We start from the raw sequence: 144179 nt of genomic DNA on the forward strand, positions 1-144179 counted from the left end.
GCACTTCTGATATGGAAAAATCCTGAGGTTGCACAACCTCCCCCCACTGTATTAGCACTCTGATGTTACTGGGATCCAAAAACACTAATATAGATGAGGGACTGAATTAATACGAAGCATGACAAACACAATACATTGCAGAATCATGGAGCTAAGTATACAGACACTACCAGCAGGGAATGATCCAATTCCACCAAGAACTCTATACAGACAAAATAGGAATTAAGCATTAGTATCAAAGCAGAAAAAACAACAAGAAAGTGGAAAACAAACAACAGAGGTACAAAGACCACTTATCTGAGAGGAGTTCTAGTAGTCAGCAGAGCTGGTTACAGAATGTCCTTAACACACAGGAGCCCGTTGAGCACCGGCAAGTAACTAGAGAAAACTACTCAGTTAAATAGCCCAAAATGAGCCTGATTGCCAGTCTTTCACAGGTGTGTGGCTTTCATTCCACAAATCAACTGCACCACCAGCAATGACCACAAGAGGGAGCCCCCAAACTGGAAAACACATTCACAACAGTACCCCCGTACGTCGTGATGGTCAATGCGTTCTCAACCAAGGATGTATGGGGTACATCCAGGTGATTGTGTGAGCACAGGAGCAGTGTCCGGCGTGATTGCTGCTGGGGAGTCGGCTTTCCCAACAGCTGAGCCCCAGCTCTCACAGCCAGGGACAGTGCCCACTGTTTAACCCCTAATCGTCGCAATCGCTATCAATCGAAGCATTTAGGGGCTCCCTCTCCCCTCCGATCGGTGGCCCTATAATATGATCGCGATGGTTCGATAGTTGAAATGGTGACCCAAGGTGACAACCTCTGGGTCACCCAGATATGGAAAGCCTCTGGGATAATGCAGCACTGATTTCTGTCAGTGCAGCAATACATTATAATTGCGATCAGGACAATAAAAAGGACTAAGTAAAAAAAAAATTTTTTTTTTAAAAAATGAGGAACTAAAGAATAAAAAAATATGAAAAACCCCATACCAATAAATATATTTGTTTTTATATAAACAAAAAAAGTTCACACATTTGGTATCAAGTATCTTGAATAACCCAATCTATAAAACTGTCACACCTAGTTAACCCCTTCAGTGAACACTGTTAAGACTTTTTTTTTTGCTACTTTTATTTTCATCATACAGCTGACAAAAAAAAGTGGAATAAAACATGAAAAAAAAAGTCATGTACAAATAAAAATAGTGTAAGGCTCGTCGGGAGGTCACACTGGACCTCACGTGGGAGGGGCTTAACTAAGCACCTCTTGTGTATTCGTCTGAACTGCCAATGGTGAGGATGGGCTTGGCTACTGGTAGACACAGGTGCCACTCCCAGGGCTGCGGCAGCTGACCCTGGGGTAGGAAAGGCAGGGACAAACTCCGCTCCTGGCAAGTGCAGACTCTGGTGCAGTCAGGATGGCTGGTGCAGGCAGGTATGGAGGATATGGCAGATACTGATAGGAATGGGAAGTCTAGCACAGGTACGGATAACGAGCACAGGATACATGGGACCTGATGAAATGCTAGCAAGCAGATCGGAATTGAACTAAGCTCGTTACTCAGGGGGAGTATGCCTTAAAAGGTCAGTACTTCTCAGCCATAGGCTGATAGGCCCCAAAGGGTAATAGTGCGCTAGCCCTTTAAGAGCAGGGAAGGAGAGTGCGTGCCCCCCCTAAATGTACTTCCAGGAGTTGTGATGTGTACTCAGGCCTGGGAGCAGGATGCAGCAAGAGAGCACGTGAAAGGCCATGGAGAGGCAGGGAGCGCGCATTTTGGCAGTGGCAGTGAGTATGTCTGCGTCCTTGCTGAGGCAGAGAGACAGGACAGTGCAGGGTCGCATGCATTACAAATGATACCGCTGAACAAGTTATCTTGTCCAGCAAAAAACAAGCCGCCATACAGTTAGATCAGGGAAAAAAAAAAAAATATCGCTCTCAGAATACAACAATGCAATAAAATTTTTTTTTCCTATAAAATTGTTTTTATAGTGCAAAAGTGCCAAAACTTGAAAAAAGTATATAATTGTGATATTGCTGTAATCATACTGACCCAAAGAAATCGGAGTAACTGCTGCCTTATCAGTGAATGGATCTGTTGGGGGTTTCACCTGAATATGTATTTCGGAGATGTAGATGGAAACCCTGATGTAAGTGCTCAACATAGAGCACAGGATAAATATGAACTGATCCAAAATACTCAGTACTTAAATTGCCACCAAATAGCATTCAACTCAACCCAGATCAGTCATCTGTTAACAGAAATATAGGCGGCTTCCAGAGCCATAGTGCTACCAGTAACATGGAAAAGTGCTATAGCTCCCTCATCAAAACAGAAATAATGCAAAATCTGTGCTCACAAATCCAAATGCCCCCTTCCCTGCTGAGACCCACAATGTACCTAAACCACAGTTAACACTCACGTTTGGTATTGTTGTAATGAGGAGAGCTCGCTAAATTTATGGGATGTGCGTCTCCAGAAGCACGAGCCGAGCACTATGTATTTTGCACTACAAGGGCTTATTTGCAATTTTTAATTCTATAACATTCACTGTGTTTGACTTAATGGGTGTTTTCCAGAGACTAAATAGTTTCTATACCCATACATGAACTCCCATTGGGGTATTATTTCCAAAACGTGGTCATTTGAGGGGATTTCTGCTGTTTTGGTACATAGGGGCTCTGCAAATGCAGTCCGTAAAGTATTCTAGGAAAATCTGTGCTCCAAAAATCAAATGGCTCTCCTTCCTTCCTGAGCCCTGCGGTACACACAAACAATACTGTATAGTCACAGGGGGTGGTTTTGCCATATTCAGAAGAAATTGTGTAAAATATTATGAGGTCCTTTTTACCTATTCCCCTTGTGAAAATTGAAAATCTGGGGTTAAAACAACATTTTTGTTGTAAAAATGTAATATTTTTTGTTCACGTCCAATAGTATAAAATTGTGTGAAACACATGTAGTGTCAACATGCTCACTGCATCCCTAGATGAATTCATTGTGGGGTACAGTTTATAAAATAGGGTCACTTTTGAGATTCCTGCTGTTCTGGCAACTCAGAGGCTCTGCCAATGTGACATGGCACCTGCAAACCATCCCAATTAAATCTGAACTCAAATATGATGCTACTTCCCTTCTCCCCTTTGTCTTGTACTTCAAAAGAAGTTTTCGAACACATATTGAAATATATCAGAGGGCAATACAGAGATCTCTCCCATGATCTGTTTGTACCAAGCACTATGACAAGAACAAGGGGGCATTCTCTTCATTTGGAGGAAAGAAAATTTCTGCACCAGAATAGAAGAGGGTTCTTCACAGTAAGAGCAGTAAGGCTCTGGAACTCTCTTCCTGAAGAAGTGGTGATGGCCAACTCTCTCATTGAATTTAAGAGAGGAATGGATGCTTTTCTTGATACGAACAATATAGAAGGTTATGAATAGCATAATATTACAGCTAGAAAGTTGACCCAGCTTAAAAGTCAGGAAATAATTTTTTTCCCCTATGAAGAAAATTGGCTCCTACTCTGTGGGTTTTACCTTCCCCTGGTTCAACACTGCAGAACAGCGGCACTAAAAATAGGCTTAACTAGATGGACATAAGGTCTTCCTTCAGCCTTAGAAACTATGTTACCATGTACAGTATGTATATGAGGAAGTGAACTCATGAGATAATTGACCATTCAAGCTGCTGTGCAATTTCTCCTGTTATCGTAGTGAAAAGGAAAGATTTGGGGTTAAAGCAACAATTTTGTGATAATGTATTTTTTCATTTTCACGGCTCAACATCATGAAATTCTGTGAAGCACCTGGGGGGTTCACGGTGCTCAACAAATCTATTGCTAAATTCCCTGAGGGGTTTAGTTTCCTAAATACGGTCACTTCTGGGGTGGGGGTTCCATTATTTAGGCACATCAGCGGCTCTACAAACGCAACATGGTGTCCGCTATTTATTGCAGACAATTTTTCCCTCCAAAATTCAAATGACGCTCTCTTCCACGCCCTGCCGTGTGCCCAAACCGTAGATTTCCACCACACATAGTATCGGTGTGCTCAGGAAAAATTGTATAACATATTGTTTGTGGCATTTTCTTGTTACCCTTGTGAAAATGCAAAATTTGGGGCAAAAGTAACATTTTGGTGTAAAAAAGTTAAATATAAATTTTTTCCTTTAACCCTTTAGGTGCTTCACAGGAACTAAACTACTTTGATATGTTTGAAGGGTCAAGTTTTTCGAATTTTCCTAAGTAAAAAAAAAAATGAGGTTTCAAAACTGGTGCTGATGTAAAGTAGACATGTGGGAAATGTAATTTATTAACTATTTTGTGTGACAGAACTCCCTAGTTTAAGGGCATTAAAAGTTTGAAAATGGTAACATTTTCACCAAATTTCCAATATTTTTACAAATAAACTAACAATATCATCCTAAATTTACCCCTATCAAAGTGCAATATGTCATGAAAAAAACAGTCTCAGAATCACTGGGATCTGTTGCAGCGTTCCAGAGTTAAAAAACATCAAAGTGACGCTTGTCAGAAAAAAATGGTCTGATCATCAAAATGGAAAAAGGCTCAGGGGTGAAAGGGTTAAATAAGGAAAAGGAAAAAAAAAAACAAAAACAAACAATCTGTCCCAAGGGTGACAACCCCTCTTCTTGACCTTGGATTCGTCAAAAACCTCGCCTTTGATGCAAGCTTGCACACCGAGCCCGCATGTTTCCCTGATCTGATCAGCCCACATGTGCCTCTAACGCCTGTTAACTAGTACAATCCTGCATTCAATCTCTGACTGGAGGATTTAACCTCATAACGACGGCCGTACGACTTAAAGCGGCGGCAAAACAGGGTACTTATTCTGTTCCGCCGCTTTAAAGCGGCGGCCCGAAAAAACCCTGTAGCGCCCCCCAGCGACCGAAAATCTCGGGGGTTTCAGCTACCGGGGGTAGCTGAGACCCCCCAGATTATGAATCGGGGTGTTTTTTTTGGACCCCGATCATGTGATCGGCGGTATACACCGTATACCGACGAACACATGAAAAAAAAAGAAATGGCCGGTAAAACTGATTTCTTTTTCATCTGACATGATCAAACATGTCAGATGAGAAAGAAATCTAACCCCCTAGTGCCCCCAAAGCCCCCGATACCGGAGAGTCCCCCCACCCCCACCCCTACCCCCACCGGACATCCAAAATGGCGCCGAAGCGCACAGAAAACTGCCGCCGGCGCCGCAGTCATTTCCCTCCGATCTGAAATGATCAAACATTTCAGATCGGAGGGAAATGTCCTCCCCCTGACCCCTCCTCCGGTCCACCGGAGCCCTCTGGTCACCGGAGCCCCCTCCGGTTCTCCAGAGCCACCACCCCCCTCCCCCCTCCGGAGCGTGGAAGATGGCGGCGCACAGCGCGCGGCCGCCTTCATTCTGCTCTTTCTGCCGCATGTGACACGTCACATGCGGCAGAAAGGTGTCCCCAGGTCCCACTAGGTCACCCCCCGTCACCCCCCCCCCCAAGCCCCCGGTTATACGTTACCTGTCTGCCGCTCCGGGCCCGCGATCGCCGCCTCCTTCTTCAATGCTGGCGGCGCATGCGCAGACAGCGGCTGTCAGCTGGATCCCTGCAAGCAGGGATCCTGCTGACGTCGCTGATGCACAGGCTCCACTGTGGACCGGGGGAGGGTGAGTGCAGTGATCTGCAGCCACACTCCTCACATGGAGAGGCTGCTGTTCCAGAAAATGGGGGGTACGTTCTGTGAGCGTGCCCCTCATATTCTGGAATGAGGTTACTGCAGGTCACTCTGCCCTAGGTTGGACCGGGGCAGTGTGAGTGCAGTATTCTCAGATTACTGCACCCACACTGCTCATGGAGAGCTTGCTCTTCCAGAAAATGGGGGATACGTTCCCTGAACGTGCCCCCCATATTCTAGAAGATCCAGAGTCGGCGCGGGACCTCCAAAATGGATTACAGAGACCGGAATTTCTTTATTTTCAATAAATTGGTAAAAGAGGAATGTTTCGGGGAGTGTTTTTTCAAATAAATTTTTTTTTTGTCTTTTTTTTTTCTATTACTGACTGGGTTAGTGATGTCGGGTATCTGTTCAGATGCCGTGACATCACTAACCCCAGGGCTTGATGCCAGGTGACATTACAGCTGGTATCAACCCCATATATTACCCCGTCTGCCACCGCACCAGGGCGCGGGATGAGCTGGGGCGAAGCGCCAGGATTGGCGCATCTAATGGATGCGCCACTTCTGGGGCGGCTGCGGCCTGCTATTTTTAGGCTGGGAAGAGTCCAATAACCATGGCTCTTCCCACCCTGAGAATACCAGACCCCAGCTGTCCGCTTCACCTTGGCTGGTGATCTAATTTGGGGGGGACCCCACGTTTTTTTTTTTTTTTAAAAAACGCCTGGGGAGCCCTCCAAATTGATCACCAGCCAAGGTGAAGCTGTCAGCTGTGGTTTGCAGGCTACAGCTGTCTGCTTTACCCTAGCTGGCTATCAAAAATAGGGGGGACCCCACGTCGTTTATTTTAATTATTAATTTTTTGGGGGGCTAAATACAAGGCTAGGCACCCTTTAGTGCCACATGAAAGGCACTAAAGGGCGCCAGCTTAGAATATGCAGGGGAATGGGACGTTATATTTGTTTGACATCTATCCATTCATCCATTGTAGCATTTTACGCTGTGTGCCCACAATCAGGGTTTGCAGCGTTTTGGGCGCAGAGTGTTTTCCCTGTGTCCATAATGCTGCGTTGTGCAGTAGAAGCACAGTGGAAGGATTTTTAGAAATCCCATGCCCAATGTGCTTCTTTTCTCCGCAGCATAAACCGACCTGTGGCGCAGCTTCCCGAGCCTCAGCATGTCAATTTATGCTGCGGAGATGAGTGTTCTCTGCAGGTAGCATAGAGCTCCACAGCGGCCTGAACCCAAATCGTGGGCTTGGGCAGCTGCGTTCTCCCGTGGACAACACTCACATCTCTGCAGGAGGCTGACACTGTGTACTAGATGCCGTGTCGCTGGATCATGGCCACAGAGCCTAACAGTGAGACATTTGTTGCTACAGCAACATTTTTGTGAAGTACCTGTGGATTCAAAATGCTTACTATACTCCTGAATAAAATCCAGTTTCCAAAATGGGGTCACTTGTGGGGGTTTTCTGATGTATAGGTACCCAAGGGGCCCTGCTAATGTGACATGGTGCGCGCAATTTATTTCAACTTTTCCAGAATTCAAATGGTGCTCCCTCCATTCCAAGCCCTCCCATTTATCCAAACAGAGGTTTTTGGCCACATGTGGGGTATCCCTGTGCTCATAAGACATTGGATAACAACCTGTGGGGTCCACGGTTTGTTGTTGTCTCTTGAAAAAGTGAGAAATTTGATGCTAAAGCAACAGTTTTGTGAAAAAAATGAAAATTTTCAATATGGCAACCTAAGCTTATCAAATTCTGTGAAGTACTCGTGGATTCAAACTGCTCACTATACACCTTGATAAAAGCCTTGAGGTGTCTTGTTTCCAGAATGAAGTCACTTGTGGGGGACCGCCACTGTTTAGGCACCTCAGGGGCTCTCCAAATGCAACCTGGCGTCCGCTATTGATTCCAGCCAATTTTGCAGTCAAATGGCACTCCTTCCCTTCCGAGCCCTGCCATGCGCCCAAACAGTTGATTTCCACCACATATAAGGTATCGCCAAACTCAGGAGAAATTGCACAATAAATGTTATGCTGAATTTTTTCCTTTTACTCTTGTAAAAAAAAAAGCTACCTGGTTGAAATAACAATTTTGTGGTAAAATTTTATTTTTTTTTTTCATGGCTCAACGTTATAAAATTCTGTGAAGCACCTGAGGGTTCAGGGTACTCACCAAACATCTAGATAAATTCCTTGAGGGGCCTAGTTTCCAAAATGGGGCCACTTGTGCGGGGTTTCTGCTGTTTAGGTACCTTAGGGGACCTCCAAATGCGACATGGTGCCCGCAATCTTTTTCAGCCAAATTTCCTTTCTATAATTCAAATATTGCTCCTTTCGTTCCAAGCCCTCCCATTTGTCCAAACAAAGGTTTCAGACCACATGTGAGGTATCACCGCGCTCATAAAAAAGTGGTTAACAAACCTTGAGGTCAAAGTTTTGGAATTACCTCTTGAAAAAGTGAGAAAATTGATGCTAAAGCAACATTTTTGAGAAAATTATTAAAATTTTCAATATGACAACGTAACGTTAACAAAATCTGTGAAGTACCTGTGGATCTAAAATGCTCACTATACCCCTAGATAGAAGCCTTGAGGGGTCTAGTTTCCAAAATGGTGTCACTTGTGAGGGGTTTCTTCTGTTTAGGTACCTTAGCGGACCTGTAAATGCAACATGGTGCCCGCAATCTATTTCAGCCAAATTTGCTTTCCAAAATTCAAATATTGCTCCTTCTGTTCCGAGCCCTCCCATTTGTCCAAACAGAGGTTTCTGACCACATGTGGGGTATCGGCGCGCTCATAAGAAAGTGGGGAACAAGTTTTGAGGTCCATTTTGTTGTGTTATTTCTTCTAAAAGTGAATAAATTTGGGTTAGAGCAACATTTTTAGGTAAAATTTAATTTTTGCTTTTTTTCATTCCACATTGCTTTTGTTCATGTGAAGCACCTGAAGGGTTAATAAACTTCTTGAATGTGGTTTTGAGTACTTTGGGGGGTGCAGTTTTTAGAATGGTGTCACTTTTGGGTATTTTCTGTCATCTAGGCCTATTGAAGTCACTTCAAATGTGATGTGGTCCCTAAAAAACTGGTTTTGTAAATTTTGATGTAAAAATGAGAAATTGCTGATAAACTTTGAACCCCTCTAACTTCCTAACAAAAAAAAATTTTGTTTCCAAAATTGTGCTGATGTAAAGTAGACATGTGGGAAATGTTATTTATTAACTATTTTGTGTCACAGAAATCTCTGGTTTAACGGTATAAAAATTCAAAAGTTGAAAATTGCTAAATTTTCAAAATTTTTGCCAATATTCAATTTTTTTCATAAATAAACACAAAAAATATTGTCCTAAATTTGGTACTAACATGAAGTCCAATATGTGACGAAAAAACAATCTCAGAATCACCGGGATCCGTTGAAGCGTTCCAGAGTTATAACCTCATGAAGTGACACTGGTCAGAATTGCAAAATTTGGTCTGGTCATTAAGGTGAAAATTAGCTCCGTCACTAAAGGGTTAACACACGCCGGCGAGGAGCGTGTTATTCCCCACTCCCATCGGCAGCCTGTGCCGTGATCGCGGGGCACCGATGGGTTGTCATGTAAGCCAGGGGTTAGCTTATAACTCCTGTGTCTGTCATGACATACTTTCTGTGAATGTCAGCTGAGTGCTGATCGCAGCTTCAAATCCCCTAAAGGGTCAAGTAAAATCAATAAAAAAAATGGGGGGAAAAAGTTTTTAAAAATATGAAAAAAAACCCCAAAACAAAACAAAAAAAACCTTACAAATCAAATCACCCCCTTTTTGCAAGAGAATATCAGGATCCAGCTCTTTAAACATATCAGTAGTGGAGTAACTAGAGTTCGTTGGGCCCTGGTGCAAAATTTGGACCTGGCCCCCCCTCGTCCTGCCCCCCTCAAGGTACAGGATAATTACACTGACACTTTGCTCTTTTCCTCAGCACTCAGATATATTGGAGTATGGGAAAGCTGAGTACTGAGGGAAAGAGGGATATTGGAATATGGGAAAGCTCTTTCCCTCAGCAATCCGCTTTCCCATACTCCAATATCTCTTTCCCTCAGCATCTAGCTTTCCTTGTTCTGATATCCATCATGTCCTTAGCACCCAGCTTTCCAATGCTGTGCTATATATGTTTCCTTCAGCTTACCCTTGAAATCAGAGCATGGGAAAGCTGAGTGAAAGGTGTACAGCAAAACATGGGAAAGTTTAGTGGTGAAAGAAAGATATATAGGAGAGCATGGGAAAGCTGGGCACGGAAAAGAAGATGGATATCAGAATATAGGACATCTGGGTGCTGTGCTCTATAAGAGCATGGGAAAGCTGGGTGCTGAGGGAAAGAGCCTCATTCCAGTCAGTACCCAGCTTTCCCATCTCATGCTTGTATCTTTGTCACTTATCCTGGCATATAGCCCCATCCATTCTTTTGCTGTACATTATACTTGTGATATAAATAACATCATTGTTAAGTTAGAGGAAAGATAACGCCAGTTCACCACAGCTTCTCAGTCCGGAGTGATCACGATGCTTGCACGGAGAATTCCAGTATGATAAACCCCACAAAAACCTTCACACTGTATATATGCTTGCATACAGTATAATGGCCCTCCAATACTTTTAGATAAAGTATAAAGGCTCCCTCATAGCTCTCAAAATAATATAATGGGCCTCACAAAGCCTTCCATATAGTGTAATGGGCCACACATAGTACTTCATATTGTCTAATACACTCCATAGTCCTGCATGTATTATAATGCGCCTCCCCTAGTTATCCATATATTATAATGCACACCCCAGTCTTCCATATATTAATATGCGTCTCAAAGTCCTCCATATATTATGATTCCCTCCTCATAGTCTTCCATATAGCATAATGCACCCCATATTCCTCCATATAGTATTATGCAGCCCCCACACTCCTCCATAGGGTATTATGCAACCTCCATATAGTAGTATGCAGCCCCCATATTCCCCCATATACACATGTGGTCAAAATTGTTGGTACCCCTCGTTGAATGAAAGAAACACCCACAATGGTCACAGAAATAACTTGAATCTGACAAGAGTAATAATAAATTAAAAAAAAATCTATGAAAATGACCAAATGAAAAAGTCAGACATTGCTTTTCAACCATGCTGCCACAGATTTATTTTTTTTTTAAAAAAAAAAAATAAAACTCATGAAACAGGCATGGACAGAAATGATGGTACCCCTGAAAATGTGACAAAAGGGACATGTTAAATCAAGGTGTGTCCACTAATTAGCATCACAGGTGACTACAATCTTGTAATCAGTCAGTGGACATGCATATAGGGCTACAGATTCTGACTGTGCTGTTTGTACCACACTCAACATGGACCAGAGGAAACAAAGGAAAGGAGTTGTCTCAGGAGATTAGAAAGAAAATTATAGATACGCATGTTAAAGGTAAAAAAGACCATCACCAAGCAGCTTGATGTTCCTGTGACTACAGTTGCACATATTATTCAGAAATTTAAGATCCATGGGACTGCAGCCAACCTTCCTGGATGTGGCCACAGGAGGGAAAATTGATGACAAATCAAAGAGACGGATAATACGATTGGTAACAAAAGAGCCCAGAAAAACTTCTAAAGAGATTAAAGGTGAACTTCAAGCTCAAGGAACATCAGTGTCAGATCGCACCATCCATAGTTGTTTGAGCCAAAGTGGACTTCATGGAAGACGACCAAGGGGGACACCATTGTTGAGAAAAAAAAAAAATCATAAAAAAGCCAGACTGGAATTTGCCAAACTACATGTTGACAAGCCAAAAAGCTTCTTGGAGAATGTCCTATGGACAGATGAGACAAAAATGGAATTTTTTGGCAAGGCACATCAGCTCTATGTTCACAGACGGAAAAATGAAACAAAAAAAGAACACAAACCCTACTGTGAAACATGGAGGAGACTCTGTTATGTTCTGGGGCTGCTTTGCGGCATCTGGCACAGGGTGTCTTTAATCTGTGCAGGGTACAATGAAATCTCAAGACTATTAAGGGATTCTAGAGAGAAATGTGCTGCCCAATGTCAGAAAGCTTGGTCTCAGTCGCAGGTCATGGGTCTTGCAACGGGATAATGAACCAAAATAAATAGCTAAAAACACCCAAGAATGGCTATGAGGAAAACATTGGACTATTCTGAAGTGGCCTTCAATGAGCCCTGACCTAAGTCCTATTGAGCATCTTAGGAAAGAGCTGAAACATGCCGTCTGGAAAAGGCAACCTTCAAATACCAGACAACTGGAGCAGTTTGCACTTGAGGAGTGGCCAAAATACCTGTCAAGAGGTGCAGAAGTCTCATTGACAGTTACAGGAATCATTTGATTGCCTCAAAAGGTTGTGCAACAAAATATTAAGTGAAGAATGGAACCATCTTTTCTGTCCAGGCCTATTTCATGAGTTTTATTTATTTATTTTTTTAAATTCTGTTGAAGCAGAAAAGCAATGTCTGACTTTCATTTGTTCATTTTCATAGATTTTTCATTTATTATTACGTTTGTCAGATTCAAGTTATTTCAGTGACCATTGTTTGGTTTCTTTCATTAAAGTAGGGGTACCAACAAATTTTAACCACATGCGTAAATCTGGACTAAGGGCATAAAAATTCAAGGTTAGAAAATTACAAACATTTTCACCAAACTTCAGATTTTTTTCACAAATAAAATGTCAAAAATATCACCCCAATTTACCACTAACATGAAGTACAATATGTTACAAAAAAATCATCTCAGAATCATCGGGATCCGTTGAAGAGTTATAACCTCAAATTGACACTGAATTGGTCATGAACGTAAAAATAGGCTTGGTGGTGAAGGGGTTAATATTTACAGGGTTTACAGGGGAGAAATTGAACATAAGCGCTTACACTTTACAGAAATGAAAGGACCCCACTGACCATAAAATCTTACACTATACAGAAGATAGAGACTTATCTGGTGACTCTTGAGATGGAGAATGACTGTGCCTTACAAACTGTGCCCCACTGGGAACCGCTGATTTCTGATAGCCCGGGTACTTACAGATTATCATACCTTGTATGGCGGGTGGTAAGATATCATCGCTGCAGGGCATTATGATGAGGCCTGCACAACAGCAGTGTGGGCAATAGTGTCAGGGAAGTTTTCTTTTTTTCTTGCGCATCAAATCTCAAAATGATAGAATTTGCATGAAACTGAAAGTTTCAGGAAATTTGTCGCAAACTTTATCCTTCACGAATCGTTCTTCTCATCTCTTGTAGTGTTCATGTCTGCATCTAATAAAAGGATTTATTGACTTAAGAGTTGTGTTAGGCTGCTTTAACACTTCCGTCTTTTCCCATCAGTCACAATCCGTTTTATTGACTGATGCGACTGATCCGTTGCAGAAAGTGTCAAAACTAATGCGATGGATCCTGTGAAAAAACGGATCTGTTGGACAGTGTGTTTTAGCCGGCAAATGTTATTTTGCCATGGAAAACCTATATCAACCTATCCCGGGGGGAGAGAAGGAAAGAGAGAGAGGGGGGGGGGACAGAGAGAGAGAGGGGGGACAGAGAGAGATAGAGAGAGAGAGAGGGGGGACAGAGAGAGAGAGGGGGGACAGAGAGAGAGAGGGGGGACAGAGAGAGAGAGGGGGACAGAGAGAGAGAGGGGGACAGAGAGAGAGAGGGGGACAGAGAGAGAGAGGGGGACAGAGAGAGAGAGGGGGACAGAGAGAGAGGGGGGGACAGAGAGAGAGAGGGGGACAGAGAGAGAGGGGGACAGAGAGAGAGGGGGGGACAGAGAGAGAGAGGGGAGGACAGAGAGAGAGAGGGGGGACAGAGAGAGAGAGGGGGACAGAGAGAGAGAGGGGGACAGAGAGAGAGGGGGAGACAGAAAGAGAGAGGGGGAGACAGAGAGAGGGGGGACAGAGAGAGAGAGGGGGGACAGAGAGAGAGAGGGGGGACAGAGAGAGAGGGGGGGACAGAGAGAGGGGGGGGGGACACAGAGAGGGGGGACACAGAGAGGGGGGGACACAGAGAGGGGGGGACACAGAGAGGGGGGGACACAGAGAGGGGGGGACACAGAGAGAGGGGGACACAGAGAGAGAGGGGGAGACAGAGAGAGGGGGGACAGAGAGAGAGAGAGAGGGACAGAGAGAGAGAGAGAGGGACAGAGAGAGAGAGGGGGACAGAGAGAGAGAGAGAGAGGGGGACAGAGAGAGAGAGGGGGGGACAGAGAGAGAGAGGGGGGGACAGAGAGAGAGAGAGAGGGGGACAGAGAGAGAGAGAGAGGGGGGGCAGAGAGAGAGAGAGGGGGGGCAGAGAGAGAGAGAGGGGGGCAGAGAGAGAGAGGGGGGGGCAGAGAGAGAGGGGGGGACAGAGAGAGAGGGGGGGCAGAGAGAAAGGGGGGGCAGAGAGAGAGAGAGGGGGGCAGAGAGAGAGAGGGGGGCAGAGAGAGAGGGGGCAGAGAGAGAGGGGGGCAGAGAGAGAGGGGGGCAGAGAGAGAGGGGGGACAGAGAGAGAGAGGGGGCAGAGAGAGGGGGGGGCAGAGAGAGGGGGGAGAGAGAGAGAGGGGGGCAGAGAGGGGGAGAGCGAGAGAAGGGGGGCAGAGAGAGGGGGGAGAGTGAGAGAAGGGGGAAAGCGAGAGAAGGGGGAGAGCGAGAGAAGGGGGAGAGCGAGAGAAGGGGGAGAGCGAGAGAAGGGGGAGAGCGAGAGAAGGGGGAGAGCGAGAGAAGGGGGAGAGCGAGAGAAGGGGGAGAGCGAGAGAAGGGGGAGAGCGAGAGAAGGGGGAGAGCGAGAGAAGGGGGAGAGCGAGAAAAGGGGGAGAGCGAGAAAAGGGGGGAGAGCGAGAAAAGGGGGAGAGCGAGAAAAGGGGGAGAGCGAGAAAAGGGGGAGAGCGAGAAAAGGGGGAGAGCGAGAAAAGGGGGAGAGCGAGAGAAGGGGGGAGAGCGAGAGAAGGGGGAGAGCGAGAGAAGGGGGAGAGCGAGGGAAGTGGGAGAGCGAGAGAAGGGGGAGAGCGAGAGAGGGGAGAGCAAGAGAGAGGGGAGAGCAAAAGAGGGGGGGAGCAAGAAAGCAGGCAGAGCAAGAGAGGGGGGAGAGCAAGAGGGAAAGAGGGGGAGAGAGAGAAAGAGGGAGAGAGAAAGAGAGAGAGGGAGAGAGAGAGGGAGAGGGAGGCAGAGAGAAAGGGGAAAGAGTGGGAGAGCGAGAGAGAGAGCGAGCAAGAGAAAGCGAAAGCGAGAGAGAGCGCGAGAGAGATGACCAGGAATGATTTTACACCTCGTTTGAGCATGCTCAGTTGAAAAAAAAACCAAAACAAAACGATCCGTCGCCAGAATCCTTTATTTCACGGATTCCGACGGATTCCAGCGCCCAAAGGCTTCAATTATAACCAATCACGGACGCCGACGGAATCCTGCGCAGTGCGTTTTTTCGATGCTCAAATAACATTACAGTCTCAGTTCCTTCTGGCCGATGGTCAGTCATTCCACGACTGATCAGTTGCCCGGCAGATGCAACTGATTGCCATCAGTCACAATCCATCGTTAATACAACTCTATGGGGAAAAAACTGAATCCTGCAAATTATTTTGCAGGATTCAGTTGTTTCTGAAACTGATGGATTGTGACTGATACAAAAAGACTGAAGTGTGAAAACAGCCTTAGGCTAAGTTCACACTTCAGTTGTTTTGCATCAGTCACATGCGTTGCTTGACGCATGTGACTGATGCGTTGTACAACGGATGACAACGGTGACAAAGAAAATAATTTCTTTGTCGGACTCCGTTGTGTGCTGGGGGCGGAGTTTGGGGGGCGGAGTTTGGGGGCGGAGCTGAGGACGTCAGTGCCGCGGTCTGCATGGCTGGGGACAGGTGAGTGAGTGTGAGTGTGTGTGTATGTATGTATGTGTGTGAGTGCGTGTGTACATGCGGAGTGCGGGAGGGGGCGGAGCCGAGTGGTGAAGTGTCAGCCTCCTTGCACACTGTATCCAGGGTAAATATCGGGTAACTAAAAGCAAAGCACTTTTTGCTTGGTTACCCGATATTTATCTTGGATACCAGCTTAGCGCGGGCTCCGTGCACCCGTAACGGCTGTAAATATCGGGTAACTAACCAAAGCGCATTGCTTGGTTACCCGATGTTTATCCTGGTTACGGGGGCGGGGAGCCAGAGAGCGCATGCGCAGCAAAATCCTACGGATCGCGCTGCTCAAAAAACATTACATGCTGCGTTGCTCCCGCCCGGCGGTCAGTTAAACAACAACTGACCGCGACGCAGCGGATGCAACGCAGCATCATCAGTCACAATCCGTCACTAATAGAAGCCTATGGGGGAAAACAGGATTCCTGCAAAATATTTTGCAGGATACCGTAATTCCTCAAGGCTACGGATTGTGACTGATGCAAAACAACTGAAGTGTGAACTTAGCCTTAGACGGGAATGTGTGGTTGACAAGCCTATCCGCTGACAAATAGAAGAACTTTGACTACTGTACAACTCTGGGCTACAATTCAAGGAGCACATACACAGCAATAAGAAATCTTTTGATTTCTCAGTTTCATAGTTATTAGGCTCTGTGCCCACGTTGCGTATTTGCATGCAATTACGCTGCGTATTGCACGGCAGCGTAACTGCATGCGTCCTGCGTCCCCAACACAATCTATGAAGATTGTGCATAATCCATGCCCACGTTGTGTTTTAGAACGCAGCGATTTGCATGCTACCCAATCGCTGCGTTCTGAAAAGCAACATGTCTCTTATTCCGTGCGCTTTGGATGCAGCTCCCGCTCTGTCTATGGTGGGGGCTGCATCCAGAGCGCATGAAATCGGCTTTTTCACTGCATCCATTACGCAGTGTTTCTGCAGCGATTTGAAGCAAACGTGCTTTTCAAATCGCTGCAGAAATTTCTGCAGGGACAGGATGCAACGTGGGCATATAGCCTTAAGGAACTTGTATAGCTAATCCACTGCCAGTACAGATAGCCTTAAAGAGGTCCCATCACCAGGCATTTCATTCCCACTGCTCCTCGTGTATGAATTTTTTTAGGTTTTTTTTCTAAGTCTAAATCCGCCATACAATTGCAGAGATATAATCCTTTTTATTTAGTGCTAATTTTTACCAAGGGGGCATGGTCAACAATTCTCTGACGATTGTGTGTTTAAGTTGCTCTGCATTATTACCCTGTGAGCACCAGCTCGGTAAATTGTTGATCGTGGAGGGTGGTCAAACTGTTGTACCTCCATCAATCTTGAGAATGGGAATCTGTCAGCAGCTTTTTGCTACCTCATCTAACAGCAACACAATATATGCAAGGAGATCCTGAATCCAACAATGTATCACATAGATTACTGTCTGAAGCCCTTCTGAAACCATCAGACCGGATACAAAAACACAGCCAGGCTTCACAGCAGGTAGGGGGGGGGGGTGGGTGTTGTATTGCCCTGCATGTGATTTTCTAGTCCTGCAATGTTAATCACAGAATACTAAAAAAAAAGCCACTATGCTTCTCTTATGAGTATGTGTGCAATTGTTTACGCAAACTAAATGGTTTAACTTGGACAGCTGCTGTCCTCAGCTTACATAGCAAAAATCTGCTGACCGATTCCCTTTAAGGAGAAACAGCAGCAGTTCAAAGTTTTTTTTCTTTCACAGCAGTCCCGGATGTAGGTTCTCAATGATTTTCACAATTAAATTACACTTAGATCTCACACAATGAAATGATACAGACTATGAATAAATTAAACAATGGAATCAGATTTATTAAACAATAAAATTAAATCAATATTAACGTATATAATGTGATCTACAAAATGGTCATCATATTTGCACATACCAAAAATCAGCAGGTCCCAATTCCCCAAAAATCACTTTTATTAGCTCTAAGTTGATGTCACACTTCTGGAAAACGTACTTAGGCGACCTAACACAACTTGAGCTATTTGCCATCCCAGGACTTGTACATTAATGTCTACTACTTAGTACATCTATGCAGCCCTGCTGGTGATTTTTCTGCAAGATCATTGTATTCATTGCCAAGGAAACGCAAGACTGAATCATTCTATACCATAGCAATGCTAAGCTACTACTTAGAGGGGCAACTTGTCTCTGCTCACAGCCTTAACAAGAGGTGAGCATGGCTGGCGATGTCACATCTACATACTTTATTTTCTGGCGTATAAGAAGACCCCCAACTTTTCAAGTTAAAATATAGAGTCTGGGATATACCATTTATTCTTGTGTATAAGCTGACCCGAGTAATGTCCCCATTGTTTAGTAATGTTCCCTGCAGTAATGTCCCCATTGTTTAGTAATGTCCCCTGCAGTAATGTGCCCATTGTTTAGTAATGTCACCTGCAGTAATGTGCCCATTGTTTAGTAATGCCCCCCTACTGGTCCCCCTTCTTGTCCCCTATTATCCGGCTGTTTACACACAATAAAAGATAGTTTTACCTCTACTCTGTTTCCGCGGTGTCCTCAGCTACTTCTTGCAGACCGCAGGCACATAGACCCCTCAGTGATCTTGTCCGGTGCACAAAGCCGACGCAGCAGGCTGCCATCATGGCTTTACTGCAGTTGAATGCTTTGCGGCGCCGTAAGGCCATGTGCCCACGGGAGCTTTTTGCTGCGGAGTTTGCCGCGGAAATCCTGCAGATTTTTCTGGATTTTCCAGATAAATCCGCAGGTTCTAGCATGTACAGGCACTCCCCATGTTACCCTATGGGACATAGGGAGTGTCTGTGTCCACGCTGCGGAAAGTGCGGCTGCGGAATCTCCTGCGGAGATCCCTCAGCCGCACCTAACTGCATGTCAATTATTCATGCGGATTTACTTGTGGAGATCCCGACCCTCCGCTATGGAGATAGAGGCCGGGACGTCCGCAGGTAAATCGCGTGAAACTCCGCATGTTTCCCGCAGCTATTCCGCTGGAAACTCACAGCTAAAAACAGCTGCGCATGCCGGCGGGCAGCTGCGGGAAACATGCGGCTGTACCTGCGAATATATCCGCAGGTACGTGCGTCCCGTGGGGACATGGCCTAAAGCATTCAACTGCAGTAAAGCGCTTACAGCTCCCAGTGTATGGGATGTGATCATGGAGGAGTGCTTCTTGTGGATCGCAGGCACATAGACCCCTCCATGATCACGTCCAATACACAGGGCCACCGCTGCTGTCAGTGCTTTACTGCAGTTGCTTTGCGCTGCCGCCCTAAAGCATTCAACTGCAGTAAAGCCATAACGGCAGACAGCAGCACCGTGAACCACCGAATAACACGTCACCCGCTGTAAAAGACGACCACTGACTTTTGAGAAGATTTTCAGGGGTTAAAAAGTCGTCTTATACACCAGAAAATACGGTACACTTGCACGACAGGCAGGTGTGACAGAACTTGTACATAATCCACTGCATGTGCACGGGTCCTATACTGAAAAATGGGATTAAGTGAAGGGCATGATATCAGTCGCTCAGGCATACAAGCTGGCACAGGTTTATGACAACACCGGCGTCCCTCGCCGCCTGATGCGCAATGAGCATATCCCCTTATGAATCACCTATTGGCATTATTTTATAATGTAAATCAAATTACTGAAAGAGAATCTATCACCAGGTTTTTGCCATACCATATGAAAGCAGCATGATGTAAAGACCGAGACCCTGATTCCAGCAATGGGTCACTTACTGAGCTGTTTGCTGTCATTTTGATAAAATTACTGTTTTCTCTGCTGCAGATCTAGCAGTTATTTGAATGTGGAGCTGTGTAACCTGACCCACAACACTGACTGGCAGTTTTCAGTGTACACTGTAATCAGTGGTGTGGGCGGGGTTATACAGAGCTCATGAATATGCTGGACTACCTGGCAGCAGGCCACGTAGTCCTTTAATGATAATCTACAGCTGATTATTCAGTGATTTTATCAACACTACACTAAGCAGCCCAGTACGCAACACATCGCTGGAATCAGGGTCTCAGTCTCTACATTATGCTGCTCTCAGATTAGGTGGAAAGAACCTGGTGACAGATTCCCTTTAACTTTACTATAATCACTGATGCTTGGATGAAAGATTCAATATCAGGCGTTTTGATTAATTTGGCAAGTATATCAACTGTATAAGGACAGGAAAGTAACAACTGCAAACAATGCAAACTGATCGGATTAACTACAATGTGGTCCCACAGAGCTTACTAGCAGCTTGGAGGGCATGGTCCCGTTAAAGTGATCAACAGAAAAAAAAAAATGAATGGAGTGCTTTCACACATGCCATTTTGATGCAGTTTTATGCTCTTTTAAAAACCAATACTAAAAGTATATTAATAAAAAAAAACAAAACTAAAAAAAAATAATTTTTCTAAGGGTTTCTCCTTCACTTTCTTGGCATGAAAACGGTATATATGAGAGCAGCCTCCGATTTCAGACCATTCTTAAACTCTTTAATAAATATATACATTTATTTCTTGTCATTAAAGTCATCTTTAATATATAGATAACACTATTTACTGGGGACTCCTAGATTTCTGTAACCTGCGGTGTCTTCTATTTCAACCACTGTGCAACATCTACCAAAGTGACTAGTTGTGAGGATGGCTCACAATGTGCAGCGTCTCTCGGCCTGTGAAAACATTGGAACGCGCTCCGCTCCTGCGGAAGGTATACACAGGCCCAAACAATCGTCTGGACATTTTGGAATAAATATCTCACTAAATATACAGAACAAGAACATTCTCATTATCCATAAAGCATACATCAAGCGCTGCATGAACAGAGCTTATACCATTGCACGGTCACATCCCACGATTAGAGACCTCAGTGATAAAGGTGCATTGCTTGATGGGACAATTATCTGCTCAGAAAAATATTTTTAGAAATTTCACAAATATTTTTATCGATTGTACACTGCACCTTACACAAAACGTCTGTCATAGTGAAGGTGCGATTGTTGACGCTTCCAGATCTTTGCAGTACAGAAAATGGCTTCTGTCCTCAATCAAATGATGCCAAGCCTAATTGCGGGCGGCTATTACAACAGAAAGGGCAACGCCTCCTAATGCTATGGCTGTGGCGCCAAAAAGCATCTTCCAGGAAATAGACTGTGGAAAAGAAAACAAGTATTTTAGTAAATCAGAAAATTAGTATAAGAGCCAAATTATCACAAAATCAGAATAAGAATTGATTTGGCTTGTCTTGCCTACATCACTTCTTTCCTGTAAACCTCTACGTTGTGATCAATGTCAAGCAACCCTTTTAATTCTCCAACTGCTGAAAGAGGTTCCGGAATTTGTATTTTAGGAGGAATAGAAATGTTCATTAGCACAGACTTGACCATTATTGTAGCTGCAAATCCTATGAAGATAGTTTTCTAGTCCTGAGTGGTCATTATGGAGTCAAAACCAAGTAATGTTACCATACAGGTATAGATCTGGTCATAACAACCAATTTAAAAAGTCTGCATCTATAAACTGGATCAGCTCTGAAGTATAGGCCACTATGGGCCAAAAATTGTCAAAACAATTGACAACTAATCGGTGCCACTACAAATGTATCCAGCCAAGAATTCTTTGTGCTTTGTATTATGTATGGTGTCCACACAACACTCCACTTTACATAGGTAAATCACTGCATTTTTTCAGGGGTGAGGAACCTTCGGCCCGCGGGCCACAACTTTTCTGCGGCCCCTGGGCAGATTCCCGGGGGCGGCACTGCTCGGGCCACCGACACGGTCTTACCAGCCAGCGGCCCTTTAAATCCCCACATGCGCTGCTTGCGCGCACCAATGGGCTCTCTCGTTGGCAAGTGCCAGTGTGCTAAGGACTTTGTGGGCGGGTTTAGCGCTCTGTGCTTCCATCCCACAGCAGCTTCACAGTTTCCACCTTCTAGCATTGTGTGCCCCCTTTCCGATGCTGTGTGCCCCCTAGTGATGCCTGTGCTCCGCAAGTGGTCCTGCTCACGGGATCCCGTGCTTACCCCTCCCCCCCCTTTTTGGTTCCTATCTTGCTTTACTATTCTGACGCACCCTTGGTCCAATGCAATTTTGCTGGCACCTTAGAGGACCATCTGTCCGGTCACAGACAGCATCTTCATCGTCTTTTTTTATGGGTATTATGACACCCTTGGGCTACTATGCGACCCCCTCTGTTTAGGCATGGGGTCTGCAGGTTGGTTGACATTGATCTTGGCATTACTATAGCTGCATATATTTTCTTAACCATTATGCTGTTCTAATCATTATTATGTGTACTTACTATTGTGCCTCATCTATTTATATTGCTTTAATAATATTATTGCTTTTTGCTGCACTATTGGGGGGGTGTGCGAGGGCTGCATGCCGTGTTATCAGGTGTGTTGTTGGTTTTAGTGTTTTTATCCTTGCTATAAATAAAGGTTGCCTTTTATTATCTAATATTGGTTGTGCTCACCATTGTCTGCGGTACTTTTTCTTGTTTTTCATGTTGTATTCTTGCTGCACGGGTGAGTACCTGTCCCCATATAATTAATTGCTTATGTATGGTGGTACACCCACCCTTCCGTCTTGTGCTCCGCATGTGCTGTCTGTGCCCCTCCCCCTTGATGTCCGGTATGCTGGGGGCATATACCTCACAGGCCCCAGCCCCTCATGTAATTTATGTGCCCCCAGTGTCTCCTGTGATTTATGTGTCTCCTGTGATGTATACAGCATTCCCAGCATCTCCTGTGTGATGTATATACAACAGTGTCTGCGTCTGTGATAATAAGATTGGTAGACAATATACACCACATAGTTGACTGTGCTCCAAACCGAGACAAACCTTGAAAAGCAGTTGTGAGAAGCAACATAAAGTATAACCGAACATCACAGTCGCACCAAAGAGAAGCAGCTCCAACCACCACAATAGGGGTGAGTTAATTAATTGTTTGATCAAATATAGCCAGTTCATTTTAATAATGATAATTTTGTGCGGGCCCCGAAGGTTAGCAGAAATTTCCAAACGGCCCTTGGCAGAAAAAAGGCTCCCCACCCGAGGTAAAGTATTACACAATGACTGGAAGCGAAATGCGTGACCACTTACTTCATCTATCCCCCCCCAGTACTACCAGTTGATCACTGAGGTTTGGTACAGTTGGTATCACCCGCTTTAAAGATGGAATTGCTGCTTTAACCAGGTATGGGATGATACAAGTGACTGCTAAATGTAACCCAATTTAAAACCAAGAGCCACAGAACGCATGTAGAAATGAATACAAACCTATGAGCACCAGCCTGTTCTATCTAGTCACAAAGATTCATTACTGAGATTTCTCAAAGGAATGCTACCAAATGATTCATATGACAAGAATGTGAGTGGGTGTGCACCTACTGTATACACATGTAAAACAGCAGACGTTACTAATTTCCGTACACATAGCCCATTGGCTGCTACGCGTACAGTAAAATCTCTGAATCCTGTCAGATACAGGTTAGGCTGCAGAAGAACAAATAATCTCACAAAGGCTAAATAAGATTTGTAATAAAATACTCGATTGTGGAAAACTACCGTATTTTTCGGACCATAAGACGCACTTTTTTCCCTCCAAATGTTGGGGGAAAGTTGGGGGTGCGTCTAATGGTCTGAATATAGGGCTACGGCCGGGAATGAGGGTGCTGTGGTGGAGAGGGTCATCGGCGACACGAGCAGGCCGTGGCAGCGCCTGCCGTGACCACGTGGGCCCGCTCATTACATACGCACGCCCATCCTCCCGCCCATCATCCCTCAGCGCTGAAGCCGGCACTGACAGGTGGGCGGGATGACGGGCGAAGGGGGGGGGGGGGGTGTGCACGCATGGTAAACAGCCGGCCGTGATCACCCCTGGCAACTACAGCCTGGAGTGATCATGTGTGGCTGTATTTATTCACTGCCCCCCCACCCCGCGCATCATCATCAGCGCGGGACGCAGTGAATCAGTACGGCATACTCACCGTTCCCTGCAGCTTCGCGATGTCCTCCCGTCTGCCGGCCAGCTGATCTGTGTAGAGAGCGGTGAGCACGTCATCGCTGTGCGCGCCGCTAGTCACGCAGGTCAGCTGACCGGCAGACAGGAGGACATCGCGATGCTGCAGGGAAGTGACCGGTGACTGCTCCACATTCCAGCGGCGCTGCTGCCGCCACAGATAGGGGGAGAAGCAATGCTGCATGGAGCGAGGAAAGGGGAGTATAAACTTTTTTTTTTTGTGTGTGATACAGAATACATGCCATATGCCAGGATGGGGTATTTATCAGGATGGGTGTATACAGCAGGATGGGTGTATACAGCAGGATGGGGCCATATAGCAGGATGGGGCCATATAGCAGGATGGATGGGGTATATAGCAGGATGGATGGATGGGGTATATAGCAGGATGGATGGCAGTATATAGCAGGATGGGAATATATAGCAGGATGGGAATATATACCAAGATGGCAGTATATATCAGGATAGGGGCATATAGCAGGATGGCAGTATATAGCAGGAAAAGGGCATATACCAGGATGGGGTACATATACAAGGCAGGAGGATCATTACCAGGATGGGGTACCTTAGCAGACAATTTGGGGACATTACCCCCATAACAGTGTCAGCAGCAGATCCTCGCCCCATAACAGTGTGACATGACCACATTTTTTTCTTAAAATGCTATATTCCTATTTTCCTCCTCTAAAAACAGGGTGCGTCTTATGGTCCGATGCATCTTATAGTCCGAAAAATACGGTAGGTGAGGGACAGTGTTTCAACCACTGCATAAAACGTGACCTGGTCTAGCCATGTGGTGTAGTCCCCAGTTCCTCCTAATATTCCCGCAGAAACTCAATGGGACTTGGTAACACTGCCAGCGAATCAATGGGGCCCCAAGGGAGTCAAATATTTCCCAAATATTAAAGAGAACCTGACAGGTTCCCCATGGCCTCCAGCTCACAAGCATTTATATATGCCTTTCTAAAACACCCTGCCCAACAAGCTCTTTGTACTGTCATAAAGAAAAATACTGGTTTATCTGTCAAAGTCTTTACAGGCTGTTTTTAATATACTAATTTCCTTTTGTCTACTTGATAGGGCGTGTGTCTCCTCAGACTAGTTATCCCACTCAGCACGTTCTCACTCTCCTGTGGTCATGATAACATGATTTGCAGGAGCTTGCAATCACGGCAGAGCTCTGCAAATCTCGTACATGCATGTGACATGCGAGGAGCACACTTCAGTGGCACACTGCACATGTCTGGAAGCGAAGGAAATCTGTTCCAGGTGCTGATCTTCGACTCCTCCGTAGACGTCAACTGCCTTCTTTACTTCCGGATATACGGAGTGTCTCTCTGAAGCCAGGAAACATACAATCGGCTTCAGAGGCACAATGATGTATAGGCAGCAAAGTCGTGTGTATGTGATATTTGCAGAGACCTGGCAATGATGCCAGCTCTTGCAAATCATGTTATCAAAAGGAAATTAATATATTAAAAAAAGACTGTAAAAATACTTTTTTTTAACTATCTTTTTGTGTGTCAGACAGAATAAAGGACCTTAACCCCTTCAGCCCCGGGGCACTTTCCGTTTTGGCGTTTTTGTTTTTTGCTCCCCTTCTTCCGAGAGCCGTAACTTTTTTATTTTTCCATCAATCTCGCCATATGAGGGCTTGTTTTTTGCGGGACAAGTTGTACTTTTAAATAAAACCATAAGTTTTACCATATGGTGTACTGCAAAACAGCAAAAAAATTCCAAGTGTAAAAAAACTGCAAAAAAGTGTGATCGCACAATAGTTTTTGGGATGTTTTATTCACCGTGTTCACTATGTGGTAAAACTGATGTGTTGGTATGATGCCTGAGGTCGATGCGAGTTTGTAGAAACCAAACATGTATAGATTTACTTGTATCTGAGGGGTTAAAAAAAAAATCACAAGTTTGTCCAATAAAAGTGGTGCACGTTTTACGCCATTTTCTGAAACCCATAGCGTTCTTATTTTTTGGGATCTATGGCTCAGTGGTGGCTTATTTTTTGAGTCTCGATCTGACATTTCTAATGGTACCATTTTTGCGCAGATGCTACGTTTTGATCGCCTGTTATTGCATTTTGCGCAAAACTTGTAGCGACCAAAAAACGTAATTTTGGCATTTGGAATTTTTTTGCCGCTACGCCATTTACTGATCAGATTCATTGATTTTATATTTTGATAGATCGAACATTTCTGAACGCGGCGATACCAAATGTGTATATTTTTTATTTTTTTAACCCTTTAATTTTCAATGGGGCGAAAGGGGGGTGATTTGAACTTTTAGGTTTTTTTGTTTTTTTTAAACTTATTTTTTATTTTACTAGTCCCCCTAGGGGGTTATAGCGATCAGCAATCCGATCGCTCTGCACTATCTGCAGATCACAGCTAAAGAGCTGAGAACTGCAGATACGGTGCTTTACTTTCAATGCCGGCTGTATTCTGGCATTGAGAGGAAGTGAGTCATGTTAGCTACAGGCGTCATCACATGACCCTGTGCTACCATGGCAACCACCGAAAGTCACGTGATCGCGCACGTGACTTCTGGTGGGGGCGGCGGTAAGTGAAAATCATGGCCGCGCGCATATACATCTCACTGCCAGACTTTGGCTGCGAGATGTAAGGGGTTAAATGTTCCGGGTGGAATGCGATTCCACTCGGAACATGCAGGCACACGTCAGCTGTTAAAAACAGCTGATATGTGCGCGGATCGCCGCATCCTGCCGGCGGCAGGGGGCGGGGCTTACTCTCACACGCTCCATGACGGATAGATCCGTCAAAGGTCGTGAAGGAGTTAATAGATAAGGAGTTTAGAAAGGATATACAAAAAAAGTTAAAGGGCATGGGGGACCTGTCAGATTCCCTTTAAATTTTATCTGATGTGAAAACCCTGAAAAGAGCACCTATCCAAAGAGGTCAACTCTTGCTCATATTTTAGTTTTTGTTTTTTTTTAATAAAAAACAAGAAAAACAGCTGTTTCCTACCTGGAATACAAATGTTCACTAACAAAGACATGTCCAGATACTAGGACCCACAGTATGTGAATATTTGATTTTTCAGATTTTGTGATCTACCTGATAGACTGTTAATGTGGTAAACAGTATAAAGGTAGGACGACACAACCCCTACATCGGAGGCTTAATTCTCATGGTTCACAATAAGACAGTAAAGCTCAGTATCACTCCAATTGAGCAAATCCCCGTGGAAGCTCCTGGCCATAGTCACACTTTGAATAGAAAGGAGACCTTCTGGATCCATGAACTGAAGATTTTGAATCCATTGGGTCTGAATGAAGTCACTGATCTTTTTAATTAATTATTTTAACGAATTAATATATGTAAGTCCTTTATCTATTCTCCATGTGGAAATCTAATAGTGCTTCTTGTTCCTCCCACTGCCCTGGACTGAATGTTGGATTCTATTAATACATTTTAGAACATTTTAATGATTTATTATTTCAGGATATAAATTGATGAGATATACTAATATTTTTGCCAACCAATTTAATAAATACATAGCTATTATTTAGTTTTGATACTATTACCTTTTATTGAACTAAATAGTATCCATTCTGTCTCTGAGGGGGTACTACTATTTTTTTTATTATTTTCTATGAATTTGCATTCTCTTCATCAGCAGATAATCATATGAGATTTATCCCTTTTAATACACACGATTGTGTGAACAACTGACTCCACAGGCTACCCCTTTAAATATTAATACAACAGTTTTGGTGCATTCACTGATCATCCTGCCTAAGTACATATGGTATTAATGATTGATATATACACTGGGTCTACACAGATTCTATGTCTCTTACCCATTTGGATCCCTCCAGAACATTTCCCTACCGTGATGGCATGGTTTTATTACTATGTTGGAGCTGGTTTTTCTTTCTATCTGAATGGGGGGACTTCTGTGGCTTAATTCCTTTCGCTGTCCTTATCACCCTCCTGACCGGGTAGGGGATGGTTGTTTTTTCCTCCATATACACATCACAGAGCACTAGTTAAGGCTTCGTGGTTTCTGTAATATGATCTATTCTGTGATCCTGGCAATTTGTACTATGATTGCAGTAATCCATGTCTGTGGGTGTCCTCCATGGCCGTGTGTTTTTTCTGTGAAGACCTACACTGGTCCCTAGGCTCACTGCTTCCTATACCACCTCTAAGGGACCGATCTCACAGAGTGCAGAGTTCCCATACACTCTCCTCGTGGTGTTTTACCTTATTTTTATTTTTGGTTTATGTTTTTCGAGACAATTTAAACAGATGTTAGAGTTTTTTTATAATATTTTTTTATCTGTTATTTATGTCCTGAGCATATCTATAGTAATTTTTTTTTTACTATTAATACTTTTAGCGTGAGGAGAATGAGAAAAGAAGCTCTGGCTAGTGCTAAATGGCCTATCAGCTAGTATGTGTGTTTATATGAACTATTAATTGTGTTTCCATTAATTTCTGTTCTTATATTCACAATTTTGGTTCTCATGATTACAAGTGATTTGGATTATTACACCGATCTTCTCTGGTGGCTCCTATGGTTAAAGGATAAATACACACGTCCTTTTCTTCCCTTTTATTTTGGTGATCTGATCCCCACTGATTTGTATTTATTTTATTTAATTTACACGATGTTTATCACATTGCATTTCTTTACAGTAATTTGTTTATGATTAACAAATTTGTGTTATTTTTCTGCAATGTCATTTGATCTTTTTTTTATTTTTTTTCTGTCGTCATCTGTTGTTGTCCATTCTGATCATTGTGAACACCCGCCCTCTTGTTTCTTAGACCATATATTATGTGCCTTTTACACGTATATGATTATTCTGATGATGAAGCCTCTAAGGGCTTTGAAATCATTAACCCTTTTATTCCTTCCATTGTTTGTATCTCCAAGTGGGTTCTGCAGTGGACTCAGGCGTTTTATGGTAGTTGTGACTAACACAACTGCACAGGGTGAGCCTCTCCGAGTTGTTTCTCCTTTAATTTTAATTGGGTAAGACCCTATTTTGCGCGATTTTTCTTTCCAGCTCCTATTTACTACAATAACTCTATGAACTAATATATAGCCAGTTCTGCATCGCCGTTTCCATCTGGCATTTACAAAAATGCTTGATGGAAATTGATGGAGAAACGGAGCCCATTATAGGTAATGTGATCGTTCCCATTTGTCCAGCTCATCCTACAGGTTCTGGTCCAGAGGACAGATCAGAATGTATCATGTAACAATGTGATTTATAGAGAATAAGATTGATGGAAATTATTTTATCAGCTTTGATCCTGTTGCATTAGACTGAGTTTTTTAGCCTGATGCAACAGGATCAAAGCTGCTAAAATAAATTTCCATGAATTTAAAAAGGACCACAAATTTAAAAAATGGGTTATCTTGACGATTTGAAGTACTAAGTAGGGTAGCTTATTACCCAAGAAGACTTCTTGGCGGCCTTGTTGGTTGAAGTGCTCACATTTCCCAGCATCTTCTTGTACATAGCACTCTCTACATTCTTCTGGTCCGTATGTTTCTTCACCAGCTTAGAGAGCTCAGCGTGGATTGTCTGGAAAGGATCAAAAGATTATAAAATATCAGCACTGATCACTAAGAACAATTTTATGCCACATGGTTATAGGAAAAACAACTACACAACAAATGTCAAACTTCTACGACATGGTATTTACCAGTAGGAAACGATTTTCTACAAACCTACGCATATGTACAAACCTTAAGGCTATGTGCGCACACTGCAGTTTTGTTTCTTCACCAAAAAACGCATCCTCTGGCTGAAAATCGCACCTCTGGCCGAAAAACAAAAAAAAATGCAAGCGTTTTTGCATGTGTTTTTTCACTATATTGTGGAAAAACGCAGGGAAAAACTCAGAAAAGAATTGATGTGCTGCTTATTTTTTCTGCACCCAAAACTGCAGACAAAAAAGAAGCAACGTGCGCACGGCCTTTCTGAATTGTCATAGACTCTTTGCTGAAAGAAGAAACTGCACCAAAAACGCAGCAAAAACTGCACTGTGCGCAGACAGCCTTAAAGCGAATGCTGCACAGTTCACAGACATGAACACCTTCTGGGCTTTTTTTATTTTTACTTAAAGAGGTTGTCCACTACTTTATCATTGACGGCCTGTCCTTAGGATAAGTCATTAATGTCTGATTGGCTGGGGTCCGACACCTCTGCTCATCAGCTGTTCTCGGTGCCAGCAGCCAGCTGGAAATGCTGAGATCCAGAGCCGCCCCATCTTCTGATAGCGGCTGCGGCTGGGTACTGCACATCCGCCTCCCAATCAAATCAATAAAAGGCAGATGTACAGTACCCGGCCATGCCCACTATCAGAAGTTGGGGCAGCTCTGGATCTGTGCACTTCCAGCTGGCTGCTGGCACCGAGAACAGCTGATGAGCAGGGGTGTCGGATCCTGGCCAATCAGACACTGATGACCTATCCCAAGAACAGGCATTCAGTGTAAAAGTACGGGATAACCTCTTTAACCCCTTAACGACCGCGGGCAGTAAAATTACGTCCTAGCGGTCATAACGTTCCTGCCCGCGGACTGCCGTCAGCAGCATGCCGCGATGGCGCACATCTCAGCTGATTTTCACAGCTGAGATGTGTGCCTGCTATGCACGAGTGAAATCGTTATCTGCTCGTGCCGTTTAACCCCTGAAATGGTGCTGTCAATATGTGACAGCGCCATTAAAAAAAACGCGATTGCGGTAAAGTTTTACTTACCGCCCGATACTGGAAGTCACGTGACATGATCTCGTGACTTCCGGTGGATATCATGGTAGAGCAGGGTCATGTGATGACTCCTGTGCTAGACATGAACCACTTTCACTTTGTACGGAGGCCAGGGAAGCAGGAATTGCACGTATCTGCTGTTTACAGCTGTGTAGCTGTGATCAGCAGATAGTGCAGAGCAATCGGATTGCTGATTGCAATAGCCCTCTAGGGGGACTAGTAAAAATAAAAAAAAAAATTAAAAAAAAAAGTTTAAAAAAAAAAAAAAAAAACCCCAAAAAAACCTAAAAGTTCAAATCACCCACCTTTCGCCCCATTGAAAATTAAAGGGTTAAAAAAATAAAAAAATATATACACATTTCGTATCGCCGCGTTCAGAAACGCCCGATCTATCAAAATATAAAATCAATTAATCTGATCAGTAAACGGCGTAGCGGCAAAAAAATTCCAAACGCCAAAATGACGGTTTTTTGTCGCTACAAGTTTTGCGCAAAATGCAATAACAGCCGATCAAAACTTGGCATCTGCGGTACCGTTAAAAACAACAGCTTGAGTCGCAAAAAATAAGCCGTCACTGAGCTATAGATCCCGAAAAATGAGAACGCCACAAGTCACGGAATATGGCGTAAAACGTGCGCCACTTTTTTCAGACAAACTTCCGAATTTTTTTTTAACCCCTTATATAAAAGTAAACCTATACATGCTTGGTGTCTGCGAACTCGCACTGACCTGAGGCATCACACCCACACATCAGTTTTAGCATATAGTGAACACAGTGAATAAAATATCTCAAAAACAATAGTGCTATCACACTTTTTTTGCAATTTTTCTGCATTTGGAATTTTTTTGCCATTTTCCAGTACATTATATGGTAAAACCTATGTTTTAATTTAAAAGTACATCTCGTTACGCAAAAAATGAGCCCTCTCATGACCATATTGACTGAAAAATAAAGTTACGTCTCTCAGAAAAAGAATGGCGAAAAACAAAAAAGGAAAGCGAAAAATCGGCCGGTCGTGAAGGGTTTAAATGCATGCATTCTGGGCTGGAACCTTATTTTTGCAATTGGGTTTCAATACAAATTTTGCACTTCTTGCCTTTTATAACCTCTTGGTTTGGTTACATGGTCTATTGCTGGCTGAAAAATTACGACTTTGACTATAAATACGACTTAAAACTGACCTAAGTGAATAGCATCACCCGGTGGGTGAAAATGCAGCAGCTCCTGGCTGTACACTACAGCTGGCACATTGCTGCATCAGCCACGATCAGTATTTGCACTGACCATGGCTGTTTATCCAGCTAGATGCTGCTGTCCATAGTGACTACCTAATCTAGATGGTTGGCAGAGTCTGGGGGCTCCGTCTTTAACTCCATCGGCACACTGAGATCATAATTGTGTAGTCCTGATAGTTGCTATGGCACTCACATCCAAATAATGCCCTTACAGCCTGCCAGTTATAGTGACCTGTTCAGAATTTAGCAATATTTTAGATGGCAAAAATCTATTATTTTTTGCCTGTCATGACACTTTGCATTAATTCCTGAAAAGCAACTGAAGCTGACTGCAGTCTTGAATAATGCTGAGGGGCGCTGTTCTTATAATGCTATCACTTTTGGGGGGTTTTCAACTATAGAGGTCCCCCAAAGATACTTCAAAGCCAAATTGTTTCCTAAAAAAAATAAGTTATATAAGTTTCCTTTGAAAAACAAATGAAAGATTTGCACTATAATTTCAAAGCTGATAACATCCTAACAAAATAAAGAACATTTTACAGATAATGCTGATGTAAGGCAGACAGGAGATAAATGTTAATTATTATCTATTTGTGTGTGGTGTGGATAAAACTGCTAATTTTTAGATTTTTTTTGTGAAAGTTCTAATGTTTTTATAAATAAACAAAACATTCACCTAAATTCACCATGATCCTAACATATGTGTGACTAAAAACATTATCAAAATATATGCCACATAAAGTAACATGTCAGATTTGAAAAATGTACCCTGGTCACTAAGTGGATAAATTATCTAAAAATTCTACATTGAGCTTGTTCCGACACAATTTGTAACTTACAATGGACGATAAGGGTTAAATGTTGGCGCTGCCATGGAACAGAAATAAAAGCGAATCCTAGAGAGTGATGGTAAGTACACCACATGCCATTTTGTATTAAATAATTGATTATATAATCAATTATTTAATACAAATCTTGATTGATTGCTCTCAGTGAGAGAAACAAAATTAAAATGTTATAGTTGTGATACCTTTTAATGGCTAACTAAAATAAAATAAGAGGATGTTACAAAGCAAGCTTTCGAGACATCTCAGGTCTCTTCCTCAGGTATGGTATGACAAAATATCTGAAGAAACAGTATATGCACATATGCACAAACAGGGCAGAGGGATGGTATAATAAAAGGACATTTAAATAACATCCTCTTACTTTTACAGCTTTGTGATTTCAGATGATGGGAGAGAAGCAGGTTTAAATACCGCGCCAAACCACAGGAATCCAGATGAAGTTAGTAAATCTCTTTTCTTTATTTACACAGGTCTACGCGTTTCAAGGACATATCCGTCCTCTTCCTCAGGGCAAATGCAGAGAATACTATAGCCTATAGTATTCTCTGCATTTGTCCTGAGGAAGAGGACGGATATGTCCTTGAAACGCGTAGACCTGTGTAAATAAAGAAAAGAGATTTACTAACTTCATCTGGATTCCTGTGGTTTGGCGCGGTATTTAAACCTGCTTCTCTCCCATCATCTGAAATCACTCCGTTTTTGCGGGACTGCTGCCTTCCACGTTATTTTCATGCTGCCAAAGGGGTTGTGACTGGCACAACCTCATCAGGTGAGTGTTCCTATTACACATTCACCTCCCATTGTCATACCGGGTAAGACCCTATTTTGCGCCTTTCTTCCCACAGTTTATTTCGTTTTACAGCTTTGTAACATCCTCTTATTTTAGCTACCCATTAAAAGGTATCACAACTACAAAATTTTAATTTTGTTTCTCTCACTGAGAGCAATCAATCATTTTTCAACTGGCTAACACGGTACCAAAACCTTTTTCTTTTAACTAAAAATCTTGACACACTCCTCTTAGCAGTTACAGAAAAGTGCCCCCCTTCCCTAGCAATAGTGGCTCAAAGTGACAAGTCCAGGGACTCCTCATAGCCAGAAGATAGGACAGAAGGAAATAGGTGGACTTTCTGCGCTGGTAAGTCTGATCAACAATTGCAGAACTACTAGACAGGGAACACTGTGGTCATTAGTACCTCTTTAGGTTTTCAGGTTTTCGCCACCAGATGAGTTAAGTCTTCACCCGACTGGGCAAGGAGATATTCCTGTTTAGGGACCTGAGAGATCTGTGCCAACATAGAAGAATAAATGTTGTACAGAATGTGTTGGAAACCAAGCCACTGCCTGAATGCAAGAGGTCATGGAACCCAGGACTGATATTGTGAACCTTATTGATACGCACTTCTGATTTTGCCGAGCGGCTATTCTGGATTTTGTCTTTTGGTAGCAACAATGCCTGCTTCTGAAAGTCCAGTAGAATTTCTAGGAAGGTCTTTCGAGTAGAAGGGGTCAATTCTGATCTCTAATGGTCCACCAGCCACCCAAGAGATGTTAAATTCTGAAGAGTACCTATATACAGGAAGCTATCACTAAGAAATCGACGAGGTGCATAACTATGTTGACGTTTTGGTTTCTGATGTACACCACTGCTTCCGCCATAATCATTGTAAATACTTGTGAAGCCACTGAGATTTCAAAGGGCAGAACATTAATTTGGTAGTGCAGTACCTGTTGATCCTCGGTGACAACAAACCGTAAGAATTTTCTGCAATTTGGCTGGATGAAAACAGGATAATAGGAGTCTTGTAGATCCATAGTTGCCATGTCAAAATTTTCCCCAGAGGGATGTTTGATCTTATGGACTCCATTTGAACTTTCTGTAAACGATGTGCTGATTTAGTAGTTTTAATTTTATGATTATCCTTAAGAACCCACTGGATTTCTTTACAAGGAATAAGAGACAATAATGATCTCTTTCAAATTCCATTTCTGTAAATGGAGAGATCACCCCTATAGACTTCAGATCCTGACGACCAGACATTACATCGTTTCTTAAGCTCTGGGATGTTAGGTGGGTTACACTCATACACTGCAGAGAATATGACGAGAATTCCACTTTTATTCCTTCTCTGACGGATTCCAGAACCTATCGATCTGAAGAAATTATTTGCCACTGCAAAAGGAATGTTGAGATACGGCCCCACTGCTGCATTGGTGTCATTTTCTATCCTGTTGCTGATTCTGACCAAGTAGGATGTTGTTTCTTATTACAACTTTAGGGTTACTCCAGTGATTTGACTTTCCCTTCCCTCTGTATTGAGGAATCTGATTCTGTGGTGGACAAAAGGATCTTCTTAAATTTCTTGGTTCGGGTAAGGATTTTTTTTTATATCTGATGGCTTAGCCAATAAATCATCCAATGCTGGACCAAATATGCATTCTCCCCAAAAGGGAATGGAACAGAGTTTGATCTTAGAAACCACATCCGAATTACATGACTTCAGCCAAATACTAAAGGAGCTACAGGATGTCCCCAGCCTGGCAGCCATTTCACTTTACCAGCGCAGTAGGGATGGAGGCAGTCCCAAGTTCTAGACGGAGATGGGACCGACGTGAGGGGGAAGCAGAAGCTAATCGCTCTCAATCGCCCCTTAGCACTAGTATTAGAAAAGGGTATTTGTTGCTGGCCACACAGCATCTTAGGATGACCTCATGCCCCATAGGGACAGGAAAACACTGGAGAGATGGTTGGGAGGGGCTATTTGTCCACTAATGTGTTTCCTGTCCCTGTTAAAAAAGAGGGAGGAAACCTTTCGTGGTGTGGTTGCGAAGAGTGACTTGAGAAAAGAAAAACAACTCTGCAATAGGGTTTCATTAAAATCGTCTTATATCTGCTTCTACCGACCAACATTACCAGCTAAATGTTTGGAAACCTGTTCATGTAGTGATTCTCCTTATTGGAATGTGCACATTGCAGATTCCGATTGAAGGCAGCAAAACATATATGGAAATGAAGCGTTAACCCCCCCCCCCAGAAAAAAAAAAAGAGTGAAACAAACAAGAATGTGTGATAACTCTTAGGGTACCGTCACACTTTAGTGACGCTCCAGCGATCCCACCAGCGTTCTGACCTGGTCAGGATCGCTGGTGCGTCGCCACATGGTCGCTGGTGAGCTGTCAATCAAGCAGATCTCACCAGCGACCAGTTACCAGCCCCCAGCGACGCATGCAAGCGATGCTGCGCTTGGTAACTAAGGTAAATATCGGGTGTGAGGCAAACCCTGGGATATGAAGATGAATTATGACTTCCAGTCATAATCGCTCTCATCACTCCATGGCAGTGCCCCCTCCCTTCTTGTTCTCAATGTCCACCATCTGGGAAGGTGTCACATCCCACTTACACCTCCAACAGCCATCTCCTGTGATATGGAAATGAGATGATGTGGGAACAATGGACACAGGATGACTCCCTGCCGTGACCCTGTAGTAGGGGCTGCTATCTAATTAGCAAGGCTATGGAAGTATCCAGACAGAACGACTCCAGTAAAAAATGGTTCATATCTCGCAAGCCATATTTCCGATAAATATGGCAACCATAAAAATGGTGTCTCCGCATGCGGACGATGCTGGCACACCCTTTTTATGGGAGCAGGACCTGGGGAAATACCCCAGGCGTGATATCAGCCAATGGGGAACTAGTAGACAAGTCATGAGTCCTCTCGTTCTGTAGCTAAATTCATAGCTGTCACAATGAGAGCGTCGGCGTCCGCCTACGACGCTCCCAGGCCAAGTTATGGCCATATTCCATGTTGTGGATTTTGTCCATAACTCCAGCCAGGGGTGGAGCAGTGCTCCCTCTGAGGTCACTAAGGTAGGAGGGGACCTGGATTTGCCCAGGTTGATAACCCTACTTCGGCCATTTTCCAGTGTTCTTTCGCTGGGGGTCACGTGTAGGAAACATCTGTGGGAAGGATCCTAGAAACCTGGCCTACAGCGCCCCCCTGTGGCCAGACGCACAAGGTAACTGCTGGAACTGTGTATGCCTGTTTGTAACCCATGCTTTGCTTGTAACTGTACTCTGACATAACTGTATATTCTGTAGATCCCCTATTGTATATATTGTAGTTCTAGTGTGCTTTAGGCTGATTAAATTATATAATTAATCTTGGGCTGCTCTGTTATCTCGATCTTGAATCCCACGTCTGTGTGTTCGGCTAATAGTTACCGTGAAGCGGTTGGTGGCAGCGAGTTTGTGCCAAGGATTATTGTGGGGAGGCCAGTGAGATTCGGGGAGGTTTTATATATTCCGCCCGCGGAGGTCGGGGAAATATATACCCTACTCTCACCGGGGACCCTTCAATAATCGGCATAAGTAGTATAGCGGCCTCCTTGCTTATTGTCGGGCAATTCCATAATTGGCCTGACTATAAGAGGGGCGCTAGAGAGCGCGTCACGTGCTCTGTCTGTCGGTCGGGAGGTATAAAGGAGGGGTGACCCCCCCACTTGTTACCCCCCGATTGTGACGTACTGGTAGCCAGCGTGGGGGATTTCTGAGTGACCCCCCCGGTGGTTCGTGACATATTGGTGGCAAGCGGTGGGATCGAGATAATAGTGTGTGTGAGTGTGAGACCCATACTCCCAGACACTAAAGACTGCCTGCAGCAGCTGTGGCTGCTGGGGTCTTCAGACCAGACCAACACTAGAGTGTCAGAGTGCAGATACTGTAAGGTGTGTGGAGGCATCAGGTGTCAGTTCTGTGTCAGTGACCAAAGTCTGCAACAATGGCTGAGAGCACCAGGAGCAAAGCCAAAGGAATGGCCGATGCTCAGGCCAGAGACGATGAGGAGGTTGTCCACGAGCCCTCCAGGAGCTCGACGCCAGAAAACCGTTCTGCAGAGGACAGCGCCCAACCTGGCAATTATGGACAAGATGAGGAGCAGCTCACCCAAGGGTCCTCAACGAGCCAGATGCCAGCCCTCCGCTCTGCAATGGACAGTGAAGCACCAGGCTCCGCAGCGGGCCGCAGATCACCACGTGCCATTCCACTGAGCCTGGGAGGCTCGGATAGCCTTCTTCAAATGGCTATGGCCCTTCTCCAGGCTGGAGACCGGGATACCTACGAGATACTCATGGCCGAGCGTGAGCGACAGGCAGCGCGTGACGCTGAGGCTGCGGAGCGGCAAGCAGTGCGTGAGGCTGCGGAGCGGCAAGCAGCACGTGAAGAGCGCCAGGCAGAGCGTGACTACCAGCTGCAGCTAGCTCAGCTCCGGCCCTCATCAGCCACACGTGACCTTCAAGACACCAAACTTCCAAAGGTCCGTGTTGAGGACTTCCCAGTGCTGGAGAAGGATGGAGACTTGGACTCTTTCTTGACTGCTTTTGAACGGACTTGCCTGCAGCACCATCTGGACAAGGACCAGTGGGCCAAATACCTGACCCCCCGTTTAAGGGGTAAGGCCCTGGATATCCTTGGGGACTTGCCTGCTGAGGCAGATCAGGGCTACGACACCATCAAGCGGGCCCTGATCCAACAGTACAACCTCACTCCAGAGTCCTACCGCAAGAAGTTCCGGAGCCTACAGAAGGGACCAAAGGACTCCTGGGCTGACCACCGGCGGGCACTTGCCCGAGCTGCCGACCACTGGACCCAAGGCCTGCAGCTTTCCACCGGACCGGAGATCCTGGACTTGTTCATCACGGAGCAACTCTTGTGGAACTGCCCTGAGGATCTCCGCCAGTTCATCCGAGACCAGAAGCCAAAGGGGTCCACGGCTACAGCTGCCCTGGCCGATGACTACACCAACAATCGGGCTCCTGAGGCCAGGAGAGCAGCCACCAGCAGCACCTGGAGAGGGGGTAAGATGAACTCTGCGACTGCCCCACCTGCCCCTAGACTGCAGGGGGTGTCCCCCTCAACTCCCCTCTCCAGGCCCGTTGCAGAACCAAGACGGTGCCACCAGTGCAACCTACCTGGACACTTCAAGGCCATGTGCCCTCAGCGTCCCAAGGCCCCGGCTCCGTCCCCGTCCCAAGGGCCGCCCAAGGTGTATTGTGTGGGTGGGGGTGGTGGTAGGTCCCTGGACAGCTTCCAACCTGTCACCGTCGGCCGGTCTGTGACCATGGGACTGCGAGACAGCGCCTCGGAGGTGACTCTGGTGCGGCCTGAGATGGTGTCCCCCCAAGACTTGATCCCTGGAAAAACCCTCGCTGTCTCCGGGATTGGAGGCATTGACCCGGCGCTGCCTGTTGCTGACATTTATGTGGACTGGGGCGCAGGTCGAGGGGTGAGGGAGGTGGGGGTAACTGATCGGATCCCCGCAAACGTGCTACTTGGGACAGATTTGGGGCAGATAACCTCCCAGTTTGGGCCCCAACCAAGGGCTGAACCTTCAGCCCGTACTGACATGCCTCCGGACAATGTTAATGTGTTATCTATGAATGATGTAAGGGAGGAGGGAGTGAACTCTGATATTTCTGCTTGCATAGACACCATAGACACACACACAGCTGCAGCTGTGACAGGGGAGGGGGTCAGAGAAAGGTGTGACAATGCCTCTACAAGTAATCAGCCTGTGAGCTGGGATCTGTTGCCCTCTGCAGGGATAAGCAGAGAGCAGGGTGCTGCAGGGGGAGGACCAGTGTGTGGGGTGGGGGCTACCACAGCAAATGTGGGGTCCCCAGAGATTTCACTGCGGGGTTCTGTTGCTGCAGGAGGGGAACAGGCAGGTGAGATTGGGGCCGGTCCAGGAGCGGAAGTGCTCCCAGGTAAGATCTCGGTGCATGGTTCCCCCACAACCGGGGTGTCAGGAAGCCAGGTAGGTCTGCCTGAACCGGCGACTTGGTCAGGAACGGAGGAGGAGCAGGCACGACCCACGGTCGCAGCGGCTGTGGCCGCTGTCACCCGCAGTGGGAGTGCTGGAAGCCAAGGGGCCTCCCAGAGGTCCGATAGCTCTTCCCCTTCTGACCCAGTGGCAGCCGAGTCAGGTGGAGGCCAGGACACAGGTCCCGGGGTACTGACCGAAGATGTGACAGTCTCGTCGATTCTGGCCACATCTAGTCAGGGGTTTCAGGCAGCGTTAGAAGCTGACGACAGCCTGAAAGCTCTTAAGGAGCAGGCGGCACAGCCTCCCTCGGACTCGGACCCGGAGCGAGTGGTCTGGGACCAAGGACGGCTGTACCGGGCCACGGTCCAGCAGGGTTCACCGGAGGCGTGGCCCAGGGACCGACAGTTGGTGGTACCCTATCCGTTCCGGACGGAGTTGTTGCGGATCGCACATGAGATTCCGATGGCCGGACACCTAGGGATCGCTAAGACCAAGGCCAGGTTAAACCAGCATTTCTACTGGCCAAAAATGGGGGCCGATGTGGCTGCCTACTGCCGTTCGTGTGAAACCTGTCAGAGAGTGGGGAAGGCGGGGCCACACCCCAAAGCCCCACTGGTATCTCTGCCAATCATCGATGAGCCTTTCAGGAGGGTGGCTGTGGATCTGGTCGGCCCGCTGGCCATCCCCAGCAGCTCCGGGAAACGCTTCATACTGACGGTAGTGGACTATGCCACCCGGTACCCGGAAGCAGTGGCCTTGTCGTCCATTCGGGCTGACAAGGTGGCCACCGCATTGCTGGAGATTTTCTCCCGAGTGGGTTTTCCCCAGGAAATGCTCACTGACCGGGGGACCCAATTCATGTCCCAGCTGATGGAGGCCCTCTGTAAGCAAGTCCAGGTGCGACATCTGGTGGCCAGCCCGTACCATCCACAGACTAATGGCCTGTGCGAGCGGTTTAATGGCACCTTAAAGCAGATGCTTAAGATGTTGGTCGACTCCCATGGGCGTGACTGGGAGCGGTATCTCCCACACCTGTTATTTGCTTACCGGGAGGTTCCACAGGCCTCAACAGGATTCTCACCGTTTGAGCTCCTGTACGGGCGACGTGTGCGGGGCCCCCTGGCTCTGGTGAAAGAGGCTTGGGAAGGGGATTTGGCCACCCCTGGAGTGTCGGTTATCGAGTATGTCATGCGCTTCCGGGACAAAATGCAGGCCTTGACGCAACTGGTACACGACAATATGGCTCAAGCCCAGGCCGATCAGAAGCGTTGGTACGACCAGAACGCTTGTGAGAGGACCTACCAAGTGGGTCAAAAGGTGTGGGTACTGGTCCCCGTACCACAGGACAAGCTTCAGGCAGCCTGGGAAGGCCCATACCTCGTGTACCAGCAGCTCAACCCTGTGACGTACCTGGTCACCCTGGACCCTGCCCGTGGAAGGCGGAAGCCCTTCCATGTGAACATGATGAAGGCACATCATGAGCGGGAGGCATGTGCGCTCCCCGTGTGCAACTTGCCCGAGGAGGGAGAAGCGGAAACCCTCTTGGATATGCTAGCCCAGGTTAGGGCAGGCGGATCCATTGAGGATGTGGAGGTTGGCCACCAGCTCTTGGAAGACCAACGGTCCCAGCTGTGGGCCACCCTACACCCCTTCCGGGGGTTGTTTACCAACCAGCCCGGAAGGACTAACTTGGCTGTCCATCACGTGGACACTGGGGATCATCCCCCGATCCGGCGTTCAGCATATCGGGTCTCCCTGGAGGTGCAGCAACACATGCGCCAGGAGATTGACGAGATGCTGAAGCTGGGGGTGATCCAGGCATCCAACAGCGCTTGGGCCTCGCCTGTAGTCCTCGTCCCTAAGAAGGACAGAACCACTCGGTTCTGCGTGGACTACAGGGGGCTCAATGCTGTCACGGTCGCCGATGCGTACCCAATGCCACGCATCGATGACCTGCTCGATCAGTTGGCCGGGGCTCAGTACCTGACCATCATGGACCTGAGCCGGGGATATTGGCAGATCCCCCTGACTCGCAAGGCCAGGGAACGCTCTGCCTTTATTACCCCATTTGGACTGTACGAGTCCACGGTGATGCCATTCGGGATGAGGAATGCCCCTGCCACCTTCCAGCGGATGGTCAACACCCTGCTCAAGGGACTTGAAGGGTACGCGGCCGCGTACCTGGATGACATTGCCGTCTTCAGTCCCACCTGGGAGGACCACCTAGAGCATCTAGCACAGGTGCTCAGGCGGATCCACCGGGCAGGTTTGACCATCAAGCCGAGAAAGTGTCAGCTGGCCATGAGCGAGGTCCAGTACCTCGGTCACCGGGTAGGTGGGAGAACACTGAAGCCCGAGCCTGAGAAAGTGGAGGCCATCGCATCCTGGCCCACCCCCAGGACCAAGAAGCAGGTGATGTCCTTCTTGGGGACCGCTGGGTACTATAGGAGGTTTGTTCCATGCTATAGTAGCCTGGCAAAGCCCTTGACGGACCTCACCAAGAAGAAGCTGCCCTCTGCAGTCGATTGGACAATGGACTGCGAGACAGCCTTCCGGGCCCTAAAGGACGCCCTGTCCAGCCCGCCCGTGCTACAGGCAGCCGACTTCACGCGGCCGTTTGTAGTACAGACCGACGCCAGTGACTTCGGCCTCGGTGCGGTGCTCAGCCAGGTGGACTCTGCGAGCCAAGAGCACCCAGTCTTGTACCTGAGCAGGAAGCTGTTACCAAGGGAAGTGGCCTATTCCACGATAGAGAAGGAGTGCCTGGCCATAGTGTGGGCCCTGCAGCGTCTGCAACCCTATCTATACGGGCGCCACTTCATCGTGGAGACGGACCACAATCCCCTCAGCTGGTTGCACACCGTCTCTGGGACGAATGGGCGATTGTTGCGATGGAGCCTTGCGCTCCAGCAATACAGCTTCACCATTCGCCACAAAAGGGGCCGGGACCACGGTAACGCAGACGGGCTGTCCCGACAAGGAGAGGTCGCGGACGGGCGCACGGGGGAACACCGGAGTGTGCTGCCCCCTAGCGCCCTCAAAAGGGGGGAGGTGTGAGGCAAACCCTGGGATATGAAGATGAATTATGACTTCCAGTCATAATCGCTCTCATCACTCCATGGCAGTGCCCCCTCCCTTGTTCTCAATGTCCACCATCTGGGAAGGTGTCACATCCCACTTACACCTCCAACAGCCATCTCCTGTGATATGGAAATGAGATGATGTGGGAACAATGGACACAGGATGACTCCCTGCCGTGACCCTGTAGTAGGGGCTGCTATCTAATTAGCAAGGCTATGGAAGTATCCAGACAGAACGACTCCAGTAAAAAATGGTTCATATCTCGCAAGCCATATTTCCGATAAATATGGCAACCATAAAAATGGTGTCTCCGCATGCGGACGATGCTGGCACACCCTTTTTATGGGAGCAGGACCTGGGGAAATACCCCAGGCGTGATATCAGCCAATGGGGAACTAGTAGACAAGTCATGAGTCCTCTCGTTCTGTAGCTAAATTCATAGCTGTCACAATGAGAGCGTCGGCGTCCGCCTACGACGCTCCCAGGCCAAGTTATGGCCATATTCCATGTTGTGGATTTTGTCCATAACTCCAGCCAGGGGTGGAGCAGTGCTCCCTCTGAGGTCACTAAGGTAGGAGGGGACCTGGATTTGCCCAGGTTGATAACCCTACTTCGGCCATTTTCCAGTGTTCTTTCGCTGGGGGTCACGTGTAGGAAACATCTGTGGGAAGGATCCTAGAAACCTGGCCTACAGCGCCCCCCTGTGGCCAGACGCACAAGGTAACTGCTGGAACTGTGTATGCCTGTTTGTAACCCATGCTTTGCTTGTAACTGTACTCTGACATAACTGTATATTCTGTAGATCCCCTATTGTATATATTGTAGTTCTAGTGTGCTTTAGGCTGATTAAATTATATAATTAATCTTGGGCTGCTCTGTTATCTCGATCTTGAATCCCACGTCTGTGTGTTCGGCTAATAGTTACCGTGAAGCGGTTGGTGGCAGCGAGTTTGTGCCAAGGATTATTGTGGGGAGGCCAGTGAGATTCGGGGAGGTTTTATATATTCCGCCCGCGGAGGTCGGGGGAATATATACCCTACTCTCACCGGGGACCCTTCAATAATCGGCATAAGTAGTATAGCGGCCTCCTTGCTTATTGTCGGGCAATTCCATAATTGGCCTGACTATAAGAGGGGCGCTAGAGAGCGCGTCACGTGCTCTGTCTGTCGGTCGGGAGGTATAAAGGAGGGGTGACCCCCCCACTTGTTACCCCCCGATTGTGACGTACTGGTAGCCAGCGCGGGGGATTTCTGAGTGACCCCCCCGGTGGTTCGTGACATCGGGTAACCAAGCAAAGCACTTCGCTTGGTTACCCGATATTTACCTTGGTTACCAGCGCACAACGCTTAGCGCTGGCTCCCTGCACTCCTAGCCAGAGTACACATCGGGTTAATAAGCAAACCACTTTGCTTATTTACCCGATGTGTACTCCGGCTACGTGTGCAGGGAGCCGGGCACTGGCAGCCTGAGAGCGGCGCACGCTAGTAACCAAGGTAAATATCGGGTAACCAAGCAAAGGGCATCGCTTGGTTACCCGATATTTACCTTGGTTACAGCTTAGTGCAGGCTGCCAGAAGCCGGGTCCTGCTCCCTGCACATTCAGATTGTTGCTCTCTCGATGTCAAACACAGCGATGTGTGCTTCACAGCGGGAGAGCAACGTCTAAAAAATGAACCAGCACTGTGTGTAACGATCAAAAATAGTGACTCAGCAGCGATCTCGCTAGCGATCTCGCTATGTGAGAAATACCCCTTAGATTCCGCAAAGTACCCCTCTTATGATTGAATCCCCAAAGGGGTATAAAGCTATCAAGTAGCTTTATCAGATGGTCACCTGGAATTATTTCCAGTAAAGAGGTATGCCTCATGAAAAGTTTATTTTTGGAATCACAGGCCATCAGAAAATGTTTCTGACTATTGGATGTGTTTTGCAGTGTTGGTACAGTTTCATACAGTGCTGGATCCTTACCCAAGTGTTCTATGCCAGAATATGGAAAGAATCACAAAACTAACGAGAAACAACAATCTATTAATACTTTAAGACACAAAGCCATTCCAAGTGATGACCGGCTGAAGCTGTTTGAGAGTCTGACAAGAGGGTTTGACCGCAGTTACACATAAAAATGGCTGTTGTCAAGGGACCTTATTCCCTCATCATAGTTTTAAAACCAAGATGACTCCAGGGTACATGGGGGCTTATTAGATCCAGCCATAAGCAGGGTCTATTAGGCTCTGTCCGTGAACAACTGACAGGTCTCCTGCAGTGCTGTACACGAGACCAGTGATCAAACTAAAAAATATTCAAGTCCCACAGATTATATAGCAGATTCAGCAAAAACAGAAAAACGTTTCACCTCTCAGAATGTGATGGAAAAACAATTTTTTTGTAAAATATTGTTTTTAGTGTGTGAAAGTAGCAAAGCATCAAAAAGCTATACAAGTTTAGTATATATAAATCAGAATAAGAATAATTGGTCTTATCACTTTTACCGTACGGAAAAAAAGGAAAAATTACAAAACAGTTATTTAATTGCTGTTTTTTATTCATTCTGCATGTGAATAATTAACAAAAAGTGATCTGGTATCTCCATAATTGCACTGACTCGGAGAATAAAGCTGTCTTATGAAAATAGTCCAGAGAAAAACTCACCACCTTGCTGCTTCATTACCGCTCTCAGAATCTTGTTTAGGAGGACGGAACACCCAGCGGCCACAACTGGGTAATAGTACAAATAGAAGAAAAAAAAATTCTGGTATGCCTTAACATCCAATTTATTTTATATTCATAAAACCATCTTTACAGGTCAGGGAAAGCAGTCCATGTTTATGCGTTTCAATCGATTGCGTCAACATGGACGGCTTTCCTAGACCTGTAAAGATGTTTTTATTAATATAAAATAAATTGGATTTTAAGGCGTACCAAATTTATTTTTGTTTTCTTGGATTTGTCACTGCACAGTGAACCGTGAACAAATAAAAATAAGAACTATTCTTGTACTGCTGTCTATTTGTTCTTTCTACCTCCCAAAAATCACAAGACATTTATCTATTGCTCTCCCCTGAGCACTTATACCTGCGTTTCTGTGTAAATCCCAAAAAACGCAATTCAGACAAATCTCACGACGGAACCACTCACTATAATGAGGCAGATAGAGTCACCTTTGACTCAGTCTGGTCTCTGTTCCAGCGGTGTCCCATCATTTTAGACATTTTTAGCACACAGGTGTGGATGACCACAGCTTTGTGAACACCTAAAAAAAGACAGATACCACTTGAACAAATGCCAAACAGAGTCCAAAGTGTCTCCATCTGTCTCATTATAATGTATGGTTCCATCAGGGGTTTCATATCAATCATATTTTTGGGGGATGTACATGTAAACCCAAATGTAAGTGCTCAGCGCAAAACACAAAAATGTGATCCCAGCCTTATAATGAAAATGATCAAAAAATGTTATGCACCCCAAAATGTTGCCAATAAAACCCCTAAATTATCCCCACACAACCAGCCCCCATTCAGGTCTATCATCTGTCACTGGAAATCTAGGGGGCTCCCATGTTACTGGAAGTACATAGGTTCCTGAAAAGCGACATGGCTCTCACCCCCCAAATAAAGTCCAATTAAAGGGAAGGTGTCGTAAAAAAAAAATAATAATAACTGAAAAACTGTAAAGTATTAATGTTATGTTTAAATATTATTTGTTTTTAATTGAGAAACATATAAATATTTTTTTTTAAAAGTTTGATATTTTCCACTCTTAAACACTAGAGGGAGCAGCTGCTAAAATCCTACCGAAGAACTAGCTCACATTACAACTGTAGTAAAAGTGGAATCTGCTCTCCTGTGTGTGATGTCACCTCCCCCTCTCTATCTGGGTGTTTCCAAAAGGATAAGAGAGAATGAAGTTTAGGATCACAGTGCGGAGTTATATAGTGAGAGGGTAGCGGCGGGGCAGAGGAAGAGGAGAGCGGCGGGAGGTAGGGGGTAGCAGCGGTGGCCCAGCGCCAGTACTCACACATCCCGTGAAGGTGACAGGGGGAAAGTGCAGCACACAGCATACATTGTGAGCTGCACAAAGATGGCAGCAATCTCCTCCCCATGCTGTGATCTGGACTGCGTGTCCAGCTCACAGCAGAAGCAGTCTGTATGTTAAGTATAGGGTCGCAGTCCAACAACTGTCTCTTATGCACAGGGGCTGCTGCATTTGAGGTAAATCGTTACACACAGCAAATCCAAGATGGCAGATTCCAGTGTTTCAGTAAAACTAGAACTAAATAAAAACTAAATAAACAGTGAATTTCATTTTGTATTTGATATACTTGATTCCATAATCACTATTACAAGGGGCTGCTGATATGTCTTTGTGATTTTTTTTGTTTCCATGGTAACGAATGTTACATCACATGAAAACCTTATGTGTCTAATATATGTTTTCAAAATTTTGTGTTTGAAACTTATGGCAACAGCGTTCTACGCACGCGGGAAAACAAAATGGTGGAGTCTAATGCGATATTCACAGCAAATATGTGGGTACCCAAATGTTTGACAACAGATCAGAGAAGCATGCAAGTCAAAATTTCCCGGTCCATTTGTCAGCGTTTCCAGACTGATAAAAACTTCCTGGATTGACTAATCACTATGGATGAGACCTGGATTTATTTGTATGACCCTGAAAATAAGGAGCAGTCAAAAGAGTGGAGGCACAGTGGTTCTCCTCATCCAAAGAAGTTCAGGGTGCAAAAATCAGCCATTAAGGTGATGGCATCTGTGTTCTGGGATAAGGAGGGTGTGCCGCTAGTGGACTACCTTCAAAAGGGTACCACCATCAACGCAAGGTATTACATTGAACTTTTGGACCAATTGAAGGCAGCATAGAAGGCCAAAAGGTGCCGCAAGCTGTCCAAAGGAATCTTGTTCCAGCAAGACAACACCTCCGCTCACACTGCAAAAGCTACCACGGCAAAACAGGCAGAGCTGGGCTTCCAGCTAGTTGACCACCTACCTTATTCACCAGATCTAGCTCCCTCCGACTATCATGTGTTTCCAAAGCAGAAGAAACACCTCAAGGGTACCAAATTTAATCACCATTTCTGATGCCATGGCTGCAACAGATGCCTGGTTTGAGGCACAACCGAAATCCTTCTTTTTGCTAGGCTTACAGAACTTGGAATATCAATGTAAGTGTGTTGACATCAGTGGAGAGTATGTGGAATAAAATGTAAAGTTTCATCATCTCATCTCGTTTCTTTCTGGGTAAAGCCAAAGACTTATCAGTAGCCCTTCGTATTAATTCAAAAATAAAAAAACGCGACAATGTACCTTTAAATCTGCGCTCTCAAATACAAATGTCCCCCTCCTTTTGATCCCCACTGTGCCTAAAATACTGTAAAGCGGCCTCATGTGTGTGGCATTATTGTAGTGGCCGCGTGTCCAAACAGAGGTTTCTGGCCACATGTGGGGTATCAGTGCTCTCAAAAAAACTGGGTAACAAATTGTGGGCTCAAAATTATTTTTTTTTTCAATTCATTTTGCATTAATAAATTATATGTTACATTATATATTACATTATATTATATGCATTATACAACACCTGAAGGATTAAGAAAAATGTCCTGACTGCAGGTTTGAAGTACTTGAGGGGTGCGGTTTTTAAAATGGTGTCACTTTTGGAGAGTTGGTAATGTATAGATCTCTTAAAGTCCATTAAAAATTTCTTGAAAAATAATTACAAATTGCTGCCTAACAAAATGAGACATCTGAACATTGATGCAGGTGTAAAGTAGACATGTGGGAAATGTTATTTATTAATTATTTTGCATACCTTGAGCAACAGGTTTAGGCTATGTGCGCACTTACCGGATTTTTCCGCGGATTTTCCGCGGATTTGCTGCATGTTTCGCTGCAGAAAATGTTCATAACATCTCTGCAGTGAATCACCAGCAAATCCTATGGAGAAAAAAAATCCTGTGCGCACTGGGCGGAATTTGACAGCTGCATGTTTTGCTGCGGGAATCCCGCAGCAAAAACAAGTGCATGTCACTTCTTTTCCGCACATCGCTGCGGGATTTCACTCCATTGACTCAATGTTAATCGTGAAATCCCGCAGGGAATAACGCAGGCAGCAAATTCTGTGCGGTTCACTGCGTTTTCCTGCGTTATTCCCTGCGGTATTTCGCGGTTTACCTCCGGTAATGTGCATCGCCTGTCTGCGGTTTTGCAGGGAAGTGATGTCATTACAGGAAGAGGAAGCAAAGCAGAGAGTAAACACACACAGATCACAGACACAGATAGACATCACAGACACATAGAACACACACATAGAACACATAGACACAGACACATAGAACACACATAGAAAGAAAACGGAAATATAGAAAAAAAAGAACGTGGGCTCTGCTGCATATTTACCTTCCAGCCGAGGTAAGCACACAGCGGCGGCCCGGTATTCTCAGGCTGGGGAGGGAGAGGGGCAGGGTTAATGTCCCCTGCCTCACTCCCCCTCCGGCAGCCGAGAATATCAGCCGCAGCTGCCCCGGCACTGTCGCATACATTATGCGACAATACCGGCGTGTCCTCGGCTCTTCTTGCCACCGTGTAGCAGTGGTGGCAAGGTAATACAAGGGGTTAATGGTGATGGGGGACCACCGCCATTAACTCCAGGCTTGATCATGGCAGCGTCTATGTGACAGCTGACATGATCAACCCGTAAGTAAAGTGAAAAAACACAGACACCGAAAAATCCTTTATTTTAAATAAAACAAACAAGCCTCGTTCACCAGTTTATTAACCCCCCCCAAACAAAGCTCCGGCGTAATCCATAGGTCCGACATAATCCACAGCTCCGGCTCCGGCGTCCTGCACTGCTGACATCCAGCCGCGACTGTCACAGACACAGGCTGAATGCAGCAGACAGCAGAGGTAATTACCGGTCATTTCCCACGGCCGGTAATGTGAACTCACTGCCGACCGTGGGAAATGCAGCGATCTGTCCTCTATCTACTATCTATCTATCCCTCTATCTGTCTGTCTATCTATCCCTCTATCTATTCTTCTGTCTATCTACTATCTCAGAATTAAATGCTTTTTTTTTTTTCCATGTGCTTTATTGCATTGAATGCAATAAAGCACATCCCAACCCGCACGCGGCAAAACCGCGGCAATACCGCGAATAATACCGCGGTAAAACCGCGGCAAACCGCATGCGGTTTTCGGGTGCGGTTTCCCGCGTTTTTTTACCGCGGGTGCGGTAATCTTTGAGAGGATGCGGAATTTTCACAAGAAAATTCCATTTCCCAGTGCGCACAGAGCCTTAAGGATATAAAAATTTAAAGTTTAAAATTTATCAAAATTCCGATATTTTCGCAAATAAACGCCAAAAATATTGACAAAACGTGTCATGATGAAAACCCAAATCTCGGAATCACTGGGATCTGTTGACGAGTTCCAGAGTGTTTGGCACACAAAGGGACAATGGTCAGATTTCTGAGGGGATGGAGAGTCATCAGACTAAAGCCTAGGTCACACGTAGCGACGCAGCAGCGATCACAACGACAATCTGACCTTCTCAGGATCGCTGCTGCGTCGTTACATGGTCGCTGGTGAGATGTCAAACAGGCAGATCTTACCAGTGACCAGCCCCCAGCCAGCAGCAACGCGTGGAAGCGATGCTGCGCTTGGTAACTAAGGTAAATATCGGGTAACCAAGCAAAGTGCTTCGCTTGTTTACCCGATATTTACTTTGGTTACCAGCGCACACCGCTTAGCGCTGGCTCCCTGCACTCGTAGCCAGAGTACACATTGGGTTAATAAGCAAACCGCTTTGCTTATAGTTACCCGATGTGTACCTTGGCTACGTGTGCAGGGAGCTGGGTTCAAGAAGCTGTGGACGCTGGTAACGAAGGTAAATATCGGGTAACCAAGCATTTGCTTGGTTACCCGATAGTTACCTTGGTTACCAGCGTCCGCAGAAGCCGGCTCCCTGCTCACTGCACATTCAGTTGTTGCTCTGTCGCTGTCACACACAGCGATGTGTGCTTCACAGCGGGACAGCAACAACTAAAAAATGGTCCAGGACATTCAGCAACAACCGGCGACCTCACAGCAGGGGCCAAGTTGTTGCTGGATGTCACACACAGCGACATCGCTAGCAAGTTCGCTGCTATTTCACAGAAAATGGTGACTTAGCAGCGACGTCGTCGCTGTCGTGTGTGACATGACCATTAGAGGGTTACTGTGAAGAATCTAACTTCACACATTCTGGCTTGTGGCTCGCGTTTCTCTACCCCTATCCATGTGTGTTCCTTTGTGGTCTTTCTGCTTTAGGCTGGGTCTACAAATGTGCACATTCCAAAAACAAACAATGCATGGACAGGTGTGTTCGAACTCTCGATTGTTACTGTATACAAGTCTACGACAACAAGTAAAAAATAAAGCTGTGTAGTGCGATATATCAGTCACACCATCTTCCATCTGAGCTCAAAATAAACAAGAAGCAGAGGATGAATGGCCAGAGAATGACTACAGAGCCAGCATACACAGGGTTTTGTGGTTATTACCAGGGCGATGCTTAGGAGTTATAGATCTAAAACATGACATTTTTGATCAAGTTATATTCACTTTTTCTGGCAAGACTCACACAACCATATACTCCAAGATATGCATACTTCTCACCTCAAGGCAAGAGACCCTTGGTAATGATGGCAATTGTGTCCTTAAAACAAACCGCAAAAATACAGCCACTATAGGGTCATGTAAACCTAGCCTCAGAAGGCAGTCATTTAGTCATTAGTACCTTATTGGATGGCTCTAGCTTCAATGCCCTCCTTAGGATGGCTATGGCCTCACTGTATTCCCCTTGCTGGGCCAATACCTGCGGACAGAGATGACAAAATGAAAGCCTCAGTATGGATGGATTTCTTATTGAGTAACTTTGTAGCTGTCCACACATTTATGTAGAACATATTCTACCTTCTATTACAAAGAAAAGTGATATTTTAAAGTAAAAAAATAACATGACTTAAAGGGAATCTGTCCATAGTATAAACCCACCTAAGCGGTATATATGGCCATAGAAAGCTGAATAAAATGACACCACGATATCGGTTATCCAATATCGTATTCCAGAGAAATCCGTTTTTCTTAGATGTAAATGGGCTGTTAAGATCTGTGGGCCAGACACTGATCTCCCTGAGAATCTGACTAGAGCTTATTTTAAATAGAAGGTGGCGTTACCAGTGTGCTGGCCGCTCTGTGCTCTCACTGCAGAGCTATATGTGATTACAACCTGCCAGCGTTGAGAAACATGTGATGGTGTCTCCGCGGCATTCTTGTTTTGCATATTTTTCCAGGGGGCCTTGTTCTAGAATCACTGCGTTGAGAAACAAGTGACGGTGCTCCGAGGAGCTGGATGTTGATCTCCCTAAGGTCAACCATCCTTACCTATGTAGTCTTCTACTAGGCATTGCTCCCACTAGCCAGTTTCCTACTCCACACTGATGAGGGGCAAATACCCTGAAACAGCTGTCTGTGGATGGATACCATGTTTTGGTATAGGCGGTTTCCTTGACTGGAGACTGCCTTCCCGTGGTTGTTCCTTCCCGGTGAAAGACCTGGCTAGTTTCCTGCCAGCGTTGAGAAACATGTGATGGTGTCTCCGCGGCATTCTTGTTTTGCATATTTTCCCAGGGGGCCTTGTTCTAGTGTCACTGCGTTGGGAAACACGTGATGGTGTCTCCGCGGTGTTGGATGTTGATCTCCGTGAGGTCAATCATCTTTACCTATGTGATTATAACTGACACTTCTGCAGGTGCCTCTCCGCTTCAGCCTCCAGCTCACAGGCAGACAGGGTTACAATAGTGTGACAAAGCAGAGCTCAGGGAGCTGCAAAAATGTGTTTACAAGAAGGCAAATTCTATTGTTCTGCGTCAGTTACATGTCTCAATCTGGTAACCCCCTTTTAGTACAATAAGCTCTAGTCAGATTCTCAGGGAGATCTGTGTACGGCCCATTGATCTTAACAGCTCATTTACATATAAGAAAAACAGGGATTTCTCTGGAATAAGACCTCAGATTGCAGACATCAAGATATCTTATTAAGCTTTCTATTTCCTACATGCCCAAATAGACGGCATAAAAGGGATGATTTAACTTACAGATTCTCTTTAATAAATTGGCTTTATGCAAATCAAAAAAGGCTGTGGAGCCTCTGTTAGGAGTCTCAACACAGAAACTAGCCAGATATCCCTCTGGGAAGGACCCAGCCAAGGGGTGGAGACCACCATAACCACCATATGAAGTGGCCCTTTTAATCAATATCCAACTTTTTGACAAGTTTAAAGATATGACAAGGGAAATACCAAGGCCAGGTATCCATCCACAGACAGCTGTTTTGGGGTATTGCCCCTCATCAGTGTGGAGTAGGATTCTGGCCAGGTGGGAGCAATGCCTAGGAGACCAACAAGACAAAACAATCACTGATCTCGGGGAGACCAGCCAGAGAAAACACTGCCGGCAGCCAGCGAGGGCGCTCAAGACAGTGAAATCCTAGGTACATTGCCCCCTGGGAAATATGCAAATCAAAAAAGTCCGTGGAGCCTCTGTTAGGAGTCTCAACACAGAAACTAGCCAGATATCCCTCCGGGAAGGACCCAGCCAAGGGGTGGCTCTTTTTAGGAGACCACCATAACCATCATATTAACTGGCCCTTTTAGTCAATATTGGCTTTATGGGAGAGAAGGAATACTTTACAGCGTGAAAATTAAAAACTCTGAATTTTTAGTATTAACACAATAACCCTATAATATTCCATATAAAAACATTAAAATACATGGAAATCAGATAATGCCATGTAAGTGGAATGTGTGAGGATATCATTGTGCATGGAGGGCTTTGCGTGGACAAGATTCTGCATGGGGGCTGGGCGGGGACAAGATGCCGTGCAAGGGGTCCGTGCAAAGGGGCCGTGCAGGAACAACATTCTGCATTGGGGCTGTGCGGGGACAGGATGCAGTGCAAGAGGGCTGTTGAGGCACAACATTCTGCATGGGGGCTGGGCGGGGACAGGATGCCGTGCAAGGGGTCCGTGCAAAGGGGCCTTGCAGGAACAACATTCTGCATTGGGGCTGTGCGGGGACAGGATGCAGTGCAAGGGGGCCATGCGGGGACATCATTCTACATGGGTGGCTGTCAAGCTACATAATGCTGTGTAAGGGGGCTGTGTGGTGACCTTCTGCATGGGAGGGATGTGGCAACATAATACTGTGTAAGGGGGCTGGGCAGGGATATTTTGCACAGGGACTGTGCAGCGACATAATGCTGGGTAAGGGGGCACTGTGGGGATATCATTCTGCATGGGGGGCTGTATGAGGCCATAGTACTGTATCCTGAGGCTGAGTGGGGACATCATCTTATGTAGGCAGCTTTATGGCAACATTATACAGTTTGAGGAGACCCAAGCTGCAATGCCCTGTACATTAGACATGGCTATATCAGGAGAACTATACTACATTTCTAATTGGTGGTATTTGCTAATATTAGTATTATTACACCTACTACATATTGGGATATCTTGGAGATGGGAATACCTCTTTAAGTGATAATACAATAATAATAAGCAGAATTGAGTTTGGCCAGTTAGGTTGCCCTCCACACCAGTCTCAGTCTCTCATGTGGCCTCATGAATTGCCAACCCCTGGTGAACAGCAACCTTCTCATGTGATAATCCCGAGTGAGGCAAAGCCTCTTGTACATGTCTTCTGATCTGAGTTAGGGAGACCTCTAGTGGAACTTTCATGAAATGACCAGGCACAAAATAAAAGATTTGTGACCATTGTGTCCACTACCTTAATCTACACAAGGCTGATATCAGATGCAAGACTGAATCTTTTCTCAGCCAAATAGAAGAAAAGTCACATTTATATGCATACCACAATTCTGTGACTTCATAAGGTGTAGTATTCATAGTGATAGGCAGGAAGAATACAATTATTCGCTTACACCACAACTGTTATTAATAGACATGATATAAGATCTGAAGGCGGGTCACTTTCACTTTGGCTATTTCTATTACCTTTCCCTTCCTGAATAAGGCCTTGATATTTTCCGGCTGCTGATCCAGCACCATGTTACATGACTTCAGGGCTGCCTCAAAGTGATCCAATTTTAACTGTGAAGCTGCGAGGTTATTCAGACACTTCATTTTCACATCCAGTAAGTCACCTTCTTCCTCAGGTGTAAAGTCAACTACAAGCAGAAATAAGAAGTCAGGAAACATGTTAATATTAGAAGAGAAGCTTTCACAAACATATCATTACATGGGGTTTTGATTAGGTGAATAGACCACTGATTGACATATTTCTGCCTATGCACAGTGTACACATACAGCTGACAATCCGTGGTGGGGGTGAGGTTATACAGAGCTCAGCATTCAGAGAACTGATAGATCTGTTTATTATAAAACAGTGAGGTTATTGAAACTGCAGAAAGCAGCTTAGTATGTGACATCAGTGGAGTCCGGGTCTGTCTTTACATTATGCTGCTCTCAGATGATTGAGAAAAAAACCTGGTGACAGATTCCTTTTAAAAGAGGTTATTAAGGGCTAGACGTAATTGGCTGCTTTCTTCAGAATATACATCTGCTCATGGATTGTGTCTGGTATTATATCACGGATCTATTGAAGTAAAACGTGATGAGCTACAAAACCATCTATATCCTGTGGGAAGCTGCAGTGCAGGGGTATGTGAAGCCTGGAAAATGCATTAAGCCTAGTCCAGACAGCTGCTCTTCACGTACGTGTTCTAACTGCGGTTTTCATGGACTGAACACATAGCCATTAGAATCTCTGGAGGCGTGCGTTCATGTATGTGTGTTTTTTTGTGGACAAGGGTCTACAAATATGATCAAGGAGAGGAAATGTCAGTTTTTGATTACAGAGGTCATCAGTGTATAATGTATGTGTTGCCCATCATAACCACTGAAACGTATAGAAGACGTTTTGTAAAATAGTTTTTCATAAGTGAAAATCTCTAATGAAAAAATGATGGTAAAATACTGACGCCACCAAACACTGTTGACATTTGTAATTTTTTTGTGTAAGTGTAACATCACCGACATCTGAATAAGGCCTTAAACCCCTTTACAGAGAAATCTGCCACCTGGCTTTTTTGCAAAAAAAATGTTGGATACTGTGTCCACACTGAGCTAGCCCTCTGATATTATATCTCCGGATATAAGCACGTGTACGTACAAACCTTTGGAGCTGGAGTTAACAATCCTCAGAGCAATATCGTAGCAGTTTATAGCAAACATGTAATTGCCATTCTGGTAATAGAAATTTCCACGTTCCCTCTTCTTGTTGACCAAAGCCAGCTTTTCCTGTCCAGTGAGTAGCTCCACATCTGGACCATCTTTCACATCAAGCAGGGTCACCTCAAGGACAAGGTTGGCATTGGGGAAGATATTTGGACTCCTTGAAAGAAAAAAAAATGCATACAGATAAAGAATGCTATTGTGACTACTAAGCACGTCAGGGAATGATGTGCAACGCCATACATGTCACATTGTGTAAGACTCGACATTAGCATGCAGCTCAGGCACTGTACACTGCCCTGGTATATGCAGCTGCCACAGGCAACAGTGATCCCCGTCACACCCTGTAACTTCTAGCATGTCACTAGTGAATTGGAGCTAAAATAGAGACATGGATTTTCTAATTATTTTTTTTATAAGAATCTATTTTATATTTTAACGCAAAACAGCTCTCCTTATACAGCCATATCATGGAAACATATCTACAAAATTTGCCTGACAAAAGTACACAATGGTAAAAGTGTGATGAAGACCGGCTGGATAACTAGAAGTGAGTAATGACGAGATACAAACCTGCCATCCTTCCCATAGCAATATTTAGAATCTGCATGAATGAGGACGGTTTCCTCTGTCTCCATCAGCTGCACACACAGGTCCAGGACCTAGATAGACACACACAAAAGGATGGTCACTAAAACTCCACTGGAGCCTTCAGGAGTGGTTAGATCCGTTAACGTGTCTGCTTATCAGGGAATAAGTATTCTACAGCATAATATTCCTAGAAGTATGAAAAAATGCACCCCTTGGCATTAGCATTACTCATTACAGCGCACCATACAAAGTATATATGGAGTGGAGTTAAGATCAACATGAACGAGCATTTCTAGGAACGCTGGTTTCACGATAATCGCGGTGTCTAAACAAGATGCCCATCACACGAAAACACTCATTTGTCAGGTGGAATGAGGTTTTGGTTTGCCCCAAAAACCCTTGTTTTCAGCAGCACATCACTCTGTGCTGCCGAGTACTATGGTAGCCTATGTGTACTGAAAGATATTACAGAAGGGGCAGGCTGGGTCAAGGGGCTTGAGGCCACCCAGCTGTCTGCCGCTTTAGAAACCGACGCTGGCATTGTACAAGTGCTGGCCGGCCGTATACTTGTATTGCATATGCCCACACAGCTGTTTGAGTACGTCTGCTGATGTTATACGTCTGCTGATGTTACCTCACCCAGCACGTCTGCCTGTGTGGTGCCCCTGAGGCTACCGTCGCCACAGAGATATTACACCTCAGCCAGAGGTGTGGTATCCCATCCCGGGTAAGAATGGGGTCAATTGCCGGTATACAGACAAAACTCGCGCACACCAATTGGTAGGCATACACTGGGTCAGGGATAGTGGCAGCAACCCCCATAGATGTATTCATGGGGCCATAAGTCCCATTTCTGGTCCCAATAGTGTGGGTGGGGCCTAGTCAGTGGGTGTGTGGGAGGAGTCAGAAAGTGAGAGTAGAAAAAGGAACTAGGAAGTTCAAGTCTAGTCAGTCTAGGCAGGTAGTCTGTCAGAAGGAGTAGAGGAGTGAGGAGGTGGGCTGTCAGGAGAGGACAGCAGAGAGAAAGGACAGAGACAGAAGGAGGTTCCTGGGGTGAAGATCCTGGGGTCTAGTTAGGCCCAGGTGACACCCAAAGAAAGAAAGGATTCCAGGGCCACGGAAGGGCAATTGTCCCGTGACCTGTTGCACTGATAACATCGGGTGGAGGGATCTGGCTACATTCAGGGACGGTCCCTAGACAGAGGGAAGAAAGACAATTCCTCAAAAGTAAAACCGAAGTCCTGGGAGATCGTTGCAAGCGCCCAGGGCCACTTCCCGCCACAGACCCCCGGTGAAGAGGGCAAGATACGACTGCAATCAGTCCCCTTTGTACAGGCCCTGTGGTGGAGGCCAAGACCAGCAAAAACAGTTGAAGGCTAGGAAGCCAGTCAGAAAAGGACACACACAAAAAAGGGGTACACCGGGACTGACCCTTGACCTATCAGGGATCGGCAGCGGCCCCTGACAGCGGATCCTGGCATTCCGTGGGTAACCGGGTAACTACCGCATTGAACTGAACAGTGAGTAAACACCTTAACTGCAAGCCGTATGTCGTCTGGTTTATCCTACACCTCGTCCATAAACACCATAGACTTTACCAAGCACCCAAAGGTTGCCCCAGGGTATCCGCTCTACCTGTGGAGAGCAAGAAACACCTCAGCTGCCATAACACCAGGCCCGGAGGTCCCTCCCAGCAGCTGCGGCGCCATAGCCGCAAATTACCACAGGTGGCGTCACGAATATTCATATAAACATTATCATCATCTCCCCAATACCGCCACATTAACTGACTCCACCAGGGTTACGGAATCGGGCCCCACCACCGCTGACTACCCCGAACTAGTCCGGCCTGACACAGAGTCACCTAAGGCCCTGGGGTGGGCGAGTCACCTGCATCCTCCAGCCAGCAGGAGAGGAGCTTGTGCGCAGGCTGGAGGTCAGCACAGGGCGGAGCAGGAAGGAGGTGAAAAGTGAGGAGGTAACAGGACCAGGACCACCTCTTGGTATGTTCACGGTGGCTCTCTGCAGTCACTCTGAGGCGCATTGCAACAGCTGGTCCTTCACACAGATCAGGTCGCACTGTCAGTGGCAGTCATTTGCTCCGGCGTCACCAGACCTGTATTTAAGTTCAGTCTGCAGCAGTTAACTGTCAGTGGGCATCAGATAGAGCGACTGCAATATACAGCATACTGACTGATCCTCAGTCAGGCTTTTAGAGGATCATTCAGTACATAGAGCACTGTATATACAGTAGGTGCACAGTGTAACACATCCAGTGTACACTTTTATATACCATCTGAAGTCTGTACACACAGAATAGTATATAGTAGTCTGAATACTGGCTGTGCTGTACTGTGTGTACAGAGATCAAATGTTAAGTGGTGCATCGAGTCCTATCGGCCCTTGTGCAAACTATAGACCGCGGCCCCAACCAGAATGTTGGTCAGAACTTTAGGCTCCTGTAATAATTTCCCTGTATGTAATAATGTCTTCATCCTGGGCCCTGTATGTAGTAATGTTCCCTGTCCTGGCACTTTCCTCAAACACATTTAACCCCTTAGTGACAGTCATGACCTTAACCCGTGGTGATTTTCAGTTTTTTGTCGTTTTTCCTCCCCTTTTTCCAAGAGCCATAACTTTTTATTTTTCTGTAAACATAGGCATATGAGGGCTTGTCTTTTGCAGGACGAGTTGTACTTTTAAATGCAACAATTCTACCATCTATATATATAATTGCCTTATTCTGTCTGTCTGTCTTGCTCCAAAATTGTGTCCTTACGGTGACACAAAGCTGATTGGCCGCTGGGCTCGCCATGACCCCGCCCCCCCGCACGGATTGGCCGCTCGCCCAGGCAACTCGCCCACGCCCCGCCCCCCTCACGCAATGCACGCTCGCTCTGGCCCCGCCCCCCAAACCGACCGACACGGAGCCACGACTCCCAGGTGAGTACTGTACCCCCGGGAGCCCACATCAGCGTACGCCGCCAACCCAGCCGACACATACCCTCGCATTGCTGGGGTTGCCGCCGTATGCTGGTGTGGGCTCCCGTGCGAGCGGGGGACGGGATACGCTGGTAACCATGGTAGCATAGTTAACAGCGCATCAAGGTCCTGCAGCGGCGGAACATACACACACGCACGCACACACACACACACATCAGATCACACTCACTCTCACACACACATCACACACACATCACATCGCATCCACACACTCACAACATCCTGGGATATCGCTTGCTTCTCGGCGGCGATACTGTGCAGTGAACTTCCAGAGGATCACATGGCCAGAAGCATGTGGTATCTCCGGATGTTGTGAGTGTGAGCGCGTATGTGCAATATCGTCAATGTGTGTGTGCGTGAGTGTATGCGATCGGGTGTGTGTGAGTGTATGCGATCGGGTGTGTGTGAGTGTATGCGATCGGGTGTGTGTGTGTGTGTGTGTGTATGCGATCGGATCTGTGTCGGCAGAGGAGCACGGCGTGCTGGAGGAGGCTGGGAGGAGAGAGGCTGATCCTGGGGAAGGCTGGGAGGGGGAGGCTGAGAGAAGAGAGGCTGATGCTGGGGGAGGCTGAGGCTGGGGTAGGCTGGGAGGAGAGAGGCTGATGCTAGGGACAGAAAAGGCTGATGCTGGGAGGAGAGAGGCTGATGCTGGGAGGAGAGAGGCTGATGCTGGGAGGAGAGAGGCTGATGCTGGGAGGAGAGAGGCTGATGCTGGGAGGAGAGAGGCTGATGCTGGGAGGAGAGAGGCTGATGCTGGGAGGAGAGAGGCTGATGCTGCGGGCAGAGAGGCTGCTGCTGCGGGCAGAGAGGCTGATGCTGCGGGCAGAGAGGCTGATGCTGCGGGCAGAGAGGCTGATGCTGCGGGCAGAGAAGCTGATGCTGCGGGCAGAGAGGCTGATGCTGGTGCAGCATGGGGGATGGAGCACGATGGGGGGTGCGCAGCATGGCGGATGGAGCACGTTTGGGAGTGCGCAGCATGGCGGATGGAGCACGTTTGGGAGTGCACAGCATGGCGGATGGAGCACGTTTGGGAGTGCACAGCATGGCGGATGGAGCACGTTTGGGAGTGCGCAGCATGGCGGATGGAGCACGTTTCGGAGTGAGCAGCATGGCGGATGGACCACGTTTGGGAGTGCGCAGCATGGCGGATGGACCACGTTTGGGAGTGTGCAGCATGGCGGATGGACCACGTTTGGGAGTGCGCAGCATGGCGGATGGAGCACGTTTGGGAGTGCGCAGCATGGCGGATGGAGCACGTTTGGGAGTGCGCAGCATGGCGGATGGAGCACGTTTGGGAGTGCGCAGCATGGCGGATGGAGCACATTTGGGAGTGCGCATGGCGGATGGTGCACGATGGGGAGTGCGCAGTATGGCGGATGGAGCACGTTTGAGAGTGCGCAGTATGGCGGATGGAGCACGTTGGGGAGTGCGCAGCATGGCGGATGGAGCACGTTTGGGAGTGCGCAGCATGGGGATGGAGCAGGTTTGGGAGTGCGCAGCATGGCGGATGGAGCACGATGGGGGGTGCGCAGCATGGCGGATGGAGCACGTTTGGGAGTGCGCAGCATGGCGGATGGAGCACGTTTGGGAGTGCACAGCATGGCGGATGGACCACGTTTGGGAGTGCGCAGCATGGCGGATGGACCACGTTTGGGAGTGCGCAGCATGGCGGATGGAGCACGTTTGGGAGTGCGCAGCATGGCGGATGGAGCACGTTTGGGAGTGCGCAGCATGGCGGATGGAGCACGATGGGGAGTGCGCAGCATGGCGGATGGAGCACGATGGGGAGTGCGCAGCATGGGGGATGGAGCACGATGGGGGGTGCGCAGCATGGCGGATGGAGCACGATGGGAGGTGCACACCTCCCCCCAACACACACACACGCGCACTGCACAACACACACACACACTGGGAACCACAAACACCGCCCTACACAGACACCCAAACACACAGACAACGCTGCACACACACAACACCCAACACACAAACACCGCGGCATACATAAATATACGCACATACCGCACAACACACACATTGCACAAAACATACCTCCCCCCAAAACACACCACACACACACAAACCGCGCAACACACACACACACACACAACGCTACAGATGGATGGACCACGTTTGGGAGTGCGCAGCATGGCGGATGGAGCACGTTTGGGAGTGCGCAGCATGGCGGATGGAGCACGATGAGGGGTGCGAAGCATGGCGGATGGAGCACGTTTGGGAGTGCGCAGCATGGCGGATGGAGCACGATGGGGAGTGCGCAGTGTGGCGGATGGAGCACGATGGGGAGTGCGCAGCATGGCGGATGGAGCACGTTTGGGAGTGCGCAGCATGGCGGATGGAGCACGTTTGGGAGTGCGCAGCATGGCGGATGGAGCACGTTTGGGAGTGCGCAGCATGGCGGATGGTGCACGATGGGGAGTGCGCAGTATGGCGGATGGAGCACGTTTGCACATTTGGGAGTGCGCAGCATGGCGGAAGGAGCACGTTTGGGAGTGCACAGCATGGCGGATGGAGCACGTTTGGGAGTGCGCAGCATGGCGGATGGAGCACGATGGGGAGTGCGCAGCATGGCGGATGGAGCATGTTTGGGAGTGCGCAGCATGGCGGATGGAGCACGTTTGGGAGTGCGCAGCATGGCGGATGGAGCACGATGGGGAGTGTGCAGTATGGCGGATGGAGCACGTTTGGGAGTGCGCAGCATGGTGGATGGACCACGTTTGGGAGTGCGCAGCATGGCGGATGGAGCACGTTTGGGTGTGCGCAGCATGGCGGATGGAGCACGATGGGGGGTGCGCAGCATGGCGGATGGAGCACGATGGGAGGTGCACACCTCCCCCCAACACACACACACACACACGCGCACTGCACAACACACACACACACTGGGAACCACAAACACCGCCCTACACAGACACCCAAACACACAGACAACACTGCACACACACAACACCCAACACACAAACACCGCGGCATACATAAATATACGCACATACCGCACAACACACACATTGCACAAAACATACCTCCCCCCAAAACACACCACACACACACAAACCGCGCAACACACACACAACGCTACAGACACACAGCGCTCCACAAACAACGCAACACACATACAACACCGCTCTCACCCCCCGCCACACCCAGAACATGTACAGCGCCCTACACAAAAACTTGGTAAGTACACACAACAACATCTATATATATATATATATATATATATATATATATATATATATATATATATATATATATATATATATAACAAAAATCATACATGAACAACACAATACGTAAATTCTAGAATACCCGATGTGTAGAATCGGGCCACCTTCTAGTATAGTTATAAAACAGAAAATAAGTGCAATTCCATTTTTTATTTACCCTGTTCATTATATGGTAAAACTGACCAATTTGGCACTATGATTCTCCAGGTCAGCACAAATATGTGAAATTCAAACATGTATAGTTTCTTTTATTTAATTGGTGGGAAAAAAATTGTGAAATTTGAAAATCAAAAAAAAATTTGCTTTGGACGCCATTTTCCTAGACCCGTAAAGTTCTCATTTTTCGAGATCTGGGGCTGTGTGATGGCTTATGCTTTGCGCCATAAGCTGACTTTTTACAAATACCACTTTTGGTTAGATGTGTTTTTGTTTTTTTTTTATTTTATTGTAAGGTTGCATCGGCCAAAACCCCCCCCCCCTTAATCTGGCGTTAATTGTTTTCCCGTTACGCTGTTTATATTTTGATAGATCAGACGATTCTGAACGCAGAGATACCAAATATGTGTATTTTTTATGATTTTATTTTCAATGGGGCAAAAAGGGGCGATTTGAACTTTTCTTCTCCAGATTTTTAAAATCTTTTTCTTCTCACCTTATTGTATTTATTAGTCCCCTTAGGGGACTTGAAGCTGCGTTCGTTCAATCGCTTTTGCTGCACAGATCAGGGCATCAGCATTGCCCTGTACAGCAGATATGACGGTGTTCTCATGAAGTTCGTCATGACAGACACATCGTCAGCTGATCCCGGATGTAATGATAATGGATAGGTCACCGACTGGAGAGGGGAATGATGCGCTCCCTGTCAGCACAAGTCCCAGAGCGTCAAATCTTTGGCGAGGATGTTTCATTATAGAGTCTGATATACCGTATATTAAGTGGAAAACAAAATACAGATGGATCGGTTCTAATGGGCCATTGCTGTGTACTTGCCACCCAGGCCAAAATTTGCCAGCTAGCCCCTGATTACAGAGGCTAATCTGAAAAGTGGCATGCCTGTGTAAAGAGGCCATTAAATGCCCAGCATCCGGTAAATATTTACGGATAAGCAATGGTTTAACACCATAAGGCTATGTTCACACTGGGTGTTTTTGCAGCGTTTTTTAGCTACAGATTTGCCTTGGTTTTATGCAAATCCCTGCTAATAAAACGCTCCTTTTTACAGTCCCAGCAAAGTCTATGAGATTTCTGAAATCTGCTGCACGCACACACACACACACACAAACACGTTAGGATTTATTCCTGACGGATTTGTGAATTACCTCCGGTTTTGCTGCGTTATGAAAAGAATGAACAATGCAATTCTGTTCAGCGCTTTCGCTACGGTTTTTCACCCTAGTCGCAGATGGACTCGCAGATACTCTGGATCAGCGGTTCTAACCCGGTTAATAAAAAAAAAATGGTTTCGGTCCAGAATTGATCGAGGGTATCTGGCCGGCACTTAAAAATGGTGGTGGGGATAGGGGGATTGGAGCAGGAGCGGTATATTTACCGAATCCCCGGCGTGGCTGTACACGCCCGTGGCTCCTTCACTTTCCCGTTCATTACATATTCACTGCTTTCATCCGTGATTGGTTATAGTCAGACGCTCCCCCAGCATCTGACTGTAACCAATCACAGACCTGGTCTGCGGGTCTAGTGTAGAGAATTAGTGAGCCGCGGGTTCAGCAGTGACCTCACTCATGCTATTTACGGTCACAGGTGGAGGGACGATACAGCTAGATTACAGCCAGTACTGCAGGTAAATAATATAAACAGGCACAAGAGCACCTTACCACTAATGTGCACTTTGTTCTCAGGAACATTCCCCCATGAAATTTTTTTCACTATATTGATCTACCGTATTTTTCGGACTTTAAGACGCACCTGACCATAAGACGCACCCTGGTTTTAGAGGAGGAAAATAGAAAAATAAAATTTAAACCAAAAATGTGGTCATGACACACTGTTATGGGGCGAGGATCTGCTGCTGACAGTGTTATGGGGGTAATGTCCCCAAATTCTCAACTAAGGTACCCCATTCTGGTAACGATCGGCCTGCCTTGTATATGATCCTGCTCATATACCCCCATCCATCCTGCTCATATACCCCCATCCATCCTGCTCATATACCCCCATCCTGCTCATATACCCCTATCCATCCTGCTCATATACCCCCATCCTGCTATATACCCCCCATCCTGCTCATATACCCCATCTTGCTCATATACCCCCATCCATCCTGCTCATATACCCCCATCCTGCTCATATACCCCCATCCTGCTCAAATACCCCCATCCTGCTATATACCCCCCATCCTGCTCATATACCCCCATCCATCCTGCTCATATACCCCCATCCTGCTCATATACCCCCATCCTGCTCATATACCCCCATCCTGCTCATATACCCCCCATCCTGCTCATAATATACCCCCATTCTGCTCATAAAATACCCTCATCCTGGTATATGGCCTGTATCCTATGGCATAGAAAAAAAAATAAACGTTTATACTCACCTTTCCTCACTCCCTGCAGCACCGATCATCTTCCTCTCTGTCTCAGCTGCAGCGCCGCTGAGTGAAGCCGTCACCGTTGTCTGCAGCATCTCGATGTCCTACTGTCTGTGCCGGTCAGCTGATCTGTGTGGACACTAGCGGCGCGCACAGCGATGACATCATCGCTGTGCTCACCGCTCTCTACACAGACAGGCATAGACAGGAAGACATCGCGATGTTGCAGGGGGATGGCTCCACACACGGTGACGGGTGAGTGTACTGATTCACTGGACCCCGCGCTGATAATGATGCACGGGGGCAGTGAATACAGCCGCACATGATCACTCCAGGCTGTAGTTGCCAGGGGTGATCATGCGGGCCGGATGTTAATTTTGCGCGCACCCACAGCTTATCCCCCCGCCCACCTGTCAGCACTGAAAGATGATGGGCGGGAGGATGGGCGTGCATATGTAATGAGCGGGCCAACATGGTCACGGCAGGCTGCTCGTGCCCCCGATGACCCGCTCCACTGCAGCACACTCATTCCCCGCAGCCATGCCCTACATTCAGACCATAAGACACACTCCCCACTTTCCCCCAACATTTGGGGGGAAATAAAGTGCGTCTTATGGTCCGAAAAATACGGTACATTGCGGGTCTATCTGAATAACTACATATGACTCTGTATCTATTTTTTGCACATGGGTGAATTGATACCATATAAGTTAGATCAGCAGTGAATAATTTCCTGGTTTTACTATTCTTCTATTTAAATTGCTATTTGTACAATATAGGTCTAATACTGACCATATACATTTTTAGCAAAAAATATTTGATATTTATTTACATAACATTTCACGCTTAATAACTTGTGCTTATTATATGTATTACTATTTATTCATAAATTGTAGCCTGTAATTCTGTCCATCCAATGATGAAGCAACATTATACAATTTTTTTAAAAAGAAATCACAATTGTTGTTAGTATTTTTCAATAAAAAAAGTATTTTAAACTAAAACTCGCTGTTAATGTTGGAGTTATCTGTACTGTAACAGGTATTCAATATTTACGGTCACAGATATCGCCAGCTGTGACTGGAAATCACCGGAGTGAAGTTACCAGTGATCACACAGCTCATTTGTTCTCTGGAGCTCACAGCGGGCAGTCGTGCTCTATGGCCGCTCGCTGTGATCTTCAGATGCAGCAGAGCTGAATCGTGGTGGGACCTTGTGTGGATTATGTCGGACCTGCAGGGATGATTATGGGGTTAATAAAATGGTGAAAGAATGGGCTTTTTGTATTTTATTTAAAATAAAAGATTTTTTTCTGTGTTTGTGTTGATTTCTTTTCACTTATTACAGATTGGTGGTAGGGGGTGTCTCAGACACTTGCCATTACCAATCTAGGGCTTAGTCGCAGCTATGAGCTGCTATTAACCCATTATTACCCGGATTGCCACCGCATCAGGGCAATTTGGGAAGAGCCGGGTAAAGTGCTGGGATTGTTGCATCTAATGGATGCAGACAAAAAAGACTGCCTGCACTCAGCCTCATCGACCTGACGTGTGAACAGGCGCATAACTGAACATGACATAAAATACAGAAAAAGACAGTTTGCGCTCTGATAATGCTAAAGTATGGAAACCATGAATGTGTGAACATGGACCTGCATTACTGCTAAGGAAATTCTAAGAAAAATGAGATATTTAGCATATAGAAATGGCCATTTGTATATCTGCCCAGTTGCCCCTTCACGGCATATCTCGTAACTGGGTACCTAACGCTTTCTTTTTTTATGTCATGTTCAGTTATGTGCCTGTTCACACGTCAGGTGAGGGTGAGTGCAGGCAGTCTTTTTTGTCTTTATCAAGAGGGTCATACCTTCTGACTGTGCACCTCTCCCCCAGTTTCCACAGGTAATCTCATTCTATATAGCAGATTCCTACTAGCCCATACACGGGAGGTTTTTAACCCAGAGAGAGGCTTCAGAATAGCGTTAGGTACCCAGTTACGAGATATGCCGTGAAGGGGCAACTGGGCAGATATACAAATGGCCATTTCTATATGCTAAATATCTCATTTTTCTTAGCTTTTCCTTAGCAGTAATGCAGGTCCATGTTCACACATTCATGGTTTCCATACTTTAGCATTATCAGAGCGCAAACTGTCTTTTTTTTAATCTAATGGATGCGACAATCCTGGGAGGCTGCAGGCTGATATTTTTAGGCTGGCTCTCTCCAGCCTGAGAATACCAGCCCGCAGCTGTGGGCTTTATCTTGGCTGGGTATCAAAATTGTGGGAGACGACACACTTTCTTTTTTAATTATTCAAATAATTAAAAAAAACAGCATGGTGTCCCTCTTATTTTGATACACAGCCAAGATAAGCACACAGCTGGGGGGTGCAGACTGTAGCTGTGCTGGGTATCATAATATGGGGGGGACCCTAAATAATTTATTTATTTTTTACTGTACGATAGACCCGCAAGACCAGGTCTGTGATTGTTTGCAGTCGGACACTGTCACACAGGCTGTGGGCGCGTCTGACTGCAACCAATCACAGACTCCAATGGGGGGGAAGCAGTGAATATGCATGAGCCTTACAAGCGGCACCAAAAGTAGGAGGGGCTGCGGGAGCAGATATGGTTGACCCTAGAATGAATGGGCTCCTTCCAGGTTACTGGGTGTGACTAGCTGGGTTAGTGAGCTTGGCAATGTTTTCTCCCTTCCACCAGGGCTGTGGAGTCAGAGTCGTGGAGTCGGAGTTGGAGCTCATTTTGGTGGAGTCTGAGACGGTGCAAGGGAAATTGAGGAGTCAGAGTCGGAGTCGAAGGTTTGGCTTACCGACTCCACAGCCCTGCCTTCCACTACAATCATGCTTTGCCCCCCTGCCCCCCATGTGATAGGGGCCTGGTGAATGATGTCATACCTGGAAGGAGCCCATACACTCTAGCATCTACTGGAGACTAGTAAGTATAGCGCGCTTGCTTTACTTTACTTTTTTCTTTTCTTTTACTACCAGAGTTCCAGATCCAGGTCAATCCCGACCCGGCCGAGCACTTGGGTACTTTGGAACCCCTCCTGGTCCTGACATCACAGAAAAAATGCTGTAAAAAACACCACAAAAAATGCAGATGACTCCCAGGAGACATCCTGCCACAAGATCAGGTTTTGGTCAGGAAAAAAACGCTGCAAAAACACCCTGTGTGAACATAGTCTAAAGTTGGCTTGTGTAAAGGTACTTGTAAACCCCTTAGGTTTGCATAGACTGATTAGACTGGAGCTTCTGGGTTTACATTAGCAAATGCCAAGATGTTTATGATAAAGCAACAATGGCTGGTTGTAACATAATAGGGACTATTTAAGAAGCAAGAGTTATTTCACAATTCACTAGGCTGTACTATTTTTCCCGTCAACATGTAGTACCTTTATTCTGATCAGTAGAGAGAAGGCAAAAAAAAAAAAAAAAAAAGAACTTTGTGGACCCAGAGATACATAGAGATCAAAGTACTAGTCTTAAGTCTTATCAGATCACACATCTTTTCACAGCCTGTACCTACAAACTCTTAGGGTACCTTCACACTTAGCGATGCAGCAGCGATCCGACCAGCGATCTGACCTGGTCAGGATCGCTGCTGCATCGCTACATGGTCGCTGGTGAGCTGTCAAACAGGCAGATCTCACCAGCGACCAGTGAACAGCCCCCAGCCAGCAGCGACGTGCAAGCGACGCTGCGCTTGCACGGAGCCGCCGTCTGGAAGCTGCGGAGACTGGTAACTAAGGTAAACATCGGGTATGGTTACCCGATGTTTACATTAGTTACCAGTGTGAGCAGGGAGCAGGGAGCCGCGCACACTGAGCGCTGGCTCCTTGCTCTCCTAGCTACAGTACACATCGGGTTAATTAACCCGATGTGTAATGCAGCTACATGTGCAGAGAGCAGGGAGCCGCGCACACTGCTTAGCGCTGGCTCCTTGCTCTCCTAGCTGCTGTACACATCGTGTTAATTAACCCGATGTGTACAGCAGCTACATGTGCAGAGAGCCGGAGCCGGCAGCACAGGCAGCGTGAGAGCTGCAGAGGCTGGTAACTAAGGTAAATATCGGGTAACCACCTTGGTTACCCGATGTTTATCTTGGATACAGCTTACCTCAGCTGTCAGACGCCGGCTCCTGCTCCCTGCTTGCTTCATTTGTCGCTCTCTTGCTGTCACACACAGCGATCTGTGTGTCACAGCAGGAGAGCGGCTTTGAAGAAAACGAACCAGGGCTGTGTGTAACGAGCAGCGATCTCGCAGCAGGGGCCAGATCGCTGCTCATTGTCACACACAGCGAGATCGCTAATGAGGTCACTGCTGCGTCACAAAAAGCGTGACTCAGCAGCGATCTCGGCAGCGAGCTCGCTGTGTGTGAAGCACCCCTTACCTGGATGACGTCACCATCTCCCAATGTGAAAGTGAGGGAGCCATTGTCTTCTACAACGCTGCCATCTTCTAGTGAGGCCTTCAGCCGCACAGTGACATCTTGGCCTCTCTTTGGTCTGCTCTCGGGACCCTTGCCTGGGACCAAAACTTTCTTTTTCATGAGCCCATTAACTGTATAAGAAAAAAAAAAAAGTGTAAAAATGTAATTTTTTTTTTTTACAAATATCTAGTATACATGAAAATGGATAAATATTTTATTGGCTTGCTCTCTGGAACAATGATTGCAACGATCACAGCTGTTCTCATTTATTTATAAATACATACCGTAGTAATCTATCTTAGGCTGGTTTCACACTACGTTTATTTAACATGCGTCCTGAACGTTTTTTTGCTGCAAAAGCGGATCCTGCTTTTACAGCAAAAAACGCATGCAAACGCATCTGTTATTTTGCAGGATCCTGTCACTGGATGTTTAGGGGCGGGCATTGGAGTCATGTGATCGGGAGTGAGGGGAACTAGACTGGGAGCCGGCTTCTGACAGCTGCAGACGCTGGTAACCAAGGTAAACATCGGGCTTGGATACCCGATATTTATCTTGGTTACGAGTGTCTGCAGCTGCTAGGAGCCGGGCTCCCTGCACGCGTAACCAACGTAAACATCGGGTAACTAAGAGAAGTGGTTACCCGATATTTACCTTGGTTACGAGTTTCCGCAGCTCTCAGGTGGGAGAGAGAGGGAGGGGAGGAAGGGGGAAAGACAGAGATAGAGAGAGAGGGTGAGGGAGGGAGGAGGAGAGAGAGGCAGATCACGCGAGACTGGTTCTGGGCATGCTCAGTAGAGCAAGCAGGATCCTGTCTATCAGCACGCCAGCGTTCACCTGCGTTTGCGTGCTGTTTAGTCAGGATCCAGCAATTTGCAGTATTTGGACGCAGCTCAAAAACGCTACAAGTAGCGTTTTTGAAAGATGTTAAAAAACTGCAAGTCGCTGGATCCTCACTATAACGCACGCAAACGCAGGTGAACGCATGTTGACGCGAGTCCATTGCAAATGCATTGAAGTGAAAACGCATTTGCACTGGATCCGTTTTTCCGCTAAAAAAACGTTATGGACGGATGTTAAATAAACGTAGTGTGAAACCAGCCTTACAAATTGTGAGAAAAGTTGGTTAAAATTAAGAGAGAACTTTCAGAACGATCCACCATCTCATACGGATTACGGTATATGGTCATTGTGCTCTCTGAAAGATAACGTCATTCATATCTTTACTTAAAAGGGGTTTTCTCAAGAATAAAGTTACGGTAATTTTAATCAACACAGTGGGTACGGAAAGTATTCAGACCCCTTTACATTTTTCACTCTTTGTTTCATTGCAGCCATTTGGTAAATTCAAAAAAGTTCTTTTTTTTTTCTCATTAATGTACACTCTGCACCCCATCTTAACAGAAATGTAGACATTTTTGCAAATTTATTAAACAAGAAAAACTGAAATATAACATGGTCATTCAGACCCTTTGCTCAGACACTCATATTTAAGTCACATGCTGTCCATTTCCTTGTGATCCTCCTTCAGATGGTTCTACTCCTTCATTGGAGTCCAGCTGTGTTTAACCCCTTAAGCCCCCGGGCATTTTGCGTTTTTCTGGGGGGGGGGTTCCCTCTCTTTCTTTCGAGAGCAGTACCTTTTTTATTTTTCCATCAATCTCGCCATATGACGGCTTGTTTTTTTCCAGGACGAGTTGTACTTTTAAATGAAACCATAAGTTTTACCATGTAGTGTACTGGAAAATGGCAAAAAAAATTCCAAGTGCGGTAAAATTGCAAAAAAAAAGTGTGATGGCACAATAGTTTTTGGGATATTTTATTCACCGTGTTCACTATATATTAAAACTGATGTGTTGGTATGATGCCTCAGGTCGGTGCGAGTTTGCAGACACCAAACACGTATAGGTTTACTTGTATCTAAGGGGTTAAAAAAAAAATCAGAAGTTTGCCAATAAAAGTGGTGCACGTTTTGCGCCATTTTCCGAAACCCATAGAGTTCTTATTTTTTGGGATCTATGGCTCAATGATGACTTATTTTTTGCGTCTCGATCTGACATTTCTAATGGTACTACTGTTGCGCAGATGCTACGTTTTGATCACCTGTTATTGCGTTTTGCGCAAAAACTTGCGGCAACCAAAAAACTTAATTTTGGCGTTTGGAATTGTTTTGCTGCTACGCCGTTGACTGATCAGATTAATTGATTTTATATTTTGATAGATCAGGCATTTCTGAACGCGGAGATACTAAATGTGTATATTTTTATGTAACCCTTTAATTTTCAATGGGGTGAAAAGGGGAGTGTTTTGAACTTTTAGGTTTTTTTTAAAAAAAATTTTTAACTTTTTTTTTTTTTTACTTTACTAGTCCCCCTAGGGAGCTATATGGATCAGCAATCCGATCGCTCTGCCATATCTGCTGATCACAGCTACAGAGCTAAGATCTGCAGATACGCTGCTTTACTTTCAATGCCGGCTGTATTCTGGCATTGAGAGTAAATGACTCATGTTAGCTACAGGCGTCATCACGTGACCAGGGCTGTGGAGTCGGAGTCGGAGTTCATTTTGGTGGAGTCGGAATAAAATGGACTGCGACTCCTAAAATATATACTAAATTGGGGACAGTAGTGCAATGCAGAATGTGCTGAATGTTTTTTCATAGGAATTTGGGAAAGTTATGAATGTCCTATAAATGGCTGTTCTATTCCTGATCTAAGGCTACATTCACACACAGCGTTTTTTGAGGATACGTTTTTCAGCTGCAAAAGCAGATCAACTTTTTAAGAAACCGCATCACCTGAAAGGTTTTTGAGCTCATAGACATTGTTTTCAATAGCAGCAGATTAGAAAAACACCACACAAACTGACATGCCCATTCTTTGTGGGGATCCGTTTTTGAGCCCAAAAACGGATCCTCACAGAATGATGTGTCTGAATGTCCTATCTTGAAACCAATTGCCTTTGCTGGGATGCCCAGAGTCATTGCATTTTACTGAATTATTTTGCCATCAATGTTCGATATGTTTGTGACAAAAAAGAAATTGTTAGTAAGACACTGGCAATAAAAGATACTAAAGCTCATCACACCGGCCAGTTTCTCCAGGCCTTAGTGGAAAAAGTTCTGCAAGATTACAAACTCAAAAAAGAACAGGTTCTTGCTATTGTAACGGACAATGCTTCAAACATGATAAGTACAATTACCCTAATGAATGAGAGTAATGAACAACAGCTAGAAGAAAATTTAGGATTCAGTATGTGTGAGATGGAGCCACAGCGCTGCTCATGTAACTGAGGAACAAACAGATATTACAACAGAAGAACAGCAAAATGATATTTTAGGATTAGATGATCTTGTTGAAGCTGCTTCAAAACACTTTCATATTCATCACATGCGCTGTGTTGTGCACACACTGCAGCTGGCAATAAGGCTATGTGCACACGTTGCTTTTTTTTCAGCGCGGAAAAAAACGCACCCTCTGGCAGAGGGGAGAATTGTAAACAATGCTTTTTGAGAAAAACGCATCGAAAACGCATGCGTTTTTCATGCGGTTTTCATGCGTTTTTCATGCGTTTTTTTAGGTGCGTTTTTTTAAGACTTGTCAGTGTTAATAAAGTTGGTTGAACACAGACCTTTGGAAAAAAAACCTGTGATGTCATTTCCTTCTCCACATTCTGTTTGGATAAATGGGAGGGCTTGGAATGGAAGGAGCACCATTTGAATTTTGGAAAAGTTGAAATAAACTTCGCGCACCATGTCACATTAGGAGGGCCCCTTGGGTACCTATACGTCAGAAAACCCCCACAAGTGACCCCATTTTGGAATCTGCACCCCTCAAGGATTTTATTCAGGAGTATATTAAGCATTTTGAATCCACAGCTACTTCACCCAAAATGTTGCTGTAGCAACAATATTCTCACTTTTAGGCCCGTTTCACACGTCAGTGAAAAACACTGACGTTTTTCACTGGCGTGTAAAACATGCACATGTCCCTCCGTGTGCCGTGAATCACGGCACACGTGGGTTGTCTAAGTGCAATCCGGGCTCCGTTCTCCGTGGCCCGTGATTGCACTCAGTAATCATCTCACCTGCGCCCGGTCCCGCTCTCCATGGTGCTGATCGCTCCCGCGGTGCAGCATCCGGCTGGTGCTGACCCCCGCAGCAGCTGCTTCCGGGTTGGCTGTGTCGCGCATCATGAATATGCGCGACAATAATGAGCCGGCTCAGAAGCCGCAAGCTGCACGGGCTGCAGAGGACATCGCTGGACGCTGGGTGAGTTAAAATGATTTTTATTTTAAAAGCACGTTTTTTTCTGGCACGTGTTTCACGGACCACACCACTGCGTGGTCCGTGGAACATCAGTGATGCCAGAAAAAAATGGACATGTCTCCGTGCGGCAATCACGCACACGCGGGTACGCCGCACGGAGACACGTGCAGTGAAAAATCACTGACGTGTGAGCAGACCCATTCATTATAATGGGTCTGCGTATGTCAGTGATTCTGGTACGTTTAAAAAAAAGCACAAACGTACCAGAATCACTGACGTGTGAAAGAGGCCTAAGGCTATGTGGCCATGATCCAGCGACACGGCGTCTAGTACACAGTGTCAGCCTTCCTGCAGCTGCCCATGCCCACGATTTGGGTTCAGGCTGCTGTGGACTTTAGCTCTATTCCTACCTGCAGAGAACACTCTCGTCTCCGCAGCATAAATTGACATGCTGAGGCTCGGGAAGCCACGCCACCGGTCAGTTTATGCTGCGGAGAAAAGAAGCACAGTGGGCATGGGATCTCCAAAAATCCTTCCACTGTGCTTCTACTGCACAATGCAGCGTTATGGACGCAGGGAAAACACTCAGCGCCCATAACGCTGCAAACCCTGATTGTGGACACACAGCCTAAAAAGCGTCAATGGATGAATGGATGTCAAATATATATAACGTCCCACCCCCGCCTGCATATTCTAAGCTGGCACCTTTAGTACCTTTCATTTGGCACTAAAGGGTGCCTAGCCTAGTATTTATCAAAAAAAAACAAAAAAACAAAACAATGAAAAAAATGGCGTGGGGTCCCCCCTATTTTTGATAGCCAGTCAGGGTAAAGCAGACAGCTGTAGCCTGCAAACCACAGCTGGCAGCTTCATCTTGGCTGGTGATCAATTTGGAGGGCTCCCCAGGCTTTTTTTTTTTTATTTATAAATAAAGAATTAAAAAAAAAAATAACATGGGGTCCACCCAAATTAGATCACCAGCCAAGGTGAAGCTGACAGCTGGGGTCTGGTATTCTCAGGGTGGGAAGAGCCATGGTTATTGGACTCTTCCCAGCCTAAAAAATAGCAGGCCGCAGCCGCCCCAGAAGTGGCGCATCCATTAGATGCGCCAATCCTGGCGCTTCGCCCCAACTCATCCCGCGCCCTGGTGCGTTGGCAAACGGGGTAATAAATGGGGTTGATACCAGATGTGTAATGTCACCTGGCATCAAGCCCAGCAATTAGTGATGTCACGGCGTCTATCAGATACCAGACATAACTAATTGACAGTAAACAAAAGCAAAAAAAAAATGACAAAAAAATTTTTATTAGAAAAAACACTCCCCAAATCATTCCCTTGTTCTCCAATTTAATCAAAAAATTTGAAAAAAATGGGTCCGCAGAAATCCATTTGGACGTCCCACGTCGCCTCTGGACCTTCTAGAATATGGGGGCACGTTCAGGGAACGTATCCCCCATTTTCTAGGAGGGCAGACCCTCCATTTGAGGAGAGTGGGTGCCAAAAATCTGCACCCACTCTCCCCGGGTCACAGCTGCAGAGTGCGAGCAGCCAGCACAGCTCTCTGAACACAGTGCTGGCTGTCAGCTGCTCTGCACATGTGACCGGCCAGCGTGCACTGTGAAGGAGGAGGGGGCCGCGGGGGATCAGCGCTGCGACCGGACAGGTAAGGGGGAATACCGGGGGGAATAGGGGGTGACCGGGCAAAGCCTGGGGGGCATTTTTCTGTCGCATGTCTCAAGGCGCATGCGACAGAAATCATAGGAGCAGGGCGGCCGGTGCGCTACTGTGCGCGCGGCCATGTTGGATTTTCGGGAGGGGGGTCGGGGGTCGGGGCCAGCACTTTGGCGACACCGGGGGCTTTCCAGGACTTTGCCAGGAAGTGAGGTCAACAGGAAACCTCTTGACCTCACTTCCAGGTAAATGCCTGCGTTCTGGCATGCCGACAAAGCCCGCGGACCGCAACAAAAAAGCAGCGAACTGCGGTGTAGCTGCGTTCTGACCCCACATCATTGATTTAATGGGGAAGAGAACGCAGCCACACCGCACAAAAGAAGTGATATGCTGCTTTTCTTTCCGCACCGATTTTTGGCATCCAAAACGCTGCGTTTAGAAACGCAGCGTGTGCACTGATTTTTCGGCTTTCTCATACACTTTGCTGGGAAAGCTGAACGCATGCAATTTGCCACTGAAACGCTGCGGTTCTAAATGCAGAGTTTCCAAGGTAAAAAACGCAACGTGTGCACACAGCCTAAGAGATAGTCTGCAAGAGGGACATGCTGGAAATCTGATTAGAAAAGTGAAAAAATTGGTCATTGCCGCCAGAACCCCTAAAAATGATTCCATCTTGAAGAGACGTGCTGGGAAAGGAGCAATTGTTGATCAAGCCACTCGGTGGGGCAGCACTTATTTAATGATTGAGCGATTGCTTGAACTAAAATCGTTTCTTATAGATATGGTGAGCCCTCAGGTAACCCTAAATGAAGGTCAATGGACACACGTGGCTGAATTGAAGGAATTGCTTAATCACCCATTTACCGTGACTAAAAAATTACAAGCTGAGGATTTAACTTCTGGCATTTTCATAAGGGAGTGGAAGAACTTGCTATTTTGCCTGCCCGAAAGAGGACGTTTAATCGCAGATGGCATTTCTGCTTCAATGAAATGGAGAGAGACACAGCTATTGGAAAATAAAATTCTTCTGGCAGCTGTTTATGTGGACCCAAGTCATCGTATACTGCTTGATGATCAATAGCTTACTAAAGGAAAAGAAGCTTTGAGTGAGGTAGCAGGATGAGCGGCTACAAGACTGCCAGGCGCAGGAGGACTTGGGTCCTGACAGTGCTACTGCTGCCATATCTTCATCCTCATCAGATGAGGAGTTTAACTTTGACAAGTATTTGGATGACATGGAGCAGGCAAAGCGTTGACGCAAGGAAAAAGATTTCACTCCGTGTCCTATAGCAGCAGATTTACCAGATTTCAGCAGAAATTTTCACTTGCTCTCAAAGAAATAGAAAAATTCAACCGTTCATCAAAACTGACTGTGCATGAGGCAATTCCTTTATACCTGGAAATTGTTAGAGATGTTGCCCATGTGGTTACGGCTTTGCCTCCAACCCAAGTTAGTGTAGAGAGGCTGTTCTCCAGCTTTAAAATTATTAGGTCAGATTTGAGGTATTCTATGAAGGAGGATCTGATGGAAGCAATTCTATTTCTTACAACAAATTCATAGACTGCACAAATGTTATTTAGTATGTTTTTGTTGAAAACTTTTTTGCCACTTAGTTTATTACATAGTGTTTTATATAACACTGTAATAACCTATGTAAGTGGCAAACAACAGTTTTCAACAAAAACATAGTAAAATGACATTTGTGTACTCACCGTAAAATGTCTTTCTTGGAGCCTTTCATTGGGGGACACAGACAGTGGGTATTATGGTGTCTCCAGGGAGGCGTGACACTAGATTGAAAAAGTGTTAGCTCCTCCCCCCACAGCATATACCCTAGCTAGGCAGGAAACTAGCTCAGTTTGGTGTAAAAGCAGTATGAGAAGAACAACGAAAACACAAGGGTGGGAGCTGTGTCCCCCAATGAAAGGCTCCAAGAAAGACATTTTACGGTGAGTACACAAAAATGTCATTTCCTTTCTCGCCTTTTCATTGGGGGACACAGACAGTGGGACGTCCCAAAGCAGTCCCTGGGTGGGAACTAAACTATTAACAGTGTATAACATCAGACTAGGAGCTGACTAACAACTGCAACTGAAGTGAACACATATCAAAACACTGTGAAAAACCGGGCAGTGGACACTTATAAATGGGCCACTGCCACCTGAAGGACTTGTCTTCCAAGAGCAGCATGCGTATGCACTCTGTAAAATTTTGTAAACGTGTGCACACTGGACCAGGTAGCGGCCTTGCAAAGTTGGGCCGCCGAAGACTGATGGCGGATAGCCCAGGAAGCACCCACTGCTCGCGTAGAGTGGGCCCGCACAGATTGAGGGGGAACAGAACCTCGTGCTTTGTATGCCTCACAGATGGCAGTCCTGATCCATCGAGAAATCGTGGATTTAGAAGCCTGGTTGCCCTTTTTGTGTCCTTCTGAGAGGACGAAGAGGGCATCGGACTTACGCAATGGCGCTGTTCTGGAGATCTAGATCCGCAGAGCCCTAACAAGATCTAGAGTGTGAAGGGCTTTTTCAAAGGAGTGGACCGGGGCCGGACAGAATGACGGCAACACAATGTCTTCGTTCAAGTGGAAAGAAGATACGACCTTCGGAAGAAAGGCGGGGGAAGGCCAAAGGACCACCTTATCGTGATGGAATATCAGGTAAGGTGAGCGACAGGAAAGGGCCGCCAGTTCGGACACTCATCTGATAGAGGTAATGGCGACTAAAAAGGCAACCTTCCAAGAGAGACGTTGAAGAGAGATTTCTCTTAAAGGTTCAAAAGGAGGACGCTGAAGAGCTCCGAGAACCAGATTCAGATCCCAGGGATCTAAGGGGTGGCAATAAGGAGGGACCAAATGCGCTACCCCTTGAAGAAAGGTACGGACCTGAGGGCGAGAAGCCAGCTGCTTCTGGAAAAAAATTGACAAGGCAGAAACTTGACCTTTAAGGGTACTGAGGGCTAGTCCCGAGTCCAGACCGTCTTGCAGAAAGGCAAGCACATCAGGGATTGAAAAAACAAGGGGCGACCGGTGATGACGGTACAAGGGGCGACCGGTGATGACGGTCACACCAGGAAAGATAGGTCTTCCAGGTCCTGTGATAAATACTGGTGGAGGAGGGCTTCCGAGCATTAAGCATGGTATGAACTACCTTAGAAGAAAGACCTGACTTGGCTAGAATGAAGGATTCAAGCGCCACGCCGTCAAATGCAGCTGTGCTGTATTCTGGTGGAATATTGGACCTTGCGACAGAAGATCCGGGCGGTCGGGGAGACGCCAGGGAGTGTCGCTGAGAAGTTGGAGAAGCTCTGGGTACCAGGCTCTCCTCGGCCAGTCCGGGGCCACGAAGATCACGGGAATTCCCTCCGCCTTGATTTTCTTGATTACTCTCGGAATGAGAGGAAATGGAGGGAAGATGTACGGCAGGCGAAACTGCGACCACGGGAAGACTAGAGCGTCAGAGCCGAGCGCTAGCGGGTCTCTTGACCGGGATATGAAGGGATGTACCTTGGCGTTCATCCGAGACGCCATGAGGTCCACATCTGGGAGTCCCCAACGAAGAGTGATCTGATGGAACACTTCGTCGTGGAGGGACCATTCCCCTGCCGCTAGACCCTGTCTGCTGAGAAAGTCTGTGGCCCAGTTGTCTACTCCCGGAATATGGACAGCTGAAATAATGGGAATGTGCATCTCTGCTCAAAGAAGAATCCTGGATACTTCTTTCATCGCTGCCCTGCTGCGAGTTCCTCCCTGCAGCCGTGGCATTGTCTGACTGGATCTGAACAGGGAGACCCAATAGCAAGGGCTAAAAGTTCTGAAGGGCCAAAAATATTGCTCTGATTTCTAGAACGTTGATGTGAAGGGAGCGTTCGGAGGGAGACCAGCGTCCGTGAACAGTGTGGTGGAGAAACACCGCTCCCCAGCCAATCAGGCTGGCATCTGTCGTGACTACTTGCCAGTGGACAGGACGGAAGGACTTCCCTTGAGATAGGGATGAGACTTCAGTCCACCAGACGAGGGAGTGGAGCGCAGTCTGAGATAAGCGGACTGACCGGACTAGAGAAGCTGGATTCTTGTCCCAGAAGGATAAAAGATCCAGTTGTAGAGGGCGCAGATGGAATTGGGCAAAGGACACGGCTTCCATGACTGCCACCATCTTGCCTAACACACTCATCCCATTCCGAAGGGATGTGTGACGGCGGGAGCGGAGGGATTGGGCGGCCCGGATGAGGGAAGATCTCATGTCTTCTGGAAGAAAAACCCGGGACTGAGCTGTATCTATCAGCATACCTAAAAAGGTGATGCGCTGACGAGGAATGAGGGATGACTTGTTGAAGTTGATAAGCCACCCTAGCCTTGACAGCGTGTCTAAGCATATCTGCACGCTTTCTGAGCAAACTTGAGGAGAGCTCCCCTTGACAAGTAGGTCGTCCAAATAGGGAACGACCAGAACGCCTCTGGGGTGCAAAACGGACATGACGGCCGCCATGATCTTTGTGAAGACCCGAGGCGCAGTGGCCAGTCCAAAGGGGAGGGCCCTGAATTGGTAATGACGGTGTCCTACGGCAAAACGAAGGAACCGTTGATGGGATACACATATGGGAATGTGTAAATAAGCATCTTGAAAATCTATGGAGGCTAGGAATTCTTCCGGTTCCATGGCGGCTAGTACTGCTCTCAATGACTCCATTCGGAAGGTCCGAATGCGTACGGATCTGTTCAATCTTTTGAGATCCAGGATAGGGCGGACAGAGCCATCTTTTTTGGGAACGACAAAAAGGTTTGAATAGAAACCTTTGCCGCGCTGTTCCAGGGGCACTGGAATTATAACGTTTCCTTTTTGTAACGAGGCTATGGCCTGAAATAAGGCCTGGCTTTGCGTTTCGGACTTTGGGAGACGAGAACGCAGAAACCTGCTGGCCGGCAGGGAATGGAAATCGATCTTGTAACCTGAGGTGACGATTTCTCGAACCCAAGGATCATGAGTGTGGTCTAGCCAGATATCCCGAAAAAGCAGAAGCCGCCCTCCAACAGAAGTCGGATCTGAGGGATACCTGGCGTCATGCTGAGGGGGCCTGTGCAGGGCGAGGTCCCTTAGGTTTAGGTTGTTTGGAGTGGGAACGCCAAGAAGAGCCCCTTGAGGGGCCGGATCCTCGATCTGAGCGTTGGGACGATCCTTGTACTGAAGGTTTTTGGGAAACGGGCCGAAAGGACTGCCTGCGCCAAGAAGATTTTTTAAAATTCCTGGATACAGGTCGCTTTTGTGGTAGAATGGTACTTTTTCCACCCGTCGTCTCAGATATGAGTTTGTCCAGGGATTCGCCAAACAGGCGAAGACCATGGAAGGGGAGTGTGGACAGGGATTTCTTGGAGGCACTGTCCGCGTTCCATATCTTTAGCCACAGGACTCTGCGGGCAAAAACAGCATTGGCTGCCGTTAGGGCTGACAAACTAGCTGCATCTAGGGAGCCGTGAAGAAAATAATTAGAGGCTAGGGAGATCAAATCAAGGATCTCAAAAGCCTCCGGAGGAATATTACAAGAGCGAAGCATCCTGCGTAGGTTCTTACTCCACACACCCATAGCTTTCGCGACCCATGTCAAGGCAAACAGGGGGCGAAGAGAGGAGCCTGAAGCCTGGAAAATAGACTTGACCACCACATCAACTGCGCGGTCGGACGAGTCCTTGAGAGACACACTGTCTGAAACGGACATAACCGTGTGTTTAGCCAGCCTGGATACTGGCAGGTCCACAACGGGGGCTCCTGACCAGGTCTTAACCATTTCAGATGGAAAAGGATAAGCGAATGAAGTGAAAGGTTTTTTATTAAACCTTCTATCAGGGTGATCCCACCGTTTAGACACGATTTGACGAAAAACCGGATCCTGGGCAAAGGACTTAGGAGGCTTCTTGGCCCGCTTGATTGCCGACTGAGAAGTCCGGTCCGGAGGCTGAGAAGAAATCGACAAAGAGTGATTGACAGCCGAAATTAGTGTGTCTTCTATATGCCTAGACTCGGAAGGGACATCTGAATCAGAGTCAGAGTCTTGGGAATCGTGACTACTAAAAGTCACAGAGCCCGGGTCAGACTGACCATCGTCCGAGTCGGAAGATGCAAAGAGGTCGCAATGGTGCCTCTTTGAAGCAGCCTTTTTACGTTCTGGGGAAGAAGGACCAGACGAAGCAGGCGGGCTCCTCTGAAGGAGCTGAGCCGGGGGAAGGCTGCCTGAGGTTTGGGATATCTGAGTGACAAGGTCATCTATCCTTTTAGACATTAAAAGAGCCCATGCAGGAAGAAAGTCATCAGACGGGGGTGCTGCCTGGCCGGTGGCCGGGGCAGAATCCAAAACCTGCGCGGCCTCCTGGTCCGGCAACTGGGTCTGTTGTGACACGGTTGTAGGGGCATCGCAGCCCCGGTATAGTGGATAGCTTCGGCCATGAGAAAACGAGCGTCTACAGGTGGTAGAAGCATAGTACAGGTCCGTAGAGGACGCCTGGGAAGCTATATCACCCTTGCGGTTACGCATGTCAGCAACAGAGTCCTACAGCCCTATATATGATATGCCGCTGTTAGTATGAGTGAGGAGCCACTAGCAGTATTATAAAGTGACTGCTATTCAGAGCCGGTATATACTGATAGCAAAATGGCATATACTGTCAAACAGTCGGAATATACCTGCAGGCAAAGCCAGTATATACCGCTAGTACCCTGTTTCCCCAAAAATAAGACACTGTCTTACATTTTTTTTTGCCCTGAAAAAAGCACTATGTCTTATTTTCAGGGGGTGTCTTATTCTCGAGGAGACATGGTTGGGGGTAAGTTCACCCCCCACAAAAAGCAGACCCCCCCATCCCAGGATCGTCATACTTACCAGCCCAAGGCATCTGTGTGGCTCCCAGATCCTCCTGTGATCTCCCATCAGGTACGCTGCACGCCTCCCCTGCGTCTGGCTGCCATCAGATCTCACACACACACATCAGATCACACTCACTCACTCACACGCACACTTCTCCCTGTGATCTCCCTGCAGTTGTGCTCCCCTGCGTCTGGCTGCCTTCAGATCTCACACACACACACACACACACACACACAAAATCAGATCACACTCACTCACACACAAACACACACCCACACCACTTCTTCCCACCCACCCCACGATCCCAGCAGCTGTGCTGCACGCCGTGCTCCTCTGCCTCCTGCCGACACTCACAGATCCGATCGCTTACGTTCACACACACAGTCACACATCAGACAGTATACACGCACACATCTGATCGCATACACTCACACACACACCCCACTTCTCCCTGTGCCCTCCGGTGGGCGGTCCCAGCAGCTGTGCTGCACGCCGTGCTCCTCTGCCTTCTGCCGACACTCACACATCCAATCGCATACACTCACATACACACACTGACGATATCGCACATACGCGCTCACACACTCACAACATCCGGAGATACCACATGCTTCCGGCCATGTGATTCTCCAGCAGGTCCTGGAAGGTCACTGCACGCACAGTATCGCCGCCGTGAAGCAAGCGACATCACTGGATGTTGTGAGTGTGTGGATGCGATCTGATGTGTGTGTGAGGTGTGTGTGATCTGATGTGTGTGTGTCTGTTCTTATGTGTGTGTGTGTTCCGCCGCTGCAGGACCTTGATGCGCTCACCTTCTCCCGGTCGGCTTCTGGTGAGCATGATCGGGGGTCTTCTTTCTTCTGTCTTCTCTCTTCTGGGGGTGCCCGCTGCCTATAATGAAGTGTCCTGCAGTGTCTTTAACTCTTTCACCGCTGCATGACACTTCATTATTGACTGCAGCTATGTCTTATTTTCAGGGGATGTCTTATATTAAAGCTTCCCTGAAAACTCCTGGGATGTCTTATTTTCGGGGGATGTCTTATTTTCGGGGAAACACGGTAGCTGATATACACCGCTAGCCAGCAGGCGAACACCGCTAGAGAGACAGCGATATACCGCTGAGCAGAGCGGTATATAGTGCTGCAGAAGTGCAGAGCCAAGGAGGCGATCTCACCCGTGTCTGCTCCCCACGTGGAAAATGGCGTCCAGTGTTCCTGGCAGCCTGGAGGAGAGAGACGGCCCCCGGAGACTGATTATTCTCAGGGCTGGGACTAAGTGTGACGGCCAATCGGAAAGGAGCTGCTCCTGAGTGAGGGAGCGGCAGAGGGGGCGTTGCTAGAATGCAGGCCGAAGCCGGGGGCTAAATTAATGAGGCTCCCCGGGATCACGGCCTGCATCGCCCCACCGGCGCCTTTGCAGGCGATGGTTTGGATGCAGGGGACAGATCACTCGTCGTCTCCCTACCTGCTTCCTGGCTCAGTCTGAAGATGCGTCTGTGATGGATGCCGGGATCTCAGGGACACATCTTCGGCTCAAGGCTGAAGCAGGTCCTCGGCTCTGCTTAGCCCTCTGGAGCTACCTTGCTGTGAGGTGCTTCCAGGGAGCCTGAAGGGGTACGCAGACCCGAACACTTGGACGCGAGGGAAGACTGATGGCTTGTGCACGCCAGGTTTCCTCTGCCTGTACACGGAGGGAACGGGGGTGTCAGTGCACCCTGGTATTGCCCCATATCAAAAATAGAATGAATAAGAACAAAATAAAAAATAAAAACAAAATAAGCTGGCCTGAGGCACCTGGTAGGGCAAGGCCAGACATATCAGCCTCCCTGCTGACACTAGAAAAAAACTGAACTAGTTTCCTGCCTAGCTAGGGTATATGCTGTGGGGAGAGGAGCTAACACTTTTTCAATCTAGTGTCACGCCTCCCCTGGAGACACCATAATACCCACTTCTGTGTCCCCCAATGAAAAGGCGAGAAAGGAATAACATTTAGTATATTGCTTGTATTTAATAAGTGAAAAATTTATTGTAATGCAATGTGAACATCAGACATTTAATCATTTTTATGATACAATAATCAAGATATTTAGAAAATAAAATATATTTATTGGAATACCACTTTAGAACACAAAAAACAAATAAATTGTAAATATTTAATACAATATGTAATATATATATATATACACACACACACACACACACACACATATACATATTATACACAGGATATATATGTAATCTATATTACATATCAGATAAAAATTAAAAATAATCTTGAAAAAGGCTTTATATTCAAGCTAAAATGTTGGTTGAATTTTTTTTCATTATATCTCTATATTGAAAAAATTCAAGTAGACACTTTTTCTTCTGTTTGTATCCTCAAATATTGTGCCAAAGTTATTCTCTTTGACTTGATTTGGAAAGGCACACACCTGTCTATATAAGACCTCACAGCGCATATTAGAACAAATAAGAATCATGAGGTTAAAAGGAACTGACCAAGGAGCTCAGATACAGAATTGTGGCAAGGCACAGATCTGGCCAAGGTTACAAACGAATTGCTGCAGTACTCCAGGTTCCTAATAGCACAGTGTCCTCCATAATGCTTAAATGAAAGAAGTTTGGGACCACCAGAACTCTTTCTAGACCTGACCGTCCAGCCAAAATGAGCAATTGTGGGAGAAGAGCCTTGGTGAGAGAAGTAAAGAAAAACCCCAAGATCACTGTGGTTGAGCTTTAGAGATGCAGTAGGGAGATGGGAGAAAGTTCCATAAAGTCAACTATCACTGCAGCCCTCCACCAGTCAGGCCTTTATGGCAGAGTGGCCCGATGGAAACCTCTCCTCAGTGCAAAAAACAAGGAATAACCCCGGCACACTACTACTCCCAAAATAAGAGTCAATGGGTTTAAATATGCAAATTTTTCTTTATTGATCAAAAAGTATATTGGTAGAATGTGTAATATGATTCGTCCGAAAGGTCGACGTTTCGGCCTTAAGCCTTCGTCAGACCGGACATTATCATAATAGTATGGTAGTATGGAATCATATGAAGTACAGTCTCAGCAATACGCGTGTGCACGCTGCATCAGTAATATGCTGAAATTAGATTCTGTGGCAATATCAATATGTGGACCGCGGGTCTGTCAGTCGTATGTTGTATATAATGAACTATGACCATAGAAGGGGCTCAGTAGGCTCAACGACCATAGCCAATATGGTGGCACCAGGTAGACTAGGTTGTAGTCTGGTAAGACAATATGGGCACGTTACGTTTTCAGTGGTATGCGCAGGTACACTGGGGTCCCGAAGGGATCAGTAATATGGATACCGTAGGTATGCTGTTGGTATATACTTCTTAAATGAATGGAGCTAATGAGGTAGCCAGGTGTATAATATCACCGGTAGGACCGGAGGAGTCTGTGGCCAAATCAAAACGGTGCTGGAGCCGGGCGTGCAGTCTGTGTGTGACCGCACGCCCGGCAGGACAGGAGATTCACACACAGACCGCACGCCCGGCTCCAGCACCGTTTTGATTTGGCCACAGACTCCTCCGGTCCTACCGGTGATATTATACACCTGGCTACCTCATTAGCTCCATTCATTTAAGCAGTATATACCTACGGTATCCATATTACTGATCCCTTTGGGACCCCAGTGTACCTGCGCATACCACTGAAAACGTAACGTGCCTATATTGTCTTACCAGACTACAACCTAGTCTACCTGGTGCCACCATATTGGCTATGGTCGTTGAGCCTACTGAGCCCCTTCTATGGTCATAGTTCATTATATACAACATACCACTGACAGACCCGCGGTCCACATATTGATATTGCCACAGAATCTAATTTCAGCATATTACTGATGCAGCGTGCACACGCGTATTGCTGAGACTGTACTTCATATGATTCCATACTACCATACTATTATGATAATGTCCGGTCTGACGAAGGCTTAAGGCCGAAACGTCGACCGTTCGGACGAATCATATTACACATTCTACCAATTTACGTTTTGATCAATAAAGAAAAATTTGCATATTTAAACCCATTGACTCTTATTTTGGGAGTAGTAGTGTGCCGGGGTTATTCCTTGTTTTTTGCTGTATTTACCTCCGAGCACCTACACATTTCAGTGACGCACAGCTTATCTCTCCCTTTTTTCTCCTCAGTGCAAGACATATGAAAGCCAGCATAGAGTTTGCAAAAAAACCAAAACACACATTAAGGACTCCCAGACTATGAGAAATAAGATTCTCTGGTATGATGAGACGAAGATAGAACTTTTTGGTGATAATTCTAAGCGGTATGTGTGGAGAAAACCAGGCACTACTCATCACCTGCCCAATACAATCCCAACAGTGAAACATGGTGGTGGCAGCATCATGCTATGGGGGTGTTTTACAGCTGCAGGGACAGGACGACTGGTTACAATTGAAGGAAAGATTAATGCGGCCCAGTACAAAGATATCCTTGGAAGAAAACCTCTTCCAGAGTGCTGGACTTCAGACTTGACCAAAGGTTCACCTTCCAACAAGACAATGACCGTAAGCACACAACTAAAATAACAAAGGAGTAGCTTCAGAACAACTCTGACCATTCTTGACTGGCCCAGCCAGAGCCCTGACCTAAACCCAATTGAGCATCTCTGGAGAGACCCGAAAATGGCTGTCCACCAACATTCACCATCTAACCTGACGGAACTGGAGAGGATCTGCAAGGAAGAATGGCAGAGGATTCCCAAATCCAGGATCCCAAGAAGACTCATGGCTGTACTAGCTCAAAAGGGTGCTTCTACTCAATACTGAGCAAAGGGTCTGAATACTTATGGCCAAGTGATATTTCAGTTTTTCTTGTTTAATACATTTGCAAAAATTTCTACATTTGTTTTATTCTGTCAAGATGGAGAGCAAATAATTTTTTTTTTTATATATAAAACATTTTTAAAAATGAGCAGGGAAATGTTTTACCTCAGAAAAGGAATCAACTATGATCCTATGCTGTAATGTCTTTATACTCCAGTGTCCTCCCGGCCCAGGAGATGTGGTATGATCAGACCATGCCCCTGTACAGTCAGACACAACCATTACGCAGCACATAGCAGTGCCCCATACAGTATAAAAGATTATCTCAGCACAGGAACAGGGTTTTTTTTTTAAACAAATCCAATTATGTAACTTATTATTATTCCAACATCTATTGACTAAAACTAACTTTGTCCATGGGACAAGCCCTTCAAGTCTCATTTAGATATGAATTAAAACAGTGAATGTTCAGCTAGGGGATAACAGTTGCTTAAGTAAGGCTGGTTTCACACTACGTTTATTTAACATCCGTTGAAAACGTTTTTTTAGTGGAAGTACGGATCCAGTGCAAATGCGTTTTCATTTCAATGCATTTGCAATGGACTCGCGTCCACCTGCGTTCACCTGCGTTTGCGTGCGTTATAGTGCGGATCCGGTGACTTGCAGTTTTTTAACATGTTTCAAAAACGCTACTTGTAGCGTTTTTGAGCTGCGTCAAAATACTGCAAGTCACCGGATCCGCACTATAACGCACGCGAACGCAGGTGAACGCTGGCGTGCTGATAGACAGGATCCTGCTTTTGTACTGAGCATGCCCAGAAAGTACTGAGCATGCCCAGAACCAGTCTCGCGTGATCTGTCTCTCTCTCCTCCTCCCTCCCTCACCCTCTCTCTCTCTATCTGTCTTTCCCCCTTCCTCCCTCCCTCCCTCTCCCCCACCTGAGAGCTGCGGACACTCGTAACCAAGGTAAATATCGCGTAACCACTTCTCTTAGTTACCCGATGTTTACGTTGGTTACGCGTGCAGGCAGCCCTGCTCCTAGCAGCTGCAGACACTCGTAACCAAGATAAATATCGGGTATCCAAGGCCGATGTTTACCTTGGTTACCAGCGTCTGCAGCTGTCAGAAGCCGGCTCCCAGTCTAGCTCCCCTCACTCCCGATCACATGACTCCAATGCCCGCCCCTAAACATCCAGTGCAGGATCCTGCAAAATAACAGATGCGTTTGCATACGTTATTTGCTGTAAAAGCAGGATCCGTACTTCCGCTAAAAAAACGTTTTCAGCGGATGTTAAAAAGACGTAGTGTGAAACCAGCCTAACGCTTTGGATGAACTTTGCTTTCAGAAAGCAACCTGGTCATATAAACAATAAGGGGGAGTATCCCTTTTAAAGGGAACCTGTCAGGTGTAATATGCAGCCAGGAGCACGAGCAGTTCAGGGTGCATATTGCTAATCCCTGCCTAACCGTCCCTGTATACACTGGCATAGATAAAGGGATCTATAGAAAAAGGATTTCTAAAGATCTTTCACTGTATGCTAATGAGCGCGGGCACTAGTCCCCTTGGTGTTAGTTCCCCTGGCTAGTTAGCCTCATTAGCATGTTAGTATGCCCCTGTGGGACCACAGGGGCATACTAACATGCTAGTGAGGGGAGACTGGCCGAGGAACGAACACCAAGGGGACTAGTGCCCGCGCTCATTAGCATACAGTGAAAGATCTTTAGAAACCCTCTTTCTATAGATCTGTGTATACAGGGATGGTTAGGCAGTGATTAGCAATATGCACCCTGAACTGCTCGTGGTTCTGGGTGCATATTGGACCTGACAGGTTCCCTTTAAAGTGTATTTATTTAATTTAACCAAAACACAGATATAATATTAGAAAAGAGACATGGTATACTTGTGGTGACCAGTAGGTGACAGAACAGACCATGTCCCTATATATGTACCTAATTTGGGATATTCAGGTCTGGAGGAAATGTACGGATTTCAGTTCTAAACGTCGATGCAGACTGTAAATGAATGCCAGACTTCTGGTAGCTCAATACAGGAATTTGCTATGGATCGGGGTGCTGTGTTCACAGCAACGGAGATCACATTTCTATAGTGCTATGTAACATAACTACACCAAAGACCCCATTGTTCTGGTGTAAGTATGAGGAAGGTCATATAGGCTGAAAAAGATCTGAAGATAGGAGTGCCAGATTTTCTCTCTATATTCAGAGATATATCACAGATATATGATACTCATGTAGTAGAATCCCTGTTTTGTCGGACATAGATATAGCATAGCTATGTGTTCTGGGCTGTGTATAACCCTACCCACAATCCTGACTGGCAGCAAGGTGTCAATTAGTGAGAAGGGAGTGGGTTACACAGATTAGCCTGACTGGTATGTATGTGAGATGTAGTGCAGCTGCGAATCTCTGGCTTAAAAATATTGACTGTATTGAAACTACAGCACACAGCCTAATAAGTGACACATCCCTGGAGTCAGGTTTTCTTTTCTTTATATTATGTTGCTCTCAAATTAAATAGCAAAAATCTGCTGACTCTGTTTAATCAGTTTACATTGGTTAGAGAAGGAGAAAATAAATAAAATGACACTGTTCTGAATCACTAGTAGCAACCAACATTCACACATCTGTGATGCATGGACTGGTGTCAGGTCTCCTGTCCCATACTCGGCAGACATACATTGCTAGCAGATTGTGGCGTTCGGATTAGTAGACCTGCGACCAGCCCACACATCACTACACATGGGTGTGTGAAGGGAGCCTTACCCAACTTTCCCCACATAATGCACATTGGTCAGTCACCGTGCAGACCTAGCATTTTCCCAGGTTAATAATGAATGAGGGGGCAATGTAACGAGCTTCTAGCAATGCTTCAGTCAAGCTCAGAAATGGCTGCAAATTAATGGGACAAAAAAGTATTGGAAATAGGTGTTCCCACGTTAGGCAAATACTGGTGTCATTTTAGGAAACATAACCACATTATGTTGTAGCATATGGTCCATACACTAAGCCATGGGAAACAGCAGCAATTGTTAGAAATGTGCAGTGACAACCTCAATGAGACCAGTGATTGCACAGTGTACAGCTAATATAGAGGGGGGCCGCAGAGCCCACGGGGTAGCACTGAGGACAGGCCATTTATCATACTGCATTGTGCTGAAAGTACTGGAAAATAGATACAAAACAAAAAATACATGAAGAAAAAAGGATCAACTCTCCAACAATGTGCAATTTTATGAGGGGATAATCAGCTTCACTTTGACTGAAAAGTGTATTCATTAGAATACCAGACTCCATGAATAAAATCTTTAAAGGGAATCTGTCACCCCATCTGAGAGCAGCATAACGTAGGGGCAGAGATCCTGATTCCAGCGATATGTCATGAACTGGGCTGCTTGCTGCACTTTTGATAAAATCCCTTATCTGCTACAGATCTATTAGTTTTCTGACTGTTCTATATAACCTAACCGACATTTTCCATGAACACTGTGCATAAGTAGTGGAGGGTTTAAAAAGAGCTCATGAATATGGAGGACTACCTGCCAGGAGGTTTACTAGTCCTGTAGATAGAATCTCCTGCAATGAGGGTAACAAAACTACAGCAAGCAGCCCAGTAAGTGATGAATCGTTGGAATCAGGATCTCTGTCCCTACATTAAGCTGCTCGCTGTATAAGTGGCAAACTCTGGTGACAGGATCCCTTTAAGTTACTTAATTCAATACATGGCATTTTACAGGCCTAGAAAGTACTGTTGTGCAGCTGCTATGTGAATTGCGGCTTTCCTGTAAGCAGACCTGTTTGATTAGTACGGTACTAGCTACCTGCAGACAAGGTGACTGTTTCCCCACTGTACAGTACAGAACCATCTTCCCCATACATCCATATGGAAAATCTTTAGTATCCCAGTGAGGGGTTATCAGCGAGCCTCCAGTGCACCATATAAATGACCCTACATACACCTACAGCTTGTAATGGGATGCCATTTCTGAATGTAATATATGGGGCTGTGCCTTCAGCAGTAAGACATTAAATCATACATAATTCCATGTATCCTGGCAAATGCTGGTTCTGCTACTAATGAGCTCCCAGCTCTGGGATCCCCAACCACAGCCTTGTTATTCCACCTGCCCGTGCTTAATAGGGAGATTTAAGGCTGCTGACTTCACCTGTCCTTTAATACGCACCATTCCCCCATATCCTGCCAATGTCCTCACTGGCTAGCCGGATTACACAGGCATCTCGTAAATCACCTCCGCCCGTCACACTGCTTGCCTGTAATGGCTTCCTCTGGGCCTCATACATTTTCCTTGGGTGACAGCTAATATATTCCCTGCATCACGGCTGAGTGTGGAGACTCATGGCAGGCTGATTATTAATGACTTTCTGAATGGAAATAATCATTGCTGCTACTCCCTGTGCTGTCCCTGGATCAGTTCACCTGCGTCTGGGGCACTTGTGCAGCGTTCACCGCCGCTTCATTAGGAGAGCGCTGTATGAATAATAGACTGAAGAAAAGGAGTAGGGTTAGGGTAAACGCATCACAGCACAGCTTCTGTACAGTATGCCCATAGACTACCATACTGTACCTGCAGGTAGCAGACTTCAGGATCCCACTGACGGGCTGGAATATGGACATTGCTTGGCATCATCGCACACAAAGGGCTAGATTTACATCCGCATTTGTGTGTTCAAAGGGACTGTCCACTAACGTCTCATGAATACCTAGGTTCCCCCCATTAAAATAATATCACTTATGCTCACTCCGGTGGTGGCACCACCTCTCCTAGGGATCACATGACATTATGTCACATGATCCCTGCAGCCAATCAGCGCTGTCTTCACTATCCCCTCCTACAGATTGTATCTGACATCCCGAGGAACTAAGTGGGCAGCTTCAGTTCTCACTTACACAGGACGTTAATTTGTCTAAAGGAGGGGACCATGAAGCCAGTGCTGATTAGCCACAAATTATACCCGGTAATGTGTTTATCTATGGAGGTGGTACTTTGATGCTGCCATTCATTACAAGGATGAAAAATGACAATGTGCACGTTTTCCACTCACTTATGAATCTTTTTTGCATGTTCTGAGGACCTCTCATTCTCATTTTATTGCTCTAGTTTTTCATTGCTCAGAAACACATCCAATAAGGCACCAATGTGGGTACTGGACACACGGCTATAATAGATGCAGCACCATCAGGGTAACATTGATAGAGTACCAGGACCCATTCATAGCTGCCAAAATAGAAAATCCTTCCAGGAATTATTACTCACAACGCGAGCCATACCCCTAAACACATTTGCTGATTATAGAACTTGGTCTTGGTAAATCCCACAATTGTGTATATTGTAGCAGGAAGCATAAACGTTACTGGAGTGAAGGGCAAAATGCTCAAAATATGGAGGAAAATGCGGCCAACAGTGTGGGAAACCGGAGTATGTTCTAAAGATAAAAGAAAACTAGCAATGCTAGGACAGGATTAAACTGATACCTGTGATGAAGAAATGCGCATTGTTATTGTTCTGTAATCACCATTTGACATTTCCTGGTAATTAGTTTTCAGTGCAAAGGGGCTGAACTGTACACTGGATCTCCTGGTATTATTGTGGTATGTATCCATCTTCACAAAAGATGCTCTGACATATGTGTTCACATTCTATTTATTTTTTACATCTGTCAGGAAAAACACAGGAGCAAACTCTGAACACTACCTTACACCAATGGAAACTGTCGAGAAATTTCTGCAATTATTTCACAAAATGGCGCGTTTAAATGAAGCTTCTTCCACCAGTACTCGGCCAAATGTCCTGACAACAAATTTTGGGACGTGCCACGCATCTTTCTCAGTATTTCCGTCTTCACATGACCCCAATGCGCTTCAATGCGCTGAGTATTAGCATCAGTTATTGGATCAACGAAATTCTGCTCATGATTGACGGTTTGATGCGCATAATTGAACATGGGCCAGTTATTTATATTTCGATAAGCGGCCCACTGATCAGAGATGATCCTAGAACCAGGCGCAATGTGACGCTGAATAATAGGTCTCAACGTTGCTTCGTTACGGCGAAGGACGTGAAACATGCGTAATTCTTGCTCGCCATTTGCATGCTTCCACACCATGCCGAAGATCCATGGACCAACGATGCGGTTTCCAAAATTCTGGCGAGCTGGAGGGGCGCGATTTCCAAGTAGCAACCTTCCACGGTTATATTTTCTACGGCCTCTCATGAGACTTTCATCTATTTGAATAATTTCGCCAGGACCACCCATTGGCTGTGCGTCGTACATACTGGAGCATGTCAGAGTAGTTAGTGGATACATACTGGATGTCAGAGTATCTTTTGTGGAGGTGATTTGTGGAGGTGGATACATGCCACAATAATACCGGATCTCCTCCCTGTCTGTGATTCCCTGGCACCTCTGCCTGCCTCCTGTTTGTAAATGACCTTCCTCCTCTGTCAGAAATCTCAGCAGTGACCTGTCATTCACAAACCAGAGGCAGGCAGAGGAATCACAGACAGGGAGGAGAAGACACACTGTACAGTCCGGTCCATGTGCTAACAAATCTAATTAGTAGTAAACCACAAATGGTAATTAAAGAAGAACCACAAAGCGGATTTCTTCACCTAAAGGTACCGTCACACTAAGCGACGCTCCAACGATCTCACCAGCAACCTGACCTGGCAGGGATCGCTGGAGCGTCGCTACACGGGTTGCTGGTGAGCTGTCACACAGGCAGATCTCACCAGCAACCCCTGACCAGCCCCCAGCCAGCAGCGACGCGTGGAAGCATGCTGCGCTTGGTAACTAAAGGGGGCTTTACACGCTACGACATCGCTAATGCGAACTCGTTGGGGTCACGGATTTGGTGACGCACATCCGGCCGCATTAGCGATGCCGTTGCGTGTGACACTGATGAGCGATTTTGCATCGTTGCAAAAACGTGCAAAATCGCTCATCGGTGACATGGGGGTCCATTCTCAAAAATCGTTACTGCAGCAGTAACGAGGTTGCTCCTCGTTCCTGCGGCAGCACACATCGCTCCGTGTGACACCGCAAAAACGAGGAAGTTCTCCTTACCTGCCTCCCGGCCGCTATGCGGAAGGAAGGAGGTGGGCGGGATGTTACGTCCTGCTCATCTCCGCCCCTCCGCTTCTATTGGGCGGCCGCTCAGTGACGTCGCTGTGATGCCACCTTAGAAAGGTGGCGGTTCGCCGGTCACAGCGACGTCGCCGGGCAGGTAAGTATGTGTGACGGCTCTGGGCGATGTTGTGCGCCACGGGCAGCGATTTGCCCGTGTTGCGCAACAGATGGGGGCGGGTACCCACACTAGCGATATCGGGACCGATATCGCAGTGTGTAAAGCCCGCTTAAGGTAAATATAACCAATGTAAGGTAAATGTAACCAACCCGATATTTACCTTGGTTACCAGCGCACACCGCTTAGCGCTGGCTCCCTGCACACCTAGCCACTTTACACATCGGGTTATGTGTGCAGAGAGCAGGGAGCCGGCACTAACAGCGTGAGAGCGGCGGACGCTGGTAACGAAGGTAATCATCGGGTAACCAAGGTAAGGGCTTCTTTTTTACCCGATGTTTACCGTGGTTACCAGCATCCGCAGAAGCCGGCTCCTGCTGCCTGCACATTCAGTTGTTGCTCTCTCGCTGTCACACACAGCGATGTGTGCTTCACAGCGGGAGTGCAACAATTAAAAAATGGTCCAGGACATTCAGCAACAACCAGCGACCTCACAGCAGGGGCCAGGTTGTTGCTGGATTTCACACACAGCAACATCGCTAGCAAGTTGTGCCTCAGCAGTGATGTTGCTTAGTGTGACGGTACCTTAAGTTATCAATGTAATTAGTGTTACAGCGCCATTACAAAACTGTGCAGAGAGGCTAAGTATGGTAAAATCTTCTGTGAATTGGTTACTTGATCCCTGAAAATTATCATGGCCCATTTGAAATCCATTAGTACAAGAATTCTGCTCATTTCTGGATGTTCTCTGAATTCTGCATGTTATCAACAGGTTCATGGCTGAACCCCTGTAAAAGTGATCAAAGGTATGGAAACATTGCAAAGGGAGAAAGCAAGCGACATGGAGCTCATAAATACACCAGACTCACAGCAGTCTTAGGCTATGTGCCCATGGGAGCCTGTTTGTGCGGATTTTGCCGCGGAAAACCTGCGGATTTTTCTGGATTTTCCAGATAAATCCACAGGTTTTAGCATGTACAGTCACTCCCCATGTTATCCTATGGGACATGGGGGAGTGCTGTGTCCACGCTGCGGAAAGTGCGGCTGCCGAACATGCTGCGGATGTAGGCATCCGCATGTATAATTGCATGTCAATTATTCATGCAGAATGACCTCCGCTATGGAGATGAGAGGCCGAGACGTCCGCAGGTAAGCCGCGTGAATGTCCACGTTTCCCGCAGCTATTCCGCTGTAATCTAGCAGCTAAAAATAGCTGTGGACGCCGGCGGGCAGCTGCGGGAAACATGCAGGAAACATACATGCGGGAAACATACATCCGCAGGTACGAGCGCCCGTGGGCACATAGCCTAAGTGTGCTGCGGTAAATAATATGCAGATTTGGTGGTAGTACTATATGCTGTTAATACCAGTGACTGTGACTATTCAATACTGCAAGGCGGCATCGAGGTAGGTAACCTGCAAGATTTACAATGTGAACAGGCACAGATAATGCAAAATTAAAGTGACACACACTGAAGTTTTCACATTACTGCACTATTCTATGTCCTGTTGTGTATAAATATGTGACTTCAGATTTTGTGTTATACCATGACTTATGAAGAGACCTGAGTAGTCTGGAAAGCTTGCTATTATTACCATCTTTTCAGTTAGCCATTAAAACGTATAAACTACTGAAGACTCTCAGTTCTTTTAAACAAACTTTTTTTTATCACATTTCTAGAGGTACAAGAGGGGCAATCACAATGGAATACTATGCCACTATAGCAATTTTATGTGCCCATATAGGTAGTCACATCACTAAATGTGAAACCAATGCACTCAAAGAGTTATAATGTTTAGAAAAAAACATTTTTATATACATATATTATTGAGTTCTGTTTAAATATAAATAAAAGTTGCCCTTTTTAAAACGCAGGTATTTTGGACTAAAAATATTTTTTCTGCCATTGAAGTTCATTGAAAATGTAAAAGTGATTTCTATAGCCTTTGCATTGCACTGTCTATTGCTAGCCACAGAATTATGTCCACAAACCAAATGAAAGTTCAGCCCCCCTTGGTAAATCAGCTGAGAGGCGCTCAGGAAAAGACACAAAACCTCATGCACACGTTCAGTATTTGGTCAGTTTTTTCCTCAGTATCTGTAAGGCCACTTTCACATTACGTTTTCACCTATATTCACTGGTCTCGTCAGGGCATCCGTCCAAACCCCCCCCTGCAAAACGTGTTTTGGACGCATATACGCCGACGGGGCCATTGACTATAATGGAGCAGACGGAGTCAGCGTGTGCTCTGTTTTGCACCATTTTTGGGCATATATGTTTTCTGTAGGTGAACCCATTATAGTCAATGGCCCCGTCTGCATATGCATCCGAAACATGTTTTGCGGAAAAGAAGGGGAGGGGGGGACTAGGGGGGTTCGGACAGATGCCCCGACGGAACCAGTGAACATAGGTGAAAACACAATGTGAAGGTGGTCTGAGCCAAAACCAGGAGTGGGTAAAAAATACAGAGGTGGTGATGTGTTTCTATTACACTTTTCCTCTGATTGTTCCACTCCTGGTTTTGTGTTACAAATACTAAAAAGTAAGAAACTCAAATACACGTGGCTGTTGTTCCGGTGCCAACACCGCCGAATCTCAGAATGCACAATGAGGGCCATTTGGGAATTCACAAGTCCAAAGCCACACAGAGTGACCCCAGACTTATGGATTTAGAGGAGACAGCCCCTTTACTTTTTTCCTCCCTTTTGTCCAAGAGTCACACTTTTTACTTTCCCAACATCGTATCGTAGCTCTATGATGGCTATTTTGTTTGCAGGACAAGTTGTAGTTTTGAAGAACACTATTCATTTTACCATGTACTTAAAGACAAGAAAAAAAATTTAAGAGGGATGAACCTGCATATAAATGTTTCTTTCATTCAGTAGAGGCCCATAACATGTTCATTGTTTTGAACCGCATGCGGGGCTTGTTTTGTGCGAGATGAGATGACTGTTTTAGGCTACAAAAAAACTGCACCTTTGAGACCGCAAAACTGCACTGATGCAATTTGGGGTGAAGCCAATTTTTTTTTTTTTTAGGAAGAAGTGGGGCCAAAAACCTGCAATTCGAGAGGTTTGTTTTTTTCCTTGTTTACCAATCAAGCTAATTCATTTAATGTTTTAATTGATTGGAGTTTAGGACTTTGAACTTAGTTTTTTTTAATGGGGTAAAAAGGGAAGAATAATTCAAACTTAGATTTTTGAAATGTCTTAAAAACTTTATGTTACTTTATGTTTATTGTGACATGAACTGTAATCATCTGAGCACTTATCCTACAACCACAATGCAGCAGAATTGAAGTACACATGGGTATACAGCTGAGCTTCAGAGAAGAGCCAAAATGGCAGAGACAAAAGGCCTCTAGTAGGCCCCTGGCTACCATGTAAACATATCAAGCGCATAACATTCACATCATGGGGTGCCGATGAGAGCTCAGCTCAGACTGCAGTTGGTAGATACGTATGATGCCGGCTACTTAATTTAGCCATTATTTGCTCCATATGCGATTACCCAAAGAATCACATACATTTACACAATATTGCGTTAAAGGGTTAAAGAAGCACACCAAAATCAAAGTAAAGCCCAACCAAAAAATAAAAAAATGTATAATAAAATAGTCATTTCTATTTAATAAATAGATATAACAAGAAATTTCATATGAAAAGTAGCAAAAATGAGTATAATACAGTGTATAGCATCAGAAATAAAAAGCACATCTATTTAGGATTCTATACACTGTATTATACCCATTTATAAATCTTCTCACCAGTTCCGTTTTTGTACTGCTGCTTTTGTATCTGTCTGTATTTCTATTTATTAAGTAAAATTGACAATTTTATTATACATTTTAGTATTTTTTGCCCTGCACTTCCTTTTTTTACTCTTCTATACATATTTTGAAAGGTTAAGAAATAAATGATTTGTCAGGGAGTGCTTCTTTAAAGAGGACCTTTCACCAAATGTTTCATGTTAAAGGGAACCTGTCAGCAGAAATGTCCCCTAAAACCTAACAGATTCCCCCTCTGCAGCTCCTGGGCTGCATTCTATAAAGGTCCCTGTTATGATTGTGCCCACTTTCTGACCGAAAAAAAGTGTTTATAAAGTTGTACCTTTTTGGCTTCTGATTCTGTAAATCCGTCACGGGGGCGGGCTGCCTGATGGCCGTTATTCTGCCCCCTGGTCCTGTATGCCGCCCCCATCGCTGATTTCAATACTTCTGGACCCCGCCCACTGCTCCAGCCATCCCCGCGCATGCCCAGTGCCCATCTCTCGGGGATGAGCACTGTGCCCAGCGTCACCGCTGGTGACGTGCACGCAGGGTTAAGATTATGGGCGGTGCTGTGATGTTTATTCCTAAGCAACCGCCCATAATCGCGGGACCGCGCTTTCCCCCTCGGCCTGCTTCTTTCTGCGCAAGCGCGCTGCTGCTGACCTCACTTCGCCTCCTTCCCATCTTGCCCCGAGGCAGGAAATAGATGGGAAGAGCGCGGAGCAGTGACTACACCGAAAGCGCGGTCCCGCGATTATGGGCGGTTGCTTAGGAATAAACATCACAGCACCGCCCATAATCTTAACCCTGCGTGCACGTGACGCTGGGCACAGTGCTCATCCCCGAGAGATGGGCACTGGGCATGCGCGGGGATGGCTGGAGCAGTGGGCGGCGTCCAGAAGTATTGAAATCAGCGATGGGGGCGGCATACAGGACCAGGGGGCAGAATAACGGCCATCAGGCAGCCCGCCCCCGTGACGGATTTACAGAATCAGAAGCCAAAAAGGAACAACTTTATAAACACTTTTTTTCGGTCAGAAAGTGGGCACAATCATAACAGGGACCTTTATAGAATGCAGCCCAGGAGCTGCAGAGGGGGAATCTGTTAGGTTTTAGGGGACATTTCTGCTGACAGGTTCCCTTTAAACAGTTAAACAGGACACAGGTTTTAGCAATGGCTGCCAAGTAAAATATAGCATGGTTGTTTTTTTATATATCCTCTCGGTCATAATGAAGGAAGAATTTGGCACCTTATAAACCAACTTTTTAAAAATCTAAGTTGGTGTTATCAGAGTGTTTTAACTGGATGTGTGTACTTCCCCCTGCATGATGCTGACCAATCATAAGCAGGCAGCAACATTCAAAGGACAGAATACCCCCTCCCCCACCCCACTACAGCTTAGAGCAGGTTTACCAGTGTATGAAATGTAAGAGACACCCCTGATCGCCTGGTCTTGCCTCCTGCACGAGTCAGTGTGGGGGAGGGGCAGCACAGCAGAGATTAGCTGGGTCACACTACACACCGTTCTACCAGCTCTCCTGATGACTGAGTTTCAGTAATCACACCAAGGCGGGCTTTGCACGCTGCGACATCAGTAACAATGTGTTACCGATGCTGCAGCGATAGTCCCGCCCCCGTCGCACGTTCGATATCTAGTGAAAGCTGCCGTAGCGATTATTATCGCTACGGCAGCTTTACACGCACATACCTGCCGTGCGACGTCCCTCTGGCCGGCAACCCGCCTCCTTCCTTAGGGGGCGGGTCGTGCGGCGTCACAGTGACGTCACACGGCAGGCGGCCAATTGAAGCGGAGGGGCGGAGTTGAGCAGGATGTAAACATCCCGCCCACCTCCGTCCTTCTCATTGCAGCCAGCGGCAGGTAAGGTGAAGTTCCTCGCTCCTGCGGCTTCACACACAGCGATGTGTGCTGCCGCAGGAGCGTGGAACAACATCGCACCTGTCGCTGCACCGGCATTATGGAAATGTCGGAGGCTGCAGCGATGATACGATAACGACGCTTTTGCGCTCGTTCATCGTATCAAAAAGGATTTGCACGTTGCGATATCGACTGCGACGCCGGATGTGCGTCACTTTCGATTTGACCCCACCGACATCGCACGTGCAATGTCGCAACGTGCAAAGCCGCCCCAAGTCCTTGTGTGCATGCTGTGTTTTTGATGCAATTTGTGGCCCAAATCTGCATGTGTCTCTTCAAGCCAGCTCTGAAGTGCTGTGAAAACGTAACATTTTTTACTAGCAGATAATAACTGTAGCATGTCAATCGTATGTGCATTTTTCCTTCGTCTTTTAGCCCTTCCACCCATTGACATTAATCAAAAAAATGCACGCCACAAAAACACACAAAAAGGCACCAAAATGCATGCGTTTTTTTGCTGTTTTTCTGCCAGAAGGTGCAGATTTCATGCAAAAAATTTCTGCACCAAATCTGCAGCGTGCACACATACCCTTAGGCAGGAGTCACACGTGAGTGTGAGGCGCACGAGAAACGAGTCGCTTCACTCGGCACAGCCTCATTCATAATGTTGATAAAACAAAAGTGAATACTATGTCAATCTACGGTATATAGCAATAGAAACCAGTAACCATCAGGTACCATGTATGTGTAATATATATCTATATATATATATATATATATATATATATATATATATATATATATATATATATATATATATATATATATATATATACACACACACTTTCTTTTTTTTGTTGCCCACTACGTGATCCTACTGTTTCTACCCCCAGTGTGCATCATTCAAACACTGCAAGAGGCTCGCACAGGGCCAAGCACCGAGCGTACCTGAACACAGCGATGCTCGCGTGAGTTAAGTTCGCAAGTAAAAGCATATAAACTCGAACTCTGTTTTGTTTAAGTTGGTGTTCGCTCATCTTTATTAAGCAATGGCAAACTGCTCCGGGGCGCTCCAAGACTGAAAGCTGGAGGCTACCGGAAGAAGTAAAGTTAATTTCCTCCCTGTAGCTGGGCAGCTTTAGAACCCTATTATCCATCAGCTTAAGGCCTTGTGCGCACCAGACGGAATTTCCCGCGGATTTCCTGCATGTTTCGCTGCAGAAAATGTTCATAACCTTTCTGCAGTGATTTACCAGCAAATCCTATGGGAAAAAAAAATGCTGTGCGCACTATGCAGATTTTGATAGCTACCAGTTTTGCTGCAGGATACCCACAGCAAAAACAATTGCATGTCACTTCTTTTCCACAGATAGCTGTGGCATTTCACTCCATTGACTGTAATGTAATCGTGAAATCCCGCAGGGAATAACACAGGTAGCAAATTCTGTGTGTTTCATTGCGTTTTCCTGCGTTATTCCCTGCGGTATTTCGCGGTTTCGGGACATAATGCTCATCGCTGCCTGCGTTTTGCAAGGAATTTAATGTTATTATGACAAGAAGAGGAAGCGGAGCAGAGTAAACACACAGATCACACACACACACAGACACCGACATATAGAATACACATAGAAATCAAACGTACATATAAAAATAAAAAACAAAAAATGTGGGCTCCGCCATATATTTACTGTCCAACCGAGGTAAACACCCAGCGGCGGCCCGGTATTCTCAGGCTGGGGAGGGCGAGGGCTAGGGTTAATGCCCCCCTCCCCCTCCCGCAGCCGAGAATATCAGCCTGCAGCTGCCCCGGGACTGTTGCATCCATTATGCGACAGTTCCGGAGTGTCCCCGGCTCTTCCAGATTGCCGTGATGCGGTGGCAATCCAGGTAATAAGGAGTTAAATGGCAGCAGATCGCTGCCACTAAGTCCAGGCTTAATCATGGCAGCGTCTATGAGACAGCTTTCATGATTAACCCGAAAGTATAGTGAATAAACACACACACCGAAAAATCCTTTATTTTAAATAAAACACAAAAAAGCCCCCTCTTACACCACTTTATTAATCCCTCCCAACACACAGCTCCGGCGTAAATCACCGAGGTCCCACGACGCTTGCATCCAGCCACGACTGACACATACTCCATTCAGCCTCATAATGAGCCTGCAGAGGTAATTACAGGTCATTTCTCACGGTAATGTGCCCACGCTGCGGAAAATTTGCAGAATTTGCCACGATCTTATCGCGCCAATTCCGCGGATTTTTAAAAAAATCCGCAGTACAGCGAGTCCCCAGCCATTTTTATGGCATTTTTGAACTGCTGTGCCCATGCTGTGGTTTTTTCCACAGCGGAAATAATGCGAATTTCCTTGTGGAAAAATCTGTAGCATGTCAATTATTCCTGCGGATTTCTCCGCAGGGTCCCATACTTACCTGCCTTGCTAGCAGACACCGGTGCAGAGGAAGTCAGTGGAGCCAGGAGCAGAAAGGAGGAGAGTTCAGGCCCGCCAACCTTCTCCGGCAATGTGCAGACAGACACGGCCGGAGAGTGTAGTGCTGCGTGATGGAGGTAAGTATCAATTCCCCCAACACTCAGCAATTGTTCTGCATTGAGGATGCAGTGCCGAAGCCATGGTACTGTATCCTCAATGCAGAATGTCCGCACCATATCCGAAGGACATTCTGCTGTACATCCGCAGCATGTAAACAGACAAAAGTTGTGCTGCGGATTTCTGGGAGCTCCTGCGAAATGTCCTGCGGATATATCCACAGGACACTTTCCCCGTGGGCACATAGCCTACCACTCGCGAGAACTGCAGTGTGTCCTCACAGGGACTCTATCTATTGATTGATTGACCTGTCCTCTATCTATTGATTATCTATCTATCCTTCTATCTATCTTTATCTATCCATTATCTAGCTATCCTTCTATTTATCTATCCATTGTCTATCTATCTATATCAGAAGGAAATGACCTTTTTTTTTTTTTTCCAATGTGCTATATTGCATTGAATGCATTAAAAGACATGTACCAACCAGCGGAAAAACCACATCAAAACGCATGCGGATTTTAAGTGCGTTTTTTTGCGTTTTATTTCCGCAGGTGCAGAAATCTTTTAAAGCCTACGGAATGTTCTTAAGAAAATTCCATTTTCTAGTGCGCACAGGGCCTAATAGCGTTTTTGATATGACACATATTGTACCTATAATATGGGATCTGTCAGCTTCTTACCAAAAATATCTTCCCACTCCTCCTCTGGGCTTTTTTCACCATTATCCTCTTCTGTCTGTTCTTTGGAATCTTTTTGAGTATTGTCTGGTTTCGCACTCCCCACAGTTTCTAGAAGTGGAAGATCATTGAAGTCATCATCTTCTTCCCCATTGTATATTATCTCAAACTCCTCTGAACTGTCCATCAGGGAAGTCCTGTCCCTTGGTTTGGAGTCACTGTCTGATGGCTGAGTACTGTCAGACCCATCTTCATGCACTAGAGAGTCATCAACACTGGACATGGGTTCATCTGGAGAGGCCATTCTCTGGATGAAGACAGGAAAACAAAATCAGCCGAACGAAACCTACAACAAGGTTATCTATAGCATTCAAAACTAGTAATGCGATTACAGAAAAAAGAAACTTAATTAAAAATCAATTCAAGAGCAAAGAAAATTAAATAAAGGAGTGGAGTAAAATACAGTCCATACAGCTCTGGCAAAAATTAAGAGACCACTGCAAAATTGTCAGTTTTTCTGATTTTTCTCTTTATAGGTATACTTTTGAGAAAAATATAAACTGTTCTTTTATTCTATAAACTACTGACAACGTGTCTCCGAATTTCCAAACAATAAATTTTGTATTTATTTTCTGAAAATGAGAAATAGTCAAAATAACAAACAATGCATTGCTTTCAGACCTCAAATTATGCAAATAAAACAAGTTCATAATCATTTAGATACAACAATACTAATATTTTAACTCAGGAAGAGTTCAGAAATCAATATCTTTGTGGAATAACCATGATTTGTAATCCCAGCTTTCATGCATCTTGACATGCTTTCCACTAGTCTTTCACACTGCTTTTTGGTGACCTTATGCCACTCCTGGCCGGTAGAATGAGGTGGACCCTGGTTGGAATTCAGCTGACACTGGAATCGACATGTAGACAAGCTGATATTTATAAAACTAGGCAGTGGTCTCTTTATTTTTGCCAGAGCTGTATGAGAACTATTTTTGTCAGTGCCCTAACCTTTTATGCTGGCTATTGACTTCAAAGGTGGATCAGAGACCACTAATGCATTGTATGGACTTTTGATGGTTTTTCTTTTTATATACCGTATTTTTCGCTTTATAAGACGCACTTTTGTTCCCCCAAATTTTTGGGGAAAGTAGGGGGTGCGTCTTATAATCCGAATATACGGGGGTGAGTGTGTATAAATATATACACTACAGAGTTAAGGGAAGGTGGGGGCAGCTCTGGAGCTCTGCTGGGGACTGGTAATAGCTGCGGGCATATAATATGCACAGCCGCTGTCCATCACCATGGTGCTGAAACCGCAACACGGCGATGGTCTGGGGCAGCGGCGTATATTATATCTGCCTGCGCCCTCCTTTGATTCCACATGCCCCCCCCCTGTGTTAGATATGGCCCCCATACTGCTGCCCATAGTAAAATAAAACACTCTTTACTTACCCCCTCCAGCGTGTCTCCCCGGTCTCCCTCCTGCCGCTGTGATCATGCACACAGAGATGATATCACTCTGCCGTGCCGATCACATGACCGGCCAAGAACCAGGAAATGCAGGAGGCCGAAGCTCAACCCCAAGGAGGGAGTCACGAGACAGGACAGTGCTGGAGAAGGTAAGGAAAGAGTTTATTTTACTAAAAGCAGCAGCATGGGGGCGATATCTATCACAGGGTGCTGTGTGCCAGCCACAGGGGGCCGTGGGCCAGCCACAGGGGGCCGTGGGCCAGCCACAGGGGGCCGTGGGCCAGCCACAGGGGGCCAGCCATAGGGGACATGTGGCATCACTGGGGAACGTGTGCCAGCACAAGGGGGCTATATTCAATATAAAATGGCCATATCCAGATTAAGGGGCTAATTTTAGGATGGGGGAGGCTATGAGGGACATATACCCTATATGATTTGTTAAACGGACACTGGCATTATAAGACGGACCCCATTTATTAAAAAATTCTCTATTCCTTCACCAAATTTGGGGGTACGTCTTATAATCAGGTGCGTCTTATAAAGTGAAAAATACGGTACTTAAAGGGAATCTGTCACCAGGTTGGTCATTATATGATGAAAACTGAACTGACAATAGGATTCTCCAGATCAGTACAACTACATAGATACCAAACAGATTTAGTTTTTGGAGTGAAAAAAATAAAATAAAATTAGAAATTTGTAAATAAAAAAAAAAAATGTGATCATCGGCATTCTTCAGCAGCCGTAACGTTTTCATTTTTCAGGATATAGGGCTGGGCTTATTTTTTTGTGCCCTGAGTTAGCAGGGTTTTTTTTAGCGTTTTTTTTGGGATAAATATGATGTTTTGATCGCCTCATTGCAATGTCGACATACCCAAAAAAAAAAAAAAAATAATAATTCTGTTTATTTTTTTTTTTATTGTTACGTTTACTCAGATTTACCTATTTTATATTTTGATAGATGAGAAATTTGTTTTATTTTTAATGGGGCAAAAAGAAGGAAATAGTTTTTATTTTTTACATATGGTATATATTTTAAAAATAAAAAAAAGCTGCAATCGACTAATCACTTATGCTATACAGAGCATTGTATCAGCACCGCTCTTGTATAGCAGAAATCACGCTCCATGAATACCAACTCTCAATGACAGACACAGGAGTCGTAAACTGACTGTCGTGACAACCCATTGGCGGCCCACAATCACATCACAGGAGCACTGATGGGAGCAGGGAATGACTCGCCCCTCCTGACGGAGCTTGTTAAATCCTGCTGTGAAAGATTAACAGCGGGATTTAACTGGTTAATAGCCTTTTAGAGGCACATGATGGCTGATTAAATCAGCCGAGGCACTGAGAATAGGTGAACAGCACCCCCCACCCCAGCTGATACCCACAGACATTAGCCTATACTGGTAGGCTTTTTAACTGTACGATCTATTCCAGACAAATTTACGCTCCAAAAATCAAGTGGTGCTCTTTCCTTTCTCAGGCCTGCCATGAGCCCAAACAGCAGTTTTTGAACACATTATGGAGTCTGTTTTCTTCTATTAGCTGTGAAAATTACAAATTGGGGGCTAAAACAACATTTTAACGGAAACAATTTTCGTTTTCACATCCATTTTAAAGAGTTCTTGGAAGCAGTTATTGGTTCAAAATGCTGGAAACTCCCCTAGATGAATTACTTGATGGGTCTAGTTTCCAAAATAGGACGGGGTCACCTGTGGGGGTTTCTAATTTTTTAGAAATTCAGGGGCTGTGCAAATGAGACATGGTGTCTACAATCTATTCCAGACAAATTGGCATTCAAAATACAATGTCGCTTCTTCCCTTCCGAGCCCATCTGTTTGTCAAAATTTTTTACTACATGTGCGGCATTGCTGCTCTCATAAGAAAGTAACAAGCTGTGGAGTCCACTTCTTCGTGTTTCCTCTTGCAAAATTATAAAATTTGGTACTAAAGCAACATTTTCTTTAAAAAAAAAAAAAATGAAAATATTCAATATGACGGCCTAATGTTATCAAATTCTGTGAGGTACATGAGAGTTCAAAATGCCCATTATACCCCTGGATAAAATCCTTCAGAAGTCTAGTTTCCAAGATGGGGTCACAACTTTCTGTTGTTAGGCACTATAGGGGCCTCACAAATGTAACATGGCGCCGGCAAAACACTTCAGCCAAATCTGTGATCCAAACATCAAATATTGCTCTTTTATTTCCAAGCACAGACGTTTGTCCAAACAGAGGTTTCTGACCACAGGTGGGGTATTGCGTGCTCCGAAGAAACTGGGGAACAAACCATTGGGTCCATTTTGTTATGCTATCCCTTGGAAATGTATAACAATTGTGGCTAATTAAACATTTTAGAGTAAAATTTACAATATACCGTATTTTGCAGATAAGATGCAACCCAAATTTAGAGGAAGAAAATAAGAAAAAAATAACTTTTAAAAGGTCAAAGAGAAGGTGTCGCGTTTGTTTATTTTTGTATTAATAATAGTGATTATGAAATCAAGGATTTTTAATACAAAATTAAATTCATTGTTTATTTAGTTTTTATTTAATTCTAGTTTTACTGAAACACTGGGGGCTGCCATCTTGGATTTGCTGTGTGTAACGACAGTTACTCACCTCCTTTATAGCACCCCCTGGGCATTGACTGATTGTCGGGCTCCAACCCCTATACTTAACAGAGAAACAGCTTCTGCTGTCATCTGGACAAGCCCACTGGGCTATCCAGATCACAGCAGAGGGAGAAGATCAGCGGCCATCTTTGTGGCGCTCACAGCGTATGCTATGTGCTCCACTTTCCCCCTGTCACCCGCCGGGATGGATGGGGTGAGTACAGGTGCCGGGAAGCGGTGACTGCACCGTAACTGAACCTGGCGTGCTGCTCCCCAGTCTGCTGCTCCCCCCCCCCCCCACACTCTGCCGTTGCTCGCTGCTATGTACTAAGATCGCTGACAGGACACGCTGCCGGGGGCGCAAGTCTGAAGCAAGTGCATGCGGCTGGGAGCGGTGAGCACAGCGTGACATCTGTGGGCTGCAGATCACCCCTCCTCGGTGCATTTCACCTCGGACCTTCGATACCGGCCGGCAGCACAATATATGGGGGCGCAAGATACAGTCAGCGGGGCATTGGGAAACAGCCAGCAGGGCCAGTCAAGAATGGTCACAGAGTTGTTCTGAAGCCACTCCTTTGTTATTTTAGCTCTGTGCTCAGGGTCATTGTCTTGTTAGAAGGTGAACCTTCCGCCAAGTCTGAGGTTCAGAGCACTCTGGAAGAGGGTTTCTTCCCGGATATCTTTGTACTTCGCCGCATTCATCTTTCCTTCAATTGCAACCAGTCGTCCTGTCCCTGCAGCTGAAAAACACCCCCATAGCATGATGCTGCCACCACCATGTTTTACTGTTGGGATTCTATTGGGCAGGTGATGAGCAGTGCCTGTTTTTTTCCACATATACCGCATAGAACTTTTTGGTGATAATGCTATCTTCGTCTCATCAGACTAGAGAATCTTATTTCTCATAGTCTGGGAGTCCTTCATGTGTTGTTTTTTTTTTGCAAACTCTATGCAGGCTTTCATATGTCTTGCACTGAGGAGAGGCTTTTGTCGGGCCACTCTGCCATAAAGGCCCAATTGGTGGAGGGCTGCAGTGATAGTTGACTTTATGGAATTTTCTCCCATCTCCTTACTGCATCTCTGAGCTCAGCCACAGTGATCTTAAGGTTCTTCTTTACCTCCTCTCACCAAGGCTCTTCTCCCACGATTGCTCAGTTTGGCTGAACATCCAGGTCTAGGAAGAGTTCTGGTGGTCCTAAACTTCTTCCACTTAAGGATTATGGAGGCCACTGTGCTCTTAGGGACATTGAGTACTGCAGAAATTCTTTTGTAACCTTGGTCAGATCTGTGCCTTGCCACACTTCTGTCTCTGAGCTCCTTGGGCAGTTCCTTTGACCTCATGATTGTCATTTGGTCTGACATGCATTGTGAGCTGTGAAGTCTTATATAGACAGGTGTGCGCCTTTCCAAATCAAGTCCTATCAGTTTAAACACAGCTGGACTCGAATAAAGGAGTAGAACCATCTCAAGGAGAAAATCACAAGGAAATGGACAGCATGTGACTTAAATGAGTGTCTGAGCAAAGGGTATAAATACTTATACTTATGACGATGTGATATTTCTGTTTTTTTTGTTAAATACATTTTCCAAAATTTCTACATTTCTGTTTTTTTTCTGTCAAGATGGGGTGCAGAGTGCACATTAATGAGAGAAAAAAATTAACTTTTTTTGAAATTACCAAATGGCTGCAATGAAACAAAGAGACAAATTTAAAGGGATGTGAATACTTTCCATACCCACTGTACATAAGGCTTTATTAACATGTGAGTTTGACGTCCACGTGCTGGCAGTTTTTCCATAAACATTATATGCTAGGGGGGGGGCTATAGTAGTTGACACACTGATGGTAAAATCAGAAAGGGAACAAAAAAACCCCTGAAACAGTGTTAATTTTTTGTATCTACAATATGGGTACAGACATCTAAAACGGTCAGGAAGCCGCTTCTCACATGTGTAGGGTTAAACAAAAGTGAAACAGGCTCTATTAACACAAGGGGTTCAGATTTTTCCTATTTCCATCACGCGTTCAGTGTACCATGCTACACTATTCTATTCATTAAAAGAAAAGATACCCTACAGACTCATTAAGAATAAGCCGGGCAAAAGATCATACAGGATCTGTCAGGTGTCATGGTGGATAAACAAATGCTATGATACCAGTGTAAATAGAGCCTTGAAGCTGTGAAAGATGCAATATCTCGTTAAAGGGAACCTGTCATCAGAAATTTCGCCCAAAAGCTAAAAGATTCCCCCTCTGCAGCTCCTGGGCTGCATTCTAGGAAGATCCCTGTTATTATTGTGCCCCATGTGAGAACAAAATAAAGCCTTTATAAAGTTCTACCTTTTTGTATGCAGCTTCTGTAAATTCGTCCCGGGGGCGGGCTCTCTGCCGTCCGTTATTCTGCCTCCTGGTCCTGTATGCCGCCCCCATCGCTCCTTTCCATATCTGATGCACCGCCCACTGCTCCAGCCATCCCCGCGCATGCCCAGTGCCAGTCTCACAGGACTGAGCAGTTTGACCGCTGGTGACATGTGCGCAGACAAGTGATTATGGACGGGACTGTGACTGTTATCAGCAAGTACCCGGCTATAATCTCTTGAGCGCGCAAACCTCTCCAGCGGTCAGACACACTGTGCTCAGGGTAGTGCTAGACTGTATGGGCTGCTTCCAGGGATGACGTCCCTTTGTCATGTGATAGGGGCGTGTTCAAAATACTATCACATGACAAAGGGACGTCATCCCTGAAAGCAGCCCATACAGTCTAGCACTACCCTGAGCACAGTGTGTCTGACCGCTGGAGAGGTTTGCGCGCTCAAGAGATTATGGCCGGGTACTTGCTGATAACAGTCACAGTCCCGTCCATAATCACTTGCCTGCGCACACGTCACCAGCGGTCAAACTGCTCAGTCCTGTGAGACTGGCACTGGGCATGCGCGGGGATGGCTGGAGCAGTGGGCGGTGCATCAGATATGGAAAGGAGCGATGGGGGCGGCATACAGGACCAGGAGGCAGAATAACGGACGGCAGAGAGCCCGCCCCCGGGACGAATTTACAGAAGCTGCATACAAAAAGGTAGAACTTTATAAAGGCTTTATTTTGGTCTCACATGGGGCACAATAATAACAGGGATCTTCCTAGAATGCAGCCCAGGAGCTGCAGAGGGGGAATCTTTTAGCTTTTGGGCGAAATTTCTGATGACAGGTTCCCTTTAAAGGGTGTCTTCTAAAGACATGCCTCAATATGTGCCCTGTTTTAGGAAACGGACAATAAAGAGGTGAGGGAGGTTCACCCCTGAGACCACCTTAATGGAGCACAATGGAATTATACTCTGCATTATTAATTTAATATGATTTCTTGTATAAGAGATAACTCCTTTAGTGAAAAAGGTCGTTGTGTATTTATTCAGCAGGCGATGACCACCGCTGTCAGATTACAGAGTGGTCTGTGGTTGGCACAGCATAGAACACAGCACACCGATCAGAACCCTCCGCTGGTTAGAAGTATCCACATCGTTGTGTGCCAGGGAGCAGATACAGGAGATTGTCACAGCATGTAATGCCCACCTATTCTAGAGCAGACGCCGCAAAAACCCTCCAGAGATTAAAAAAAAAAAAGGATATGTGGAAGACAAAACAGTGAGCTCAAGCAAAAGTGCTAGAAATCCCATCCATCATAGGGTTGGCCTGGCACCACAAAGGGCTGGGGAGGGGGAATACCATGGGACTGGGTATTAGCACCTTTGCTTCATTCCATATAATATCTAACCCGCCAAATCTCCATGTTATGTGACTGTGTTGGCCTCACTAAGTGCCCCGATGAACAGTACTGTGGCAGGTAAATGCAATGGCACCAATGTGTTTCTATGCCCATTATATAGGGCTGGTACATGCAGGACGTTCACGTTATGGGGTACAGTATACCTTATGTATTGGGACTTTCTGAGGCAGTTCCATATCCACCTGCCATATCATTAGGAGGCTATGCTTACACCACTGGATTTCAGCCCTTGTGCGGTCTGTGCATAAAAGCCCTGACCGCTTAAGGTCCAATGTTGGTCAATAGGCACATCCCAAATGACTGAATGTTTATATTTCTACATGCGCTAGTACTCGCTGTATTCCAGATAGAAGACAATATGAGTGCACAAAACCTGGATCCCATAGGGATGACCCGCATGTAGGGGCAGGTATTGCACTGGCAGCGCTCCTGCGCCCTCATCTCTGCTGGCCACCCCTCCGCCATAATTGCCCGAGCCCTCTCAAGAGACAACCGTGGGCAACGACGCCACCTACACAGAGTCCTCCTGGGCAGTGGGCAAGGACAGGTCCGACTGGAGGAAAGCAGGCGATAGGGAGGGGGAATGCGGGAAGTGCACTGCCCTCCCCCTGCACGTGCTACAATGGATTCCCCCCACAGATCTTACAAAACAGGGGTATAACCATTAAGGCCATTAGATAGGGGGGTAATATCCTGATGGCTGGCCCCCTTATACACAGCATTACCCAGAGGGCTTATGTTATACTTGTATTGGACTGGACAGTGTCAGATTCTACAAATGTTATGGGGATAACCCACAGGATGGTGTGATGGAGAGCGTGTGTACGTTACACTGGCAGATGCACGACAGTACTCTCCTCCGCAGGAATACTTCCCATGAAGAAGGCAGCCGTTAGTGCTCACCTCCTGCCAGCTGTGTGCGGTACCGCCGTGTCCCTTCCCGTGCCCCGGGTAACTGGAGGAGACGGCACCTGCGGCTCCCACCTGGATTGTGCAGCCCTTCCGGTGTCAGGATGTAAACAGCACTGTGATTGGCCACGCCGCCTCGCCTCCTGATTGGCCAGTCCAGTCCATGTGCGGCATGTGACCAGACACAAGCTGCGCTGTTCTCTGTGTAGTGCAGACACTCATTCCCTTGTCCGGAGCTCTCCGGTCAGGCGCACACACGGCTTCAAGCTCAGCAGCACTGTACAAACGCTCTGCATTGTATAAGGCACAGAACAGGTTCCTACATTATAGTGAGGAGTCCTGAGGTGAACATACTCGTCAGCAGCCATAATATACATACGGGAAGCAGACTACCATGCCAGGGTTTATACCAAGAGCCTATCCGCCCACCCTGATGCCACTTATACTCAGAACAGTTGGGACCAGGCTAAACTGGGCCTGGGCGTCCTCTCCTGTGCCTGCTGTGTCACAGGGAAAAGAAAGTTCATTTTATTCCATATTAAGAAATGTGCATACAATATTATGAAAAAAGGGGAGCACGGAAAACATGCCGAATATTATACATGGAAAATATCCAGCTCCCCATTCAGAGGAAAATATCCAGCTCCCCATTCAGAGGAAAATATCCAGCTCCACATTCAGAGGAAAATATCCAGCTCCACATTCAGTGGAAAATATCCAGCTCACCATTCAGAGGAAAATATCCAGCTCCCCATTCAGAGGAAAATATCCAGCTCACCATTCAGAGGAAAATATCCAGCTCACCATTCAGAGGAAAATATCCAGCTCACCATTCAGTGGAAAATATCCAGCTCCCCATTCAGAGGAAAATATCCAGCTCACCATTCAGAGGAAAATATCCAGCTCACCATTCAGAGGAAAATATCCAGCTCCACATTCAGAGGAAAATATCCAGCTCACCATTCAGAGGAAAATATCCAGCTCACCATTCAGTGGAAAATATCCAGCTCCCCATTCAGAGGAAAATATCCAGCTCACCATTCAGAGGAAAATATCCAGCTCCCCATTCAGAGGAAAATATCCAGCTCACCATTCAGTGGAAAATATCCAGCTCCTCATTCAGAGGAAAATATCCAGCTCCCCATTCAGTGGAAAATATCCAGCTCCTCATTCAGAGGAAAATATCCAGCTCCTCATTCAGAGGAAAATATCCAGCTCCACATTCAGTGGAAAATATCCAGCTCCCCATTCAGAGGAAAATATCCAGCTCCACATTCAGTGGAAAATATCCAGCTCCCCATTCAGAGGAAAATATCCAGCTCACCATTCAGAGGAAAATATCCAGCTCCACATTCAGAGGAAAATATCCAGCTCCTCATTCAGAGGAAAATATCCAGCTCCCCATTCAGTGGAAAATATCCAGCTCCTCATTCAGAGGAAAATATCCAGCTCCTCATTCAGTGGAAAATATCCAGCTCCACATTCAGAGGAAAATATCCAGCTCCCCATTCAGTGGAAAATATCCAGCTCCCCATTCAGAGGAAAATATCCAGCTCACCATTCAGAGGAAAATATCCAGCTCACCATTCAGAGGAAAATATCCAGCTCCCCATTCAGAGGAAAATATCCAGCTCACCATTCAGTGGAAAATATCCAGCTCCTCATTCAGAGGAAAATATCCAGCTCCCCATTCAGTGGAAAATATCCAGCTCCTCATTCAGAGGAAAATATCCAGCTCCTCATTCAGAGGAAAATATCCAGCTCCACATTCAGAGGAAAATATCCAGCTCCTCATTCAGAGGAAAATATCCAGCTCCCCATTCAGTGGAAAATATCCAGCTCCTCATTCAGAGGAAAATATCCAGCTCCTCATTCAGTGGAAAATATCCAGCTCCACATTCAGAGGAAAATATCCAGCTCCACATTCAGTGGAAAATATCCAGCTCCTCATTCAGAGGAAAATATCCAGCTCCTCATTCAGTGGAAAATATCCAGCTCCACATTCAGAGGAAAATATCCAGCTCCTCATTCAGTGGAAAATATCCAGCTCACCATTCAGTGGAAAATATCCAGCTCACCATTCAGAGGAAAATATCCAGCTCCCCATTCAGTGGAAAATATCCAGCTCCTCATTCAGAGGAAAATATCCAGCTCCTCATTCAGTGGAAAATATCCAGCTCCACATTCAGAGTAAAATATCCAGCTCCACATTCAGTGGATAATATCCAGCTCCTCATTCAGAGGAAAATATCCAGCTCCTCATTCAGTGGAAAATATCCAGCTCCACATTCAGAGGAAAATATCCAGCTCCTCATTCAGTGGAAAATATCCAGCTCACCATTCAGTGGAAAATATCCAGCTCCTCATTCAGTGGAAAATATCCAGCTCACCATTCAGAGGAAAATATCCAGCTCCCCATTCAGAGGAAAATATCCAGCTCCCCATTCAGAGGAAAATATCCAGCTCCCCATTCAGAGGAAAATATCCAGCTCCCCATTCAGAGGAAAATATCCAGCTCACCATTCAGAGGAAAATATCCAGCTCCTCATTCAGTGGAAAATATCCAGCTCCCCATTCAGAGGAAAATATCCAGCTCCCCATTCAGAGGAAAATATCCAGCTCCCCATTCAGAGGAAAATATCCAGCTCACCATTCAGTGGAAAATATCCAGCTCCCCATTCAGAGGAAAATATCCAGCTCACCATTCAGAGGAAAATATCCAGCTCACCATTCAGTGGAAAATATCCAGCTCCCCATTCAGAGGAAAATATCCAGCTCACCATTCAGTGGAAAATATCCAGCTCCCCATTCAGAGGAAAATATCCAGCTCACCATTCAGTGGAAAATATCCAGCTCCTCATTCAGAGGAAAATATCCAGCTCACCATTCAGAGGAAAATATCCAGCTCCCCATTCAGAGGAAAATATCCAGCTCACCATTCAGTGGAAAATATCCAGCTCCTCATTCAGAGGAAAATATCCAGCTCCCCATTCAGTGGAAAATATCCAGCTCCTCATTCAGAGGAAAATATCCAGCTCCTCATTCAGAGGAAAATATCCAGCTCCACATTCAGAGGAAAATATCCAGCTCCTCATTCAGAGGAAAATATCCAGCTCCCCATTCAGTGGAAAATATCCAGCTCCTCATTCAGAGGAAAATATCCAGCTCCTCATTCAGTGGAAAATATCCAGCTCCACATTCAGAGGAAAATATCCAGCTCCACATTCAGTGGAAAATATCCAGCTCCCCATTCAGAGGAAAATATCCAGCTCACCATTCAGAGGAAAATATCCAGCTCACCATTCAGTGGAAAATATCCAGCTCCCCATTCAGAGGAAAATATCCAGCTCACCATTCAGAGGAAAATATCCAGGTCACCATTCAGAGGAAAATATCCAGCTCCCCATTCAGAGGAAAATATCCAGCTCACCATTCAGAGGAAAATATCCAGCTCCCCATTCAGTGGAAAATATCCAGCTCCTCATTCAGAGGAAAATATCCAGCTCCTCATTCAGAGGAAAATATCCAGCTCCACATTCAGAGGAAAATATCCAGCTCCTCATTCAGAGGAAAATATCCAGCTCACCATTCAGAGGAAAATATCCAGCTCACCATTCAGTGGAAAATATCCAGCTCCCCATTCAGAGGAAAATATCCAGCTCACCATTCAGAGGAAAATATCCAGCTCACCATTCAGAGGAAAATATCCAGCTCCACATTCAGAGGAAAATATCCAGCTCACCATTCAGAGGAAAATATCCAGCTCACCATTCAGTGGAAAATATCCAGCTCCCCATTCAGAGGAAAATATCCAGCTCACCATTCAGAGGAAAATATCCAGCTCCCCATTCAGAGGAAAATATCCAGCTCACCATTCAGTGGAAAATATCCAGCTCCTCATTCAGAGGAAAATATCCAGCTCCCCATTCAGTGGAAAATATCCAGCTCCTCATTCAGAGGAAAATATCCAGCTCCTCATTCAGAGGAAAATATCCAGCTCCACATTCAGAGGAAAATATCCAGCTCCTCATTCAGAGGAAAATATCCAGCTCCCCATTCAGTGGAAAATATCCAGCTCCTCATTCAGAGGAAAATATCCAGCTCCTCATTCAGTGGAAAATATCCAGCTCCACATTCAGAGGAAAATATCCAGCTCCCCATTCAGTGGAAAATATCCAGCTCCCCATTCAGAGGAAAATATCCAGCTCACCATTCAGAGGAAAATATCCAGCTCACCATTCAGAGGAAAATATCCAGCTCCCCATTCAGAGGAAAATATCCAGCTCACCATTCAGTGGAAAATATCCAGCTCCTCATTCAGAGGAAAATATCCAGCTCCCCATTCAGTGGAAAATATCCAGCTCCTCATTCAGAGGAAAATATCCAGCTCCTCATTCAGAGGAAAATATCCAGCTCCACATTCAGAGGAAAATATCCAGCTCCTCATTCAGAGGAAAATATCCAGCTCCCCATTCAGTGGAAAATATCCAGCTCCTCATTCAGAGGAAAATATCCAGCTCCTCATTCAGTGGAAAATATCCAGCTCCACATTCAGAGGAAAATATCCAGCTCCACATTCAGTGGAAAATATCCAGCTCCTCATTCAGAGGAAAATATCCAGCTCCTCATTCAGTGGAAAATATCCAGCTCCACATTCAGAGGAAAATATCCAGCTCCTCATTCAGTGGAAAATATCCAGCTCACCATTCAGTGGAAAATATCCAGCTCACCATTCAGAGGAAAATATCCAGCTCCCCATTCAGTGGAAAATATCCAGCTCCTCATTCAGAGGAAAATATCCAGCTCCTCATTCAGTGGAAAATATCCAGCTCCACATTCAGAGTAAAATATCCAGCTCCACATTCAGTGGATAATATCCAGCTCCTCATTCAGAGGAAAATATCCAGCTCCTCATTCAGTGGAAAATATCCAGCTCCACATTCAGAGGAAAATATCCAGCTCCTCATTCAGTGGAAAATATCCAGCTCACCATTCAGTGGAAAATATCCAGCTCCTCATTCAGTGGAAAATATCCAGCTCACCATTCAGAGGAAAATATCCAGCTCCCCATTCAGAGGAAAATATCCAGCTCCCCATTCAGAGGAAAATATCCAGCTCCCCATTCAGAGGAAAATATCCAGCTCCCCATTCAGAGGAAAATATCCAGCTCACCATTCAGAGGAAAATATCCAGCTCACCATTCAGAGGAAAATATCCAGCTCCTCATTCAGTGGAAAATATCCAGCTCCCCATTCAGAGGAAAATATCCAGCTCCCCATTCAGAGGAAAATATCCAGCTCCCCATTCAGAGGAAAATATCCAGCTCACCATTCAGTGGAAAATATCCAGCTCCCCATTCAGAGGAAAATATCCAGCTCACCATTCAGAGGAAAATATCCAGCTCACCATTCAGTGGAAAATATCCAGCTCCCCATTCAGAGGAAAATATCCAGCTCACCATTCAGAGGAAAATATCCAGCTCCCCATTCAGAGGAAAATATCCAGCTCACCATTCAGTGGAAAATATCCAGCTCCTCATTCAGAGGAAAATATCCAGCTCCCCATTCAGTGGAAAATATCCAGCTCCTCATTCAGAGGAAAATATCCAGCTCCTCATTCAGAGGAAAATATCCAGCTCCACATTCAGAGGAAAATATCCAGCTCCTCATTCAGAGGAAAATATCCAGCTCCCCATTCAGTGGAAAATATCCAGCTCCTCATTCAGAGGAAAATATCCAGCTCCTCATTCAGTGGAAAATATCCAGCTCCACATTCAGAGGAAAATATCCAGCTCCACATTCAGTGGAAAATATCCAGCTCCCCATTCAGAGGAAAATATCCAGCTCACCATTCAGAGGAAAATATCCAGCTCACCATTCAGTGGAAAATATCCAGCTCCCCATTCAGAGGAAAATATCCAGCTCACCATTCAGAGGAAAATATCCAGGTCACCATTCAGAGGAAAATATCCAGCTCCCCATTCAGAGGAAAATATCCAGCTCACCATTCAGTGGAAAATATCCAGCTCCTCATTCAGAGGAAAATATCCAGCTCCCCATTCAGTGGAAAATATCCAGCTCCTCATTCAGAGGAAAATATCCAGCTCCTCATTCAGAGGAAAATATCCAGCTCCACATTCAGAGGAAAATATCCAGCTCCTCATTCAGAGGAAAATATCCAGCTCCCCATTCAGTGGAAAATATCCAGCTCCTCATTCAGAGGAAAATATCCAGCTCCTCATTCAGTGGAAAATATCCAGCTCCACATTCAGAGGAAAATATCCAGCTCCACATTCAGTGGAAAATATCCAGCTCCTCATTCAGAGGAAAATATCCAGCTCCTCATTCAGTGGAAAATATCCAGCTCCACATTCAGAGGAAAATATCCAGCTCCTCATTCAGTGGAAAATATCCAGCTCACCATTCAGTGGAAAATATCCAGCTCACCATTCAGAGGAAAATATCCAGCTCCCCATTCAGTGGAAAATATCCAGCTCCTCATTCAGAGGAAAATATCCAGCTCCTCATTCAGTGGAAAATATCCAGCTCCACATTCAGAGGAAAATATCCAGCTCCACATTCAGTGGAAAATATCCAGCTCCTCATTCAGAGGAAAATATCCAGCTCCTCATTCAGTGGAAAATATCCAGCTCCACATTCAGAGGAAAATATCCAGCTCCTCATTCAGTGGAAAATATCCAGCTCACCATTCAGTGGAAAATATCCAGCTCCTCATTCAGTGGAAAATATCCAGCTCACCATTCAGAGGAAAATATCCAGCTCCCCATTCAGAGGAAAATATCCAGCTCCCCATTCAGAGGAAAATATCCAGCTCCCCATTCAGAGGAAAATATCCAGCTCACCATTCAGAGGAAAATATCCAGCTCACCATTCAGAGGAAAATATCCAGCTCACCATTCAGAGGAAAATATCCAGCTCCTCATTCAGTGGAAAATATCCAGCTCCCCATTCAGAGGAAAATATCCAGCTCCCCATTCAGAGGAAAATATCCAGCTCCCCATTCAGAGGAAAATATCCAGCTCACCATTCAGTGGAAAATATCCAGCTCCCCATTCAGAGGAAAATATCCAGCTCACCATTCAGAGGAAAATATCCAGCTCCCCATTCAGAGGAAAATATCCAGCTCACCATTCAGTGGAAAATATCCAGCTCCCCATTCAGTGGAAAATATCCAGCTCCTCATTCAGAGGAAAATATCCAGCTCCTCATTCAGAGGAAAATATCCAGCTCCACATTCAGAGGAAAATATCCAGCTCCCCATTCAGTGGAAAATATCCAGCTCCTCATTCAGAGGAAAATATCCAGCTCCTCATTCAGTGGAAAATATCCAGCTCCACATTCAGAGGAAAATATCCAGCTCCACATTCAGTGGAAAATATCCAGCTCCTCATTCAGAGGAAAATATCCAGCTCCTCATTCAGTGGAAAATATCCAGCTCCACATTCAGAGGAAAATATCCAGCTCCTCATTCAGTGGAAAATATCCAGCTCACCATTCAGTGGAAAATATCCAGCTCACCATTCAGAGGAAAATATCCAGCTCCACATTCAGAGGAAAATATCCAGCTCCCCATTCAGTGGAAAATATCCAGCTCCTCATTCAGAGGAAAATATCCAGCTCCTCATTCAGTGGAAAATATCCAGCTCCACATTCAGAGGAAAATATCCAGCTCCACATTCAGAGGAAAATATCCAGCTCCTCATTCAGTGGAAAATATCCAGCTCCCCATTCAGAGGAAAATATCCAGCTCACCATTCAGAGGAAAATATCCAGCTCACCATTCAGAGGAAAATATCCAGCTCCACATTCAGAGGAAAATATCCAGCTCCCCATTCAGTGGAAAATATCCAGCTCCTCATTCAGAGGAAAATATCCAGCTCCTCATTCAGTGGAAAATATCCAGCTCCACATTCAGAGGAAAATATCCAGCTCCACATTCAGTGGAAAATATCCAGCTCCTCATTCAGAGGAAAATATGCAGCTCCTCATTCAGTGGAAAATTTCCAGCTCCACATTCAGAGGAAAATATCCAGCTCCTCATTCAGTGGAAAATATCCAGCTCACCATTCAGTGGAAAATATCCAGCTCCTCATTCAGTGGAAAATATCCAGCTCACCATTCAGAGGAAAATATCCAGCTCCCCATTCAGAGGAAAATATCCAGCTCCCCATTCAGAGGAAAATATCCAGCTCACCATTCAGAGGAAAATATCCAGCTCACCATTCAGAGGAAAATATCCAGCTCCTCATTCAGTGGAAAATATCCAGCTCCCCATTCAGAGGAAAATATCCAGCTCCCCATTCAGAGGAAAATATCCAGCTCCCCATTCAGAGGAAAATATCCAGCTCACCATTCAGAGGAAAATATCCAGCTCACCATTCAGAGGAAAATATCCAGCTCCCCATTCAGAGGAAAATATCCAGCTCACCATTCAGAGGAAAATATCCAGCTCCTCATTCAGTGGAAAATATCCAGCTCCACATTCAGAGGAAAATATCCAGCTCACCATTCAGAGGAAAATATCCAGCTCACCATTCAGAGGAAAATATCCAGCTCCACATTCAGAGGAAAATATCCAGCTCCTCATTCAGTGGAAAATATCCAGCTCACCATTCAGTGGAAAATATCCAGCTCACCATTCAGAGGAAAATATCCAGCTCCTCATTCAGTGGAAAATATCCAGCTCACCATTCAGTGGAAAATATCCAGCTCCCCATTCAGAGGAAAATATCCAGCTCACCATTCAGAGGAAAATATCCAGCTCCCCATTCAGAGGAAAATATCCAGCTCCACATTCAGAGGAAAATATCCAGCTCCTCATTCAGTGGAAAATATCCAGCTCACCATTCAGTGGAAAATATCCAGCTCACCATTCAGTGGAAAATATCCAGCTCACCATTCAGAGGAAAATATCCAGCTCCTCATTCAGTGGAAAATATCCAGCTCACCATTCAGTGGAAAATATCCAGCTCCCCATTCAGAGGAAAATATCCAGCTCACCATTCAGAGGAAAATATCCAGCTCCCCATTCAGAGGAAAATATCCAGCTCCACATTCAGAGGAAAATATCCAGCTCCTCATTCAGTGGAAAATATCCAGCTCACCATTCAGTGGAAAATATCCAGCTCACCATTCAGAGGAAAATATCCAGCTCCTCATTCAGTGGAAAATATCCAGCTCACCATTCAGTGGAAAATATCCAGCTCCCCATTCAGAGGAAAATATCCAGCTCCCCATTCAGAGGAAAATATCCAGCTCCCCATTCAGAGGAAAATATCCAGCTCCACATTCAGAGGAAAATATCCAGCTCCACATTCAGAGGAAAATATCCAGCTCACCATTCAGAGGAAAATATCCAGCTCCACATTCTGAGGAAAATATCCAGCTCCCCATTCAGAGGAAAATATCCAGCTCCACATTCAGTGGAAAATATCCAGCTCCCCATTCAGAGGAAAATATCCAGCTCCACATTCTGAGGAAAATATCCAGCTCCCCATTCAGAGGAAAATATCCAGCTCCACATTCAGTGGAAAATATCCAGCTCCCCATTCAGAGGAAAATATCCAGCTCACCATTCAGTGGAAAATATCCAGCTCCCTATTCAGTGGAAAATATCCAGCTCACCATTCAGAGGAAAATATCCAGCTCCCCATTCAGAGGAAAATATCCAGCTCACCATTCAGAGGAAAATATCCAGCTCACCATTCAGAGGAAAATATCCAGCTCCCCATTCAGAGGAAAATATCCAGCTCCCCATTCAGTGGAAAATATCCAGCTCACCATTCAGTGGAAAATATCCAGCTCACCATTCAGAGGAAAATATCCAGCTCACCATTCAGAGGAAAATATCCAGCTCCACATTCAGTGGAAAATATCCAGCTCACCATTCAGTGGAAAATATCCAGCTCCCCATTCAGAGGAAAATATCCAGCTCACCATTCAGAGGAAAATATCCAGCTCACCATTCAGAGGAAAATATCCAGCTCCACATTCAGAGGAAAATATCCAGCTCCCCATTCAGAGGAAAATATCCAGCTCCACATTCAGAGGAAAATATCCAGCTCCCCATTCAGTGGAAAATATCCAGCTCCCCATTCAGAGGAAAATATCCAGCTCCCCATTCAGTGGAAAATATCCAGCTCCACATTCAGAGGAAAATATCCAGCTCCACATTCAGAGGAAAATATCCAGCTCCACATTCAGTGGAAAATATCCAGCTCCTCATTCAGTGGAAAATATCCAGCTCCACATTCAGTGGAAAATATCCAGCTCCACATTCAGTGGAAAATATCCAGCTCCACATTCAGTGGAAAATATCCAGCTCCCCATTCAGTGGAAAATATCCAGCTCCACATTCAGTGGAAAATATCCAGCTCCCCATTCAGTGGAAAATATCCAGCTCCTCATTCAGTGGAAAATATCCAGCTCCACATTCAGAGGAAAATATCCAGCTCCCCATTCAGAGGAAAATATCCTGCTCACCATTCAGAGGAAAATATCCAGCTCACCATTCAGTGGAAAATATCCAGCTCCCCATTCAGAGGAAAATATCCTGCTCACCATTCAGAGGAAAATATACAGCTCCCCATTCAGTGGAAAATATCCAGCTCCACATTCAGAGGAAAATATCCAGCTCCCCATTGAGTGGAAAATATCCAGCTCACCATTCAGAGGAAAATATTCAGCTCCACATTCAGAGGAAAATATCCAGCTCCACATTCAGAGGAAAATATCCAGCTCCCCATTCAGTGGAAAATATCCAGCTCCACATTCAGAGGAAAATATCCAGCTCCACATTCAGAGGAAAATATCCAGCTCCACATTCAGAGGAAAATATCCAGCTCCCCATTCAGTGGAAAATATCCAGCTCCACATTCAGAGGAAAATATCCAGCTCCACATTCAGAGGAAAATATCCAGCTCCACATTCAGTGGAAAATATCCAGCTCCTCACTCAGAGGAAAATATCCAGCTCACCATTCAGTGGAAAATATCCAGCTCACCATTCAGTGGAAAATATCCAGCTCCCCATTCAGAGGAAAATATCCAGCTCACCATTCAGTGGAAAATATCCAGCTCCCTATTTAGTGGAAAATATCCAGCTCACCATTCAGTGGAAAATATCCAGCTCCCCATTCAGAGGAAAATATCCAGCTCACCATTCAGAGGAAAATATCCAGCTCACCATTCAGAGGAAAATATCCAGCTCACCATTCAGAGGAAAATATCCAGCTCCCCATTCAGAGGAAAATATCCAGCTCCCCATTCAGTGGAAAATATCCAGCTCACCATTCAGTGGAAAATATCCAGCTCACCATTCAGAGGAAAATATCCAGCTCACCATTCAGAGGAAAATATCCAGCTCCACATTCAGTGGAAAATATCCAGCTCACCATTCAGTGGAAAATATCCAGCTCCCCATTCAGAGGAAAATATCCAGCTCACCATTCAGAGGAAAATATCCAGCTCACCATTCAGAGGAAAATATCCAGCTCCACATTCAGAGGAAAATATCCAGCTCCACATTCAGTGGAAAATATCCAGCTCCACATTCAGAGGAAAATATCCAGCTCCCCATTCAGTGGAAAATATCCAGCTCCCCATTCAGAGGAAAATATCCAGCTCCCCATTCAGTGGAAAATATCCAGCTCCACATTCAGAGGAAAATATCCAGCTCCACATTCAGAGGAAAATATCCAGCTCCACATTCAGTGGAAAATATCCAGCTCCTCATTCAGTGGAAAATATCCAGCTCCCCATTCAGTGGAAAATATCCAGCTCCACATTCAGTGGAAAATATCCAGCTCCACATTCAGTGGAAAATATCCAGCTCCCCATTCAGTGGAAAATATCCAGCTCCACATTCAGTGGAAAATATCCAGCTCCCCATTCAGTGGAAAATATCCAGCTCCTCATTCAGTGGAAAATATCCAGCTCCACATTCAGAGGAAAATATCCAGCTCCCCATTCAGAGGAAAATATCCTGCTCACCATTCAGAGGAAAATATCCAGCTCCCCATTCAGAGGAAAATATCCTGCTCACCATTCAGAGGAAAATATCCAGCTCCCCATTCAGTGGAAAATATCCAGCTCCACATTCAGAGGAAAATATCCAGCTCCCCATTCAGTGGAAAATATCCAGCTCACCATTCAGAGGAAAATATTCAGCTCCACATTCAGAGGAAAATATCCAGCTCCACATTCAGAGGAAAATATCCAGCTCCCCATTCAGTGGAAAATATCCAGCTCCACATTCAGAGGAAAATATCCAGCTCCACATTCAGAGGAAAATATCCAGCTCCACATTCAGAGGAAAATATCCAGCTCCCCATTCAGTGGAAAATATCCAGCTCCACATTCAGAGGAAAATATCCAGCGCCACATTCAGAGGAAAATATCCAGCTCCACATTCAGTGGAAAATATCCAGCTCCTCACTCAGAGGAAAATATCCAGCTCACCATTCAGTGGAAAATATCCAGCTCACCATTCAGTGGAAAATATCCAGCTCCCCATTCAGAGGAAAATATCCAGCTCACCATTCAGAGGAAAATATCCAGCTCACCATTCAGAGGAAAATATCCAGCTCCACATTCAGAGGAAAATATCCAGCTCCACATTCAGTGGAAAATATCCAGCTCCACATTCAGAGGAAAATATCCAGCTCCCCATTCAGTGGAAAATATCCAGCTCCCCATTCAGAGGAAAATATCCAGCTCCCCATTCAGTGGAAAATATCCAGCTCCACATTCAGAGGAAAATATCCAGCTCCCCATTCAGTGGAAAATATCCAGCTCCACATTCAGAGGAAAATATCCAGCTCCACATTCAGAGGAAAATATCCAGCTCCACATTCAGAGGAAAATATCCAGCTCCCCATTCAGTGGAAAATATCCAGCTCCACATTCAGAGGAATATATCCAGCTCCACATTCAGAGGAAAATATCCAGCTCCACATTCAGTGGAAAATATCCAGCTCCTCACTCAGAGGAAAATATCCAGCTCACCATTCAGTGGAAAATATCCAGCTCACCATTCAGTGGAAAATATCCAGCTCCCCATTCAGAGGAAAATATCCAGCTCACCATTCAGATTAAAATATCCAGCTCACCATTCAGAGGAAAATATCCAGCTCCACATTCAGTGGAAAATATCCAGCTCCACATTCAGTGGAAAATATCCAGCTCCACATTCAGAGGAAAATATCCAGCTCCCCATTCAGTGGAAAATATCCAGCTCCCCATTCAGAGGAAAATATCCAGCTCCCCATTCAGTGGAAAATATCCAGCTCCACATTCAGAGGAAAATATCCAGCTCCCCATTCAGAGGAAAATATCCAGCTCACCATTCAGTGGAAAATATCCAGCTCACCATTCAGAGGAAAATATCCAGCTCACCATTCAGAGGAAAATATCCAGCTCCACATTCAGTGGAAAATATCCAGCTCACCATTCAGTGGAAAATATCCAGCTCCCCATTCAGAGGAAAATATCCAGCTCACCATTCAGAGGAAAATATCCAGCTCACCATTCAGAGGAAAATATCCAGCTCCACATTCAGAGGAAAATATCCAGCTCCCCATTCAGAGGAAAATATCCAGCTCCACATTCAGAGGAAAATATCCAGCTCCCCATTCAGTGGAAAATATCCAGCTCCCCATTCAGAGGAAAATATCCAGCTCCCCATTCAGTGGAAAATATCCAGCTCCACATTCAGAGGAAAATATCCAGCTCCACATTCAGAGGAAAATATCCAGCTCCACATTCAGTGGAAAATATCCAGCTCCTCATTCAGTGGAAAATATCCAGCTCCCCATTCAGTGGAAAATATCCAGCTCCACATTCAGTGGAAAATATCCAGCTCCACATTCAGTGGAAAATATCCAGCTCCCCATTCAGTGGAAAATATCCAGCTCCACATTCAGTGGAAAATATCCAGCTCCCCATTCAGTGGAAAATATCCAGCTCCTCATTCAGTGGAAAATATCCAGCTCCACATTCAGAGGAAAATATCCAGCTCCCCATTCAGAGGAAAATATCCTGCTCACCATTCAGAGGAAAATATCCAGCTCACCATTCAGTGGAAAATATCCAGCTCCCCATTCAGAGGAAAATATCCTGCTCACCATTCAGAGGAAAATATCCAGCTCCCCATTCAGTGGAAAATATCCAGCTCCACATTCAGAGGAAAATATCCAGCTCCCCATTCAGTGGAAAATATCCAGCTCACCATTCAGAGGAAAATATTCAGCTCCACATTCAGAGGAAAATATCCAGCTCCACATTCAGAGGAAAATATCCAGCTCCCCATTCAGTGGAAAATATCCAGCTCCACATTCAGAGGAAAATATCCAGCTCCACATTCAGAGGAAAATATCCAGCTCCACATTCAGAGGAAAATATCCAGCTCCCCATTCAGTGGAAAATATCCAGCTCCACATTCAGAGGAAAATATCCAGCTCCACATTCAGAGGAAAATATCCAGCTCCACATTCAGTGGAAAATATCCAGCTCCTCACTCAGAGGAAAATATCCAGCTCACCATTCAGTGGAAAATATCCAGCTCACCATTCAGTGGAAAATATCCAGCTCCCCATTCAGAGGAAAATATCCAGCTCACCATTCAGTGGAAAATATCCAGCTCCCTATTCAGTGGAAAATATCCAGCTCACCATTCAGTGGAAAATATCCAGCTCCCCATTCAGAGGAAAATATCCAGCTCCCCATTCAGAGGAAAATATCCAGCTCACCATTCAGAGGAAAATATCCAGCTCACCATTCAGAGGAAAATATCCAGCTCCCCATTCAGAGGAAAATATCCAGCTCCCCATTCAGTGGAAAATATCCAGCTCACCATTCAGTGGAAAATATCCAGCTCACCATTCAGAGGAAAATATCCAGCTCACCATTCAGAGGAAAATATCCAGCTCCACATTCAGTGGAAAATATCCAGCTCACCATTCAGTGGAAAATATCCAGCTCCCCATTCAGAGGAAAATATCCAGCTCACCATTCAGAGGAAAATATCCAGCTCACCATTCAGAGGAAAATATCCAGCTCCACATTCAGAGGAAAATATCCAGCTCCACATTCAGTGGAAAATATCCAGCTCCACATTCAGAGGAAAATATCCAGCTCCCCATTCAGTGGAAAATATCCAGCTCCCCATTCAGAGGAAAATATCCAGCTCCCCATTCAGTGGAAAATATCCAGCTCCACATTCAGAGGAAAATATCCAGCTCCCCATTCAGTGGAAAATATCCAGCTCCACATTCAGAGGAAAATATCCAGCTCCACATTCAGAGGAAAATATCCAGCTCCACATTCAGAGGAAAATATCCAGCTCCCCATTCAGTGGAAAATATCCAGCTCCACATTCAGAGGAATATATCCAGCTCCACATTCAGAGGAAAATATCCAGCTCCACATTCAGTGGAAAATATCCAGCTCCTCACTCAGAGGAAAATATCCAGCTCACCATTCAGTGGAAAATATCCAGCTCACCATTCAGTGGAAAATATCCAGCTCCCCATTCAGAGGAAAATATCCAGCTCACCATTCAGATTAAAATATCCAGCTCACCATTCAGAGGAAAATATCCAGCTCCACATTCAGTGGAAAATATCCAGCTCCACATTCAGTGGAAAATATCCAGCTCCACATTCAGAGGAAAATATCCAGCTCCCCATTCAGTGGAAAATATCCAGCTCCCCATTCAGAGGAAAATATCCAGCTCCCCATTCAGTGGAAAATATCCAGCTCCACATTCAGAGGAAAATATCCAGCTCCCCATTCAGAGGAAAATATCCAGCTCACCATTCAGTGGAAAATATCCAGCTCACCATTCAGAGGAAAATATCCAGCTCACCATTCAGAGGAAAATATCCAGCTCCACATTCAGTGGAAAATATCCAGCTCACCATTCAGTGGAAAATATCCAGCTCCCCATTCAGAGGAAAATATCCAGCTCACCATTCAGAGGAAAATATCCAGCTCACCATTCAGAGGAAAATATCCAGCTCCACATTCAGAGGAAAATATCCAGCTCCCCATTCAGAGGAAAATATCCAGCTCCACATTCAGAGGAAAATATCCAGCTCCCCATTCAGTGGAAAATATCCAGCTCCCCATTCAGAGGAAAATATCCAGCTCCCCATTCAGTGGAAAATATCCAGCTCCACATTCAGAGGAAAATATCCAGCTCCACATTCAGAGGAAAATATCCAGCTCCACATTCAGTGGAAAATATCCAGCTCCTCATTCAGTGGAAAATATCCAGCTCCCCATTCAGTGGAAAATATCCAGCTCCACATTCAGTGGAAAATATCCAGCTCCACATTCAGTGGAAAATATCCAGCTCCCCATTCAGTGGAAAATATCCAGCTCCACATTCAGTGGAAAATATCCAGCTCCCCATTCAGTGGAAAATATCCAGCTCCTCATTCAGTGGAAAATATCCAGCTCCACATTCAGAGGAAAATATCCAGCTCCCCATTCAGAGGAAAATATCCTGCTCACCATTCAGAGGAAAATATCCAGCTCACCATTCAGTGGAAAATATCCAGCTCCCCATTCAGAGGAAAATATCCTGCTCACCATTCAGAGGAAAATATCCAGCTCCCCATTCAGTGGAAAATATCCAGCTCCACATTCAGAGGAAAATATCCAGCTCCCCATTCAGTGGAAAATATCCAGCTCACCATTCAGAGGAAAATATTCAGCTCCACATTCAGAGGAAAATATCCAGCTCCACATTCAGAGGAAAATATCCAGCTCCCCATTCAGTGGAAAATATCCAGCTCCACATTCAGAGGAAAATATCCAGCTCCACATTCAGAGGAAAATATCCAGCTCCACATTCAGAGGAAAATATCCAGCTCCCCATTCAGTGGAAAATATCCAGCTCCACATTCAGAGGAAAATATCCAGCTCCACATTCAGAGGAAAATATCCAGCTCCACATTCAGTGGAAAATATCCAGCTCCTCACTCAGAGGAAAATATCCAGCTCACCATTCAGTGGAAAATATCCAGCTCACCATTCAGTGGAAAATATCCAGCTCCCCATTCAGAGGAAAATATCCAGCTCACCATTCAGTGGAAAATATCCAGCTCCCTATTCAGTGGAAAATATCCAGCTCACCATTCAGTGGAAAATATCCAGCTCCCCATTCAGAGGAAAATATCCAGCTCCCCATTCAGAGGAAAATATCCAGCTCACCATTCAGAGGAAAATATCCAGCTCACCATTCAGAGGAAAATATCCAGCTCCCCATTCAGAGGAAAATATCCAGCTCCCCATTCAGTGGAAAATATCCAGCTCACCATTCAGTGGAAAATATCCAGCTCACCATTCAGAGGAAAATATCCAGCTCACCATTCAGAGGAAAATATCCAGCTCCACATTCAGTGGAAAATATCCAGCTCACCATTCAGTGGAAAATATCCAGCTCCCCATTCAGAGGAAAATATCCAGCTCACCATTCAGAGGAAAATATCCAGCTCACCATTCAGAGGAAAATATCCAGCTCCACATTCAGAGGAAAATATCCAGCTCCACATTCAGTGGAAAATATCCAGCTCCACATTCAGAGGAAAATATCCAGCTCCCCATTCAGTGGAAAATATCCAGCTCCCCATTCAGAGGAAAATATCCAGCTCCCCATTCAGTGGAAAATATCCAGCTCCACATTCAGAGGAAAATATCCAGCTCCACATTCAGAGGAAAATATCCAGCTCCACATTCAGTGGAAAATATCCAGCTCCTCATTCAGTGGAAAATATCCAGCTCCCCATTCAGTGGAAAATATCCAGCTCCACATTCAGTGGAAAATATCCAGCTCCACATTCAGTGGAAAATATCCAGCTCCCCATTCAGTGGAAAATATCCAGCTCCACATTCAGTGGAAAATATCCAGCTCCCCATTCAGTGGAAAATATCCAGCTCCTCATTCAGTGGAAAATATCCAGCTCCACATTCAGAGGAAAATATCCAGCTCCCCATTCAGAGGAAAATATCCTGCTCACCATTCAGAGGAAAATATCCAGCTCACCATTCAGTGGAAAATATCCAGCTCCCCATTCAGAGGAAAATATCCTGCTCACCATTCAGAGGAAAATATCCAGCTCCCCATTCAGTGGAAAATATCCAGCTCCACATTCAGAGGAAAATATCCAGCTCCCCATTCAGTGGAAAATATCCAGCTCACCATTCAGAGGAAAATATTCAGCTCCACATTCAGAGGAAAATATCCAGCTCCACATTCAGAGGAAAATATCCAGCTCCCCATTCAGTGGAAAATATCCAGCTCCACATTCAGAGGAAAATATCCAGCTCCACATTCAGAGGAAAATATCCAGCTCCACATTCAGAGGAAAATATCCAGCTCCACATTCAGAGGAAAATATCCAGCTCCACATTCAGTGGAAAATATCCAGCTCCTCACTCAGAGGAAAATATCCAGCTCCCCATTCAGTGGAAAATATCCAGCTCACCATTCAGTGGAAAATATCCAGCTCCCCATTCAGAGGAAAATATCCATCTCCCCATTCAGTGGAAAATATCCAGCTCCACATTCAGAGGAAAATATCCAGCTCCACATTCAGAGGAAAATATCCAGCTCCACATTCAGTGGAAAATATCCAGCTCCTCATTCAGTGGAAAATATCCAGCTCCCCATTCAGTGGAAAATATCCAGCTCCACATTCAGTGGAAAATATCCAGCTCCACATTCAGTGGAAAATATCCAGCTCCCCATTCAGTGGAAAATATCCAGCTCCACATTCAGTGGAAAATATCCTGCTCACCATTCAGAGGAAAATATCCAGCTCACCATTCAGAGGAAAATATCCAGCTCCACATTCAGAGGAAAATATTTAGCTCCACATTCAGTGGAAAATATCCAGCTCCACATTCAGAGGAAAATATCCAGCTCCCCATTCAGTGGAAAATATCCAGCTCCCCATTCAGAGGAAAATATCCAGCTCCCCATTCAGTGGAAAATATCCAGCTCCACATTCAGAGGAAAATATCCAGCTCCACATTCAGAGGAAAATATCCAGCTCCACATTCAGTGGAAAATATCCAGCTCCTCATTCAGTGGAAAATATCCAGCTCCCCATTCAGTGGAAAATATCCAGCTCCACATTCAGTGGAAAATATCCAGCTCCACATTCAGTGGAAAATATCCAGCTCCCCATTCAGTGGAAAATATCCAGCTCCACATTCAGTGGAAAATATCCTGCTCACCATTCAGAGGAAAATATCCAGCTCACCATTCAGTGGAAAATATCCAGCTCCCCATTCAGAGGAAAATATCCTGCTCACCATTCAGAGGAAAATATCCAGCTCCCCATTCAGTGGAAAATATCCAGCTCCACATTCAGAGGAAAATATCCAGCTCCCCATTCAGTGGAAAATATCCAGCTCACCATTCAGAGGAAAATATTCAGCTCCACATTCAGAGGAAAATATCCAGCTCCACATTCAGAGGAAAATATCCAGCTCCCCATTCAGTGGAAAATATCCAGCTCCACATTCAGAGGAAAATATCCAGCTCCACATTCAGAGGAAAATATGCAGCTCCACATTCAGAGGAAAATATCCAGCTCCCCATTCAGTGGAAAATATCCAGCTCCACATTCAGAGGAAAATATCCAGCTCCACATTCAGAGGAAAATATCCAGCTCCACATTCAGAGGAAAATATCCAGCTCCCCATTCAGTGGAAAATATCCAGCTCCACATTCAGAGGAAAATATCCAGCTCCACATTCAGAGGAAAATATCCAGCTCACCATTCAGTGGAAAATATCCAGCTCCCCATTCAGAGGAAAATATCCAGCTCCCCATTCAGAGGAAAATATCCAGCTCCCCATTCAGAGGAAAATATCCAGCTCCACATTCAGTGGAAAATATCCAGCTCACCATTCAGAGGAAAATATCCAGCTCACTATTCAGTGGAAAATATCCAGCTCCCCATTCAGTGGAAAATATCCAGCTCCCCATTCAGAGGAAAATATCCAGCTCCACATTCAGTGGAAAATATCCAGCTCACCATTCAGAGGAAAATATCCAGCTCACCATTCAGTGGAAAATATCCAGCTCCCCATGCAGTTGAAAATATCCAGCTCCCCATTCAGAGGAAAATATCCAGCTCCCCATTCAGAGGAAAATATCCAGCTCCCCATTCAGTGGAAAATATCCAGCTCCCCATTCAGATGAAAATATCCAGCTCCCCATTCAGAGGAAAATATCCAGCTCCCCATTCAGAGGAAAATATCCAGCTCCACATTCAGTGGAAAATATCCAGCTCACCATTCAGAGGAAAATATCCAGCTCCCCATTCAGTTGAAAATATCCAGCTCCCCATTCAGAGGAAAATATCCAGCTCCCCATTCAGTGGAAAATATCCAGCTCCCCATTCAGAGGAAAATATCCAGCTCCCCATTCAGAGGAAAATATCCAGCTCCACATTCAGAGGAAAATATCCAGCTCCACATTCAGTGGAAAATATCCAGCTCACCATTCAGAGGAAAATATCCAGCTCACCATTCAGTGGAAAATATCCAGCTCCACATTCAGAGGAAAATATCCAGCTCCACATTCAGAGGAAAATTTCCAGCTCCACATTCAGAGGAAAATATCCAGCTCCACATTCAGTGGAAAATATCCAGCTCACCATTCAGAGGAAAATATACAGCTCACCATTCAGTGGAAAATATCCAGCTCCACATTCAGAGGAAAATATCCAGCTCCACATTCAGAGGAAAATATCCAGCTCCACATTCAGAGGAAAATATCCAGCTCCACATTCAGAGGAAAATATCCAGCTCCCCATTCAGAGGAAAATATCCAGCTCCACATTCAGAGGAAAATATCCAGCTCCACATTCAGAGGAAAATATCCAGCTCCCCATTTAGTGGAAAATATCCAGCTCCCCATTCAGAGGAAAATATCCAGCTCCCCATTCAGAGGAAAATATCCAGCTCCCCATTCAGAGGAAAATATCCAGCTCCACATTCAGTGGAAAATATCCAGCTCACCATTCAGAGGAAAATATCCAGCTCCACATTCAGTTGAAAATATCCAGCTCCCCATTCAGAGGAAAATATCCAGCTCCCCATTCAGTGGAAAATATCCAGCTCCCCATTCAGAGGAAAATATCCAGCTCCACATTCAGTGGAAAATATCCAGCTCACCATTCAGAGGAAAATATCCAGCTCACCATTCAGTGGAAAATATCCAGCTCCACATTCAGAGGAAAATATCCAGCTCCACATTCAGAGGAAAATATCCAGCTCCACATTCAGAGGAAAATATCCAGCTCCACATTCAGTGGAAAATATCCAGCTCACCATTCAGAGGAAAATATCCAGCTCACCATTCAGTGGAAAATATCCAGCTCCACATTCAGAGGAAAATATCCAGCTCCACATTCAGAGGAAAATATCCAGCTCCACATTCAGAGGAAAATATCCAGCTCCACATTCAGAGGAAAATATCCAGCTCCCCATTCAGAGGAAAATATCCAGCTCCACATTCAGAGGAAAATATCCAGCTCCACATTCAGAGGAAAATATCCAGCTCCCCATTCAGTGGAAAATATCCAGCTCCACATTCAGAGGAAAATATCCAGCTCCACATTCAGAGGAAAATATCCAGCTCACCATTCAGTGGAAAATATCCAGCTCCCCATTCAGAGGAAAATATCCAGCTCCCCATTCAGAGGAAAATATCCAGCTCCACATTCAGTGGAAAATATCCAGCTCCACATTCAGTGGAAAATATCCAGCTCACCATTCAGAGGAAAATATCCAGCTCACTATTCAGTGGAAAATATCCAGCTCCCCATTCAGTGGAAAATATCCAGCTCCCCATTCAGAGGAAAATATCCAGCTCCACATTGAGGGGAAAATATCCAGCTCACCATTCAGTGGAAAATATCCAGCTCCCCATTCAGTTGAAAATATCCAGCTCCCCATTCAGAGGAAAATATCCAGCTCCCCATTCAGTGGAAAATATCCAGCTCCCCATTCAGAGGAAAATATCCAGCTCCCCATTCAGAGGAAAATATCCAGCTCCACATTCAGTGGAAAATATCCAGCTCACCATTCAGAGGAAAATATCCAGCTCACCATTCAGTGGAAAATATCCAGCTCCACATTCAGAGGAAAATATCCAGCTCCACATTCAGAGGAAAATATCCAGCTCCACATTCAGAGGAAAATATCCAGCTCCCCATTCAGAGGAAAATATCCAGCTCCCCATTCAGTGGAAAATATCCAGCTCACCATTCAGAGGAAAATATCCAGCTCCACATTCAGTGGAAAATATCCAGCTCACCATTCAGAGGAAAATATCCAGCTCACTATTCAGTGGAAAATATCCAGCTCCCCATTCAGAGGAAAATATCCAGCTCCACATTCAGAGGAAAATATCCAGCTCCACATTCAGTGGAGAATATCCAGCTCACCATTCAGAGGAAAATATCCAGCTCACCATTCAGTGGAAAATATCCAGCTCCCCATTCAGTTGAAAATATCCAGCTCCCCATTCAGAGGAAAATATCCAGCTCCCCATTCAGTGGAAAATATCCAGCTCACCATTCAGTGGAAAATATCCAGCTCCTCATTCAGTGGAAAATATCCAGCTCCCCATTCAGTGGAAAATATCCAGCTCCACATTCAGTGGAAAATATCCAGCTCCACATTCAGTGGAAAATATCCAGCTCCCCATTCAGTGGAAAATATCCAGCTCCACATTCAGTGGAAAATATCCAGCTCCTCATTCAGTGGAAAATATCCTGCTCACCATTCAGAGGAAAATATCCAGCTCACCATTCAGTGGAAAATATCCAGCTCCCCATTCAGAGGAAAATATCCAGCTCCCCATTCAGAGGAAAATATCCTGCTCACCATTCAGAGGAAAATATCCAGCTCCCCATTCAGAGGAAAATATCCAGCTCCACATTCAGAGGAAAATATCCAGCTCCCCATTCAGTGGAAAATATCCAGCTCCACATTCAGAGGAAAATATCCAGCTCCACATTCAGAGGAAAATATCCTGCTCACCATTCAGAGGAAAATATCCAGCTCCCCATTCAGTGGAAAATATCCAGCTCCACATTCAGAGGAAAATATCCAGCTCCACATTCAGAGGAAAATATCCAGCTCCACATTCAGAGGAAAATATCCAGCTCCCCATTCAGTGGAAAATATCCAGCTCCACATTCAGAGGAAAATATCCAGCTCCACATTCAGAGGAAAATATCCAGCTCACCATTCAGTGGAAAATATCCAGCTCCCCATTCAGAGGAAAATATCCAGCTCCCCATTCAGAGGAAAATATCCAGCTCCCCATTCAGAGGAAAATATCCAGCTCACCATTCAGAGGAAAATATCCAGCTCACTATTCAGTGGAAAATATCCAGCTCCCCATTCAGTGGAAAATATCCAGCTCCCCATTCAGAGGAAAATATCCAGCTCCACATTCAGTGGAAAATATCCAGCTCCCCATTCAGTTGAAAATATCCAGCTCCCCATTCAGAGGAAAATATCCAGCTCCCCATTCAGTGGAAAATATCCAGCTCCCCATTCAGAGGAAAATATCCAGCTCCCCATTCAGAGGAAAATATCCAGCTCCACATTCAGTGGAAAATATCCAGCTCACCATTCAGAGGAAAATATCCAGCTCACCATTCAGTGGAAAATATCCAGCTCCACATTCAGAGGAAAATATCCAGCTCCCCATTCAGAGGAAAATATCCAGCTCCCCATTCAGAGGAAAATATCCAGCTCCACATTCAGTGGAAAATATCCAGCTCACCATTCAGAGGAAAATATCCAGCTCACTATTCAGTGGAAAATATCCAGCTCCCCATTCAGTGGAAAATATCCAGCTCCCCATTCAGAGGAAAATATCCAGCTCCACATTCAGAGGAAAATATCCAGCTCACCATTCAGAGGAAAATATCCAGCTCACCATTCAGTGGAAAATATCCAGCTCCCCATTCAGTTGAAAATATCCAGCTCACCATTCAGAGGAAAATATCCAGCTCCCCATTCAGTGGAAAATATCCAGCTCCCCATTCAGTGGAAAATATCCAGCTCCCCATTCAGAGGAAAATATCCAGCTCACCATTCAGTGGAAAATATCCAGCTCACCATTCAGAGGAAAATATCCAGCTTACCATTCAGAGGAAAATATCCAGCTCACCATTCAGTGGAAAATATCCAGCTCCTCATTCAGTGGAAAATATCCAGCTTACCATTCAGAGGAAAATATCCAGCTCACCATTCAGTGGAAAATATCCAGCTCCCCATTCAGTGGAAAATATCCAGCTCCCCATTCAGTGGAAAATATCCAGCTCACCATTCAGAGGAAAATATCCAGCTCACCATTCAGAGGAAAATATCCAGCTCACCATTCAGTGGAAAATATCCAGCTCCTCATTCAGTGGAAAATATCCAGCTTACCATTCAGAGGAAAATATCCAGCTCACCATTCAGTGGAAAATATCCAGCTCCCCATTCAGTGGAAAATATCCAGCTCCCCATTCAGTGGAAAATATCCAGCTCCCCATTCAGAGGAAAATATCCAGCTCACCATTCAGTGGAAAATATCCAGCTCATCATTCAGAGGAAAATATCCAGCTCCCCATTCAGAGGAAAATATCCAGCTCCCCATTCAGAGGAAAATATCCAGCTCCCTATTCAGTGGAAAATATCCAGCTCCCCATTCAGTGGAAAATATCCAGCTCACTATTCAGAGGAAAATATCCAGCTCACTATTCAGTGGAAAATATCCAGCTCACCATTCAGAGGAAAATATCCAGCTCACCATTCAGAGGAAAATATCCAGCTCACCATTCAGAGGAAAATATCCAGCTCCCCATTCAGTGGAAAATATCCAGCTCCCCATTCAGTGGAAAATATCCAGCTCCCCTTCAGTGGAAAATATCCAGCTCCCCATTCAGAGGAAAATATCCAGCTCCCCATTCAGTGGAAAATATCCAGCTCACCATTCAGAGGAAAATATCCAGCTCACCATTCAGAGGAAAATATCCAGCTCACCATTCAGTGGAAGAAATGGCTATGGCCCTGCTCGGAACAAATGGTAGATCAGCAGCAATCAGTGAGATAAGGTGATGTCCAGCATCAAACATCCAGAGGTGAAGATCATTGGCAACTCCGATGAAACCGTGACATCACTGCTGCTGGCGGCACACACTGATGAGGTCATCTCAGCTCACTGACCTCGCACTGGATTACAGTGGACCTTTTGTATTTTTAAAAAATAAAGAAATAAATTGGTGAACAAGGGCTGGAGTTAGGCCATGTGCGCACCTTGTGTTTTTTTTCTGCGTTTTGGTTGCGTTTACAACTTCACTGTGTCATTGACAAAATGCATGCATTCAAATTCCCCAGCAAAGTCTATGAGAATCATGCAAAATCCGTGCGCACGATGCCTTTTGAAACGCATTGTTTTGATTGTCAAAAATTTGACTACATTTCTGCGTTAAGAAAAGCAGCATGTTACTTCTTTTGTCTGTTTCGGCAGCGTTCTACACCCATTGAAATCAATGAGTTGTAGAAAAACACTGCCAAAATGTTAAGCAGTACGTTTGCATTGCTTTTTTGTTGTGATCCGCATGTTTTTTACATAACAAAAGCAGGTCTCTCGGTCGGTCGGTCTCTCTATGTCTCTATCTCTCTGTCCATGTCAGTCTCTCCCTCCCACCCCCTCTCTCATACTCACTGATCCACGATCACTGGCACGGCGTTCACACTGTGGCGGCTTCTCCTCTTTTGAAAATGCCGGCCGCTCATTAATTCATCACGTATTCCCTGCTTCCTCCGCCCACCGGTGCCTATGATTGATTGCAGTCAGACACGCCCCCACGCTGAGTGACAGCTGTCTCACTGCAACCAATCACATCCGCCGGTGGGTGTGTCTATATTGAGCAGTAAAAAAAATAAATTACGGTAATAAAAAAAAACGACGTGCGGTCCCCCCCAATTTGGATACCAGCCAGGGTAAGCTACACGGCTGAAGGCTGGTATTCTCAGGTTGGGGAGCTCCATGTCATGGGGAGCCCCCAGCCTAACAATATCAGCCAGCAGCCGCCCAGAATTGCCGCATCCATTAGATGCGACTGTCCCGTGACACTATACGTTTTATCCCGCATTGCCCTGGTGCGGTTTCAAACTGGGTAATAAGGAGTTAATGGCAGCCGCCCATAGCTGCCACTAAGTCCTAAGTTAATCATGGCAGGCGTCTCCCACGAGATACCTTTCACGATTAACCTGTAAGTTAAAGAAAATAAACACATCCAAAAAATCCTTTATTTGTAATGAAAGACAAAAATACACCCTCTTTCACCACTTTATTAACCCCTCAAAAATACCTCCAGGTCCGACATAATCTACACAAAGTCCCACGACGCTTTCAGCTCTGCTACATCGGAAGCCAACAGGAGCGGCAGTAGAACACCGCCGCTCCTGTGAGCTCCATGCAGCAACTGAAGTGAGTCACGCGATCAGCTGTGCTGTCACTGAGGATATTCGCGGCCACCGCTCTCAGGTGGAGGACTGGAGCTGTGGCCGCGAGTAACCTGAGTGAAAGCACAGCTGATCGCGCGGCTCACTGCAATCACTCAGGGGATTTGCGATCACAGTTGAGTCCTTCACGTGTGACCACAAATCAAGCCGCAGCACATGCACAGAGCCGCGCGATCACAATGAACTCGGGTGAAGTTCATCCGAGTTCATTCTGATCGCGCGGCTCTGTCTCGCAGCCATCCATGTTCTTTTTGACAGTGCGGTCCTGCAAGTCTATGGGGATGCTGCAGAGCCGAGTGGGACCGCACTGTCAAAAATATGCATTCTGGATGCTTTTCCCACTCTGTCTATGGCAGAGCAAGCATCCAGAACGCAGGAATTCTCCAGGAATGTGCGCACGTTGCGGTCTGCCGAATGCGTCTCAGAACGCAGCTTTTTCGGCTGCGTTCTGAGACGCACATGCAGTAACTTACACGCTGCGTAATGGAATGCAATGTGCGCACATAGCCTTAGGGTTTTGTTTAAATAAAAAAATGTATTCTTTCAACAACTGTATTAGTAATGGGGGTGTCTGCTAGATGCCCACCCATTACTAATACCAGGGCTGGATGCCAGCTGGCATCAACCCCACAAATATTACCGTTTGCCACCGCACCAGGGTAATAATGGATGCACTGCTTCTAGGGCGGCTGCAGGCTGCTATTCTAAGGCCTGAAAGGACCAAATAACCATGGCCCTTCCCACCCTAATAATATCAGCCCCCAGTTGTCTGCTGTACTTTGGCTAGTTTTAGAAATGCAGGGTAACCCACGTAATTTTTTTTTTTTTATAAAAAATAAAATAATTTAAAAAAATAAGCGTGGGATCCCTTCTTTTTTTTAATAACCAGCCAAGGTACAGCAGAGAGCTGAGGGTTGCAGCCCACAGCTGCAGCTGTTCCTGTGCTGGATATGAAAAGGGGGGGACCGCACATCATTTAAAAAAAAAAAAAAAAAAAACTGCTGCAGAACAGCTGGCCAAGCTAGTTATCTCTCTGTCTATTGAGCTATTCTGTCTGTTCTTTCTATTTTATACATTCTGTCTTATTTTTGTTCTTTATATCTCTCTATCTAATCTGTTCTATCTATATTTCTATATCTATATATTGTTTCAGACTTTGCACTTTTTACACATTAAAAAAACATTCATTTCAGTATCATGCGGTTTTTTACTGGTACCAGACACAGAAAAGTCACATGTATGCAAACACGGATGTCACACGTATGACCGTGCCGGTGCATGTGCCTTGTACGTGTTTAAACACGGACGTGTGAAAGACACCTTACACATTTCAATTATGCAAGATCTTAATCATCATATGATTTACACAATCCACTGCAATGATTACATAGAAGAAAAAAATTGTTTAAAAGAACTGAAAGTCCTCAGTGGTTGATACCTTTTAATGGCTAAGGCCCGTCGCAGATTGTGGAAAAACTGATGCAACAGATCCGTTTTTCAACGGATCCGACTAGCTGGGGACTAAATAATTGAAGCTTGCTCAGTTTAAAAAAACGGAATCCGTCACCGGATTCTGTCATTTGACGGATTACAACGGATCCTGCGCCCATAGGCTTTCATTCTACCAAATGACGGACGGCGATGGATCCGTCTCTGTCCGCTTTTTCAACGTAGACAAAAAAACGTTACTGTGGACGTCGTCTCCGTCCGACGGACAAACAATTTTCGACGGATCCGACGAACAATGGATGAAACGTGAGGTCATCCTTCGCAATAAGTCGCTAATATAAGTCGAAGAGGCCCCTTTCACACATTAGTTTTTTGCCATCAGTCACAATCCGACGAATTTTGAAAAAAAAAACGGATCCGACAACTGATGCCGCTGGATCTGTTTTTTGCTCATTGACTTGTATTAGTGACAGATTGCGACGGATGGCCTCACGGTTCATCTGTCGTTCAAATTGTGGCAACCTATGGGCGCAGGATCCGTCGTAATCTGGCAAAGGACGTAATCTGACGACAAATTCCATTTTTTTAAACTGAGCATGCTCCAATTATTATTTAGCCCCCAGCTAGTCGGATCCCGTGAAAAACAGATCCATCGCATTAGTTTTGCCACAATCTGGGACAGATCCGTTGAGAAAACAGATTGTGACTAACGGCAAAAAACTGATGTGTGAAAGGGGCCTAACTGAAAAGATGGTAATAATAGCAAGCTTTCGAGATTACTCAGGTCTCTTCATCAGCCATGGTATAACACAAAATCTGAATGTCACATATGTATACACAGGACATAGAATAGAGCACTAAATAAGACAAGTTTTGTGAAGCAGAACAATCAGTGTGGGAAGGGGACAAACTGTTGTGGCAGTAAATATTGCAGCAATTCATAGATAAGCAGTGTGAAAGTTTTATTGTCCTGTGATTGAGGTCTGATCCAGAGCTGTGATACCCCCAGATGCTTTGAGGAGCATATTTCTTAATTAATGTAAAAAGACATAAATCCATGTGACACATTCATTCCTGCCATGAATGTGTCAAAGGTCATCATAAGTTTGTATTCCCAGAGTCTCCTGTCTCTCTGGGATTTTAAATTTCCTTTCAATACCAGTTCTTTTAAAAATAAATTTTTTATCTCTACTGGCTAACACGGTACAAAGATATAGAAGAAGAAAGGAAAGGACATGACGCAAGCAGCACATGATACAAGGTCCTCATATGCAGTCTTAAAGGGAACCAATCACCAGGATTTTAATATATAATCTAAAGCCAGTGCTATGCTGGCACTATCATTCTAAACATACCTGTAGTGGTTAGCTTGGCAGTATAGGTTTTGAAATCCAAGAAAGTAAAGTTTAGAAAATTAGCTGCTTGTTGAGTAACAACAGCTGAGAATCAGATAATATCTGGGGGTTATTCATACTTATCCCCTCCCCCTGTTAGAATTGGCATAAGTGTGATATAATCGACCTAGCAGGACCTGTGGTGAGGTCATACCCATGTGACCACAAGGGGTGGGGCCTCTGCCAACAAAGTTGGACACCAGGTCACATGAGTATGATCTCACCACAGGTCTTGCTTAGTCGATTGTATCATGTAGCACCCAGGGATATGGGGTATTCGGTTCCGGGTAGTGTACGTCCTGGGGATGTCACGATTCTGGCCATTACTCGGTTCCGTGCCCTGGGCCCTTTTTGTAATGGGGATATTTACCGGGGATTTGTGAATAAAGTTATTTGGGACGCCATTTGTGGTGTTGCGGCTAAGTGTAGGGAGCCGCCGCTGCAGAATGTCTCTACTGAGGCTGATGGTATTAGCAGCTAGTATGGTAGTCCCTCCGCAAGTAGGGTTTTGCCCCAGCGGGTGTATGGTGCTGTGGGAGTCAGAAGAAGGAGTCCAGACAGGTATTCAGTGCTACTGGTTTACTCACTTTTCGGGTGTTAACTGGTTGCCCGAGGCCGGCTGGTTTCGCCTCCAGGTCAACCCCGTCGTAGTAGGGTCAGTCTGGTTTCTCTGGTACCTTCTTCCCCTGCACCTGTCTCTGGTAGGTGGGTCCCCGTGGTATGGAACACTGGGGGTCCCTGGTCTGTGGTTTGTCCACCTCTGTCCGCCTGACGGTAGCGTGAACCCTGTGGGGTTGGAGTCTCTGGTCCGGTCCCCGGTACTCCCTTTGCTACTGAGTCTTTAGGGTCAGCAAGGTCCTTGATGGTCCCCGTTAAGAAAACTTGTATAACAACAAAAAAAGTGTAATTGTAATAATTTTCTGGGAGAAATACTTAATTTTCTGTAACAGTTTTAAGCTGCCAAAACCTTTGGCCATGACTGTAGCTTAGGTTAGCTTCAACAAATACACTCAGTTTAGCTATAGCACATACACAGCTACAACATACATACCGTATATACAACTCAGCTACAACAGACACAGACTCTGCTCAGATAAAATAGTAAAATGGCCGCCAAGGGGGCCATTATTAGGACATACACACCCAGCTGAGGTACAATAGACAAACACACATACAATCACCAGACACAAAACACATTCAGCTCAGCCACACATCACAACACACAGTCAGCTCATGTCAAATTATTGAACATCCGTTTTGGATGTTCTTGGATTCAATAAGATGGAGGAGTGGATGTAGATGTATTGAGCCATCTATCTATGTCCTTACTTGCTCATCATCAGACTGCATGTATGCCAGAAGCAACCGCTGTGTGTGTCTAAGATGTAGACTTGGGTTGTCTGTCCTCCTGTTTCACCCCCCTAAAATTGATGACGCCCCATCAATGTAGCAGAGTTGTAAAGTGAAGACAACCAAAGTCCGATGTGACTTGTTAACATGATTGAGGAGTTCAGTTCCTCGGATACCACTCCTGAAAACCCAGGAGACACAAATGTAAGTAGATTACAAACTTGAACAGTCAGATTGAGAGGAATAATGGAGTGGAAAAGTCTAAAACGGAACAACCTTTTTAACTTTACATGCTAGACACAATTACTAAAGAAAAAAACAGTTTAGTTACTCTTTAATGTTATAGCTGATCACATACCTCCCAACTTTTGAAGAAATGAAAGATGCACAAACTGTGCGGCGCGCCGTGTCAAATTTTGACCACGCCTAGAGCCACACCCCTAGGCACACCCATTTGGCAGTAAGGCTGTGTGCGCACTTTGCGTTTTTTCATGCGTTTCCCCAGCGTTTTGAACTGCAGCGTGTTAATGCCAAAATGCATGAGTTTTGATTTTCAAGCAAAGTCTATGAGGAAATTGGGATTTCTTGTGCGCACAATGCTTTTAAAAACGCAGAGTTTCAGTTGTAGAAAATTTGGCAAAAACTTAGCGTTTAAAGAAGCAACATGTCAATTGTTTTTGCCATTTTTGCTAACATTAGAGTCAATGAGAACTTTCAAAACGCATCCTGAATCAAAATCCTAGCGTTTAACATGCTTTTTTGATGCAGAAAACATGCTTTTTTGACAAAATAAACGCATGCGTTTTTGCCTTTATAATAAGGGCATGATATGTCCCTTTACACACACACATAGTCCGACAATTAAATTAATGAAAATCCATAATTTAACGTTATTTTATGCATAAATATTAGAACACAGTTATAATTTTAATAAAATTAGTTATTTTGTGTATGCTTTTAATCATGATATTTGTTATCATTTTTTCCCGTTTTTTTCATAGTGTTTGAATGTTTAAACTTTATTTAGTAGTGTGTTTGTATTCAAAACGCATCTGACTTTAAGCAATGAAAAAGCATGTAAATCGCGGTAAAAGCGCAAGCGTATTTTTAGCGTTTTTGTGGTCAAAATCAAATTTAACAAAGACAATTTCTGCCAGAGGATGCGTTTAGAACTGCAACTACCTCAATGCAAAGTGCACACACAGCCTTAAGCCTGTTTCACACGTCAGTGATTCTGGTACGTTTGTGCTTTTTTTTAAACGTACCAGAATCACTGACATACGCAGACCCATTATAATGAATGGGTCTGCTCACACATCAGTGATTTTTCACTGCACGTGTCTCCGTGTGGCGTACCTGCGT

General features: G+C 45.5%; 1 protein-coding gene across 2 annotated transcripts; it reads right to left on the reverse strand.

Moving 5' to 3' along the window:
• Nucleotides 1-17411: 17411 nt before the first annotated feature.
• Nucleotides 17412-112170, reverse strand: FKBP8 (FKBP prolyl isomerase 8). Of its 2 annotated transcripts, none has more exons than XM_075352597.1 (9): nt 112125-112170; nt 103270-103573; nt 69470-69639; nt 56251-56339; nt 55620-55837; nt 54439-54611; nt 51163-51240; nt 29066-29197; nt 17412-20753 (listed from the first exon to the last, which is right to left on the reverse strand). In XM_075352597.1, exons 2-9 carry the CDS (start codon nt 103568-103570, stop codon nt 20667-20669), a joined length of 1248 nt encoding a protein of 415 aa, XP_075208712.1. In that variant the 5' UTR covers nt 103571-103573; nt 112125-112170; the 3' UTR covers nt 17412-20666. The 2 variants fall into 2 exon arrangements, with proteins under 2 accessions (XP_075208712.1, XP_075208711.1); XM_075352596.1 differs by having other exon boundaries at nt 112044-112151.
• Between the last annotated feature and the right edge of the window lie 32009 nt (nt 112171-144179).

This window comes from Anomaloglossus baeobatrachus, chromosome 1 (assembly GCF_048569485.1).
Source record: "Anomaloglossus baeobatrachus isolate aAnoBae1 chromosome 1, aAnoBae1.hap1, whole genome shotgun sequence".
Classification (NCBI taxonomy): Eukaryota; Metazoa; Chordata; class Amphibia; order Anura; family Aromobatidae; genus Anomaloglossus; species Anomaloglossus baeobatrachus.

Excerpts from the sequence above, each read along its gene's own strand:
- FKBP8 (XM_075352597.1), bottom strand. The coding sequence starts at position 103,570 with ATGGCCTCTCCAGATGAACCCATGTCCAGTGTTGATGACTCTCTAGTG. Across the intron at positions 54,612-55,619 it reads TGTTAACTCCAGCTCCAAAG|TTGACTTTACACCTGAGGAA; the intron begins GTTTGTACGTAC and ends TTCTGCTTGTAG. Across the intron at positions 51,241-54,438 it reads CCTTATTCAGGAAGGGAAAG|GTATTGGCCCAGCAAGGGGA; the intron begins GTAATAGAAATA and ends CTCTGTCCGCAG.